The 144,179-nt window shown below is 28.5% G+C and overlaps 3 protein-coding genes and 2 long non-coding RNA genes across 7 annotated transcripts; 4 read left to right on the plus strand and 1 right to left on the minus strand.

The window, feature by feature from the left end:
• The first annotated feature begins 6,347 nt into the window (after positions 1–6,347).
• LOC142328441 (uncharacterized) lies at positions 6,348–13,932 on the plus strand. Its single transcript, XM_075372201.1, has 2 exons — positions 6,348–6,439; positions 13,557–13,932. The coding sequence occupies exons 1-2, from the start codon at positions 6,380–6,382 to the stop codon at positions 13,863–13,865; spliced, it is 369 nt and encodes a 122-aa protein (XP_075228316.1). The 5' UTR covers positions 6,348–6,379; the 3' UTR covers positions 13,866–13,932.
• Positions 13,933–16,350: 2,418 nt separating this feature from the next.
• LOC142328184 (uncharacterized) lies at positions 16,351–70,887 on the minus strand. Its single transcript, XR_012757214.1, has 3 exons — positions 70,765–70,887; positions 45,954–46,048; positions 16,351–16,485 (listed from the first exon to the last, which is right to left on the minus strand). It is a non-coding gene; the product is annotated as an uncharacterized LOC142328184 (long non-coding RNA).
• On the plus strand, positions 20,321–51,215 carry LOC142327529 (uncharacterized). 2 transcript variants are annotated; one of them, XR_012757004.1, is made up of 3 exons: positions 20,321–20,372; positions 47,978–49,577; positions 51,021–51,215. It is a non-coding gene; the product is annotated as an uncharacterized LOC142327529 (long non-coding RNA). The 2 variants fall into 2 exon arrangements; XR_012757005.1 differs by lacking the exon at positions 20,321–20,372 and adding an exon at positions 40,169–40,218.
• LOC142328031 (uncharacterized) lies at positions 56,249–69,518 on the plus strand. Of its 2 annotated transcripts, XM_075371475.1 has the most exons (3): positions 56,444–56,525; positions 65,012–65,256; positions 68,503–69,518. In XM_075371475.1, exon 3 carries the CDS (start codon positions 68,581–68,583, stop codon positions 69,430–69,432), a length of 852 nt encoding a protein of 283 aa, XP_075227590.1. In that variant the 5' UTR covers positions 56,444–56,525; positions 65,012–65,256; positions 68,503–68,580; the 3' UTR covers positions 69,433–69,518. The 2 variants fall into 2 exon arrangements, with proteins under 2 accessions (XP_075227589.1, XP_075227590.1); XM_075371474.1 differs by lacking the exon at positions 65,012–65,256 and having other exon boundaries at positions 56,249–56,525; positions 68,503–69,516.
• A 42,857-nt stretch (positions 70,888–113,744) lies between the features above and the next one.
• On the plus strand, positions 113,745–123,839 carry LOC142328155 (uncharacterized). Its single transcript, XM_075371698.1, has 2 exons — positions 113,745–113,830; positions 122,897–123,839. Exons 1-2 carry the CDS (start codon positions 113,774–113,776, stop codon positions 123,605–123,607), a joined length of 768 nt encoding a protein of 255 aa, XP_075227813.1. The 5' UTR covers positions 113,745–113,773; the 3' UTR covers positions 123,608–123,839.
• The last annotated feature ends 20,340 nt before the right edge of the window (positions 123,840–144,179 follow it).

Here is a 144,179-nt window from a genome sequence, read left to right on the forward strand (position 1 = left end):
AATATATCATCAGATATAGCATTACAATTTATATTTTTGTACAAGAATATATTTTGACTCTACTAAAATTAAAATTGGAGCGGATTTATAACATTTTTTGTGGTTAGATAAAAAAAATCATATATTTAAGAATTTCAAAATCATAGAGATTACGTGATCCTACTAGTTTTATTTTGAATAAAAAATTAAGGATACTCATGAAAACATGGGTAACATAAGACCAAACAGAAAAATATGGATCTTATATTTTACAAACTAGTAGATCAACACCAGAGGTATTTGTTCCGACACTTTTAAACAAACTTTCATATAATATCAAAAACTTGGTGAAACACTATCAATTAAAAAGGAAATATAAGAATTACTATTACAAATAACAAATCACACTCTTAAAAGTACACGTTTTACGAGTACTTTCCTCAGAAACAGTTTACAAAAATTAAGGACAAAATATATCATACCTAACATAATTATTCATAACTTATTCATTAATATAAATATAAAACACACAATAGAAATACCCAATATCATAAATATATAACACTGAAATTAAAGTTAAAAAATATCTATAAAAACAAAAAGATTTACAAATCAAGTGCTTTTATTCACGTAGAGTAAACATAACCTAACATACGATAAAACTATTATGGCTGCTTGACAAGTCGATATAATAAATACAAAATAAATTTTATTTATTTTCGATTGGATGTACAGTATACATAATTGTAACAGTCGGGTAATCAACCATTGCAGATTTTTAAATCTGCACCAATCGTCATTATAAACTCGGGAAAACCAAGTTTGTTCTAAAATTTTGACTAACATGGTTCTATTAGGTTCGTGTTTGTAAGTTTTTATTAAAACAAGATCAACTTAAGGTTACAAACTACTAATTTAAAATTATTAAAGTAGTATGTTATGTAGTTGATATGGTAAAAATGAATGAAAAATAAATTTCCAGGATTGCATAATAAACTAATTTTTCTTGTTCTTGGTATTTTCGTTAAACTTTTCTTTTAAGTTCTTCTGATCAGTAGTACTTTTCTGATGATCCATGTTTATATATCACTGTTTTTCTCATTCATGTTGTTATCTTCATTATCACTGATATTTTGATATGAAAAATTGTAAGCGCCACCTCAGACACAAACGTTTTTAAATGTTGTATGTTAAATATTGTATATACATGTTATAATAAAGCCGTATTGCGTGTGTGAATAGTACACTGTTTACATGTCTTTATCTCAAAATACTAACACGCAATATACAATTATACTCGAAAAAAGTCGCCCTATAAATTTCCTTAGCATTTTATATTAGTTTATTGATTAATTTTATTTCACTTCGCTCAAGAAAATATGTGGTTAAGTGAGAAAGTGTCGGATCCATAATCACGCACACATCGGTTCGAATGTGACTTCATAGTACATATATTTTTTAACTTTTACTTTTTTTTATTTAAATATATTGATTTATTAATAATTATTAAACTGTGATTGTACAAATTTTTGAATTAAAATGAAAAGTAGATAAAATTATATTTCACTAATAACTAATGATCTTTTTTCAATTTTTTTTGTATTGTTATTGAATTATTATTTATTGTTAACCATTTTTTCTTTTCAATCAGAGGTTAATAAATCAATATATTTAAATTAAAAAAAAAGTTAAAAAAAAAATATGTATATGAAGTCAGATTTGAACTAATGTGCTTTTCCCTTGTAAGATTCAAATATTTTGTTAATTAAAATTTCATTTGACTACAACTCTGGAACCAATGGAAATAAGTACCACTTATGATATATCATTGAAAAGCTCTCATCAAGGGCTTATTACTTCAGTTAAGAAAAACTCCAAAATCCAGAGATTTCAAAATTGAAACCCTATTTTTTTTTAAATGTCTGACTATAACATTTTTGGCCCAGTCAATTGCAACCAAAAGGGGAGATGCACAACTAGATGTCACAACAGTCCTAAATACAAAATTTCAACATTCTATGGCTAATTGTTTTTGAGTTTTGCAAGAAACTATCATGCTGACACTAGTCAAAATGTATTCAGGGATTGTCAAAATGGATATTTCTCTTGAAATTTAAAAACCGAAATGTTGTAGTGTTGTTCCACCAACTGGTCAATATAGCATAGGACATGATAGTTAGATCATAACAAAACAACCTACTCCATTCACTAATAATTCATGAACTGCATGATGAGCAGAATGACAGGAAAGTGATACACACTCATCAACGTCATTCACTTACAAAAGCTATGAGAAGTTTACAGGAGAAAACTACGAAGGCCAGAGAATTTTACAGGAATCATTATGTGCCAAACAGTATGAACATTTTAAACTATTTGAAAGAAGGTTTCAAATTGACAGGTGTCAATTTTATGGCCAGGAATAACATTATTAAAATAATAGAAAACATAGAGATTGATGAATTAACCAGTATTATGTAGAGTATAAATTAGAACGAATAAGTGTGTAATGCTCATCAAAAATATTGGTATCAATTTTGTTTAATAATTATACTTTATTTACAAATAAATTATTGTAAATCATTAAAAATGAGTTTCATTTACAACCAAATGAACTCGCTCATGTATAATTTTTTATTCAAACATTTACGTAAATAGCAATTTATGTAGTCCCATTTTGGACATAATTAACTGCAGTGTTAGACACAAGAGCTTTTTAAAATTCCTTTTGAGGAATCGATGCACAATGTTTTTAATACAGGTTAATTATAATAATAGTAACTGGCCATGCTTGAACTCACTATGATTATATTACTATAAGGTAATGAATTCACAAGGTATGATTTCATTGGGACCCGCTGCTGGTTTGCCATCAATATTTTTTAGATGATTGCTCAAAATTTTGAGTTACTTTATAGGTCTGCTTGAAAAAAAAGTCTCCCACCATAATATTTTGTGATAACTCACTTCAATTGCAAACTAAATTTTGATCTATTTCAATAACTTTGAATGGTTTTAGGTTTATTGATCCAACATCTTTTGCTCAAGTATGAATGATCTTTTTCAAGAAAAGTAAATTTCACTATTAAATTGTTTTGTTATGTGCACTAGAAATTGAATAAATTGAATGAGAGTGAAATTTCTATTTTGACTACCAGCTTCATCATTAATTACAAACAAAGTGTTTAACTTGTGGATCCAGTACTTGAAATATGTAATAATCTAAGAATGATCATATTTCATTGTTGCAGTTTTGGAAATAATTTCCGTGTAGCTAAAAAAAATAAACATCATCATTAGAAAGAATATGAACATTAAATTTAGCTAATGGCAGCCTTTTGTTGCTAACATAAAGATGCCATTTTTAATATACATAATTCTTAATCAAATTTGTAGGTAACTTCTTGGTATAATCTATCATTATCCCTTCATGTTCATTTTTATTACAACAGGTAGTTTTCCACTTTTCTTCGTAACATTGTTTTGCAAAATATAAAATGGTTCTGATAATTTGTTTCCAATTTTCTAATTTCTCTTACTACTTCATTCTCATTAGCAGTGTTTCTAAATTTTCAATTTCCAGACTGTAATTGAACTTTGTTTGCAACATAAAACTACAAGTATCAATTTTTGGATACCCAAAGCTAATGTTAAAATGTTTCTTAAATATTTTCTATGTAATTCATATGACGATAAACTTATATTATCAGCATTAGATTCATAGAATAGTTTATGCATTTTTTTACATTCAAGTCTTCTAGTTGATATTGTTGTAACTTTCTTAAAATACTATAGGCTTGTCTGGTTTTAAACAATCTAATATGATCACTAGTATAAAAAACTGAGTCTTCTGACAAAGCATGAGATTTATTGGAGTGTTTATTCTGATTATCAGTTGATGGTTAACCAGTTTGTTTCCAAGATTTCTTCATGTAAATATTGTATCTGTTTAATACCATTTAATTTAACATATATTTTTAACACTGCTTAACTGCTTATCTAAAAAACATATTATTAAGATAAATGGATGGCAACACCTGATAACTATATAGCAGCTGTTTCTACTGTCTTGCCTGTCTTTTATCCTGTTTACTACTGACATACCTGCTTTTTTACCAGATAACAAATTTTGCAATGTTTATGACTCATCTGTTTATTCCCCAATATGAATAGTTTAAAAGATTATGCAGGAACAGTTTTTTTTAATGGTGTCAAATTAAAAAAACTGATTATTCTTGTTTTACTTATCTGATTTGTTCCCCTATACCATTTCTTATATACTTCATATATATATATATTTATTCATATAGAATTAACAAAGAATTACACATGAATGTAAATACTTATAAATAATAGTGAAAACATGTGATTAGGCATACATATATTATTGTCCTAAAAAAGCTGACAGCAAAGTTATTAAACTTTCCTGGCACTGGTTATTTATTCTTATATAATGTAAAAATGATGATATAAAAAAAGTTATTTAAGATTTCTTTTAGGGGGTGTAGGGATGAATAATTATTAAATTCTGTTGTAATTTTATTATTAAAAGATTTGTTATTTAAACTTTTAATAATAGCCTACTAAAAGTTTAGTAGGTTTAGTTTGGTTTATTTAAACCAAAAAGACTTAAAAAATTTAAAAAAATTGATATTTTTACACTTTTATCTTCTCTCCCACCACCAATATTTTTTGGGGATGCTTACACTACTACTATACCTAGAAGAAAAAAAATTATTCAATAAATAAAGATATATATTTTTTTTATTTTTGAGGAGGAAGAAGAAGAGGAATAAATATATATAAAAGTTACGATAAGCACGTATGTATTGAGCTTAATATAAACTGGGGTTATGTTTACAAAATTTTGAGGAATTGACCTGAAAGAACTATCTACCCCATCCCATGCAGATATTGACCCCAAACCTTTACCGACAAATCGTTCCATATAAACAAGTTTATGTGCCAAATTTCATTAAAAGCGGTTTATCCAGTGAAAAGCTATTAAGCTTCAAACACAGCAACACATGTGTATGCGTACTTACGTACGTACGAACAAATTTTTTTTGGGGGGGTCCCTGAGTCATGAAACATGGAGAAAAACCCATACCCCATTTTTTAATTTATTACCTTCTCTTGAAGTATGCTGCAAGAAGAAAGTAAACAAAAAATTGAAAAATAAAAAATATGATTAATATTAAAAACAGATGGCTATAGTGTAGCAGGATGTTTAATTTTATATTTTACAATGTTGTTGTTTTTTCTGCTATCTGTATTTATAAAGTTCATTTGTAATAAAAGTTAAAAGTACTTTTTTTTTAATTTTTGGCGATTATAAATTATAATGAAAGAACAAACTTAGTATTAACAAAAATGTATATTTTTTATTTTTATAATGTGTATGTTGCAATCTGTTCAACTAGTGAATGATAAGTAATCCCCCTCAGCCCAAAGAGATGAGGATGATATGTGTGACATGAAAATTAGGTGTAGTTTTGTATAGATAGACCCAGGCCGACCAAGCCACCGGGTTGGTGTAGTGGTGAACGCCATTTCTACCCAAATCAGCGGTTTGGAAGTCGAGAGTTCCAACGTTCAAGTCCTAGTAAAGTCAGTTATTTTTACACGGATTTGAATACTAGATCGTGGATACGGTGTTGTTTGGTGGTTGGGTTTTAATTAACCACAAATCTCAGGAATGGTCGAACTGAGGCTGTACAAGAGACAGTACACTTCATTTACACTCATACATATCATCCTCTGAAGTATTTTCAGAACGATAATTACCGGAGGCTAAACAGGAAAAAAAAGACCCAGGGCGACCACTCCTGAGACGTGTGGTTAATTGAACCCCAACTACCAAAGTACACCGGTATCCACTAGTATAGTATTCAAATCCGTATAAAAAAAACTAATCTTTACTAGGATTTGAATGCATTATAATTACTATTTTTAAATTTATTGTTATTAATAAATAATTTAATATAGATTAAATTTTAAAAATATGGATATACACTAAATGATTTTTATTTATTGTTAAAATTATTTAATAAAAGAAACGTGAATAATTATAAATATTATTTTTATTATTATTATTTCTCAATTGATGAATTTCTAAAATAAAAACGTGAATTATCTAATCTATATGGGAATAAAAAAAAGAAAATAAATTAATCATTTCATACAAATTATTTTTTTTATTGATATTGAATCATCTTTAAAAAACGAAGAAAACAACAATAAAAACGAATAATGATAACAGTTTTTACGAAAAACGCACGGATTTTAGGAAATAGATAAAAACAAGATAATTTGAAGGTATATATTACTCGTAAAAAATTATAAAAAATTAAAACTCTTCACTTAATTGAAGAGTGAAAATAAAAAAAAATAAAAATTTATGGAAGTAAGATTAATTATTGGTTTTTCTATAATGGTAGCATACGCAATAATGCTTGAGGTAAGATTTTTCAACATATTTTTTATTTATTTTTTTTTTCTGTAAATATTTCTATATCTTATTCAATTAGCTTTTAGAGTTGAAGTAAAAAAACTGCGCGTCGAATGTTCAGGCGGCCGATTCCCAAGTATTCCTTATAAATTCTGTTGCATATAAAAGAACTACGCGACATTAATATTCTATAACACGAGCTATTATATTTTTAATTATTGTATATATTTAAATTTTTTTAAAAATTGACATTTTATTTGAGTTTTTAAGAGTTACGAAATTTTCAATTGTCTACAAATAGTAAAATTTCACTAATATCTTAGATTGAATTTCTGTGATAATAAATTCAACTCAGTTTTCGTCATCTGATTGCGAAAAATCCGTAGTGCGTCAGTATTAATAGACACAACAAGAGGTTCAATCTTGTTTTCTGTTATATTATCCAATTCCCAATAATTTGGTTCAATATTATCTGTGTTACATGTTTTATATAGTTTTTCCATTTCTTCTGGCCTGTGTTATCGATGGCTTTTAAGCGTAAATTTTTAACATTAGATATTTTAAAAGCAGTATTTTCTGACGCTACGTAACTTTTGATTTATCCCCAAATTGACTCAATGGGTTGAGTGTACACAATAATAGTGAGGTAAACGAAGCATGGTTTTGCCACTGGATCTTGTTAACTCATCAATTTTATACACATTAAAATGATTCACACTACGCGAAACCCTTTGCAATAATCAAAGATACGGCTGGAGTTCTTTCCTTTTTACATGATTGATAAGGGGCTGAATTTTATGGGATTTCTATAAATTGTTAGTGTTATTGTTTACGTGGTGTTAAGAATTATTTTCAGATGCATTAACAATTTTAGTACATTAAACATTTAATTATTATATAGTTTTTAATAAAATAAATTGCTTACGTTATGTTCGAATCAGATTTCTGAAAATTGTTTTGTATATATGTATTTATATTATTCATGAATCGTCATTATACAGATACCTCATTCGTTACACGATGAATTATTAAAAAACCATTTCAAATCGTATATATAAAGGTAAGACGTAATTTTACAGTTTTAACTATTTATTGAGGATTTACGATAATGAAATGATTATTTCTGTAATAAAATTTATTTAAAGATATCATGAATTTCGAATTGAAACATTATATATTAAAAATTCCTCCTTAATCTTATGTTGATTTGATATAAACTCTGTTCTGAAATAGTTTTTTTTTCTTTTTTTTAGTTTAATCTACTTTAAAAGAGACCCTTGATAATTTAAATCAGTGGTTCCCAAACATTTCCGAGTCGCAGCGCCCTTTTTCAATTAATATTTTTCCATGGCGCCCTACCCTAAGTAAAAGTATGACTATTCGTAAGTAAGAGATAAAAATAAATAAACTCGTGCATCTTCATAATTTTTTTACCTTATTAACACTAAATTTTACCTTATTAACACTAAATAAATGTCTTGATTCAATTAATTATGAAGCTTTTACAATATTTCGCAGCTTCCCTATGAAGAGGCCATGCTCCCCGGTGTGCCGCGATGCACAGTTTGGGAATCGCTGATTTAAATGTTTTAAATATTCAAACTCGAATATTATCGCCCAATCTGTTGAAATTCTAATTCAACGATATGTAGTAATATTAGAAGTGATATAAGCTATTGAAATATTTACAGAGATATAACACATATTGTATTAACTTACAGGAGATTTTCTTTACTAAGTAAACTCCACTCTTTTTTAGGTAAATCTACATTATTGCCGTACTATTTAAGTATTTCTTTGTTTTTTTTATGTCTTATTTTTTTTTTATGAATATTTCTTCATAAATCTACTTTTAGAGTTCATGATTTTCATTTGCTTGTATTTACTATATATATATATATATATATATATATATATATATCCGTTTTTTGAGACCCCTGTATAGACCTTTCTCTTTTGTTTCTTTGTTTTGCGTCTGTACGTCGTTATTTATAAACATACGATATGTGTACCTATAAATAAAGCAACTTGACCTGACTGACTGACTCATTCATCAACGCCCACCTAAAAATACTGAAGAAGTTTATGAAGAAATTGATGAAAATTTGTATACTTGTTCTTACAATGAAAGTGCACACTAAGAAAGCATTTTTGAAATTCCGAGTTTAAATGATTAAAATCGAGAAACAATAAAATTTAATATATATATTTTTTTAATTTCTCGGTAACAAATGAAGATATCAATTTGATTTTTAATGTATGTAATTTCACGTAAATATATAAAAACTGATTTCTAGATTTTTCGAAATTCGATCTTGAAAGAGGTGAAGAAAGGTAAAAAATAATTAGAATAATGATTGCAAATTTTTCTCATTTCCAGTTATACTAAACGAGGTATTCACTAGATTAGGTGTTGCAAATACGCTTCAGATAAATATCTAAATACCATTTTCGGGATTTTTTTTCATTTCGTTTTTTTTAAGGAGTGCGACGGTTTACAGCGTGGCGGCTAAACCAACACAAAAACTGTTACTGTATGTGCGACGCGATTGGTTACACCTGCTTCCGGTTACTTGAGTAAAAACATAAATTAAAAGTAATTAAAAAAAAAAAAAAAAAGATAAACTAAGTACCTTCTACTGGTGTTTTTTGGATAATGCTAAGAACTGGGAAAAAATATTTTTACTCGTACGAATTACAGGAAACCAGTTATAACTAATATTTTTAAGATGGAGGCCGACTGTTACGAAACCCAAATTCTTAGATCATTCAAAATTTCGATTCCTATACTGACCAAATTCTGGCTTTGAAGAAATTACAGTACACTGATATTTTTTTATAAATTGAACAGGTTTTAATTTTTATTTATCATTATTATTCTTACAAGTATGAGTCTAACGAACACAACGGGGTTCAAGGGGCAGAACACTCTAGCTAGACGGGAACTACGACCAAAGCAAGCGATGACCGGCTAAATATCCCCTGACTGCGACGGGAATGCTAGTATATGTTTATAAAAATATACAGTTTTTAGCTTTATATATTACACGTACTAGTTGATTATATATTTTTATATTTTAAAACTATTAACATAATTATTTAACTTTTTCTTTGTTTTTCAGCAGATAATATCGTCATTGGTTGTTCACCCATACTAAAAAAGGAAAAGATGTATCTTTATCTTCTTTTTAGCTTCTCGTTTGTGTTTTTTAATATTTTATTGTTCTTTAAAAGTGTTTTTAGTTTTCTTAATAAAAAATTTGTTTAATTCAATCTTTTTTTGGCCATCCATTACGTATTTCTTTGTTTATTTAGCTTTATTTTTATTTTAGTATTTTAACTTTAATTATTTTAATTATTAAATAGATTTCGTATATTATTGTAAAAAATATACGATTCACTATTTTTACTGTAATACTTAAATAATATCCCGTATGTATAATAAATTTTTAAATGAATTGTATTATATATATTTTCTACTGTTTCAATATAATTATAATTTATTAAATATTAAAATAAAAGAAATTTTAATTCATAATAATGTTACGGAATCCTGTGGTATGTATTTGAAATTTACTTTTTCAATGCTTTTATTTTTCTTGATTAAATGTTAATATTTTAATTTTTATTTTAGACAAAATGATGTCGATAACCACAATTTTATTTTTTCAAATATCTTGTAGCTAGTGCCGCTTGCAAGTAACATAAATTCATTATTTTTTATTTGATAAAAATTGAAGCAGTTACATTCAGCATAAATCGTAATGTCAAAAATCATTTGTAACATCATACACATAATTTTTCTGTTTGGGTATAAGAATAAAAGTAAACAAAACGTAATGCATATTTTTAAAAAGATTTTGTAATACATAAAAATTAAATTCATTGCCCAAAATCTTGTCTTTGAAAATTAGGTAGATTTCGTAAGAAAGCTACCTATTGTACAAGGTACCATAATTCGACTTCCAGAAAATTTCAACATATCTTAGCGTTTCACATACCCCTGACTCCAAAACCACCGACAGTTCAAAAGTATGTATACATATATATACACGTTTCACTTTCTTGTGGACACGATAGCTGCCGTAATTTTGCCCAATCACTTTCAAATTTATACATGAAAAATAATGACCCGAAATATCGGTCGAGTTCGTTAATGGGAAAAATCGGACCATGGAGGTAGAAATGGGGGATCGTTTTCGAAAAAAATAATATCTCTATAACTTTCTTATTAAGTAAAATATCGAATTCGTTTGAAGTTCCTACTATTCTTTGGATAAGAGTCTAAAACTTGTGTAGGTAAAGTTTTTTGATATCGCCAACCATTGGCTCACGGTATGGAAAAAGTGGGGTTTCGAAGACAAAAAAAACATACCTCCCTTAATAGGAACAGTATCGAATCGGTTTCAAGTGATTTTTAGTCCTCTAAACATTACCTAAACATTTGTCGAAAATAATTTTTGATATGATCAACCCAAGGCAAGGGATGACCAAAACTTTGCTGGAATTGTAAGAAGATGGGGCTTGTCGTATACTAAACATGTGAAACTTTTTTCGCATGCAACCATTGTCGTATTGAGTAAATTTGAAATTTTTCTTAACTTTAAGGTGGAAATCTTTTTTATTCCCTACTTACCAAAGGTGACATCTACCTCCGCCTTCCGGCGTGCCGAAACGGATTTTTTAAAACTGTAATTAATTTTGGTTTTCAGGTATTACTTGTTTAAACTAGTTCTACTTTTTTGGAATACTTTTTTTTGAAGTTATTCAAACAATGAGCTACGAATAAATCTAACTTATTAAATTACCGTTAAACATTACAATTTTTGTTATGTTCAAACAAAAAAACCGATTCAATCTAACGGAATTATAATCAATAAATAAAATTTAGAGCAGGGTTGTGTGTATTATCTAACTAGATGACGTCATCCGATTACTAATAACAAGACATATTTATGTATAAAATGCACACGCAACAGATTAGTAGTACAGTAATATAACTAGAACACTAGACACAGCAGAGAGCGAGGGGCAAACTTTTAGGCCACGTACTGCAGTAATCTACCAGTTTTGCATTAGAGAACTTGTTTTTAGAATAATAATACGCTATTAATAAATATATGTTCTAATAATTCGGTTACTTCTTTTAAATATCTAGGCTAAAAATAATACTGCCAGTTACCAAACTGTCATAAAAAGAGGAAATAAAAATAAAATATATCAAATAATACTAGATAACACGATCGTGACCGTTATAAACTGTCGACATACCTTGTCATCTACTTAGCACCATTTTTAAAATAAAATGAAAGTATCAAATCAAGTGAGATGTTATACTGTCATTTCATTCATTCGTTCGTACAGTGTTATTTTCTATTACTGTTAACCGATGTTTAAATGAAAATAGCTTATAACAAAATTATTATACTTTCCTGGCATTGATTATTTATTTTTATGTAGTAGAAAAATAATGATACATGAAAAAAATAATTTAAAATCGATAATTAAAAAACAAAATGATTAAAAAATAAGCAGTAAATAAAAAACCTCTTATCGATTTTTGGAGAAAGGAAGAGAATTTGAGGGTAAAGTTTTTTTTAAAATATTAAGATAACCACATACGTATGTACTGAGCTTTATATAAAGTGGAGTTATGTTTACAAAATTATAAAAAAAAATTTTCCCCCAGAAAACTCATCCCCTAGAGATATTGACCTCAAACTTTTACAAACAAATTGCTCCACATACACGAGTATCTGTGCTTAATTTCATCTAAAAAATTTTTCTAGTCAAACGTTATTAAGCTTCAAACATGCCAACACACACATACATACGTACCAATTTTACCCCTTTATTCTTTTTAATTTTTGAGGTCACGAAACGAGGAGAAATGAAAAAAACCATACCCCATATTTAGATTGATTACTATACTTTCCTTCTTGCAGTATAGCTTGAAAACCATGATGCCAGGAAAGTAAAAATTTATGTGCTAAATTAAAAGTCTGCAAAAACTACAGTTTTAAAATTTTTGATTATACACATCCACCGGCCAATATTTTTTCCTCCTCTCTTAATCACACCAGGGCAACAGGTAACCGCCTAAAAGACGTTGGCCTGATGTGACGCGGTGATGACTACCCATCACCCTTTAGCATTGTCCACCCATTGGCCGTCCCACTGGGATCCTGACTGGTACATCGAAGCCACACGACCTCCGCTTCTAGATGCTCTGTAGCCCCTCCCAGAAGGGCTACCCTCCCCGTCGCTACCTCTAGTTGGGGTCCGAGTATGCCCCATACATACCTCTCCAAAAACCTCGAGGGTCCCCTATGCGTCATCGAAATGCCCCTACCCGATCACCCTTGCGTGTGATCAGGCAAAGACATCCTCAGCAAGAGGGTTGCCTCCCTGGCCCTGCACGGTTTCGCGCTTCTACCCCGTGGCGATTTTATTTTTCTTTCGCTAGTTCCCTGTTTTTTTCCTCCTTAATTAAAAAACGCGCCTCGCCTGTTTTCCTCTCGTCGGTACACTCCTTGAATCGTAACTCAGTCTCCGTATGGTCCGTTCCAAATTCAGCCTTTATTCTTGTCATCAGTTTTCCTTTTTTTTTTCGGTTACGATGGGACTGCGTGGAGTCGCAATTCGTTGAAGTACAATTATACACACCTTGTGACTGGCGTATCCGGTAATACTGATGCCGCCTTGTACGCGGTTGAGACAACACACATAAACATGTTATAATAAAAAATTAATTAAAGTTTACAGGATAAATAATACTAACATAACTATTTACACAATGATAAATCAGCACTACATATGCAGATATAATTCTTCACCGCGTGGTGTAAGAACGATATACAAATAATAACAGCATTCCACGGTTATATACAGTAGGGAATCAACAAAGTATAGTTCGTTTTGATTCATCATCGCATGGTGTAGCAGAGATACTACATTTTTCACGTGCATGCCGCGTACACTGTGGTAACCACAGGCCAATCTAAATTATTTTTACTATACATAATTACTTACAAAGAAGTTTTTAAGAATTTTCTATTTTTAGAAATTATAATTTTGTACAATATTATATTAGTTTATAATAGAATATACATTCTTTTTCTTTCAGTTTGCTTCAAGTTGCAATTCCGATGGATGTTGTAAAAAACCGTGCGCAGATTTTGGTACAGATAAACCAGGCTTAATGTACTACCACTATAAAAAACCTCATTATCCAACTGGTGTAATAAAAGAAAAGATGTCTCGTTTACCTCCAAAATCAGTTTCTGAAACATTGATTTTTCAAGACGATTACATTTATCCAAAATCACGTGATACATATAAAATTCCAGTTAATTATGACTGCTGCGGTTGTTCTTGTGACTACTGTAACTATCCATCTAATTATCTTTACAATGATTTTACATTAAAAAAATAATAAACTTTTAAAATACCTTAAAAAATAATAGCATGTTTATTATCAAATTAAAAAGTGCAAAATAAATATATACACGAATATAAAATATTAGTATTATTAAATATAACTTTTTTTTTTCTTTTTTTTTAATAAAAGAAAAAACGAGTTACTTTATTAAACCTCTCATCTTAACATTAAAATATTTTGTCTTTTAATACACAACGATAGAAAAAGAAATGAAATTACTTGATGCGGCAGGGAAGAATTTTTAATTTATGATAAACTTTGCCTTTTAATCACTTGAATTCAAGTGGTTTTAAAAAAAATTGCTGAGTTAAACTGAATAGTTTCTATTTATTTAATCCTGTACTAAGAAAAAATCATGAACTAAAAAAAATTAATAATCAAATCAAATAATAAAAATCTTGAAATAAAAAAAAAGTATAGTTTTTATTTTAGAAAAATAACACTTATGTCAACATAAAAAAATTTATGTGAACATAAATAAAAAGTACGAAAAGGTTTTGTTTTAATTAGTTACTTAGAAACTAGGTCATTTTATTATTAATAAAATTTCTATAAATATATATGTATTTTTTTTAATAAAAAATTACTTTTATATATGCCACTAAAAATCAAGTTTTTATTAAATTATTTAGTGATTTTACAAATAGAATAATGTCATTAAAAATATATTTGTAAATACTTTAATGTTAAAGGATTTAACTTTTTTAAATGAGACATAATTTTTTAGAAACATTAAAAAAAACAGTTTTTTAAAAAAAATAAAAAACTATTAATTACAAAACAGAATTACGTTCAAAAACTGATTACAAACGCTTTTACTTAAAATTGAACACCTATAATTCGACAATCTTAAAGATTTTGTTTTTAAAGGTAAGTCATTTTTTCAATTTTATTTAAAAAAATCGTTTAACGTAGTTATATATATTTATAAAAAAACGGTGCTTTAAACTATTTAAAACAAAAATGTCTTGATTCATTTATTAGAACCTTCTCGAAAATAAACTAAAATGATTCATTTTTATAATTCATGAAAATCTGTATTTTTTTTTTTAAACTACAAAAGATGGGAGACGTACACTTAAACAAGTCGAATTATGACATTCCGTTACTTTTTAAAATTGCTAAAAGATTTCCGTAATCAAACAATTAAAATTTTTTTTCTTTATTTCACTTTCCTATTCCCTTTTAAAAGTTTGTTAAGTCACATGTCTTTAGAAAAATCAAGTAAATCTTAAAATTGTACGTATTTATCATTTAAGTATACAGCATAACTTACTATACTCTAAGTAAAGCTAAGGCAAGAATAGCAATTTAGTATAGAATCTTCTTTCGGTTAAAATTTATAAATAAATTATAATCAAGTGTTAAAATTTATCGTATTAATACATGGTTTATAGATTATTTGTCAATAGAGATTGAAATAAACCTATAAACAAAACCGATAAACACCATATTCATCTTCAGCTGTGAAAAAGATGTTAAAAAATTATTCTGATGACATCATTTCCTTGGATACCGCTAATTAAGAAATTATGTTATTTTAATTATACATGAAATATGAATAATTAAATGTAAATATAGATGAATGTGTGTTTGTATATGTTTTCTAAAGATATAAAAACAAAATAAAAATAATAAGATAAATTACTGTATTCAAAATTGACAAATAATTTTTTATATCAGTTAAGCGGAATTATATAATAAAGATTAAAACCATTTCTTTCATTTTTTATTTGTTTATTTTTCAAAAGTAAAAAAAATTGAACAAGAAATAAAAATTATACATATTAAAATTAAATTACCAAGGATTAACCCCCAAAAAACAAAAGATAAATAAAAAATGAATAATAAAAAACATACAACAATACAATATTAATCTACAAAAAGAGTGTAATAAGCAATTATTTCATATACATTTTAAATCAAATAATTGGTTATCTTTTAAAGAACAAAAGTATTCCACTTATACCGCTGAACTTGAAACTGGACATAAAGGTGCACAAATGGGTACTAAAACGGATGGCTGGAAGCAAGTTTTAGGAGGGTATGGGATATATAATTGTGGAGGAGGAGTACATGGGTTAGATAATGGAGAACACGGAGTATTTAGTGGAGGAAATGGAAACAGTGGTGGATAAATTGAAAGGCATTGGTTGGGTAATGAAGCACTTGGATTACTTAATTGAGCACACGGGTTGCACAATGAAGAACAAGTGGGAGGACACGGTACGCATAATTGTGGACAGGGTGGAGGAGTACATGGGTTGCATAATGTAGGAGGTGGGATGCATAATTGTGAACATGGTGGAGAAGGACATGAATTGCATAATGGTGAAGATGGGATCAATAATGGAGGACATGGTGGATAACATGAAGGAGAGCATAACGAAGAACATTGTGAAGGACATGGATTATATATAGGAGAGCATGGGACGCATAACGGAGGACCTGAGTTGCGTAACGGAAGTCGCGGATCGCATAATGGAAAGCAAGGAAATGTAGGAAAATAGGGACCGCAGCAGCAATCAAACGGATCACTTCCGATCGGATCTGAACATTTCTTGAGATTTATGCTATCCTTACTGTTTCGTTGACTACTTGAACCGACACAAAGCTGCAAAAATAAAACAAAAAAAATTAATGTGTTTTAAATAAAAATAAGCTATTACAAAACTGTTAATTTGTATCCGTAACACAAAGTGATCAAAATTATTTACCGCATTTTAGGTGTTAATAAAGACTAAGAAAACAGTGTAGTTGTATGTGTATTTTATTGCTGAAAAGGGCATTTCAAAAAGTTTTTTCTACAACAATTATTAACTTCAAATAAGTTCGACATGAACAGCTTTTGTGGCGCGTAAAATTTCTAGACTATTCAATTTTACGCCACACATTATGAAGAATATTTAAAGTTCATAAAGTACATCTTGGATTCTTATTTTTAGTTTACTGATGTTTAAAACCTTCATTGCATACACCCTGTCTTTGAAAAACCTCCAAAGAAAACTAACCGGATTGGTCTAGTGATGAACGCGTTTTCGCAAATCAGCTGATTTAGAAGTCGAGAGTTCCAGCGTTCAAGTCCTAGTAAAGGCATTACGGATTAGAAAGGAATTTTTATACGGATTTGAATATTAGATCGTGGATACCGGTGTTCTTTGATGGTTGCGTTTCAATTAACCACACATCTCAAAAATGGTCCACCTGAGACTGTACAAGACCCTACACTTCACTTACACTCGTACATATCATCCTCATTGGTCCTCTAAAGTAATATCTGACGGTAATTCCCGGAGGCTAAACAGGAAAAAGGAAACCTCTAAAGAAAGATTCGCTAATCACCTGCTGACAAGCGAATTGATCCGTCACGGTCGAGGAAATTGTTCGTGTAGTAGTCCCTAAAATGTTTACCCCAGCGTGGTGTGCGCTTCCTTGTTGGAAATAAGCATTGGGTTGCCGATGTTCAATTTGAGGTACTTTATACTCCTGTAACATATATTGATAATTAGCAATAGTAATAGTTTTCTCGGCGAAGAAGTATGGTCGGATCACCTCATAAGCAGTCAACGCACACCCAGTTTTAATTTTCGTGCTGTCATGTTGTGTTTGTCGAACGATGTGAAGGTTCTTGCTTTCCCAAATCCGATAATTATTGACGGTGGATGTGATGAAAAATATGAAAGTTACCTTCGTCAGAGAAGATTACTTTTTATAAAAAAGTATTATCTTCGTCCATTTTAACGAGACAAATTCTTCTTCAAGATAAGTCCATTTTATCTTCGTTCATTTCATCACGGCAAAATTGTAACGGCGTACTTTATAGTCATCTTCCATTGCATGTCCAGACTGAATTTCGTGTTCATGAAGTTTTAGGCTCTGTGTATAACTTCAAAACTCGATTGAGGTATTCCCGGTTCTAAACTTGCATGAAGAGTCTATTTACTCGGGCTTCTATGAAAAGTTTCTTTTATTCGACTCACAACTTCCACGGAGATGAAAGTTCTTTCAGCACTTTTTTGTGTACCACACTTTCTGAAATCTTAAACTGAAAATCCCAAAATTTAATAGAATATTTATTAGGAGGATCACGGCCGCACTCTAAATGAGAACGTCTACGAACAGTAATAACAGATCCGCTTTCACGAAACCATAGTACGCACATTGCTTTCTCCTGCACAGTAACCATTGTTCAAAAGACGATCACGTGTCTACATCGTGTCGGCCTGTTCATTAAAAATCATCAGTAACCCTAGTATCCAATGTTTGAAAAAATCAACGCGTGCTACATTGTTTTGTTTATTTTTTATTAATTCCTAAAATCTGCAGAATAATTTCATCATAGTTTCTATCAAACCTAAGACGCTTTTAATATACAAGATATTCCGGTCGCAGTTGTTTCTTCTAAATGCTCCACATACTACTAGTCTTTGGTGAATAAAGAAGAATTACTTAGAGAGTTAAAAAGTACCACCAAGATATTGTTTGGTTTTCATGCTGATATGCAACAGTATATTCTGCTCGGTGCAAAAAGGGCAGCGGGAAACTACTTTATTGCTCACTTTCCTTAATAAGCCTGATAAAGAAAGCTTATTATTCTAGAAAACTCCGTTGAACAGACGTCGAGCGTAAGTACAATTACAAGAATTTACTTTTATATCTAATATTTCTACGGTTTTCTGCCGTCACTCGAATGGTACGGCTTTTCATTAATGGGTATACTTGTTATTATTCTACTAAACTACTTGAGAATGCCAAAAACAAATAGTGTAATAAACAGCCAATTCAATTTTTTTATAGTGTTACCTAATTTTAATTTTGGAATATGGTTGATGAATTATATATAAAATATAGAACATAATAAAATATATATATAAAAACAAGAAATATAACCGTTCAACGAATTCGGTGGTCATATTAGAATTTCGTTCAATTTTGTAGTATAAGGTGCTGTGCAAATTTCAAGTTTTTTTTCTGATCTCTGAAATGTAATATATTAAGTTTTGTAATAAAAAAAATTATTTATTTTAAGAATAAATCGACAAAAGAAAGTGACAAAATAAGTCACTATGACAAACGGGGATAATTTAAACACTATCTACAGCTTCCTTAAAAACTAAGAATTGAAAAAATAATAATAATAAAAAAAATAATTTTTGTATTTTATACACGTAAAAAATAAATATTTAAAAATAATTTTTTTTTCATAATTTTTCATTTATAAAAAAAAATTAACATAATTTTATTAAAAATATATAAAGATTTTAATTGTAAAATACAGTTTTTACTTATATACTCGTATATTAATCTATATTAGTTGCGCTGTAACATTGCCGATGATTTTGAATTTTTGTAACAAAGCGAAAAATCAAGGATGATCTTAATTAATTTTTCAGTAGCATTTATAATAATTTAACCCATTAAATCTCATTTATTCTAAAAATTTATAATTAAAATAAAATTTTATTTTTCTTTAAAAAAATTAAAAGAAAACAAAAGGAAATTAACCTTTATAATTATTTTTACCTTGACTCATTGTGTTAAACGCTGACCTTTAGTTAAATGAGCAAAACAATTCTAAATTTTTGCCTTATTAAACCCAGTGTCATTATTTAAAAATTTTTGACCCTACAAAATTTTTGACATGTTTATTAAAAAAGTAAAACATTACATTTAATTACTATGTTTTGTTAACCAGCATATAAAAGAAATCTATCACTTTATTGATTTTTAAAAATAATCTTCTCTAACCTAAGTAGCAATTATATGGAAATTGGAAAATAATTGGTTAAACATTGATATATATAAATCACCTCTAAATTCGGCCAAGATAATGAGAATATTATATTAATTATAATGCAGTTAATGGTGTGATTATTTTTAGAATATTATTTGTGCGTTTTATAGAGGGTGTAAAATTTTATTAATATTAAAATGTATTCAACTATAAAGGCTAATTTTCATTGACTTTTTCTTCAGTTCCTGGAAGAAATATTAATAATTATATGTTAAAATAAATTAAAGCAATTTAAAATAAATATGATAGAGGAATATAATTAAATTATACCATTTAATTATTTTTTTTTTTACATCAATTTTACTATCCTCGATTTTTTTTACAGTTGTAATAAAACTAACTAACTATTAAACTTCAAAGTAATAGGAAAAGATAGAGCTTAAAAAATAATATTTTTTATAACTTTTCTCTTTGTTCTCTTTATCAATTGTTATCGGAAGAATATTCGATATCGGGAAGTTATCTGGGAATGAAGTGGGTGAGTTACAAACTCTGTAGGCATAAAAATAAAACGTAGTATCCTTTTTACGATAAAAAATAAAGAATTTATCTTGTTTCCTTTTTTTATTTAAATATCATAATTGCCCTGTACATTTAGAATTTATAATAAACGAAGAACCTTTTTTTAACTATCATAACTGCACTGTATATCATTCCGTAAAGTAACGTGGGTAATATTACCTTAATTTCGCTTTTAATATTTTATGGTATGTTACTTTGTAAGTAAATTTATTATTTGATATAAATAATAATCATAGGAAATAATAATGATGCTAGTGTACGAAAATAATAAAATAAATAAATCAATAAAAAAATGTAATGAATTTGATGAAGTTAACTGAAAAATGTCCGAGTATATAAACTCATGTCCATGTATTTGTATTTAAATAAATTCATCAAGCAAGGATACAAAATATTTAGATTCATTTAATTTAATAAATTCATTTAATTCTTAATAAAATATTTGATTTACAAAATAAAATGACACTTAATTTTTAACTGGAAGATATTTAGACAAATAATTTATTTAAAGCTAGAACGGAAAAATAATTAGTTCATTTTAGGCCGGAATATTAAACTGTGTAATGTGAAAGTCCTGGTTTTTATATTCTAGTGAAATCCTAAAAAAATTATAATATTTTAATGATTAAAAATATCAGGAAAAGTCAAAATCAAAAAATATTCATTTGAAATTGGGCTAATCAAAAAAAAAGTTCATTTACTAAATTTTACATTACAGTGGACATTTGGTGAGTTACGTGAACAGTTCTAACAAAAGAGTAAATAAAATTATTATTATGGAAGTCAGAAAAAAAAGTAATCGTACAATTTCTGATGACAAATTTTTCTATCCCATAAAAGCCAGATTTTTCAGTTAAAATAATTTTTTATTCTTTTAATAAATTATACTCATTGTCACTCGTAGGTCATAAACAAAGAATTGTATGCTTAATCCAGAAAATTCCATTTCAAATTTTTTAAATGTTGAAAATTAAATTTTAGAATTTTTAAATTAAAAATTTAGTAAACATTTCTTATAATAATTTAATCTAAATTTAACTAAAATTATCTTTTTAATCTTAATTATTGTTAATGAAAAATATAAAAGAGAAATATTGATAAATAATTTACAAAGAATACTAAAAAAAATTAAATAAAAATTCAGATGTGCATTTCAACTGTTAAACAGTCATTACCAGTATTTATTGAAAAATTAGTATAAATAGATAACTATAAAAAATATATATCCTAGTAAAAAATATATATATATCCTAGTATCCCATCAAATATATGGTTACTTGCATTTCCCGTCCCGGTCAATTTTTTTTATTTTATGTTTCTTAGTCAAGTAACCGTAGATGTAGGCGCAGCCAGTCGTATCGAACATACAATAACAGTAGCAGTGGTTGCATTGGTTAAGCCAAGCGCGTCATACACCGTCTCACCCCTTACAAAATTGAAATTAAAAAACCGGAAAATAATTTTTAAATATTTTTCAGATGAGTATTTGCAACCCTAAATCTACCGAATATCTCGTTTAATATAGTTAAAAATTTGCAATCATTGTTTAAAACGTTTTATCTTCACCCCTTTCAAAAAAAAAAAAAAAAAAATAGAGAAATTAAAAAAAATGTCAGGTTTAAAAAAAATTAAAAAATCCATTTTAACCCTTTAAACTAGGAATTTAAAAAGAAATTCCTTTTTTAGTGTGCACTTACACCGTAAGAAGAACGTGTATACGAATTTCTATTAATTTATTTTCAGTACCTTTCGTTGGGCGCTGATTATGATTTAGCTATGACATTTTTTATATATATAAATATAGATTTGTTCTATAATACGATCATGATTTGATCTATATAAAAATAAAAAAAAAGGTATAAATACTTTTTGTTTTTGACTTGAATTTTGATAAGAAAAATTGTTATTCTTCAGTTAACTTTTTAAAAATTATATTATTATAATAATGTATTTATTATTATTGTTTATAAACAATTAAAATTGTTTTTTTTTTAAATTTATTAATTTTAGGTACTTGTTTATTTTATATTATAACATTATAACATTTAAAGAAATTTATTGCTACTGCTTTTTTATAACTGATATCTAGTATTTTTAATTTTCTTAATTGTTTATTATAATATATTAATTATAATTATTATAATTGATAATAAACAATTAAAATTGTTTTTTTTAAATTTATTAATTTTTGGTACTTATTTATTTGATTATTAAAATTTCTTTATAAGATTATAAGATTTAAAGAAATTTATTGTTACTACTTTTTTTTTATATTACTGATAGTATTTTAATTTTCTTAAATATATTACATGTCTTCATTTTATAAATTAATTTAATAAGATTAAAGAATAAGATTATAGTTAGCTAAAATTAAGATGACATCAAAATTTTAATGTATTCGTGTATACGTATGTATACATATACATAATTAGGTTTATAAGATTTTCCCTTATAGTGCTGTTACGTAAAGTTACAAATATTTTTTTTTTCGAATTTTTGTCTACCGTCTTTCATTCTGTATTCTACAAGACTGTTCCACAGGATCAAAAAACATAATTAATTACAAGTATGTAAATAAATTATTATTGTTATAGTGAGATGATGATGCAAGAATCACAACGTACGTCTCGTAATATTAGGGAACCTCTTTAAACCTATTATTTAAGGTCATAAAAAAAAAATCCGATAGAAATCAACAAAATTATTTTCAAACTGCAAGTAATGTAAAATAAATTAAATTATAAAAAAAAGATTTTAATTTTATTTGAAACTAGCAAACCCGGCAATACCTCGCTATTGCTAGATTTGAATATATATATATATATATATTAAATGAATCCAATTGAAAGTTTGATAAAATATTAAAAAACTGAACATTACAGAACTTTACAAAATTTAACCTTTCACTTTATAAAGTCAAAATGTAAATAAATCCAATTGTCAAAACAGCACTGGTTATCGAATTTAATTCAAACTACTTTCTAAACAAAGTAGTCGCTTCAAAATACCCCTAACTTTCATTTTACTGGTCAGATCGAGTATTTCAATAGTTTTAAAGCTTCTCCAGACAATGCGGATCATTTTACAAAAACCCACGCGTAAATCGGTCTAGTAGTTTTTTAGTCTATAGCGGACGCACATGCGAACATTGCCTTTTATATATGTAAAAGAAGAAAGTCTGTATATTTGTTTCGTAAATATTTTCTAGCGGCCACCTGGCGGGTATAGTTTTTGCAAAAAGATTTCTTTTCACGTAACGAATATGAGCGAAATCGGTCCATAAATATAATTTTTCTAAATATCTCAACCCTAGCGCCACCTAGCAGGTCCATTTTTTGCAGAGGTATTTCTTTCCATGTAAGTAACAAATATTCTGAATATGAGCCAAATGGGATCGTAAATACAATTTTTCAAAATATCTTGACCCAGCGCCAACTAGCGGGTCCAAACTAATTCTCACCAAAGTTTCATCGCAATCAGATGAATGGTGTAGGAACGCATACGAGACAAACAAACAAACATTCATTCTTATATATATAGATGTATGTTTATTAAATATAACTAAAATTCTTCACCAATAAAGTAACAAGTGCAGAAGTTTAAAAACAGAATTTATTCGATAAAAGAAATCTTGCCTAGCTGAGGAGCATTAATATGTCACAGTACATTATGCTGCAGCATAATATATGCTGCTGCCAACTCATATTCCTAATGAAAAGGTTAAAGATCAAAAAACCATACTTATTAAAAAGAATAATTAAACAAACAACAAAGAAAATAAATCGAAAAATCTAGGCCTTGTAATGAAATATTATTGATGAAAAACTAAATAAATTGATCAGAAGATTTAATGATATGTTCAAAAGAAAGAAGAATTGTATGTATCACCACCACATTCATCTATTTTTCTTTCTTCTTTCATCTAATTTTCATTCAAATAATTTTCCTCTCTTTCTTTTGAAATTTTATCGTATATATGAATGCTAGTGTTTGGCCTTTGCTAATATATTGTAATAAGATATTATTTATTGATATCATCATTGTATTTTATTCTGAAGGCTCCTGATCAACCTTGGTATTTATTGTAAGATAAAACACTCTTCTATTATTTAATAACCATATTCAGGCTTATATTTTTTTTTTTAAAAGAGAAAGCATATAAATAATAATTACTTATAATTATGATTAATATATTTTAACGTATTTTAAACCATTTACTTCCATAAAATATATCTGTCTAAAGATTTTTAATAAAGTTTTTAAGTAAATGGAAAAATCAAATTATAAATGTTCAGAAAATAAAAAGAAATTATCAGATAATAAACGATAAATTTATTTACTCAATGAAATATGAGCTTAGAAATTGAAGGGTTAACCTTTATAAAAATAACTGATTTCTTCGTGTAAAATTAGTGGGTGATATGAAGTGGAAAAACGAGGTTGTGATGAATGAAACAAATCTTATAAATATGTCCTTGAAAATGACAATTAAATTTAATTATTAATTATGTATTGAAACAAAAATATATTATTGAAATTTTATTGTAAATTACGTTCTGAGTCTGATCTGCATAGAAAGATCTCTTCGAAAATTATCGAGATAGGGATTATAATGTCTTTGAGTAAATATTTAAAAAAATTAAAGATTAAACTCAAAAAAATTCCCTTTCGGCACGCCGGAAGGCGGAGGTAGATTTCACCGGTGCTAAGTAGGAGATAAATAATATTTCCAGCTTAAAGTTAAGAAAAACTCCAAATTTACTCAATACGACAATGGTTGTATGTGAAAAAATTTGAAAAAAAGTTTCGTATGTTTAGCATACGACAAGACAAATCTTCTTACAATCCTGACAACATTTTGGTCATTCCTTGCCATAAAGGCTGGTCATATCAAAAATTGTTTCAGACAAAACGTTTTAGGTAATGTTTAGACGACTAACGACTATAAACCGATTCGATTCTGTGCCTACTAATGGAGGTATGATTACGAAATATTTTTAACCCCCTAGGTTACACCAATGGTTGGTGTTATAAAAAAATTTACCTAGATAAGAGGGCCCTTATCCAAAGAATAGTAGGAACTTTAAACAAATTCGATGTTTTACTTAATAAGAAAATAATAGGATATTTTGGTTTTTTTCGAAAAAGCCCCTCAAGATCCGATTTTGGCCGTTAACGAACTCGACGGAGATTTTCGGACGAGTTACTTTAAGAACAATTTGAAAGTGATTGGCGCAAAATTACGGCAGTTATCGTGTCCACAATAAAGTGAAATACATACATATACTGTATTTATATATATATAAATGTATATATAAAGAAATACATACATATATATATAAATTTATATATAAACTTTTGAGCTGACGGTAGTTTTAGAGGCTGGGAGAATGTGAAACGCAAAGATATGTTGAAATTTTCCGGAAGTCGAATCATGTTACCCATTACAATAGGTAACTTTTTAGGAAATCTACCTAAAAAAGGCTGTTTAAAACAGGAAAAATACTGCTTATAGGAAAAAACTATTACCTTCCACCAGGATTTTTATAGCTTTTAGTTCTGAAATTACCTATTTCAAAATATTAAAAATTTTGGCTTAAAAATTCTGTATGTATGTGTGTATGTATTTCTACTTTGTTTTATATATAAGGAAAGAAAGATTTAATCAAATAAAATCATGAAATATTATGTGATGTATTAGAACAAAAAATTAAAACTTAATTATTAAATTTAAAAAAAGATGTATGAAAAATAATTCGATTAGCTGCAAAAGTATACGGCAAACGGGTTTGAATTTTATGAAAATATTATTTGCCTGTTTTTTTAGCTGTTAAAAAATATAAAATAGTTTACATCTAATTGTTTTTATTTTTACTTTACACATGTTAAATTTGAATTCTTTTTATGTTATATTTTTCAAACTCAGAAATAATTAATTAAATATGTAATAGGTAAATTTTCATTTTTATTACCGAAATAAGGATTATACTGCATTTTAATCTCGGTTCAAATGAGGGGTATTTTCAGCCAGCTTGTCTAAATTTTATATATAAACCCGTATTATATAACAGCGTATTAGTATTTTTTTTTACAACCTCAAAAAATAAATTTAACGTTATTATAAGTTAAATAAAAATCTGCATGAATAAGAGTTCACACGCAATTTGATACATGTTATTTTATTTTCTACAACCGTTAATAAAAACAAACAGAACATTTCTTAGAAAAATAACCAATTTTTTTAAATACATAATTGTTTTAATGCTATTCGATACATTTCATAAAGAATAGACAATTATTATAACAGAAGTTATTGTTATTTTTGCGTATAATAACTAGAGATAAGTAGAATGCAAATGCTATCATTTTTCTATATTGATGGATATGACCTCCATCCTGAAAATTTTAAATCTAAATATTTATTTAAAAATGTTTTTTTTTTTATAAAATTATAGAATGTTTGGTGTGTCGTAGAATATTTGTTACCATTAACAAGTAATTTTATTATTTTATATTTAGTAATTTTAACCAAACAATAATGTTTCTTAAATCGCTATATATATATATATATATATATATATATATATACTTTTTAGGGGGGAATAAAAATTGAAACTTTGAATGAAATAATTGTTTTATCAATCGCTTGATATTGTGTAACTCGATCAGAAGTAAATTTTAAACGCCGAGTTTTGTAAATAAATTTTATAAATGATAATGACCTTATGATTTTAACGGTGAGCAGCACTATTTTCAATAAGGCTAACTTTTAAGGAGAATTTAAAGATGTAACATCTTAGTTAAAATAAAATTATAACAAGGAATGATTTTATATCCTTCTACAAATTTCTTTCTTTACTTTTAGAAAGAATATGTACCTAATTTTTAAAAAATAATTTTATATATACCGGTTGGCTGAAGTAGTAACTTACACCCCCTCAAGGTTTTTTTTTTTTATATAACTGAGATGATTGGATGCGGTTTGTTGCATTCTTCCTTGTACTGAAGGACTACTTCAAAGTTTCACTTTTTGATTTTTTTGGCGGCGGGTCAACTCTCCTATCAAAATCATCTTCAGTATGGTGTTGCACTAATTGAATGTTATATGGGTAGTATGTATGATTTTTTAATACTTTTTGCACAGACCACCTAGATAAATTATACTGGTAGACAAAAAAAAAATGTTTTATGTTTCTTTAAGTGAGATACCATTTCTTAAATTGATTTTTTGCGTACATTACAGATCTGTAAATACAATTTTTGTAGCACCCTTAGTTTTAAATAAATTACGCTTTAAAAAAAATTAAGGGAAAATATAGTTAAAATTTGTAAATCTATCATTTTGCACGGCCATACCTGTGTTAGAATGATTTCGCTGATGCTTTTATTTTATAAATAGCCTCAGGCACATCCCGAATTAATGTCCAACAGTAATCGGCTAGCATGCTAGTATTCCACTTGCCTTTATAGAAGCTTTCCATCACCGAAATGTCATGGTGGGAACGTTCACCGTGTTTGTCAGTTACGTCTCCGAGGTTTTCCGGGAAAAAATCCAGATGTAAGCGGAGGAAATGTATTTCAAAGATATATTACATCCACAGCTCTGTATGAAGTAAGAAGTTGATTAACAATATCGTCGTAATTATCGGATTTTTGTTTGCCGAGAAAACTTTTGCAATTGTCTTTAAATGAAGACCAAGCTGCACTTTCTACATTATTTAACAATGAGTTAAATTCATCATCTTTGACAAACTCTCTTATTTGAGGAACAACAAATATTTCTTCTTTAATTTTTCCTACACTTACATTCGGAAATTTCTGCCTGATGTACAAAAATCCGGGACTATCCTTCTTCATTGCTTTTACAAAGTTTTCATTAGCTCTAGCTTGATATGGAGAGGGGATAAAAATATTTTTTTGGGTTCAACTAAGGGCTCATGAATAATATTTTTCCCATTTGGAGTTTAGTTGTCTCGTTTCTTCCACTCTTTGTTAACATAATGTTTATCCCTAGTTTGGCTGTCCCATTCTCAAAGAAAATACATGTAATAGCCTAACTACATGCTTAAGAAAATAGCTATAACTTTCAAATCAATACATATGTTCCAGCTACGTTTTTTATAATTTATTTTTTCAAGAACTTCTTTCATCACATCTTATTTTTCTTCCAAATTAATACCATAAGCGATTGGTATCGATGGATATTTGTTAACGTTGTGTAGTAGAACCACTTTTAAACTATTTTTGGACGAATCTATGAAAAGGCGCCAGTCCTCAGGTATTTTTTAAGGTGGAAGAACCCCATTTACGGACGCCGAAGCAGTGTCCGACTCGCTAACAGGTTCCGCAAGCTGTTACAGAAAATGCATATGTACTCCTGCGCACTACCGACTAAACCTCCATCCCTGGCAACCCCACCTCCTGGGAAACCGCTAATAAAGCATTAATTCAGAAGGGGGTAAGCACTTGTCCTAAGTGCAACATGAGTTCATCAATATTTTTGCAATAAACCAAATTATTTTCATCAATAAAGTACCGAGAAAGTTCTTTTTGTTGACTTCGAAAGCCCAGATTTTTTGTAATTTTTGAAGTAAATTCCAACCTTGCAGTCTTGATCCTAACAGTTCAGCTTGATTTTCCGATAAATTTAAATCCTTAACCAAGTCATTTAATTCATCTGGTGATATAAGATGTGGCTTATTGGAAGATAATTAAATATTAAAATCATTGTTGTCTTCTTCAGTACTGCCTGATTCTTCATCGCTGCTTTCGAAACATACATTCACAGGTGACTCAGTAACTGCAATAATTTCACTGAGGTACAGGCATGATTGGAGATTGCAATGAAGGATATTTTACAGTATATTTAAATTTTGTAGAAACTCCACAGACACAGTTAAACAAAAGAAACAATCGGTTACATGATCCTTTGGTTCACGCCAAACCATAGGTACACCAAATGCAAAGCCTTCCGTGTACCTTTCAGCCATCCTCTTAAATATGCAGAACAATTAGTGCATACTATATGAGGAGCCCACGTCTTTCCTGGTCACCAATTTTACACTGAAAATACAAATAGTATGCTTTTATTAAATAAAGGTGTTTACGGTGAACTCACCATATACATAACAAAAGGCATCCGCATCATTTACACAATTTCGAGGCTATCTGGCATTGCATTGTTAACAAACTTAAGACTGAACAAAATTAATTCTTTCCTGAATTCAGTGCTTAATACAAAAAATACAGCTGTGTTTTCAGTTACATGTTTTGACCTGCACAGACATGATTAATCTTGTCCATGAAGACTCACTCTTCAGTGATGTCGTAATATGTGAATATGATATGATTTAATTCTTTGTCTAGTATTGATTATTCATAGCTTACAAATTATGTTAATAAAGTAAAACAATAAAAAATGAGCTAACAAAATACAATACAGGAGCTTGAAATGCTAACTATACGTTGAAAAATGAAAAAAATCCTTTAATTAAAATTTAAAACTTTTTCAAAGATATGGGTAATAGAAAGATTCTGAGTTCATATTCGTTTTCATCATCAAAAAAACAGATTAAAATCATTATCGCATGTTAGGAAACAAAAATTATGTTTATCAGTGTTATTATTTCGTACAATCGCTAGAAATATTTGCTAGTATTCTTCTTAAATAACTTCATCTGCACTGGGTCGGCAAGGCTTTTTGTCATATGAAACTCTACCAGTGCACTGAAAAGTTTTTCTTAAATTTGTGATTGCAACCCTGGAAATTGTATGATTAGGATGTCGCACATTAACTGCGATTAGCTGCTTTTTTTTTTGGATGTTTTTATTTAGCCAAATAAGAACACTATTTTTACTCTTTCTTGAATTAAAAAAAAGGTTGTTTTTTACCCAAGAGTTTTTTTTGTAGGTTATGTTTTTAACGAAATTAAAAATAAAATCAGGTTTCTAAGTTCGGTTAAACGTTTTTAATATTAATTAATTTATTTTATTTCTGATTTGTTCAATAATCTTTTTTACTTGTTTTTCTTTTTTTAATCTTTGTAATTTTTTTTATGTTTAACCGCCGGGACCATTAGGTATTGCTTCAGAGGATGAGACGATTTTTGTAATTTAAATTTTTTAACCTTACTTATAAAGAAACAAAAAACTTCATCCAAAAATAATAATAATGCAGTTTTACACTTCAACATCTGTTACCTATTTATCACTGAATCAACAATGAATATAAATTTTGAAAAATGTAACTTACCTTTGTTTAATTGTTGATCAGGTGTTGACATAGCCAACTTATGAAATAAAAATTACTTTTTAAAAGTTTCTTATGAAATAAAATTTTAATGTTAAAGATTGAATAAATTAATTATTTTTAGATTCAAGAGTGTAAGTTTAATTAAAAGAAGTATTTGACAAATTTTAATTAATTTTTTCAATTTTAAATTATAATGATGACGACATCTTTGGTTACTATTTTAGGTTAAATTGTCAGAATTTATTATTTTTTTTTTATACCGTTTTGCTTGTCTTGCAAATACCTTTAAAACAAAGTTTTTATATGACCATATGTCCATTTTACATTTTTGAGCCGCCCTGATCCCCCTCCTACTCCTGAAAGCCGAATACTCTAAATTGGGGCTTATTTAGTTAGCCTGATTCATCGGAGAAAAATTTGAAAGAGAGAATCGGATGCCTCAAATAACAAAATAATTAAAGAAATTAAATAAAAAAATTAAAGAACTACAATCGTAGATCTTGCTATCTGAAACAAACACATTGTTGGTCGCCATTTTGGGTTGGAGTGATTAGAATTTAGTTTTAATTGTACCATTTTTCTCGTCTCATTGAGCTTTTTAAAATGATATGTCAAATGACTATTGATCCCATTTGACATTTTTTAAATTGCTCCCCGTCCCCTGCCAGCTAAAAATCAAAACGAGTGAAATATACGATCATTGAAGTAGCCTCTCAGTACAAGGAAGAATGCTGCTAACCGCATCTAATTATCTCAGTTATTAAAAAAAAAAGTTAGAGGGGGTGTAAATAACTTTTCAGCCATCCGGTATATATATATATATATATATATATATATATTTATATTTGTATAATGCTTATTATAGAAATTATTTCATCACTATGAAATCCTTCCACTCAGTATTATGTGTGTGTGTGTTACGTACCAATTAAGAAAAAAATAAGAATGAGGAAAAACGTCATGAGGATTTCAAAAATCTATAAATTATTATTTGGATTAAAAAAATAATATTTTGTGTAAAAACAGTTACAAAAATAATACAAAATTTATTAATTTAATGAAAATATATCATGTAAAACAGAATTAACGTAATTGATTAAAAATGAATTTTAAGAGCATCTAATAAATGAAAAAGATGTGTAAAATTAAAATAATGTTGTATTCAGCATTGGAAATCCTTTAGAGTTTTTTCAGAGCTTTTCAACGATATATCATAGGTGGTACTTATTTTCATTGGTTCCAAAGTTATAGCAAAAATAAAATTTTAATTAATGAAATAATTGGATTTTAGAAGGGAAGGCACATCGTTCGAATCAGACTTCATCTCCTTTTTTTAATTTAAATATATTGATTTATTAATAATAATTAATAATAATAATAATAATTAAATATATTGATTTAATAATAATAATAATATAATAATAATTAACCTAAGATTGTAAAAAAAATTACGATAAATAATTCAATAACAATAAAAAAAGGAAAAATATCAGATATTATTAATAAAATAAAATTTTATGTACTTTTCATTAAAAAAAAAAATGAGTACATGCAAGTTAGTAGGCATACAAGGAAGTGATGTGTCCACATCAAATTTTTTTGTCATACTTTTTATACTTTGAATTGCACAAGTAAATTTGGTACTGTTTTTACAAATCCCAATTCCTTAAATCATATCATAATGTTCTCCTTTATATATTTTCTTAACAAATACTTTATTTACTCTTTTGAAAGATTTGTTGATATAACGTTTTTAAAGTTTTTATTTTATGTTAATATCCTAATTACTGTAACAAATTATACTGATAATAGCGTGCGTTAATAGCAGATTAAAATTCTAGGATACTAAGTTTAATGATACATTAATTTATCAATAAAATATGAATTTTGTTATTATAACAATTTTGTCACTCTAATTCAGCTACAACAGTGTTCCAATATATTTTAAGAGATAGAATAAATGCATTTACCAAGAAAAACAAATGTTTTTAACCGGAAACAAACGAAAATATTTAACAAAAACAGAAGTAAGAAACCACCACAGACGAAATTTACTTCCTACAGTTAAATTTTGAGTTATCTACAGAAAACGAAAAACTATAGCCAAATTTTTAAAATAATAATAATAATAACTGAATAGCAATTTTTCTTACCAGTGAAAAAATTTAAAGAACTTTTCTGGAACATTTGTAAAATTTTCTCGTTTAATAAACAACCCAGTGATAAAATTTACAGAGTAAAATTCGAAGACAAGATAATTTTTATACGTACGAATATATTACCTCATAATTAAAAAAAATAAATATTTTCTTTTTAAATTGCAAATATATAATCTATTTATAAAACCTACTTCATTAATTTGAATAAAAAATATATTTTTTTAAATAAATATTTATTAATAAATTAGCATTTATAATATTATTTAATCATTATTAAATAAAGTTTAATTACCTCTAAAAGAGATGATGATGCAATTAAAAGTGATGCTATAATAAATTTCATTTTTTATACGTTAATATAATTAATATATTATTGAATTGTATTACTAAGTTGTCATCCAGTTATCTTGACCCTTACTAAAAAAACTATAATAAGATTTTCTAATTTATGCTAAAATTGCTTCAAAAAATTGTTTTTAATAATAACACGCAAGACATCAAGATTTTATAAATAATGTGTTTTGTAAACAATTTATTATCTTTATATTAAAAAAAAAAGGTTATACAGAGTAAAATAGGAAATTTTCATTTCTTTTTCTTTTATGAACAATAACATATAAAAATTATGATTATCATGATATCACGAATTTTGAACGAAAATGTGATTTTTTTATGTATAAACTAACTGAATAATTTCTATATATTCTGTTTTTCTTTTGTAAATATAATACATTGATAACACGAATTCATATTTTTTGTAAATTATTTGATCAAAGAAAGATTTGAGGAGTATTAAAGTTTTATAATATGCAAATTCCTTATTAAGAAATATAAATAAAATGTAAAAAAAAAAATATTTTCCTTAAAAAAAAAGATATATTGATGAAAAATGATAATTGTTTAGTGTTTTTTAAGGACTTATCTTGATTTTCTGCATGGTAGCAGTGACTTAAAGTTAAATATTTAATAATTTGGATTTAATTTTTTATGCTCGGTTTTGGTATAACAAGGTCGCTAATAATATTCTTATCAAAGAACAATATTAAAAATTTAGTTTAAATTTTTCATATACATAGATACATAGAAACCCTTTTTTTCTCACTACAGTATCTTTATTTAAAATATTATTTAGTAAAATGTTAATGTTTTAACATCTGAAAAAGGAAGAAACTATTCAGGCGATCAGCACCAAAGTTATTAGATCATTATTTTAGTAAAGTTCATATTATAGAATAATACAGGCAGACAACATTCTCAAAAGTCCATTTTTTCCAAAAATTGGATACAGATTAACTTTTTTTTGCCATCATTTAATTCAGTTCTACTTTTTATTCATTTCAATTTAAACGTGCACTATTTTAAATTATTAATAGCATTACATATAACACAATTATTAAAAAAAAAGAAAAGAAAATGGAACCAACATCAAGACCATGATGCATGTATATAAGAGGTGTATACAGAGATGGGATACCACATCGGTTTCATTTGGAAGCTTCTGGTTCGAACCTTGATTAAGTCTTGTCATATATTTTTATGTATCATATTCCCATTATAATTGTTTTAATCAAAAAAATTGTTTCATGAAATAATAAAAAAGTATATTAACTTGTACTTAAAAATCATCATGTTAGCATCATCATCATATCAGGCATGACAATCTCTTCACGCTACATTCATTATCATTCATCAGTAACTATTATTGAAATAAATAAATATGTATTTATTAATATATTTATTTAAAAAAATAAATAAACAAACTGGATTTTCCATTATTCTGTTATCTTATAACCCCTTTAAGTCATATTTTTTCCCGTAAAACCTAACATGTATCATGTAATTCTTTTACAGGTTAGTCTTACTCGTTATTTTTTTCTTTATGCTTACAATACATATTTTATCAATTAGTTTTCTTTATGCCTGTACCACTTAATCTTACAAATCCCCTTTGTTTTTTCTGTTTCTACACTTTAATTTTCTTATTCTTGACAAGTCACATGCTTAAAATCTCATGCTTAAGTTTCTCCAAATGCAATTCATTTGAATCGTATTCAAAGTAGGTTTTCCACTTTATTAATGATGTTAGTATAATAATGTAATAAAAAAGGAAAGCATGTTCCTTTTTTACAAATTACAGTTACTTTCTTTACAATATTATGACACTACATAATGATGTATAATTTTTTTATTATTTTCATCCAATTTATTCGTAGTAATTTTGAATGTAGAATCTATATTGGTAACTTAATTTGTTGATTTCCTATGTTCATGTTTTTATACAAGCTTCCCTAAAAACTACACTAGTCAACAAAATTTAATTTTTTGTTTGTTAAATGTGAGTGAATGGCTGATTCTTAAAGCAGTTTTTATGCTGATTTCATATATGTTAATAAAGGTTTTCTATCGGGCTCAGTTTTTGTTTGTTTTTGAAACTTCTTTTGTAAATGTATATTGAATGTAATATGACAATAAATTACATGCATTTTGTACTAACCTAAAATCTATTTCTTTTGGATTTTCTGTTGTAATTTGCTATAGGTAGATCTCTCTTTAGATTCCAACAGTAATCAGCTAACATTTTGGAGTTCGATTTTCCCTGTTACTGTGTTTCCATTGTAGATATCTCCTGGTGAAAGCATTCTCCATGTTCATTACAGATAGCACCGAAACTGATAGTGAAAAAATTCAAATGTGAATGTAAGAAGTGGATTTTGAGTGACATGTTATACCCAAGTTCGTTGTAGTTTTGGAGTACAATCACAAGTTTTCAGTTACTGGCCTTATGATTTCCAAGGAAGTTGTTTACTGCATTTTGAAATGATTTCCATGCAGCAACCTCCAAGTCATTCAAACATTCTTCAAATGCTGGATCACTCATTAGTTTTCTTATTTGTTGTCTAACAAATAATATACCTTCCTTTATTTTAGCATCACTTATATTAGGGGATTTGGTTTTTAAAACTAAAACCCTGCACCATTATGATCCACTGCTTTATAAACATTTTTGAATAAACCTAGCTTAATGTGTAGTGGTAGAAGATAAATTTTCCTGGTTTTACTAATACCAAACTAACAGATTCTTCTCTCCAATAGTCAGTACCTTTCTTTTTGGCCATTGCTCTTTTATGTAATGGTTTTTCCTATCCCTGCTGTCTCACTCACACAAAAAGCAACAGAACCTAATGTATCCAAGTTGTGGTCCAAGTAAAAGTGCTATTACTTCCAGATCTCTACAAATATGCCATAAATATTTCCCATACTGAATCCTGCTCAATACAAGTTTCATATTTTTAAACTCCTTCATGTGAACAGTGTATGCTAACGGGATTGATGGGTATTTATTTCCAATATGAAGTAGACCAGCTTTCAAACTTTGACGAGTCAATAAAAAATCACCATTTGTTAGGATGGTGCATATGTCCCAAAGCTTCCAGTAAAGAGTCCACATCATTACAATATACTAAGTTTTCTTAGTGAGAGAAGAAATGTTCAAATTCTGACTGTCTGTCATGGAAAGCACATATTTTAGTGTCTGGTTGTAAAAAATGCCATCCTTTCAGTCTTAATGCCAGTATTGCTACTTGATTCTTTGATAAATTTAGATCAAGAAACAGAACATTTAATTCTGACATTAATTAAATGGTGTTCAATATATCTATTTTCTAAAACTTTTGGATCTCTTTCTTCATTGCCTGATATATCAGCACAAGATTTGACATTTTCATCTTCATCTAACTTGTATGTATCTGGTGGTACTGGAACTGGAAGCTCTTGACTATGTGGCACTGGTCACATGGCAGAGGGAATATTTGTGAATGTATTTATGTTCACAAAATGCTGTGCTTATGGAGTTCATGCATGATACTACCACAAAATAAGAATGGTAGTTACAAAAAAAATAATCTGATAGAAGAATTTCATATTTTAAATCAGCAAGAAAAATACTACAAGAATCAGCTATTCATTTTCATTTAACAAAATATTGTTGATCAGTGCTATTAAATAAAAATACTTGTCATATTTTAGTTCCTGGTGAATACAGCAAGAGTAGCTATAATAAAGGGGAGAGTATAGTGTTCATATCCAAAATGAAGTATCGGGTTTTTTTATAAGTGTTTACATTTTAGGACTTAACTAGTTCATCTAGAGTTCTAGAATAAAAAAATACATATATATGTGAATATGAGAGAATGTGAATCACACTACTTTTTAGGCCTTATACGAGTATATTAGGATCGTTTAAACCGATTTTCTTAAAATTTCACTCAAATATTTCTGTATATAGGAGAATGATTGTTTCTCCGAAACAATCCCTTTTACTTTCCCGTCTAGCGCTATGCAGAGCTATCTATCTATAGCTGTAGAAGGGAAAGTATTGTAATCGGTCCAATTTGTGCATATGCGGTTTTCACCGGATCGGTGAAAAAAACCATTATAAATGTAAATTATTTTCTTAGTTTTGCAATTCTATTTATATTTCTGCAACTGAAATAATAAAAAAAAAATCTTAACATTAGAATTGTATAGTAAAATACAATTAAATTAATTATTATAATTGAAATTCAATAATACATTTATACTGATGTTGACATTCCTACATACAATAAAAAAGTATACGCTGATTTGACGTAATTAAAAATATTATTACGTTAAAATTTAATTCTACGTATGACACAGAATTTTATTCATATCCTATATTTATTTCACACCGCTACAAGATATATAATGACAACACATTGTTTTTGACAAAAAGAGATACATTCATTTGTTTCTTTATCTGGTCGCAGTGTTTTTTTTAATGACTTTTACTTATGTTAAGCATCTGAGATACAAGAAGTAAAGTCCGAAATGCTTTCTCTGAAAGTAGTATTATTCAGTATATAAATCTATATCAATAAGGTTAAACAACTTTTTTATACAGGATTCAATCTCACCTATATTTCTTTAATTTTATAAATATAATTTAACCAAACTTAACCTACGCTCGCTAACCTTGACTAATTAACAGGAGTGTTTTGATTATTTAAATAATAAATAATTGCAATAATTACTGAATTTATTAAATAAATACTCAAAAAATTACGGTATTAATTAGTCAAGGTTAGCGAGCGTATGTTAAGATTGGTTAAATTATATTTATAAAATAAAACAAATATAAATAACCATTTATTAAAATTAATAAAGAGACTGCTCATTTTCCACCGAAATCCGATTGACTACTTTGTTTTTAAATAAAGCTGTAGCTGCGGTGGCGTTAATACGTAAGTGCCTAAATTTTCATCCACGTTACTTCTAATTTTCACTTAAGATCATTTTAAAAAAGTACCTCCTGCATTTTTTTTTTAAATTTATTAATTTTTAAGTTTCATAACCATGTGATAGCTTAATTAATCAGTTAATAAAAAAATAAAGCACTGTAAAAAAAGGAACGTTGTTAAAATTTTAGTAGAAATTTTTATCATTTTTCTCATTCTTTATTTTAACATCTATTTTACCAAATTTTAGATAATTGTAAATTAAAAACCATTTTAGAAAATTTTTTATAAAATCATTCAGCTACAAAAATTATAACTTCAATTTTTTAAATATACTTTAAACTATAATTATTATACGTAAATTATATTTTAATTTTATTAATGTTATAATTTATTTTACAAACTGACATTTTTATTTTCAAAGAGCCGTTCAATACTTCCTAAGTTGCATAGAATCAAATAATAACTGACAATTTAAATTTGTAGGTTAAGTTGATTGTTATTGAATGCAGGTCTATACATCATTAAAATTCATGAAAAATCATATAAAATACTCACGTCAATACTGCATCTTACAAATTTGCACAATGTATATTTTTTAATTACACTTTAAAACGTTATTTAAACATTAAGAAACTTACAAAACATTACGGAACTTCATAAAATTTAACCTTTCACTTTATAAAAGTCAGAATGTAAATAAATCCAATTGTCAGAACAGCACTACCTATCGGATTTAATTCAAACTACTCTCTAAACACAGTAGACTGTTAAAAATACGAATTTTAATGTAATAACAACATACGACGCAAGTAACCGACATGCGAAAAAGCAACAAAATAAAAAAAATTCCTAGAATCCGATCGCACCACCAACTACCGGTTCTGACTGATATGCCAAAAATGAAAAAATTCTAAAACGCGATAGCAGCGCTGCCTACCGGATTTAATTGTGAACCTTAACCATCGCAACCACCTTAACCTCAACAACACATAAATAAATAAATTAATTAAAAAATACATTTTCTATCGGATCAAATTGTGAATCTAAATCATTCTCGAATCAGCTTAATCACACACAAAATTTCATCAAAATCAGTCCAGCCGTTTAGGACAAGTTCAGTGACATACACACGCACAGAAAAAAATAATATATATAAAGATATTATATATATTATATTATATTATAATTATTATATATTCATGTAAAAAATATACATATTCCAAAATCAAATATACTAGTACAATTAAGAAGTCCTTCAAAGAATTATGGGGAATGTAGCAGTTCGTAGTGAAAAATGGGCGATAGGAAAAACTAGAAAAAAAATGAGTAAAGGATTTTGAAATATGATATTATAAGAACATTTTTAAAATAAAATGGTTAATAAAATTTGAAATAAAACGTCTAAGATGAATAGACAGAAGAAAAAATTGTAGAAAAAAGACAACTCTTTGGTGAGTTACGTAATACATCAAAATTTAGTTAATTTTTTGTAGAGAGACGTGTAGAAAATAAAATATTGCCGAGATAGACAATGATCCGAATCTATAAAATAATAAGTAATGATGCAACTTTTTATATCAATATTGAGATTAAAAAGTTTTACTCAGAACAAAGGATAATGGATCGTAGCATCAAACGGTCAACTAACTAACTGATGAGTCGAAAAAAAAACAATACAAATTATTATTTTATTTAACAGAAATATTACTCATTTACTTCATTTTTAGAATATTACACTGAATTTAAATTGATTATAAAGAAATACTAGAACATACTGTTTATAATTCTGTGGATAACGTAAATTTGATAAGTTAAATATACTAATTAAATATGAAAGAAGCTATGATTATATCATAGCTTCATTGCTGTTTAATCACTTGTGAAGGCCAAGGTCTTTTTACGTGTTAATGAAAAATATTAGTTATTATAAGATAAAAATATAAACAAAAGCCAGACGATTCCTTTATTAAAGTTACAATCTTTTAAATGATAAAAAAAACGATATATAGAGTGTACAAAGTAGAATATCAGTTTATAGAAGTGTTTAAACAAAAAAAATATTTAATTTGAATTTGTGTTTTTATTTCTATATGTATTTTCATTTTTCTGTTTTTATTTTTTCTCGTTTCTCGTAGGAGAAGTAAAAAGCTCTGCCAGCCACCGTCCGCCCGCAACAGACGGTAATGTCGAGTTTTCACCGACTAAAAACCCTTCCCCTTCTTCCCATAGGAACGACGGCGCCCTGGCCACGACGCATGAACACGGTTCCTATGTGACGGGTGTGGGATACACTTACTACCGGCTTCTAAGCAGCAGGATCTGTTGTTCACCGGGAGTCATCGGCAGACGACGACCCGGATAGGTTTCTTTTTTTTTTTAATTTTAAGATATTGTTGTTGATTTTTTTAAATATTATTATTTTTTTTTAATGCTTAACTTTGGCTTATAGTAATGAAATACAAATCAAATGAAAGAGTGATTTACAGTTTTTCTCTACAAAAGTTTAAATGTGAGCATGTTTCGTAATATGATACACATCCAACCGATAGGAGAGTTCGTCTCGTACTTTAACTGACATGACTGGAGTAATGGAAGTGACGGAAGCTTCAACCCCGTCCCTCAAATTGGGTAGATTAATAGATAGCAGAGGTAAATACGCAGATTGGATAACTCTGGAGATCACCACAAACAAGCTCTGTCATCAGGCCCATATTACTTCAATTATATTAATTGCGGATCAATTCAGCGGTTGGAGCAAACGTCATGCAATCGATCCCGTACAGAACTATGCCTGTGAGGAGGCGCATAACATTGCTGTCAAATAAGACTTGATCTTCAGTTGAGGAAAGAGCCATGTACACAGCAGTATATCCAAATAAGCAATTCCTGTTTTGTTTGTTTCAGCCCGTAAATTTTCCGTCGGATATTGAACAGAAAAAATGTAATCTTGGGGAGTCTCTTTCGCATTTTAAAGAGAGGTCATGGGAATTTTCTGACTCCAGATATCCCGCCACCACTCAATTCGATCGCCCTAAAGCGTAAAACCGAATCTCTGTGCCACATACAGCAACTGAGCTTCGAACAGTTTAGCGACCAGTATCCTAACATAGCTCCCAGAGCTTACCTAACGGGCGTGAGCGGACTAAGCGTGGTGCCATACACCACCGGCTTACGGGCCCCAACCGCTCACTTGTCATATATTTGCTAAAATGGGTAGGCGCACACCCGTCAACAACTAAAAATATATATGACATCTACAAATAAAATTTATATCGTGTGGGCAGTAATTCGCTGCCAAGCCTAGGTCGCTGAATGCCAGCACTTGCTGGCATTCAGCAAGTTTACCACCATTTTATAGCGCTTGGAGCCATAATAATTGGCTTGTGGTCAGCCATCTCAGGGTTAGCTTCCCATGACAGTGCGGTAAGAGTCTTTCCCCTAAGCAAACTATGGATGCCGGTTGAACAAAGCAACCGCATCTAGGAACTCCCACACGGTCCGACAATGCGGCTCTCGCCACATTCGCCGCTTGTGAATGGCCAATTTTCCCCTTGACCTCTAAGTTTCAGGGTGGCCCGGTCTCTGCCCCCCCCCTCCAAGAGCAGGGCAGTCAAACATCAGGTGTTCATTTGATTGGACCTCCCCGCAGACGCACAGCTCATCAGCTGCTGTCAGGCGGAATCGAAACAGATATTGGTTCAAGTTAACGTGGTCGGTGAGCACCCGGACACCAAGACTTTATGTATATTAACTTTCCAGTAAGATAAAATGTTGACTTATCATTAAATAAAATACAATCTTAATGGTATAACATTTCAATCAAGAATCTGGCACGTACAGCTTAGTCGGTATGCTTCAAAGCCTCTAACAGCTGTAAACGGTTTAAACTCAAATGCGAGCGTTTCCTTAAAACATCCATACTGTCATCATCGACACTAGTTTTATCGGCTGGCTTTTACTATTCAGTAAAATACTCATTTCAATATTTTCAACATTTCTTAAGACACTCTCGGTCATTCCGTACTCTTCCCTTTATGCATATATCCGGTCGTTTCAGACAGATTATATTATCGATGAGTATAAGTGTTATTCAGACGGTCACAATTAAACTTTTTAAGGAACGAATGTTGAACTGTAGCTACAGATTCACATTTAACAAAATGCAAAACATAACAGGCTTTCTGTTCGGAATCTGCTACTGTTGATTCCAAGCGGAATATTAAAGAATTAATCTAGGACCATGCGCATAACTAAAACTTTCGACTTTTTTGCCCTTTGATTCTAGATCATATTGTATTACTCATCTAAGAGATATTTATAACAAATTAAAACCCTGATATTATTTTTCTTACAACCGGTTTATGTAGTGTTAATATCTTGCAATATGATTATTAGTAATACAAAATATACAATAACCTAATAGTGCTGTTAAACATAGACTATAAAACAAAGAGGTTATATAAAACTTTGGATTATTTTTTTCTTCTAAAAATAAATAAGAAATTTCTATTATTAAGATCTTTTAAGGCTAATTAATTTCGTCATAAATTGTAAATTTATGACGAATTTATTTTGATTTTTGCAAGGCGTTCGACACCGTGTATCATGATCGATCTACTTCTGTTGAAGCTTAGCCTCCTCGGTTTTAGTGCAGCAATGTTGACGTGGTTGCGGAGCTATTTTGCTGACACAATTTTACGCGTGCGTGTTCGGTAGGGTCTCTAGTCTATTCAAGACCGTTTCTATGGTAGCTTAGGGTTCCAACTTTGGTCCTTTGTTATTTATTATATTTATGGATGATAGTGGATTGGATATCTCTTCTAAGGCATTATTCGTTTAACATATAAATATTGACGTCCTTAAAATCATGACTAGGATTAACAGCTATTCTGACCATGAGGTTCTGCAATCTGATATTAATACAATCCATAAATGATCAGTTGATAACAGAATGGCGCTTAATTTCGCCAAAAAAGCTCTTGTAATATGTTCTAGGAAAACACTTGTGACGAAATATGCTTACAGGATTGGTCATCACTCTATACAACGTGTTGAAGGTATTTCTAATCTTGTGTTTACTTTGATTCTAAGTTAATTTTCAGTGAGCATGTAAGTAGGATATTCTCTAAGTCCAGAAGAAATCCTAGGTTTGCTTCTTTGAATTGATCGGCATTTTCATTAGGCAAATACCATCTTCCACCTATATAAAACTATGGTTAGACCTACTCTTGAATATTGTGCTGTTATCTGTAATTATAATAAGAACTGTACCTGTAGTAGTAGAGAAGCAGTGCAGAAGCGATTATTCTATATTCTGCATCTTCGTTATGATTTCTTCCTTTGTAAACTACAAGGATGAGTGCTGTTTTTGGAAGATGCAGTCACTTAATGGTCGGGTGCATTGTGCAACATCTTGTCTTTGCTTGTAACTGTTAATGCGGTTATTGACTGCGATTTGAAAAACATAACCATACGTGTTCCTTTTATTCGCTCTAGTAGGCGCTACCTGGTTAAATAGTATAACGGTAGCACGTTTACATCTTTAGTTAGGTGTATTAGCAGGCTAAACCAGCATGGCAGGGTGGTAGATATATATTTGATGTTTAACCCAGCAATGTAATGAGTATATTTGAATAGGACTAATTTATTTTGGCGTTTAGTTATATATTTCTTTTTTTTTAGGTAGATTTCATAAGAAAGCTACGTATTGTAACGGGTACAATTATTCGACTTCCGGATAATTTCGATATATCTTCGCTTTCACTTACTCCAGACCCCAAAACCACCGTCAGTTCAAAAATCTTTATATATATATATAAATTTCATTTTCTTATGGACACGATAACTGCCCTGCCATAATTTTGCGCCAATCACTTCCAAATTGACATATAAAATATAACTTTCCAAAATCTCGGTCTCGGTCCATTTCGTTAATGGGAAAAATTGGACCATGGGGGTGGAAATGGGGGGTTCTTTTTCGAAAAAAACAAAATATCGCTATAATTTTCGTATTAAGTAAAATATCAAATTCGTTTAAAGTTTCTACTATTCTTTGCATAAGGGTCTAAAAGTTATCTAAGTAAAGTTTTTTGATATCACCAACCATTGGCCCAGGGGATGGAAAAAATGCGGTTTCGAAGACAAAAAAAAATCATACCTCCCTTAATAGGCACAGTATCGAATCGGTTTAAAGTGGTCATTAGTCCTCTAAACTACCTAAAACCTTGTCTGAAACAATTTTTTATGTGACTAACCGTTACAGCAAGGGATGACCAAAATATTGCTGGAATTGTAAGAAGATGGGAGCTTGCATGCTAAACATGTAAAACTTTTTTTCAAATGCAACCATTGTCATATTGAGTAAATTTGAAGTTTTTCTTAATTTTAAGGTGGAAATATATTTTATCCGCTGCTTAGCACCGGTGAAATCTACCTCCACCTTCCGACATACCGAAAGAGATTTTTTATTTTTAGTTACATTTTTTAGTTAGTTGTTATTGCATGTTATTTTTTTGGTGTTTTTGGTTTGCCGCATTACCAAATCTGTTGTAATTTTATATTATTATAGTTTTGTTAGCATATTTATATACAATTTAATATTCTGACGATCCCTTATTTTTATACGTTCTCTTATAGGGAATATTCATAAACCACGGCTTTATTTACTGGTTTATTAATCTTAAAGTTAGAGTAGGACATTCAACTTCCCTGGAAGGGTTTTTTCAAGGAAGCTGGGATGGCTGTAAGGAGAGATGTGAAGACCATGTAAAACAAAAATAAATAAAAATAATAATAATAATAATTATTTTTATTTTTAATGTCTTATTACCATTTAGTATTAGGTAAATTCATTATTATATTTAAAATAAATATTGAAATATTTTATAACGTTTTTATAAATTTTGCTAGTTAATATAAAGTATATAAAGTAAATATAAAGTAATGCTAGTTAATATAAAGTAAATATAAAATATCAAAAGATCCATGGGCCACACCGCGGCATTGAGGTATGGTGTGGTGCCATAAAGGACAACAAATGAAAGAAACCTCAAAAGAGCCACCGGTTAGCCCGACCTGCCATGCCGGTATATTGCCGGTAGGTGGGGAGGGCTAATTAGAGTAACGGACACTCCCCTGGGTGGTGTAATACCATCAAGTCAGTCCGGCCCAAGGGGCGTAGCGGCGGGGGGGGGGGGAAGAAAAACTAAGTACTTTTATCTTTTATTTTAACATTTCCGTTTTAGTATTCACTTCACAAAAACTCTACTAGTTTTTAATAATATTTAAGATTATGGATTTACTTAATGAGCATACTTTACCCGTTTAAAAATAGAAACATTAGTCATTATCCAGTCCAACAGTAAAATAAGTTTTTTATATAAAATAAAGTGTCCTGACTAACTGATGACTCATCAACGCACAGCTGAAACTGCTAAACCAAAGTAGGTGAATTTTTGAAAATATATTTTTTTAATAATATACGGACTCATAATAAGGAGGGATTTTGGAAAACTTCATCTATAAAGGAATAAAAAAAGAAAAGAGGGACAATTTTTTATGAAAATTTTATATCTAAGAAACTAAAGGCGATACAGTAGTGGAAATTGGTGTTAAGAATCTTCTTTAAAAACAAATTGACTCGTTTTTCACCATTTTTCAAAAATCCAACTTGGAGGTAAGAGTAAGACCGAAATTTTGTATGAAAATTCTAAATTACAACAATAAATGATGAATTTTATGACTCAGCTCCACTCTTCTATTGTTTTACAGCTCAAATTCGTTGAAAAATAATGTTATTTTCACGCTCGGTCAACTGAAATTTAGACCAAGTTAAGCGTAGATAGATCAACTTGCCAATTGCCCCCTAAAATATCAACCTTAGAGAGTTAAGGTAGAATTTTAACTGAGAAAATCTAATGTTTCTTTTGAAAACTTATTAAAATTGCAAATCCAAAATCCACGCGAACAAAGTAGCATGCAACTGGTAGTATATACGAGGCGTTGTCATTAAATAAATCCTTATTGAGATAAAAACAAAATTGAAAAATACGGACGTATTTTAATACTTAAGTTATATTAAAAATTACATTTATTTACCTATTTTTTACGTTGATGTCTTTAAATTGAACTCACTTTTCATAGCGTTTCACTAGTTTCTTCATTTCCACTTCAAGAAAATCCTTCCCAGTGACCTAAACCATAAAGAAAAGCCACTTTTTAATTTATCCTCATTTTCAAACCTTTGTGACGCAAGCCACTGTTTAAGGCAAAGAAAAAGGAAATAATAGCTGAGAGATAAGTCAGAGCTATAGGGTAGATAATTGAAAGTTTTCCAACGAAATTTTTCCATTTGTCTTACTGTTTGTGTGCGTTGTGTGACCGGTCATTGTAAAACAAAAGATTTTTTAACGTTTCATAATACATACAGACATTTACAGTAGAACCACGATAACTAATTTCGACAAGCAAGACACATTTTTTTTTGGTTCCAAGAAATAGAATATATTTTTTATTGAACGTTCTTGTTTGAACTTCTTCGGTCTAGATGATGGAATGCCACCATTGTACTGAGTGCTGCTTTGTCTCGACGTTTGAATAAGAAATCCAGGTTTCATCTCCCCGTAACAGTGCGATCAAACAATTCATAACTTCATTTTCGTATCACCGCAAAAATTCATGCGCTGCAACAAGAAGTTTTTTTATTTATGTATCTGTTAAAATCTTCGACACCCGTTTAGAACAAGATTTTTTTATAAGACAATTTTTTAGTCAAAACTACATGAATTAAAGATGTTGAAACATCGGAAAACACCAAAGATAATTGTGATACGGTGAAGCAAGAAAGACAAATTACTGGAAAATCGAAAGTGAATGGAACATAATTGTTGGCTTCCTTAGATTCTTAGCCCTGAGGAAGATAGCTGAAGGTGTCTAGGGGGCCTGCCTGGGTGCAGGCAGATAGGCGTTGACTTTGCCAAGATAGGCATTTTGGCATTGAGCCTAAACGCCTTTGTTAGTATGAGGAAAGTATTTTGGTGTTTAAAGACTAAATAAAGTAATGATTTTAGTGCATAGTCTAATTGAAATTAGATATCGGAAGACTTTTTGTTTGAAACCTTCTGTGTTAGAGGAAGGCGCGTGGATCCCGGTTCCACGAATCGGTTAATTTGACAGTTGAGGAATGTAAGTTATGGTAGATGGTCGTAGTTTGAAGATCCCATATGAAAGCCTGAGAAGATTGTGTAAGTACACAGACGAAAATGTCTACTGAGGTATTTGAATCGGTAGCATCCTGACAGAGGCCAAACTGATCACAGTGTTGTGTTATCATATTTAGAGGGTCTAAAAGACGACCTACGGTAAAGTCCATCGCGGCTATGAACGGAGGGGTTGGTGTGGCGACCGCAATCGTCACAAATCGTTTTTCCCTACGGTGGTCAGGATGATACGGTGAATCGCCGGTTTTCTCAAATTTTTTCATCAACATTTCCAATGAATTCATCCGTTATTACCAACTGTCGACCGCTATATTCTTCATCATGGAGAAGGATTCGTTGACCCTTCTCAAAATGAAGGACATTTTTATAGTTCTAAATATATATGTAAATATACTAATATACTATCTATCTATATATATATATATATATACTACACAATTACATTTTGTTTGTTAATTTTGTTTTGAATGGTTAAAATCTAATCAAGGTAAAATTGAATAGAATTGTTAGATTAATTATTCTATTAACTTTACTGTTTAAGAAAATATTATTGTTTATATTTTGAATTTATTTCTTGGTCATATTTCAATTAAATATAGATATTTTTGTTATCTCTTTTTTATTATCTTTATAAATATATCTTTATTAACGATTATCTTGCATTCTAACTGAACTTAGGTGATATAATTAAAAAAATGATTAATGCCAAGACGAAATACATATATATTTTTTACTCGCTAGTCGTTTTATCAAAAATACTAATTTAATATTACATTACTCAGTAATTAATTGAATCATAAATTATACGTAAATAACTAATGAACTTTTCTAATAATAATAATAAATAATGAATAAACTTTGACCGATAATTGTTTAATAAGTTTTCCTTTGTGTTTTTTTTAGAGATAAACACGTTTTAACTTGAACAAAAGAAGCTGTGTTATAAATTTCTTGTATTGCAATTATTTTTTTCACTTTAAATCAGTTAAGTGTGATCTGAAATTCAGTGAAAATGGATCTTATTTTTGAGGAGCATGAATATTTCAATAATTTTAATGATAATGAGAATTACCAAGAATGTTGTTTTATAAAAAACTGTGATACCTGTGAAACTCTAGAAGAAAGTTTTCATAATTTAATCTTTACAATAGACGACGAATCTTCAGTTGAATTAGCACCTACAAGAGATTGGAATATATCATCGAAATCTGAATCAAGTGATTTTGAAGTATTAGATATGTGTAAAATTTTATTTTCTCCACATCGAGTTGCGATTCGAAGAACCGAACGTCGTAATCGTAGTGATGGTAGACCTATATTTGATTTACATATAAATCATAGAATCAATATGGTTGAAATGTGTAATATATTTGAAAATCATAAATTTTTAAGAGTTGAGAAAAGAGGATTTTTGGATGAAATCGAAATAAATTTTTGGAGAAATTATGTTTTAAAAAATTATCCACATTTATATAATATCTGGATTAATGATGATGATGATGACAGAAATAATGATGATGACGATGATTGGAGTTTTCTTTTTAATAAATCTTATTCTCAGAATAATTTTTTTCAAAATAATTCAACAAATGTTTTAAATAATGAATATAGTTTGTCATCAAAAGATTTTGGTAATTTAACGATTTCTTCCAGTAATAATGCAAAAGAAAAAAATATACGCGAAGAATTTTTATGTCGTATTTGTCTTGTAAATTGTTTTGATCATGCTATAATACCATGTGGTCATACATTATGTAAAAAATGTTCTGAACATTTTCACGAGGTTTGTCCTAATTGTAGAGGTCATGTAAATAGAATGTTAAAAATTTATTACTAAGCTAAAATGTTTTATTTCTACGTAAAAATAATCTTAAAAAATATAACCTATATATTTAAGCTTAAATAAGTTTATATTTTTGTAATCTGTTTTTTATTCGTTTCGATAATTTGTTTAAACAATATTTAATAAATAATCGTATGATTATTTTTATTTAATAATAATAAATATTTATCATTTATACGAGTATAAATAAAATACTTGAAGATTTTCTTGTGTGATAATTATTAAAAAATATTTTGAATAAAAAAAAAATAATAAAGTAAAATTTAAAAAAAAATTTATACGTGGATCCAAACTACAAAGTAAAAATCATCTTTATTGATAATTGTTGTGAAAAAGATTTCCCTATCAATAAATTACAGATAACGACAGAATGGAAATCATAAAGAAACAATACAACCAACTTTTTGTTTGTAATATGAAATACGATTTATTAATTATTATATGTATTGTTTTAAAAGAAAATATTTTATCATCAAAAATAAATTTTTGTGGCATTTGTTAATATTTAATTTTATTTCAAAATAACAAAAAGTAAAAAAAAAAAAACTACAAATTATTGAAGTTATGAAGAATCTATATAATTGAGTTCCACTCATCCAGCTACAAAGTATTTACTTGAAAAATAATAAACAAAAAAACTGAAGACGGACAGGAGTAAAGGTAAGAATAATCTTAAAAAAATAAATATTTATTTTATTATACAATAGTATTTTATAAGTTATAATATCTACAATAAAAACATTATTAACTAATCAACAGATTATAAAATTTATTGGTGAATACAACAAACTTCAAAAAAAAGTTCTTATTACGACTTTGTTTATGTATATTAAACCCCTTTCCAGACTGAAAAATTTCGTAATAGTCTTTTTATAATACTAGTGTTTTACAGTAGTTTTCTTAACAAATTTTTTCCTCATTATTTTTCTTATCATTTCCATTTGGCAAGTTATTAATTTTTGTTCTTTTTGTTTTAATTTATATGTGCAGTATTTTTTTAGATTTATCTACATTTTAAATAAATTTAAAATAAAATTAAAAAAGCCAATTTTGTATTTTATCTTTTATAACGATAAAATGAAGTGCAAGTAATCGCATTTAATTTGGCTTTAATTAAAAAAAAATAACTAAAAAAGGGAATTGAAATAGCGTTATTTTTTATGTTAAGGTGAGGTTTGTTTTGAATACATTTAATTACTTAAGTTTATTTCATTAAAATAATAAAATATTCTTTTGTTATTAAGATTATTTTTTATGCTAAAAACAATTTAGGGTAGGACCTCGACCTCATACTTTCTATTGCTTATGCTGTTGCAAAACGGATAGACAGAACCCGCCCGCCACAAACTTTGTCATCTGTGTGTTAGGTTATAACAAAAATAAAATATTCTCATTTATTAAAATAGATTATTATCTCCTAAGATAGTTTTTCAAATTCTTTTAACTCCAATATGATTCCCAAGTTAAATGACTAATATCATTTGATAAATATTTAAAGGAATTTATTCCGTAATTGTGGAGTTACAATAGTACAAACAGAAGCATGAACATATTACTTTCATTCTGGTAGAGTCTGGTAAAAATGAATTTAAATAAATGAAGAAAGAATTGTATTATTTTAAATTAGTATAATTTATAAAATAAAGGGTTTTTGTGGTTGTGTATTTATGTATTTTACTGCTGATATCAAATTGTGGATTTTTGTTTTTTGGTTGAAAAAAATCGATGAGAATTGGCATTGTAATTCACAAATTTTTTATTTTTATTTCATAGAAATAATTAAAAAAAAATACAATTAACACATTTCAAAGAAGATCTTTAACTTCCTTTAACATTTTTTTATGTTGAAGTTAAATTGTATATCAAATTAAAAATACAGTATTGTTACTAATTAATTAGGATAAAAAATGAATAAATATAAGCGTCGGTCATTTATATATATTAAAACAACTTCCTCAGAATTATTATTTACTTCTAAAGGTGAAAATAAACGCCGGTCACTATGAACTCCTTTCGTATTTCATGTATAGTGTATTTTACTTGTGTTTTTTTTTATAGATTAGTATATGAATGTAAGTATAATGTATTTTACTTTTTTTTCAGGTGACGAACTTTAAACAAATATAATAAGAAGAATTAGCAAAAGTTGTTACCATATATTGTATTTATTAGAGAATGAATCTACGTAAAGATATTATACTTAAGATATTCAGCGGCGCAACTGATAATTAAGAAAAATTGTATGATGTAAATAGTTATGGTTTAATTTCAGATCAAATAAAAATATTTGATAGTTAATGGTGCTAAAATTTCTTTCTTTTTAAAAATAATATTATTTAATAATAAACACAAATTTTACTTTAAAAAACTAATTAACCAATATTTTGTCATAATTTTTTAACTCTTGAAGTATCTGTAAACTATAACTCCTATTGTAATCTCTAGACAAAATTTTTTCTCCATTCGCGATCTAATGATGTATAAAATCATTTTATCACTAAGTATTAACATCACTTTATTATTTAACCTCAAACCTGTACGACTTTTACAAGTAAAAATTTTGACTTTTTAGGTCAGTATTAATAACTACTTGTATAAAAATAGGTAATAATGTATTTTTAACGTTGATTTTTTAATATTTGATAAAGTTTATAAACACAATTAATATCTCTAATTGACATATTAATATTTCCAAATTTACATGTTGGTTCTTTTGTTTATCAATTAATTAAATAGTATATAAAATTATGCCGAATTAGATTAATTTTTAAAAAATATTTATTGTAGTAGAAAAATAAAAAATATGTTTATATATATTTTTTTATTACAATAAAATATTAAGCTTTATTACCATCAGTAACATGTTTTTCTTTAATATGCACATATATATATATATATATATATATATATATATATATATGAATAGGCTCTATTTTAAAGTTTTAAAGTTATTAATTATAGATGACGATAATTTAATATGTGACTAATATCATTAAACTCCGTTCAATTTCAGCTATTACTTTTTTCTTTTATCATAAAAACATATAGTTATTAACCAGACAGACAAAAAGTAGTGTTTTTCCATAAAAATTAACATTAAATTTTTGTATAAATTGGTTTAACGATAGAAAAATATTATGAATTTTATAAGTGGATTATTGATTCTTTGTTAATATTAAATTTATTCACAATTAATGGAACTTTTTTTTAACGTATATATTAACTTTGAACCCCTATTATCTTTTGTTTTAAATCAGTACAGTTTTAAGATGTGAATTAAAGCATATGGAAGGATACGTTAAATATGAAATTCGATTATATTTTATCATTGTTAAGATTCATTTTGTATTAGAAAAATCTGATGTGAACACCGCATGACTTCCTTGAACGCCTATTAATTAAACTACATATACACATTTTTTACTACACTTCATTTAAACTTATTTCATTTGAAAGTGAGATACGATCCACCAATTCTTTAATAAAGTGAACAGTTACCCCTTACATTGTGTTGGACACCACATTGCATCACATTTTTTTGTGGTGTCCGTATCAGCATTTCATATTAGTTTATATATTAATTTTGTTTCACGTCGCTGAAGTAGTTATGTGGTGTACACTAAGAGGTCCGGGGTTCGAATCCCGATCGGGCATGGCATTTTCACACGCTTAAAGAATTGTCATTCATCTTATCCTCTGAAGCTATACCTAACGGTGGTCCCGGAGGCTGAAAAATAAAGAAAAAAAAGTTGTGATGCACTAAGAACGTGTCGGATCCGTAACCATTCACACATCGGTTTGAATCCGACTTCATATACATATATTTTTTTAAACTATTGATTTATTAATAATTATTAATCACTGTAAAAATTTCTGAATTAAAATTAAAAGTATTAAAAATTTTATTTCACTAATAACTTCTGATTTTTTTTCATATTTTTTTTTTCAACTGGAGGTTAATAATTATTAATAAATCAATATATTTAAAGTAAAAAAAAAAAGTTAAAAAAGGGAATGAGGTTGGATTCGAACCGATGTGCCTTTCCCTTGTAAGACCCCAATATTTTATTAATTAAAATTTTATTTGGCTATAACGCTGCAACCAATGAAAATAAGTACCACTTACGATATATCGTTGAAAAGCTCTCAACGAGGGCTTATTACAACAGTTAAGAAAAATGTCCAAAATCCAATTTTTTTTTTTTTTTTGGAGGAGGTGCACAACTAGATGTCCTAAATCCAACAGTCCTAAATCCAAAATATCAACATTCTACGGCTAATCGTTTTTGAGCTATGCGAGATACATACGTACGTACGAACGTACAGACGTCACGCCTAAACCAGTCAAAATGGATTCAGGGATGGTAAAAATGGATATTTCCATTGAAATCTGAAAACCGAAGTTTTTTGCGATTACAATACTTCCTTTATTTCGTACAAGGTAGTAAAAATAAATCATTTCATTTAAATGAAGCTTCAGTCTCTTTTACTACTATTTATTGAGAAATCAACATAATTTATAATTAATTATTATTTAATAGCAAACTTTTAAGCTTACTGCTGTTATTTTTATTTCTCAACGTAAAAAAGACGATATTAGGCTCCAATTGGATTCGTAAGCTAGTTAATTAATAGGCAATATCAAGTAGTAAACAATTTTTACTTACGATTCGTTTTTTCGTAATGGAGAAGATGAAATCTGATAATAATAAATTATTTAAACTGAATTACTTTTCACTATAATTCAATTCGTAAAAATTGTATTTAAATAAACAAAATGTAAAACCTTTTTCTCAGTAAATCCTAAATAATTATCAAATAATTTTAATAATATTATTTAAATTAACAGTAACAGAGATATAAATGATTTTAAATGTAATGTGGCAATTACATTGAAGTTTTAGAAGTAAAATCAAGGTTTTTTTTTATTAGAGAATGTTTGTGAAAACATATACAATAGACTTAAGTCTAACTAACTTGATTTAATGTTTTTAAGCCATGAATTTTTATCATGAAATCAAAAAAAATTCTGTGCAAGAAGACAGACTTTTCCTTTCCCATGCTCTATTTTGCATTCAGAAACGCTCTGATTTTCAGAGTAAAACGCCCTAAATACGAACGCGTAGACCCTACATACAAACATCACGTTTCACCATGACTCACTGCATAAACGCGTACGAAAAATATACCGCTACACAGTCATCATAACCTCAAATTGTGGTTATGTTATCCATTGTCGACCTCCAATTGAGCGTGACTGAAGAACGACCCAACCAATCTTCATCAAATTTTCACATCCACAACTTTAGATACACTACAGCATATCTAAATTTCAATAATATTGATCTATTAGTTTTCGAGATTTTCGAGCCATAAATTTTAAACTTAGGCCTAAGTATAAAATATTAGGAAAACAGTATAAAGTACTAGACGGATTGGACATTTTTTGGTAAGCGGATACCGCTTTTTTCTTTAAAATATAAATAAAAATGCGCATTTTTACATTTATATAACAATAACCAAATAACATTTTTGTCGAAAAAGGACTAACTTTTTAAATTAATAATCAGCCTTGGTTTAGTCTTCTATATTTTTTTTATTTCTACTCATCGATTTTATTCAAACATGGATCTTCCAAATGAGCCTGAGAGAGACCCAATATAAGGATTATTCCTTATAATTATAAATATAATCTAACCACAAACTTAAATTCCGCTTTCTAACCTTGACAAGCGAGCGTAGTCTGGTTATATTATGTTTATAATACCTCCAAATACTTACTGATTTGAATGAAAAAAAAAAAAAAGAAGTGGTACTCGCTTTCCGAGAAAGGCCCGACAGATTACGTAACCCAAAGCCCATGAGATATAAGAGGCATCAATAAAGTTGCATCTGAGAGTTCATATATAATTAGTCCAGCATAAAAAGACATTTACCAAAATTTTACGTTTTAAAAAACATGATTTTACACAGTCATTAGGATCTAAAATGATCTATGCTTTTCATCCGGAAATACCGGGTTCGAATTCCCCGCTCAGACATGACATTTTTACAAGCGACAAAATTGCCATTTCATCTTTTAGGGGATAAGATTGCCGGCTAACTATGGCAATACCTAACACTGATCCTGGAGGCTAAATAAAAAAAATAAAAAATGATATCGAAAAGGTTAGATGCCTAGCTGCTGAAGATGTAATTACCATTAAGTAATATATGATAAATTCTTATTTTTCCACTTTTCTCCATTGTATCTATTCACTTTGAAAAACCTTAAAATAATTAATCAACTTATCGAGTTTAAAAGGATTAGAAGACTCAATTTTATTGAAAACAACCTCATATCTACCACCAGGATGGGTTTTCTTTAACCATGGACAGGATTGAGAGTTTCTGGAAAGGTGTTTGAATAGAGCCGTTCCTATAAACTATAAACCTATAAAACTTGTTACTATAAACCAGAGATACAGCATTCTTAACAGGAATCTAATAAGAAAAAAATAGGATAACTTAATACAATAAATAGAAGAAATTAATCATAAATGAAGGAAAATTAGGTGGGTGCTTTGATTTACTCGAATGCAAAACCCCACTAGCTGGAGGATCCTCCTCCAAGTGGAATGTTAGTTAAATTTTACAATGGGTAAACAGGACACTTTTACAGACATTTGTTATATTGATGGATAAAAATCTCTTAACATTAACATCAAAACAAACGTTAAAATTAACACCAACACAATTAAAAAAATAACAAATACACACAAAAAATAACATTACCACTGTTAAAATAATTGGAAAGGCAGAATAATTCATTTTTAATACACTTCTTTAAACACAGTCTAATTGCTGGTAATTAACAAAAAATAAAATAAAAATAATTTCAATCAAATATTTAATGTAAGATATTACAACACTAGTCACTGAAAAAAAATCTATCCTTGCATAATTAGAAAAAATTCTATTTGAGCGAAAGAAATTCCGTTTTATCTGCAGTCGTTTAAAGAATTGTATTTTATTAATATAAATTTATACATACAATCATAAAAAAAAACAAACAATCCCTTCATAAATGAATAATTAATTTATTATTTTTATATAGTTGTTTCATCGACTGGTATTTCCGTATCATCTTAATGTTTACGTTAATCCATTAAAAGATTGGTCGGTATTAAGATATGAAAAATTATATTTCCTTTGTTATTAACCTTTTAATAACTAAATACAATGCTATTAGGTTATCTATTAAAAAAAAATTATTAAATAAATAAACAAAACTTACACTTACATCATTGTTTTATAAATGTATGGATGTGATTTTTAACGGAAACCATTTTTAATCGCTTGGTTCGTTCGATACTCGTACATTAAAAATATTTAAATCCAATCGCCTGCCATGTTTTATTAAGACAGAAATGTAATATAAGTGACCTACGATACAATACATATATATTTATAAGATAAAATTAAATTTGTATGTTTGAAACACGTTCTAGGTTATGTTGATATAATCAACATAATTAATTATTTAGCTAGTCTTGAGTATACTTAATAACAATGCTTTTGTTGAGGTTAGTAATATGCATATTTGTCAGCTTTACATTATTTTATCAGGTAAGAACTACATTATATATATCAGTTAATTTTTTAAAAAATAGTTATTAATAATTAATAAAGTTTTTTTATTTATTTATAGACATTTTTGTATAATTTGTTATTATTTTGAATAGTTAATATTGTTAAAAGATGATAATGTATTGTTTGTTTATTTATTTAATATTGTGTGTTATATAATACATGATACCATATCGAAAGGAAATATATATATTTATATATTACCAAAACACATAAGCCCACCGGGCTGATCTAGTGGTTAAATATTCGTTGAAAATCAGTAGTTTAACAGCTGATTTTCGAAATCGAAGGTTCTGAGGTTTAAATCCTAGTAAAATTTAATTACTTTTATACGGATTTGAATAATAGACAATGGATACCGGTGTACTTTGGTGTTCGGAGTATAATTAACCATATGTTACGGCAGGAATGGTCTGCCTGAGTCTGATTTTCTAAAAGAAAATGTTATCACTGGTGATGAATCTTGACTATTTGAGTAAGACCCAGAAACAAAACGCCAGAGGAAGGAGTGGCACACTTCAAACTCACTACTTCCAAAAAAGCAAAAATGAGTAAATCAAAACCATACTAATTTGTTTTTTCCATAGTAATGGTAGTGTCCGTAAGGAGTTTTTGCCTACATGACAAACTGTAAATCAATATGTTTACCGATAAATTCTTGAAAGACTGCGGAAATGATTTGCCCGCGTGAGACCACCCATCAAAGACAACTGGTTGCTACATAATGACAAAGCACCTTTTCACACTGCAATCTCAATTAATGAGTTTCTGGCAAAGAAAAACATTCCTGTAGTTCCTCAACCACTTTATTCAGCTGACTTGAGTCCCTGCGACTTTTTCCTGTTCCCGACTTTAAAAGAACACTTCAAAAGATACCATTTTGGAATAGTAGAAAACATTAAAAACATTTAACCGACCATCTGAAGGATATTCCGGTTTCCAAGTTCCAATAATTCTATGAAGAATGGGAAAACCGTTTGAAGCGTTGGGTGGCTTCCCATGGGAACTATTTCGAAAGTGATAGCGTCTATGAATAATTGGATTGTAAATAAAAAAGGGTTTCTGAGCCAGTCTCATTACTTTATTTACAGACCTGTAAATACCATGTAGAATATTAATTATTATGTCTTCACACGGTATTTTAAAATATATAAGTAAATTATTAGTCGAATTTGATCAGTTAAATCGTTTTCTAATAAATAAAACTAATTTAATTTTAATATTGTTAAAGTTAATTATTAATTAAATATCCTTTGATTTAATAATTAACAAAAGTTTTATTTTAATATAAAATATTGCGCAATTTTTTAACCTGATTATTCCAGGAACAGAAGACAATAGTTTACAATACTATTACAATTACTATTTACAATAGTTATGAAATATATATTAAACAATTATAATAAACTGTCTCAATTGCGCAGTTATATAAAATTAATTAATAAACGATAATAATTTGAGTTATTAAAAATTTAAAAAAAAAGAATAAAAACAGGAGAAAACTATTGTTTATTACTTGCTTATTGGTGGAAAAATTGAAAAAAAATTTTTTTAAATTCATAATCGGTCTATTGAATAAAATTGTTTTTAGTTGATTTAAGCAGACATAAAAATAATAATAATCATGTTTAACAGGAATAAACATGAGAACTTACTGAAAAAAATAAATAATAAATTGAACAAAAAAACATTAGATAATTTAATATGAAGAGATAATTCGGATCACCGGAAATTCTTTAGAAAAACCATTTGTAATTATTAATTCTAAAGAACAATAAAATAATAAAAGACAACATTATAAATTAAATGAAAAAGATAATATGATATCAATAGTTAATACATATTATTTATTAGCAACAATCGGCTGATCCCAAATAAAATTTATTAATTATTATTACAATAATAATAATAATCATAAGTATAGCAGTGAAAACCTTATTATTTTATCTATAAATAAATCTGGATGTACAAAATTAAAAAAAAAATTCGGGAAATAATTTAAAAACATTATGATTTGTGAAGCCATCAATAGCTAACGATTTTCCTTTTAGAAAGTACAACCATAAAAAAAAACTTTCTTTTCTCATAACGTTGTTCATTTAACAATAAATTTTGAGATATTTATCTAACATCTCTTGAAAATAGTTGGCTGAACAGGAAATTCGAATATTTTCGAATCTTTTTTTATTAACTTAAACATATCGTGATTCATTCATTATCAACACCTAGCAAAACTTACTGCCGATAAATTGATGAAAATTTTTATACATGTTTTTCTTATCATGTAAGTGCACGCTAAGTAGGATTTTTTGAAATTCCGAGTTTAAGGGTTAAAATGGGAAAACAGAGAAATTTATTGTTTTTTTTTCCTGTAACAAATGAAGATATTAACTTGATTTTAGGTGTGTTTAATATTTATGTGTATATCTATAAACCAGTTTCTAGATTTTTTTTGTTAATTCCGAGTTTAAAGTATTAAAATGGATTATTGATTTTTTTTAACCCGACTATTCTTTGAATTTTTTTGTAAAAAATAAAGATAACAACTTAATTTTTGGTTAGTGTAATTTTGATATGAATATGTAGAAACCAATTTCGAGATTTTTTTGAAATTCTATCTTGAAAGAATTGAAGAAAGGTAAAACAATTTTGAACAATAACTGCAAATTTCACCCGTTTCCGATTATAATAAACGAGATAATAATATAAGTAGATGTGAGTTTACAAATAATATTCAGATAAAATATTTGAAACCCATTTTCGGGTTTTTTTAAATTTCGATTTTTTAAGGGGTGCGACGGTGGCTCAACCAACACAGTCACTTCCACTGCTAGCTATGTGTGACGAGACTGGCTTCACCTGCCTCTGGTACTTGAATAAAAAACATAAAATTAAAAATAATTTACCCCGACGGGAAATGCAAGTAACCATAAAGAGTGGCAAAGCAGTGGCAGGACTACTAGTATTATGTAAAGTCATTACAATTTTTTTTTTTTTTAATTAAATAAAGAAAATTTTTTACATCAGTGGTGAATAATGTAAAAAAAATTCCTCTATCAGTAGTTAATTAACTTTTGTCATTAATATTTAGATAATAACATAGTCTAAGAACGGTCAAGCTTATTCTGAGTAAGAGCAACTGCCAAATTATATTTTCCCCTCAAAAAATAAAGGAAATGAAAAAAGAAAAGTTATAAATTCACTTTAATAAGAAAATATTTAAAATGAAATTAAGTTACTCAAAGATATATTCAACGCAATTTTAATAATTAAAAAAAAATGTTCTATTTAATTACATAATCTATTTCTTTTTTTTTAGTTACGGTATGATACGATTCGCTATGATATTCGCGAAATCTCGCTGTATTTATTTAATTTCTTTTTCTTCTATTCCCAGTACTTTCTCATCCTCTCGGATTTTTCGTTCTGACTATTCTGTTTTCTTTGAAACTTTCTTGGAACTTAATATTCTGAACCATTCTCTTCTACTTTTGTCTGATGTCGATCACTTCCGGTTGTATGTTATGTTCTTTCATCTTTTCGACTATCTCTTTGAACCACTTTTTTGTGTCTTTCTATTTGCTACAAATTTTAGGATTCTTTTAACTAGCTTCTCTGTAAATTTCAAAGCGTAATCTTCTTTTCATTTAGGTGGTTAAGATTTTCTAATATCTGGTATAAATCATAATTATATCTGTATTCTTTCATAATAAAAATCTGTATGCTTTCTGATCTTTTATTGAGCCTAGAATCTTTCTGATGATTTTACTTTCCTTCTTTTCCACTTTTCATAGCAGATTTTTATTGTTCAGTCGTATACAGTGTTGATGAAAAGTCTCTTTACATAATAATAGCATAGTACAGTTAGATATGTAGATAAACATCGTTATGAATACAAAACAATACAAAAAATGATATATTTTTTATTATTGTCGAGCAGATTGATCCTTTATTATTATTATTATTTCCCGTCATAAGTTGAGTCATACGCATGTCGCTTCGGTTAGTGTGAAAAAGACGTGACAGTCTCGAGTTAAACCATCTTGGATTCTACTGTTTTCACTGTTGAGGAGCATTTGGTGGTTTCTGTGTGGTTTCATGAATGTCAGAACACAAAGAAGAAAATTAAAAACATTTTGAGGGACTTAGTTGTGTGGTTTGTAAAACCGTCGCCATCCCTATCAAAGTTATTCGCTTGGAGAAGAAAACCTTCGCGACGGAAAGTGTTCTCTATGCACCACGTAGCTGAAGGCCTACGACTCGCACCGATACTCATGTTGCTGTGGCGGAATCAACTGGACAATCGCCGATTAAATCAACCCGTAAGCGGTCTGCAGAATTTCCTACGATCGACTATACGAGACCACATGCGGAAAGACTTGAATGTTTCATGTTTTTGGCCGTCCTCAGCGAATGAGTTGTGATCGTGACTTGGAACAATGTATGCATGCGTGTGAAATGCTGTTCGCACGCTTCCCACATGAAAATGATAAAAAAAAAGGTTATGTTCTCTGACGAGTGAGCGATTTATCGTAAATCACGAAATCGTAACGTCTTTTTGGGCAAAAAAAAATCCGCACTTTTATGAGGAAATCGAATGCAATCCGCCGTATGTTATGATTTGGGCGGGGATAACGGCAGACCATCTACTTGGACCGTATTTTTTTGATGGTTCTGTAAACCAGCACAGTTATCTTTACATGATTAACACGTGATTATTTCCAGAAGTAATGGCAAGAGGAATAGCTGACACCGTTACACTTCATCAAGACGGCGCTCCATCACATTTTGGTGTGAGTGTCCGCACACGACTAAATGAACTGTTTCAAAACCAATAAACGAACCCTGAACCTTTGTAACAATATTATTCACAATAAATATTAATGTTAACCAATCATAAATGTTGAAATATACTGTTTTTTTTGTATTCATAATGATGTTTTTATCTACGTATCTAACTGTACTATGCTATTAACATGTAAAGGGACTTTTCGCCCACACTGTACATTTTATTGTTTTCAGGGTTTTGTGGTGTTCGATTTCTGTGTTATTGTCTTATTTTAACGTTTATAAAAATTGATTTCTTGCTGTAAATGTTACGATGTAGTTGGTACGCCTATTCCATATTCCTTACTATTTCCTTCAGTAGGTTTGTTGGTGTTATTATTCGCCTAGATGCTGGAACGACAGACTATATTGATTTTGCCATATTTGCTACTTAGCATCTGAGTCTTGTTTTAAATATCATTTCTGTTTTTTTTTTTTTTTTTTTTTTTTGTTTTTTTTGTAAGAATATTTTTATATTATAATAAAAAATTTATGAAAGCTTTTTTCATTTTAGATTACCTCAAAGGTGGTTAAAACCATGTTTATTACTGATAATATATACATTTACAATAAACATCCTAACCATAACTCAATATTACATATAAATTTATCTATGTAAGCTTTTATTTCTCATATTACACATTATGAAACAATTATTGAATAAAAATTTACAAATTTTTACTGACCCATTTTTTTTTGTAGTTTTGTAATTTAATAGAAATAAAGTTTAAAAAATATTTTATTCTTAAAACTGGATGTAAAAATAAAAAGTTGGAATTCTTTTTAAAAATCAATTTTTTAGATCCTTTCATATTTTAGTCTCTCTTTCTCTAGGAAAGAATGTATTTTCTTAATTCAACCTCATTCTTTTCTTTTCAGCTAAGCTGAAATTATATTAAATAATATAATTTTGTAGTTTTATTATATTAATTATTAAATCGAGCACCTGGGGAAAGTAAAACAAAAATCCATTTTTTTTTCTAATAGTATACATATTTTTTTTTGTTCGTTAAATGTTATTCTTTTAAGAATTATACGCTGTAACAATTTTATCATTCAGTTGATAAAAATGTATAAAAAAAAAAATAATAATAAAATAAAATGTCTGTTATAAAAATTTTTATAATCGTAAACATGTTAGATAAATAGTCATACTTAGATATGAATTTAACAAAAATTATAAAAAGTCCTTGAAATAAATCAGTTGCAAATAACATCATAAAAAAAATAAATAAAATAAAACTTCTCGTTATATATGAAATGTTGCACCAATATATACATATATTTATTTTTTATATTTTTTATTGATATTTTAAAATTTGAATTATTACTCATAAGGTTACAATATAACTCTTATGATCGTTCAAGCTTTGTTTTATGTGCGAAAAACTTGAAGAGTTTTGTGTTTTATAAAAATCAAAAATTTTGAAAAATATAGAAGATTTAGTACAGGCAATTTATGTATAATGTAATAAAAATATATTAATTATAATTAATTAAATTATTTATTATATAAATAAATTTATTTATTGGTTTACACAATCTATTTAAGTCTTTGTTATGATTATAAAGCAATTTGATACAATCAAGATGTCCTTCAATTAAAGTAATGATTTATCAAAGTACTGCGGTGTGAACAGTGATTGTATTACTATCAAGCTGAATTTTATTTAGTTTGGCATAATGATGTGCAGAAAAATATATCTGGATAAAAAAAAGATAAAGGAAAATGTTTTCATTTTAAATAGTGAGATATTTTACCATGCACATCATGATACTATACATTATTCAAGATACAATTTCACTATGAACTATAATCCAGAGATACTCACCTTTGAGTTGATTCACTGAATCTAGTTATGCACAACTGATAATGCCTTTCAGCAAGTGTTGTAAATGTCCAGCATTTTCTTGAAGGCATGTCCAAATCCTTCGCACCATATTTTTTTAGATGAATTTCATTAGCCCTGATATCCAACGAAGAGTGTCAAAAAATGTGGTACGAAGGGTTTGGACCTGCCTTCAGGAAAACATTGGACGTTTGATGCAATACATTTACCAGTTGTGCGTAACTACATTCCGTAAATTAAATCAAACGTGAGTATCTCTGTGTTATAATACATAAAGGAATTATAAATTATATTAAATATTTTTACTCTTAAGCCTGGGAAAAGGTATTTGTTGTTTTTGAGAATGGCCATGCAATTTTTGAAAAGAATTTGTAAATCATAACCTTTATTGTTATAGTAATAATTGATAGCATATAGCAAATAAAAAAATTAAAAACAAAAAGATTTTATGGAATTAATCAAAATTATGAAAATTAAGTTGAAAATAATTAACTATATTTTATTATTATATCATAAAAAAAAATTCAATTGAAGTAAAAATTATGATCACCATGAGATCAGTCAATGATTTTTTTGAAAATCTCTATTTTGTTTTTCAATTTATCTCTGTTTTAGAATGGGTTTGGCTTCTTAACGTGCAACAGATTTAATTTTCTAAGCATTTGGCACCGTTGGTATTAATATAATTTGTATAAAATAATTATTTTATGTTACGTTATCTATTATTTTATACAAACGGAAACGGTATATATATATATACACCACTGCACAGTCAACATAACCTCAAATTGAGGTTATGTTGTCTGTTGTCGACCTAAAAGCGTTACTCAACGTTGATTTTTTGAAAAAATAATTTGATTATTTGTATGTGAATTGTAACAAATTTGTTTTATTAAAGTTTTCTTTTAAATGTCTCTGAAGAAAATCGTAATTGGTTTCTTCGCGATAAACTTAACAAACTTTGAAAAAAAATATTACCAATGCCTTATCTACAGAAATATTTGAACTGAATTTGAAGAAAATTGGTTGAGTCGATTCTGAGGCGTAAGACTAATACTAGAGCGGCATTCATACGTACACATACACAGTTATGTTTTTTTGTCCAAGCATAATTAATGAATAAATAATATTATCCATAATTGGTTTAAAAGAATATTATTTTAACTAGCTCATATACTCGGCGTTGCTCGGGTTCATAATTTCTTCATAGGTCCGCCCGTTTCATTTTTACAATTATCACTAAGTTTCCACAACAAACTTAAATTTTACTTGCTTTCTTCTTCTTCATCTTCTTGGTGAATTTAACCTTTCAAATCTAACTTATTTATTGTTCGTTCGATCTTAGGCAAATTTATTATATTTTGTTTTACTCTTGTCTAAACATTTTTAGTTATGTTCTAAAAACTTTTACGGAGTTCTGCAAATACCTAAAATGTAGAAGTGTTCGAAAATATTCTAGAATATTCCCTACATGTTCCACAATTTTAACTTTTTATAATGACTTAAGATACTCACGCTTCACCCCTCCCGCAACTATTGCAGTAGGGTTGTCTAACATCTACAGTATTTTTTCTCAATTAGTAAGTAATAATTATCCCAAGTCTAGTTGAAAATTGGTCCTGTGATTTAGGAGGAAATTTGGAACTAACATATTTACATTCATAGCCACATAACCGCATACACATATTTGACTTTATATTAAGATTAAAATTATTCAAAAATTTATCATTTGTATTTCCACGATGAATGATCACAATTTTCTGTCTCTTCCGTTTATTGCACACCAAGGTATGCTGTGAAGGCGGATCAGTTTACACCATTCTTTAGATCCTTGGGTCCGAGATTCATCTGTGGTGGAGATTGGAATTCTAAGCACCAACACTGGGGATCGCAAATAACATAAACAAAAGGCAAGCAACTTATCAGATCAATGACTGACAATAATTTTGAGCGTTTGTCCTCTGGAGAACCAACTTACTGAACTACAGATCTTAATAAAATTCCAGATCTCCTGGATTTTTTCATTTTCAAAGGTATTTCTGAAAACTCTTTATATATTGAACCATATTTTTATTTGTCAGATCATACACCTGTTGTGCTTACGATATCTTTTTACATTATACTAACTGTTCGATCTCCCGCTCTGTTTAATAAATTGATCAGTAAACGACGATTTCAAGACTTTTTGGAGGAAAATACAAGGTTGTAACTGCCTTTAAAATTACCGGCCGATGTGGATAATGCCGTATATGAATTAACCAAACTGATTCATTTATCGTCGTGAGTCACCACTCCCAATTTGGATACTGTTCCCTCAGTTCAAAATAAATACCCGGTTTTCATCAGAGATAGGATAGAAAAACGCCGGAGACTACGATGCGTATGGCAGAGAACTCGTTATTCTGCTGATAAGTGAAGATTTAACAGGGCTTCTCAAGAATTAAAAAGATTAATTCAAAAATTTAAAAAAAACTTTTTGTTTCAATCTTACATTGAAGGTATCTCTGATAGGCAGTCTGCTGAATATAATTTATGGAAAGCTACAAAATCGCTCAAGAGACCCCAGCAATCCTCTATATCAGTCAAGCTTTTGACGAAGTTTGGTACGTAGGGTTGCTGTATGATTTAAAAAAATGTTACCGCATGTATTCTATGTAGTGATAAAATCTTACCTAGAATATAGATATTTTCAAGTTAAACATAAAGAAGTTTTAACAGATTTGCTCGTAATAAAATCCAGGATATCTCAAGGAAGCGTTCTCGGATCCATCTTATATGTTCTTTATATTGCCGACTTGCCAATTACACAGATACAACCGTTGCAACGTTTGCTGACGATACTGCAATTCTTGCTGTCTATGAAAATCCAGCTCCTGCATCTCATTATATTCAAGATTATTTCACTCTTTTCAAATCTTGGCTTACAAGATGGAAAATAAAGATAAATGAAACAAAGTCGAAACACGTCACATTCACCGTTCGAAAGGAAAACTGCCCAACTATTTCTATCTTTAATATTCAAATTCCAAGTTCTCATGAATGTAAATATTTAGGTTTTTATGTTGACCGGCGCCTTACTTGGGCAAAACATATCAAATCTAAGCGAATGCAGGCAGATCTAAAGCTTAAAAACATGTAATGGCTAATAGGATACGGATCTCGGCTCTCAGTAGAAAATAAATTATTGAGTTATAAATCCATCTTGAAACCAACTTGGACTTATGGGCTTGAATTGTGGGGTACAGCAAGCAGTTTCAATATTGACATACTTTAACGTTATCAGACAAAAACACTGCGAAAAATGTTAAACATACCTTGATGTATAAGCATTAACCTCATGTATAATGATTTTAAATTATACACCGTTCGGCAAGAAATCTCTCTGATCAGTCAACAATATCAAAATCGTTTGGATCGACATCCATATAATATGGCAGTCAATTAATTTATTGGATAACATTATCAGCGATTTTTCAAGATTAATTAGAAACAATAATCTTGATTTGATATATCGATTCAATTAAGTGGAAAAAAAAATTATATTAAAAACTATTTTCAAATTATTGCAAAAAAAGTGCCAAAATATTATTTATCAACAGGTTGTAGGTAGCAGCAAAACAGTTTGTGCTACAATGGTTTTATATCTATAAAATTAATTTTTAATAATTCTACTTTCCTGGCATCAGAGCTCTAGAGCTATGCTGCAAAAGGTTTTGTAAGGGAATCAGTCACATAATAGGGTATGGATGTTTTTGCATTTCTCGACGTTTCATGACCCAGGGACCCCCAAAAAACCGAGGAATAATGTTTGTACGTACGCATGTACATGTGGCATTTTGATGCTTAATAACTTTAGACTGGACTATAAGATTTTGATTAAATTTTATATAGAAACTCGTGTATATGGGGCAATTTTTTGGTAAACATTTGGGATCAATATCTTCAAAGGGTGGAATAGATAGTTTCTTTGAGATCAATTTTCTCAAACTTTTACAAACATAACCCCATTCTACATTAAGCTCAGTGTATGCGTAAATGATTTTACCATTTAAAAAAAATTACCTCTCAAATTCTCCCCTTACCAAAAAGTCGAAAAGGTTGACGTTTTATTTATTGCATATCTTCTAAAAGCTTTTTTTACGTCTTCCTAGGCATAATAATAGTCCAAACGACCCCAAAAAAGTACTTTAGGGCAATATTGGTGGTAGGGGAGCTGGAGTATGTTAACCAGTGCGACCGGGGGCGTGACTTCCCTCCGCCGGTGGCGGTCCTGATCGTGACTTGATAATGCCACGCGAGACACTATGATTTGACAGGGTGGTGATGCGGGGTTTGTCCCCGGCTCCTGTGCGGACCGGAATCAGGTTGCGTTCTCCTTGTTAGGTGACCTAAATTGATCGACTTATTTGGGTGTAGGTCTGAATTTCTATGTTTGGTAAAACACAATTTTGATTGGTATGAATGTAGCGCTGATTTAACTTTAAACTCATTCGTTTTCTGAGCGAACGGTGTTTTCAAATCTGTACTAGGCGCGAGGTTCGCGCTTCCGCGGTTTCGGTCAGTTAGTTTGAGGGAATCATGTTATGTTGGATGTGAAGATGTCCATTTGAGGCCTACATGAAGGCAAAATTTGATTTGTATTTTATTGTTGCAAATGTAAAGGTGCCGAGGCATTTACATCGGTGGTATCCCGACCGAGGCCTGGTTGATGACTGTGAGATGTAATCAGTTAGTTAGAGAGCCTAAAGATGACCTCCGGTAAAGCCCCTCAGGGCTTGGAATGCAGTAGTGGTGTGGCGACCGGTAACGTCACAAGGTGGGTGGGTGTCTTCCCCCTACGAATTTCGATGGTAGGGGAGCCGATCAAATTTTCAAAATATTAATTTAATTTTGGGATTTTTTAATTTTTTTTTTTAATTTTAATAATAATATAATAAAATTTCATCATAATTCATCCTTATCAAAAAAAAATAATAAAAAATAAATTTTCCGTTTAATTTCTTCCATTTAATCTAGTTATGAAGAAAAATCAAAAAAGCCTTTTGGAGGTGATTTTCTGTTCCTTTTTGGGAGGAGCAGAAAAAAGTTTTTAAAATATCAGTTTAATTTTTTAAACTTTTTTTATATATTGTTTTTCAGTGATATACAAATAAATAAACAATGCCATGAAAATATGACAGCTTTGTTTTTTATTTTTTATTTTTCAATAAAATGACATTTTAAAGCAATTATAATAATAATATACAATTGATTTTTCTGTACTGCTTTGTTTCTTTCAGGTTTTGGGTAGATCTTATTCCGACTATAATGTACATGAAGGAAACGATAGTGACTATTCTTTGTCAGAAGATAAATGTATGAATTATGATAGTGATGATGATTACGAAGATAGTGATAGCGAAGAGGATAGTCATAATCCTATTCATCCATCCGGAATAAAAAAGAAAATAAAGATGGCTGCAGGTATAGCCATACCGACTGCAGTTGGTATACCTCTTGGTATAAAATTAATTAAAAAGCTTAAATCGCTCGACGATAAAGACGATAAAGAATATGAAGATGATTATTCTAGTGATTATGAACATAGTTATTATTATGATTCTGATTTAGATGAGTATGATGATCATAATTATAATTTAAATGATTTTGGTTTAGGATTATCGTCTTTAAAAAGTGTATTACCATATTTACTCTCTAACGATAAGAAAATAAATAAAAATGATATAAGAGATTTAGTTCATACTACGTCAAGAAAAATTGATAAGCATAGAACAAAAGGAAAAAAATCACTCCTATCTAAATTATTTTCCCACTCATCAGATTCACGAAAAAATAGACCTAAAACTAATGAAAAACTTGAAATATTAATAAGCCCATACAATACAAAATTTAATATAAAAAATAAAAAATGGACCGATGAAAATCCGTCAGTTTATGTTAAAGATAACAATAACGAAATTAAAGACTTTAATGATTTACCTTTAACCGATCAACAACGTGTACTAAAAGAAGGACTTAAATGCGGTAAAATTTATTTATGTTATCCAGCAGATAATTTAGAATTAAATGAAGATATTGGAGAAGACGTTAAAGTAATTGTTGCTAAATCAATTTTGAAAAGTATACTGACTAAATATGTTGATGAACTTTTTGATAATCATGCTAACTCTTACTGTGTAAGAAAGTTACTCAGCAGCTTCGGTAATTAAACGATGTGTAATGAATGAATAGTATTGTTTTAGTTAATGTTATTTTATGTTTTTTATTTATTAGTTAAGTTTTTTATATTGTAATAATATATTGTTATTAAATCCTTTGGTAATAAAAACTAAAATTATTGTTTTAATTAAAATATTACCTCAAAAAACCAACTTATTTCATAAAAATTAATTTTTATTAATAAGGTAAGTGATATTTAACTTTCAATTAAAGATTTTATTAAACATTTAATCCAGTAATCTAGTTAGACATACTCAAATGTTACACAAATTTTGGATATGGACATAAAATTTCATTCCGGGTGGATTTTAAGGTCTGGAAGTAAAAAAATTTTATTTTAGCAAAATCATTGATCAGTAATTGTACTGCTCCTATTTTTATTTATTTATCTATTATTTATTTTTTTGTTAAAAATCATCGAAACACCTTGAAGCATTTATTTCTATGTAATATAAATAATAAAGGGCAAATTATTTAAGAAAACTTTAATATTCTACTACTTGTTTAGTTTTTGAAAAATTTATTTAGTTGAAGTTCCTAGTACTAATCTGGGTTGAGGTGCGTAAAGTTTAAAACACGAATACACGCGTCATGTTATAATTTGATATAGTATTTTAAATATTATTGATAATTTGTTTTATAAAAAGTCTATTTTAAGTACTTGAAATATTTAAAAAAAAAAAAAAATATCCATACGTATACACTCACATGCACATATTATATTCTATATCAAAACATAAAAGAAAACTTGTTAAAGAGGCACAGTTTTGAAGCAGTAGAAATCTATATTTTTGTCAGAAAATATCCAATGATTTTTGTAATAATTGAAATTTATTTTTTTTATTAAGCAAATTTTGATTTAGATTAAAAAAAACAATAGAAAAACAGGAAACGTATAAGATCAGAACTATTATTCTTAAATAAAGAGAGTTATGTTATACTAACATAAATTATGAACCATTTTATTTATAAGTATAAAAAATATCATTCTAACTAAATATAAATATCATTCTATTGTTGTTTTTAAAGTTTACTAACATTTTTCCTTTATAAATTCTAAGGGTAGAACATTTCCTATTAAAAATTGTATATACTTATTCTTTCCATTGTTACACAGTCAGGGGCTCAGAACATTTCTTAGTAATTTCGAATTCATAAAAGAAACTTTCTAATGTACTACATTTCCTCAGATGAGAAGAGGCAAATCATATACAGAGATTATAAATTACTATTAGTTCATGGTAGAAAGGGATAATTTAACAACTTGTTGCTTTACATTATCTGTTCCAAAACTTCTAGTTTTTGTGATACATATAACGTACCTGACATAAATAATTATGAATTGTTCTTTTCCATGATTAATGATATTCACCACACAACCGTTTATTATACGGTTCAGTATATACTTCCTGTGGTAAACCTAAATAACCTAAATAAGTTATTTTAATTAACTGATCTTAACAAAGAACTAATAAAATCAACACAAAGGAAAAAACGAGACACTCTATTACTAACATACTCTAATATGTCTAACATTAAAATATCTCTTATCCTTTAAAATTGCCAACTTCTAGTGTGATCTGTGTGTGTCATTTCCTTTGGCCTACAACTGTTTGTTTAGATAATGCTAACAGGCTGGCATTACCGTTAAAAAAGAGATGCGATTCTGGCCAGAATGTAAACTGATCAATTTATCTTTTGGTAAGTAAACCATCAGTAATTATTTATTTTTATTATATGATTGTTAATGAAACAGGAACTAGGACCTGAATCATAAATATATATATATATAATTATATCATTTTATATATATATATATATATATATATATATATATATATATATAATTATATCATTTTATATATATATATATATATATATATATATATATACAGATCATCAAAAAATGTTGCAGCAATTTAAAAAAATCGTATCTGTGACACTAATAGAGATAATAGATAATTAATCAATAATAGATATAATCAATTTTATTTTCAGAATTCAGCAACTCAAAAAGTTATTTTACGTACCTTAGAATGTTTTAATATTAGCTCGGTTGATCGTTCTGCAAACATTCAACCGTTAATCGACTTCTACCCAGATCCGCTGGATCATCACAGGTGTAACTGTGGCAATAGCAGCGGTGATCCGTTGTCTTAAATGTTTTGGCGTAACTGTAGGAAATGCGGATCTCAGCAATCCAATGAAACTTTATTGAGAATGTTAGTTATTCTCCAAAAATAAACGTGTGGTCCGATCGTTTGATAGCCCTTTCGTTTTTCATGAGCCTACTATCACAGGGAATATTTATTTAGACATGCTAAAACTGTACGTTTTCTCGCAAGTTTAAAAAATTGAACAAAAAAGTAACGTTGCTGTAATACATCAACAAGATTGTGCGCCTCCCACAATTTAGCTTAGGCGTTCGACGCGCTCTCAATGAAAGATTCCCTAATCGTTGGATTGGTAGAACCGGTCCGGTTATTTGGATTTTGAGAAACCTAGATTTGACATCCCAGACGTTTTTCTATGGAAATGCGTTAAAAAAATTATCTACAGTAAAAAAATCAGGGCTGTACAACATTAAATACAACGGATCACCGCTGCTATTGTCACATTTACACCTGCGGTAATCGAACGGACCAGGGTAGAAGTCGATTATCGGCTGGATGTTGCAAAGTTACCAACGGAGCTCATATTGAAACATTCTATGTAAAAAAACTTTTTGATTGGGTTAATATTTAAAAAAATACTCGTTTGATTATCTGCAGTAGTTTCTGAGACGAGTTTTTTAAATTTCTGCAACCTTTTACGATGACTAAATATAATAAAAATCTCTCCAATACTAGATTATCCTAGACTTTATGAACTAGTTGATGTTAGAATCTAAGAGGTTAAACTATTTAAATCCATCTCTCGATATATGTGGTTAATTATGTGGTTATTTATTAGTATATACTAATAGTCGTAATCATAACGTAAATCAAAATTGTACGTATCAAGGTCAATGTTTTCTTAACCGTACATTGTAAGAGAAGTGGATTGATTCCAGACAAAATGGAGAAAAAATTTAATAATGTGATTTTTGCTAAAATTAGGCCTAAATTGATTTATATAATGAAATATAAACTCGTTAATACGTAATAATACTATTTATTTTTATGTACACCATAATATTATCATGTAGTTTGATTATCTTGAAAGTTGTACATTTTAAAAGTTATTTAATCCAGCTTTGGTTTCTTAAAATATTCGTCCAATTTTCTTTGCTTCATAGGGAGTTTTAATTGATCACAAATTATTTGGTAATATTTTTTACAACTTAAGAGATCGTTTGCTAATTTTATCATCGCCAACGATCCAGGTATTTTTGAGAAAGATTATCAGTATACTTTTCGATACATTCTAATGCTTTCTGTTGTTAATAGTGGCTGGGAAGGTAGGATTTAGGATAAAGTTTGATTATTATTTATTATTCAGATACTTTATTGCTCGAATTCAATTGTTTGAGCGATGATAATCATCAGGTAATTTAGCAAATTCAACCGGTGCATTTATGTTTTAATTAAAATATACCTTTTCAAAGGTTAGCATATCTTATATTTTTTCTATATATGTCGTAGTTTATTTTTATAACTTAATTTTTAAATCCTACGATGCTATCATGATTATTGTTTTTAAAAACTTTTACACAAATCTCAGAACATTTAACATTCAATTGCCAGCCAATTTTTTTTTATGATATCGCCACATAAGCTCAAAGCTTGTACGTTGGATACGGAAATGGAGATTTTTACCACACAAAATACACCCTAGGATTAGGTCAGCCGTATGCCTGACAAGGATTCGAACACGGGACCTCCGGAGAAACAGGCTGAGATGTAACCACTCCACCACGAAAATCGGCACTATCTCTCCTTCCTCCTTCAACTGATATACATAGACGACATTGAAGTTTTGATGAATAATTAAAAAAACGGTAAATCAAGGGATAATTGCATTTTAAATATTTAAAAAAAAATAACAGAAAATAAATCATATGTTTTAAATATTAAAACAAATAAATTAAGTTCAATTAATTAAAAAAAAAAACGAATCATTTTTTTCTAACAATTGTTACAGACATAAATAATACAACCAGTTTGTTTAAAAAATGTATATAACCTCTGAAAAAAATAAAATAAACAAAATAAGCCACAGATTCTCTTCTTCTAATAAACAAAAGGTAAAAATAAACGCGAACAAAAAATAACGTCGCAAATAATTATTTCCATAAAAAATAACTGTTACGTAGCTTATTAAAAAAAAAAGAGCTCTTTATACAGTGATTCAAGAAGAATGTAATAAATTTTTAGGACCATTATTCCATTGGTGAAAGTAAAGAACCAAGTTATAAAAACATAGGTTCGAGAACGCTTCGTTGGTGAATGCCATCGTTTGGCGAATGATATCGCCCTAATTTTTGCACGATTGATAAAAAATTAAACCAGACTGTAATTATTCGAAACCGAATTAAATGGTAAATTAAACCTCTGGCTTGAAAGATTGAAAAAAAAATAGGTTTCAGAACTGTATTTTTAGTTTTCGAGAAATCTATGGTAAAAAACACAAATTTTTATTTAAGAAACTTCAAAGATCTTACATTTCTATTTAGTTTCTGTGGAATTTATTCATACTATTTAACTCAAAATAAAATTCTCTACAAGTTTTGTTTAACATTTTTATACTTATTACCAATTTAACAAATTAATAAACTAATGTGTTTTTCCAGTCCCAATTTTTTTTTTATCCCAAATTTCTAGAAAACTACTAAAATATAATTTTGGAACCTATTTAAAATTTTTTTTTTAATTTTTCAGTTTGGATTTTATGTAAAACCACTAAGTACCCCTTTATTTCTGGTCCGACGACTTACAGATCTTTTATAGAAATAGCCTATTTGTTAATTATTTTTTGATAGCGTTTACTTTTCAGGTGATTTCTTTTGTCAAATATAACGCTGGGAAATTAAACTGTCTCCTGATTATTAATATTTTCTATTTTTCGTTCCTAGGATAGATTTTTTTCTGTAATTATTACCGATAAATGAAATTCAATAATTATTTGCAAAATTAGTCTTTAAAGAACGGAACAAAAAATATGGTTGAAAATAAAGGCTAGTTAAAGAGTTTGACGTAACATATTACAAAATATTTAATAACTTATTCAGTCCAGTTTTATTTATGTATGTATCATGTTATATATATAAATACGGCATTTATACACTCTTGTGTCGGAATGAAGCATTTTTATCAGCTTAAAAATATTGTTAACTGGAAATTTTTTATCTATATTTTTGATGGCGCTTCTACATTGTTGATGACACGTAATATTATTTGTTTTCTGCTTGGATTATATTAACTGTTTTTATCAGCATAATAATTAAGAACATCTATTTATATAAAATGCAGATGGCTGAAGGAACGATTACTATATTCATAAACAGCCCAGTATAAATAAATCTTCAATATGGAAGATTTGTTATTTTTTATTTAAAAAAAATAATAATTATACTATATTAAATGTTATATATATTCCTTTTGGACGTATATTTATTTTTGTTGAAATAAAGTTAATTAGTTCTGTGATTGATCTAAGGCCTATATATAAATATAAATGTTTATAAAGATTATCTCCTTTATCAAAAGGGTGTTAATGATTTATGGTGTCCTTAAATAATTTTTCTACAGTTAAACATAGAAAAATGAATTTTATCAATGCTCTTAACTAGAAATAATTTATTTTTCAGTTTGAGATGATCACTATTACAAGTACAAAGGATGACCCAGAGGGTGAAGACAACTCAAACACTTTAAATACAAAAGGGTAAGGTTGGGACAGATAATTTAAAAAAATTATGCTTTGACAATCCTAACTGTGGTTGTTTAATGTTTCTTTACAGCTAGTTTTAAAAGTGGTATATAACCGCTCAACTGTGAAACACTAAAAAAATTTAGGAAATGCCTTCTACCTCTAAATTACCTTTTTTTTTAGTGTGAGCCCGCTGTTTAAGGTGTAATTTAGGTCACCATTAAAACCAGCTATGAAAGTAATAAATGGTCGCCGCCATTTTGGTTAGGAATGTCGAAGCATGAAGTTTTACAAAACATTTTTTTTCAATCTGCTTTAAAAAAATGTGTTACGCTACTATCCTTTTCGTTTAAAATGTTTACATTGCTCTCCTATGGGAGCTTGAAGGTGTACTGGTTATATTTAATTACTTTTTTCTTTAATTTTTTCTGCTTAGCCTCCGGGAATTACCGTTCAAGTATTACTTCAGAGGATGAATTAGAATGATATGTATGTGTGTAAATAAAGTGTAGTCTTGTACAGTATCAGTTCGACCATTCCTGAGATGTGTGGTTAACCTAAATCATTTTATTCAATACGCAGAAGATCCGCTGTCTTGAAATATCCATTTTGCCAATAACTTACCCTCATTTATTCTTGTTGATGTAATTATCATTTCAAAACTTCACTTAAGGCGGTATTTTACACAGACAATGCAAATAAAGAAGAGATTATCTTATTTTTATTATTATTCTAATTATTATTATAATACTACTCATATATATACTTATGTAAATTTTTAAAGAATGATTTTCTGTTATGTGTTTGGGAAATAGTTCCATATGTAGTGTTAAAAGACTTGACGCAACCTTATGGAAGAATGTTTCCTTCTTTTGTTGCTCGTTTAATTGAGGAAAATTGAATAAAAATGGGTTACACAATACAGCAGAGAATAACCATTGTCTCCTAATACATTAGATAAGCCAGTTATGCCCACATTCAGAATACCTTCACAGAAAAGTATGGTGTGCATCCACCAAACAAATCCTTCATCAAGCGGCTGTACAACAGGCTCCAAGAGAGAAGGAATGTGGCAGATGCAACCAAAAATGGTTGACCGAAAGTGGTAACACCCGAAAAGTTGAACGACGTGCAAGCTGCATATTCTGTTAGTCTCAAGAAGTCTGCGTGACGCCTACCTAGCCAGTTAGTTTACTCTGTTGGTAAAGCCCACACGGCATTGCGCAAATGTTTATAGATCCATTCTTACAGAATTTGAGTTTTTCATGAGTTGTTACGCGGACACACTGGAAAACGTGTAGCTTTCTGTCAGCGGTTCATGTCAACTGTAACGCTCGATGAGGAAGAACTCGAAGACTGGTTTTGGTATGACCTTGATGGATACGTGAATGCACAGAATTCACGGATTTGGTGTATGAAAAATCCACACCAGCTGCACGGATAAAAAGTCGGTGTTTTGTATGCAATGTCACTTAGGCGGATCTTCATGACATTCATTCATGGTACAGTGAAAAGTGAGCGCTACAAACAGGTGGTGCAACAATTTTTAAGTACCAGACCAGCTAGTGTACACGTGGTACACTAGCAGGGCAATGCTACGGTTCATTCAATCATAACACTATGACTTGTTTGGATCAGTGTTTTAATAAAACGTAATTTCGAAGGGGCTGTGGTCCCCTGGGTCTCCTGATTTATCCCTTCTTCACGTTTTCTTGTGGGGGTACTTAAGGATGCTGCTTACGAAACTCATCTTTCCACCATTCCCGAAATGCAGAGCGAAATTGAACGATGTGTCGCTGCAACTCCTCAATAAACGTTACAACGTGTGTTTAAGAGCATAAAACATCGTATAATTATGTGAATCGCATAATGGAGACCACTGTTAACAACCATTGTAACTTAGTCATTTTCCCATAAGGTTGCGTCACTTTTTGAACACTCTGTATTACTCGTAATTTACTAGAATTTTGGTTTGTTTCTACTTCTCTAGTTAGCTATCTATATCCGATTTCTTGCTGATTACAAAACTGCAAAATTGCGTTATAACAGTAAGCACTCAATAATTGAGTACATATAAGTATAAAAATATTTGAATTTATGATAAAAATAATTACTATTTAAGAGCAAATCTAATGTATTTCTTAAATCAAAATAAAAGTGTTTAATTAATTTAAAATGTTTTACGTTTTAAATTTGTAATTTTTACAGTAATTCAATGATTTTGTACTTGTAAAATATATATTGTCATATAAATTCCAGCTGGAATTTTTGTACGAATTCCATTCTATGAATAATAATAACTACTTGAATGAATTACAAATATAAAATGGTACAAATATTCTGTGTTTTAAATGTTTATCTTATTTATACTCTTCGAAGAAGGTAGTAAAAAAATATTATATCTTAAGTATTTTTCACACCAGCAAGACACCATTAATTGATAAAGGTTATACAATATGTAATTACAAATAATTCAACGTAAATGGAAAATTATAACGTAAACATAAAATGATGACCAATTTATATTATTTAAAAGATAATTAATTATCAATTTTCTTCCATTTTTATTGCATTACTTCATAAGAAAATATTTTTAGTATTTTAATCGTTTAAATGATATAATTATTATTTATAAGGATCTCAATGCTTTTCTTTTTTTCAGTTTAGCTTCCGGAACCACTGTAAGGTTTTTACTTCAGAGGATAATATGTAATGAAGTGTAGTCTTGTACAGTCTCAGGTCGACCATTCCTGAGATGTATGGTTAATTGAAACCCTACCACCAAAGAATACCGGTATCTACGATCTAGCATTCAAATCCGTATAAAACTAACTGTCTTTACTAGGATTTGAATCTTAGAACTCTCAACTTCGAAATCAGCTGATTTGCGATGATGAGTTAACCACTAGACCAACAGGGTGTGAATGATAGACTGTGGATACCGGTGTTCTTTGGTGGTTGGATTTCAATTAGCCAATCGTCTAATTAGGAGTGGTTGACCTGAGTCTGTTCCAGATATTTTTACCTGTACATTTACATTGCAGCTATGTCAGGCCTCATTGGTGTGTGCATGTAGGCACATTCACACACCCAGACCCGGCAGTAGCTGGAAAACTGGTTGGACAAAGCAAATAAATAATATTATTAACAAAATATATTAGATTAGGAATTACATATTGGTTCCTTTGTTAAACATATCAAAATGTTGACGTTATTCTATTAAATAATACTGTTAAAATATAAACAAGTTCAAAGTCAAGGTAATTAGGTCAAATATTGTTATAAATTACACAATTAATATATTTCATTAATTCAAACATTTTCGTAATATGAACATGAAAATACCTTAACATAATTGTTATATTTGCTGAAGTATGAATTTTATGTACATAAATTAATGTAAGTGTTACAGATTTCAACATTATCTAATTTTTAATTATTATTGTTGATGAGTTATGCCTTCGAGCTAAAATAGGAAAAATTAGTTCATAACTTTCAGTAATAAAATTTTAATTAAGCTAAACAAAATTTTACAATTTTGTAAATAAATAACTTTTTAATTTTTTTTTTAAATAACCTAAATTATTAATTAAGATTTATGTTTAACAATATAATTAATAATTAATTATTACAAATCAATTTAAACTTAATTTTTTTATAAAGATGAATTTTAATAATTTTTTTTATAATATTATCGTTGAAGACATCGAATAGTAAAATTATATGTAATTATTATTTTGTTTAACCATACTAGGATGATTATAAAAGTTATAACTTTTATTAACAGATATTTAAAGAAATTATTAAAATATTCGAGCTTATTCTGAAATTATCAATTTTTATAATTTATTTTTTATTATTTTAATCTTTGTATTATAAATATTATTTAAAAATCCCACTACTCAGTAAATTACAATAAAGATTTGGTTGTAACGATTATTGTAGTAAAATAATGAACTTTAGATTCTAGTTATATCATTTTAAAATATAAAAGGAGAAACCTTGTGTTAAAAGATATTAAATCCTTAATAAAAATGCTTAATATAAGTCTAATAAAATACGGACAACCTCCACTGGTATCCCATCCGGGCTGGTGCTCTTGCAAAGCTTCATCTGCCTACCGGCTCGGATGAGCTCCTGAACCTTGAATCTCCCTGACTGTTCTCAACACTTATTCTTTACTGGCGTCGCAGTCCAAAATTTCTTATAAGCACTGCAGCCTGCTAATCTAGCTTACTACCGGAGGTTATTGTTGCCCCGTGGAGGATCTTCTGATGTGATCAAATAAGGCCTTAAGTTTTACCAGCCTCATCTTTTATTCCCAGTTAGGCCCTCTCCCTGCTTCGTCTCGCTGAGATGACGGCTTCTGAGATTGTCTCTCCAGCTCCGGCCTTGACTTCTCTTAAGAGTTGAGCATGAGATAATCCTTCATTTTTATAATTATATTTCTTGTAGCCACTTCAGCCTTATCTGGTATCCATGCGACTTTCTCCTCATTGGCTATATGGAGCGATCTTCTTCTGCCATCTCTACTGGCCAAGTATTCTAATTCTACTATTAGAATACTTTTCTTTTTCTTTTTGAGCAAACCTATCTTCAAAATTTCATCCAGAATATGCTTAATAACCCGGGCATCATCCATAGTTGAATTTATATACATCAAAAGATTTCACCCACATTGGCATCCTCTTTTGCTTCTCCAAGTAGAATATCAGTTTCCGAAACATCCCCCAGGACACTGCCTGGGACAAAATTTCTCTAATTAAGCATATTACCTAATCGCGGGACACCATCACATACTCTCCTGGCAAACAGGCTTTTCATGTCCTGTTTTAAGTCTAGGACCATTATCGTCTTGTGAGCTGGTCCCAACTCCGGGATAATCATTTTAATATCCACGCTGCAGAACAAAATCATCTGATTAGAGAGTTACGGAAGTAATCTGTGAGGGTGGTGAATGATAAAAGTAATCTGCTGTAACGGAGAGTGAATGTGCAAGGTTATTAGTTTATTTTTCTTTTCGGATTAGATAGTTACGGAAGTAATCTCTGAGGGCGGCGAATGTTATTACCAATCTGCTGTAATGGAGAGTGAATGTGTAATTAGTTGTAATTAGTTTATTTTCCTATTCGGATTAGATAGGTAAGGAAGTAATTTATGAGGTTTGTTAATGAGAAAATATCATCTGCCCACCTTGTGAAGATCCGGCCCGCGATTTCTTCATGCATATCACCTTCCTCTAACTTCTTTAATATCTCTTCTTTCGTAACCGCCATTCTGCCGGGCTCATCCGTCTGTAGTGAGTGGGGTCCCGGCTAGTGAGAACACCTCACGTAATTCTTTAATTTTTCCAGTCAGGAACGAAAGTTCTCTATCAATGATTTCTAACTTCGAGTTATGATTATGGCGTATTAGTGACTTGAAAGCCCTAAAATCATTTAGTATGTCCTCCACTATAGCCCGAGAAATGTAAGCCTCCTTCTCATTCTCCTCGGCCAAACATGTCTCCCTATCACTAAACTTCATTCCAGCCGATCTTCCACACATATGTTCGGACGCTTCAACCCCTGCAACTTTCGCTGGTGACCTCGAGCCCCGGTCAGCCGACCGCAGTTCAAGTCCTCTTCATTAGGAGAAGAGCTCAACCTCAGTTTCCGCTATTCTTGCAATATTCCCTCAGACGTGCACATATGAGAGTCTTCACGTGACGCCTCTGGCAAAGGTGGAAATTCCCCTTTATAATCATACTCAAGTCCACAGTCCTCCGGCGAATCACCAGATCTAGTCTCTGAAATGACGACCCCGCGTCGAATGAACCGTAAATTTTCTCTGGCATCCTGCCGCGAAGAAGAAGGAACATCCATCAATGAATTCCCATCTTTCACCCGACCTGTCCTTTCGCTGCCTTTAGTCGACAGTCTGCAAGGACCACCTCTTCTCCCAGGTTTCCTGTCACTCACAGAGGCCGGACCATGTCCCTCGTCACAGCAATAATCATAAATTGTAGACATCGTATGAACATTTTTTTCAACAGCGAAGTTAACAAACACAGTAATAAAATTATCAAAGTTGAAGATGTAAACAACTCCGAGCAGCTGTTTCAGACGAAGTAAAAATATACAGTTTTTTACGTGAAATGAATATAAAACCACCAAAATTTGTGTGAATTCACTCAAAAAACAATCTGTAAGGGCAATTAAACCCAAATAACAACAAAATAGTTAAAATTAACAAGAAAAAAAAATTAATCTCAAGCTTAACCTTAAACTAAGGTAGGTCAGGGTAAGTTTTCTTAGCAACACGAGAATAAACATAAATTAAGATTAATCCACTAAATACAACAAACAATAAACAAAACTTAACGAAGTAACAGTAACGAAACACAGAACAGTAATTACAAATCGAAGAACGTACTCGTATAATAGAAATAGCTGGCAGAAACACGTCCGACTTCCACCACGTCACAAATAGATTACATCTTTCTTTTTATGTTTAGCCTCCGGAACCATATAAGTTATTACTTCAGAGGATGAATGAGGATGATATGTATGAGTGTAAATGAAGTGTAAGTCTTGTGCAGTCTCAGATCGACCATTCTTGAGATGTGTGGTTAATTGAAACTTCAATGTAGTTTTATATTAGTAGATTTAAAAACTACACTATATCATTTTTGACAATACCGATCGAAAATGGAAAGTTAATTTAAAAACAGTCTAAACGACTCAATTTTCTAACTCAGATAGGTCGATTTTTTTATTATTAGATTATTAGATAAAAAAATCATTGATTAGGCAATCTGTATTGAGATATTGAGTGGTTTAGATTTGTTTTAGGTTTACTTTTCGCTTTTTACTGAAATTGTCTAAAATGATACTGCGTACTTTGTCAACAGTTTTAGTTTTTGATTAAGATAGCTTTCTAAATAATTTTTGAACATTTTCTATTTTTGGATTTTAACTATTCTGCACACTTTTTATTTTGTGCATACACACACATATATTCATATATATATATATATTTTTTTTTTTTTTTTTTTTTTTTTGCGAATAGACCATGCGAATACATAAATTTTTAATCAATTTTTTTTCTTTTTACCGAGAATTTCTTCATCAATTCAAACTTGATCTTTTTATTTTCTTCAGTCCATTTCCTACAACTGGGCTTTTCTGTTCCACAGGCATGTTCAAATTCTTAAAAACCTTTCTAAACTAATCTCTGCTGGAAAAACGTTTTTGATCATGCCAGAAATTTGCAAAACAAAACCAGAAAGATATTTTTTTTGCGTTTAGGAATAGACTTTAAGAAAAAGATTTTCTAAAAATATTCTCTCACACACACACACACACACACATACATACATATATATACATATAAATCTTAACAAATTTACTAAAATAACGTTTTCTCTAAATCTAACACACCCTTCAATAAAGGCTAAAAAAATAAAAAGAAGACTATTCAAAATGTTTTCTTCCATTTTAGGTCCACGGCCTGTAGTTATTTATTTTTTTTTTCAAAGTTTATTTACAATTGATTACAATTACATAAACCTTTAATAAATTGGATCATATCCCAAATCACGTGATAAAGAGTCCTTAGCTAAACTCCTAGCGTGTACAAAAAGTACACAGAAGATTAATAAAAACTTTTATGCGAATCACATACAATTAGCAATTATAAATGAAAATTAACACCACTAGAACAATAAAAAGAAAAATATGATATAATAAGTAAAACAGATGATAAACAAATGAAAAAACAGATGATAAAACAGAAGAAAAATAGATGATAAACGGATGAAAACAGATAAACCAATCATCTGATTGGTTTATTTGATTTGGAACTAAGTGAAAACAGATGATAAACAGATGAAAAAAAAGAGAAAAGTAAATGTAAAAATTTGAAATTATAAGTCGATTAGATAATGCATAACACTCACATCCGAGTTTACTGTAGATATACTAAGACACTTGAGAGACAATTAGGTTTAGAAAATGCAGTCAGTCCAACCTTTTAATGTCACCCTCATTGTATGGTAAGTTTACTGCCGAGTGATTTATGTGATAGTTAATTCGAAGTTCGTACTTTGAATTGAAACGTTGAATCTCCCTCCGCACGAACCGTAACCCTAAATAATTCCGGATCCTTGTAAGCCAAGGTAAAAAAATGTAGATATATATATATATATATATGAAGTATAAACGTTTAAAAATGTTTAAAACTAAGCAAGATAGAGCAAAAGAGCAAAAAACCTATATTTCAGTTTTAAAAGGTGGGTAACCAATCTAGTTTAATAAAATTTAATCTAAAATGTCTCTGAAAAAAATCAAAATTAAATTTTTCGAGATATGTTCCACTCTTTTAAATAATTCTAAAAACAAATTAATATGATCAATATCCCACATAAAAATTTATTTGAGACACATTTGAAGAAAATTGGTTTGGTCAATCCTAAGATATAATGCAAAAAGCAGTACGACACGTACATACGAACATGTATACATTTGTTTGTTTGGTCTAAATAAATTAGCTGGACTTCAAAGCGGAAGATTTATAAAAGATAAAATCTCGATATCGCATTTTTAACGTGATAACAGTACTTTCCCCTTTAATATAGCTATTCTAATTGTATTCGCCGGGAAATAGAAAATATACAGGTCAAATTGATAACCTTCTTTTTGAAGTTTGTTAAATATATTCATTTATTTAAGGTTACTTTACAGAAATATAAATATTAAATTCGAATGGACACCCATTTTCCAAAAAAAATTTCACAAATACGTGATGAAATAATTTATATTGAAATACAAGAATATAACGAATAACATTATATAAACTACATTTAATACTAATATTCTATTTGATTGTTAGATTAAAAATATTTTAAAACGAGGTATGAACAACGAAAAAGGTATGATAAATTTATATTTTGTTATCTGGATCTTCGTGCCATTAAATTATAATATAGATAAATCCGATAACTACTCGCAATTAATTTTGAACAAGTTGACGTCTGCCAGTACAGTACCATTACTAACTTCGTTTGGTATGTTGATATGTGATTAACAATCATTTTAACAGCAATGAAATTGAAATGCCTTTTATACCTACATGTAATTTTAATTATACAGGTATGTAATTATATTTATTATCTAAAATCCCTTACTTTAGATTAATGTTTATCACTGAATAAATTATAATTTAACTGCTTATATAAATTGACGTAATCTTTATATTTTTACAAAACCCTGATAATGATAGTATAAATACGGGTTATAAAGAATATTGTTGCAATTTAAAGGGAGGTACCTTAATTAATTTACTCTGATATATGCGAACCTATGAACCTGAAAATGTTAAAAATAAATAGATTAAATTTGATTGTTATTTAACTAAATAATTAATAACATTTAAAAATTAAGTAATTAAAAATATGTAATACAAAATTTCTTTCTCCCGGCTACCTGGGTGAGACCTTGCGTTTTGCCGAGGTAGTTTGAGGCGAAGGCACCCTCTGGAGCTGTGTTAGTGATTAATAGTGGGTCCAGATCCAGGGGGGGGACATTGATGAAACTGAAGAAATAAAATAAAAATAAATAGTAGTTTAATAATATTTTTAATATCAAATATTAAAGAATTAGACAGGATTCTTAATGATTTATTCTTCTTTCCTTAATACGTAAAGAAAATTTTTCAGATGATTATAAAATCTTTTTGAATTAAATGATTAAAATAATTTAATTATTTTTCCCTAAATATCACCACTTAACTAATAAGTTCTAAGTTTGTTTTGAATAAATTAAATTAAATTTATGATAATTTAAATGTTTAAATTATTTTTGTTTTGTAGTCTACATTTTATCATCTAAATTTATTTTATTAAACATTTTTACATCAATGACAATTTTTATGAGATCATTTTTTTTTTTCAATTTTGGGTAGATTTCATAAGAAAGCTACCTAACGTAATGGATACCATAATTATATTTCATGAAAATTTTGACATATCTTCTCGTTTAACATCCCCCAGACCCCAAAACTACCGTCAGTTCAAAAGTTTATAAATATATATTTCATTTTCTTGTGGACACGATAACTAATCATGGGAGTGGAAATGGGAGGTGGAATAAAAACAAAATATCGCTGTAACTTTCCTATTAAGTAAAATATCGAATTTGTTTAAATTTCCTACTATTCTTTAGATAAGGACCTAAAACTTATCTAAGTAGAGGTTTCTAATATCAACAACCATTGGCCCAGGGGGTGAAAAAAATTTTTTTTTTCAAAAAATATCATCCCTCCCTTAATAGGTACAGTATCGAATCGGTTTAAAGTGATCGGGAGTCCTCTAAAGATTATCTAAAACTTTTGTCTGAAAAGTTTTGATATGACCAACCCTTACAGCAAGAAATAAGCAAAATATTGCTGGAATTGTAAGAAGCTAAGGCTTGTCGTATGCTAAATATGTGAAATTTTTTCACATGCAACCGTGGTCGTACTGAGTAAGTTTCAAGAACTTTAAGGTGGAAATCTTTTTTATTCCCTACTTAGCACCGAAGAAATCTACCTCCGCCTTCCGGTATGCCGAAAGGGATTTTTTTTCTATTTACAATCGGTTAAATTTTTCTAGGAACCGTAAGAAAATTACGTCATAAATATTCACATTAAAAAGGAATCTCCATTAAAATTCCTCAAAAATACATACTAGCAATTTATAGAATTTCTGAGGGCATGTAGAACGTATACAAGCTAGTTTTGAAGAACTATACTATAAGTAGTTCAGTAGTAAACAATAACAAGAATCATAAGAATAACACTAAGAAAAGAAAAAAATAAACCAAAAAAATAAAGATGAAAGTGAAAACATAAACAGAGAGGAAGGAAATGAAGAATTGTTAATTTCAGCCAACACTTATCGGGGATGTAATTATACCATATAGTTACGAAGGTCAAGAACCTATAGCCGCTTGTCTTCTAACATCCTCACCGTTAGTAGGAGGATCACGGTCAAGTGATTATCGTGTCTGTGCTGAAGTTCATATTTCAAACTGAAACGTTGTATTTCTTCCTTGACATACCGTAGATTTGAATTTTACTGTTTTTAGCAAACCAGGTGCTTTAGCTCAAACCAAAAATCTAAAATCGCGGTATGATTTCAACATTTGTCTTGCTTTCCGTGCGCCATATTGGACGCCATATGTCTATATCATTATGAGTAGAACATATAGATATTTTTTTCAATTTATTTTGAGTTTGATTGATTAAGGACCGAGTGAATGACTATTTTAATTTCCTTTCTTTTGGGAGTTTTCTTTTCTGGTTTTCCAAAAAATTATAATTTTTTCATTTTGTTATTTCTTCTCTCTTCTTTGACCAGACATTGTTGATTTCCTTTTTATCTTTCGCTTGGAAACCCATAAAATCTTTGTTCACTTTTTTATTATTATTTCTAATACATAAATACAAATGTTTGTCTACCTGTTAATCCTTTTTTCTTTAATGAATATATGTGGAGTATTCTCACACGGAAATTCGTATTGAGGATAACGAACACGTCGGGGGCCCAGCGGGCTCCGCCTCATGACTAGGACGGTCAGGATCCGTTTCGCTCACCCGATCAGCTAGTACTACGTGTATCATCTAATAATAGTACTACATATATATTTAAATATATCTGATGTAGATTTTCAATATCCAGCAAACCAAGTTATATCTCAATAATTGATTATCATTCATCAAATAACTAGGATCGGTTATTTCTTCTAAGTTATAAAGATACACCGGAAGAATTTATTTAAATAACTGGAAACATAAATCCAATAAATGGAGGTTCCAATTTATTTTGAAAACGAAAGACAATTCTTTATCTTGTAGGTTTATAGGATATGAAATTTAAACATTTTTCATTTTTTTAATATTATTTTCATCCAAAGATATATGGAAAAATTTAATTCTAAAAATATAATATAAATATTCTGTAAAAATATATTAGTTTTATCTTTCTGAAGAATTTTAGCGTTAAAACCTTGTACAATTCAGATTTTTCTCCTGTAAAATAGTATTTTATTACATCTAAGAAATTTCCGCGCTATTGTGTGTTAGGAAATATTGAAAAGATATTACATAGTAGAATTATATATTAAAGAAATTTTTTTTTGTATTTAGTATTTATATTTTTTAAATTCTCCGTATTATTGAGTAAATTGCGTAGCAATGAAAAATTTAAACAAATTTTTATTGTAAATGTATCTCTAACTGAGAGAAGAGGCGTTCGATAAAGAACACAGCTAATACTTTTAACTACAAAAGTTTTATTAACATATTAATAAATAAACGAGTAAGTTCACAAAATGATTCTCCTGCTACTGATTTTTAAGTGCTTATATTTAATTTATCAGATCTTTAAGACTGTTCACAGCTTGGTCAACGTAACTACAATGATAATATTCTTATTTTACTTCAGATGCATATATTTCATTTATCTGATCTTCAAAGCTATTCACGACTTTGTTAAATTTATTACCACGACAATACTCTTCTTTATTAAATATGAGATTCATCTGATCTTGAAGACTATTCACAACATCATTAAACTTATCACCATGATCTTAATATTACTCATTTTTCGCTTGTTGTTGATATTTTATTCGACTTTGTTTCAATTAAGAATTATATTTTACTTCATCAGACTCTATCAAATAATAATTTTTAAATTGTTTAATGTCTTCGTTTTAATGTCTGCTATTTTACTTATTGATTCATCATTCTACATTGCATCAAGATTTTCATAATTCGTTTTTTCGAATCGTCTAAATTTTGTGTTCTAATTTTTACATAATTGCTTATAAAAAAATAAATTGTTAAAAAACAATTCTGCATTTTTTTATTTATTAATTAATAAAAAAAGTACATTAGTTAAATTTCATATTAAAAAATATATCTTAAATAAAAAAAAAGATAAAATTATACAATAACAATTGTATTTAGCTTATTTAAAAAATCAAATTTACTATATTAACTTTTTCGAAGTTTAATAAATTTAGTAAACTTTTAATATATACATAAACACTAATTTAGTGATATCTGAATAATTGATGAACGGTAAGGAAATTATTTCAATAATAATATAACTGGTAATAAATTGGTTTGCGATAATAGGGTTTAGTGTTTTAGTAAGTCTAATAAGTCGGTCTCCGTGGCGCGAGTGGTAGCACCTCGGCCTTTCATCCAAAGGACCCAGGTTTGAATCCCGGTCAGACATGGCATTTTCATACACGCTACAAATCATTCACATCATCCTCTGAAGCAATACCTAATGGTGGTATTCGGAAAAAAATTATAAAACTATAGTAAAAATGTAGTTACTGTCTGTAAAATATAAGGAAATAATAATGAACAACCCGATGCACAATTTCAGAATAATTCTGAATCGTAAAGCGGTGAAACTTATTTAAAACTTTATTAAAATAATGTTTTTATTACTTTGTAGAAGGATTTTTCATCGAAGAGAAAGAATGAAAACTTGAAAATTTAGTAGGATGGCAGGAATTTTATTGAAAAAATTTTCTTGAGAGAAACATAATATATTTGAAGAAATCCAATGGAAATTCAGAAGAAAAAATTTGTAGTTGTAACTTACACCTGGTAAATAAGTTCCTGTTCAGCGGTATTGATGGTATTAAATGGAGTAATTGGGGTTGCTAGGAAGCTGTAAAGGGACAGTCGGATTATATAGTCGATCCTATCCTGGTTTTTTTTTTATAAAATCCTCACATCTAGCTGCCCTCCTTTCTTTACACCCACTGGAAAAAAACTTATAAATATCAATTATGTTGTAAATCTTAAAAATAAAATCAACTTTAACATATAAAATCCAAAGAGTTTTATAATGTAATACTTATTCGTCTCGGCTTACGAAAACTTATAAAAAAGGTATTTTAATAATGTAATCTTTGTTAAAATTCAATGGAGATAGATTTTATCGTTCATAAAGAATGCGACAAAAACCATTTTCGTAAATAAACATTCCAAATAGCTAACAGTTACAAATTTTTTGATATTGAATCTAACAATCGTTAGATTTATTATACTACGGCAATTTCTTTTGCACCAAACCACTTTACTGATGGCCGGAGGACGGAGAGGCCCTTTTGAGTAGACAACCCCCTGGGGTGTGCTTTGCTTTGTTGTGGATCCGGCCCTGGGGGGTAGGGTAAAACAAATAAAAAAAAAAAAAACCACTTTGCTGACTCTTTTTAAGTAATGTAAAAAATTGATTGAATCTAAAGCCAAAAAAATCAAATACAGTACACAGCTGACCATGGTACTTATTTAGATTTTTAAACATATTTGTTTGGTGTCGCAGAAAATCTGGTCAACAGTAAAATAAACTTAAAAAGCTGTTTAAAATTCTAGGTTAATTTCTTTTGTGTTACATAGTTCACTTAAAAGGATAAATCTTTGTCACAGTAAGTTAAAATAAGATTAAAAATAATTTTATTTGATGAAAATATGATGTTGAATTTCTGGTACGAAGTCAAGGATAGTTCAAATTTGATAATACAAAAATAGGTTCTGTTTACATTGTTTATACTACTCATAATCCATTAGTCGGTTAAATTACATATAAATGAGGACTTTATTTTAAGATAACATCTTGTCTAGTTATGATTTAACAGAGAAATTATAGAATTTTTAAACAGAAATGAAAGATTTTTGTAAAAAAAAAAAATAAACAAAAGTTATTTGAGTAACAACAAAACTATATTAAGATAAGGCTTGTATTTTAAAAATTATTTTTTTTAAAAAACCAGGCATTGTTGGTTTATTTCTTCTTCTTCGCTTGGAAACGATAAAATTTTTATTCAGTTTTATGAACTTTATTTTATCTTGTACTGTTTAGTCAGACATTTCCACTTCTTTTAACCCTTTTTGACCATTGATTTTCAATAATTTTTTTGTAAATTTGTTAAAAGATTTTTTTCTGATCCTGTTATAATTCATTTTCATGAAGTGGCCAAAGAACTTGGCTCTTGTTTTTCTGATGGAATCCGATATTTTTACTTTCCCTTCTAGCTCTATAGATATAAAAGAGAAAGCATTGTAATCAGTTCAATTTGCGCGTATGAGGTTTTCACCGGATCTTGACGTTTTGACACTTAAGAAACCCAAAAAACATGATAGAAATTTTTCGGATGTTCGTATGTACGTCTGTGTGTTCGGTATCTCACCGAATATATATATATATATATATATACTAAATATTTGAATTTAGGTTATCTATAGTAGTACTCTATAATTTAAAACAGTTTTTTTGGTTTTTTAGTTATTTTTCTTTTTTAGATTTTTAAATTATTAAATAAAATGATGTTAATTAAATTAATTTTAATATTAATAAAGATTTTTCGATGATGATATTTTTAATTTACATACATTGAAGAGTAATAAGAATAAAATTTAGTTAAATATTTAAATAACTTCATGAAACTATAAGTATTACAAAAAAAAAATTATTTTCCATACTTTACAGTTATATGGGAAATGGTAACCATAAACAGTGTTTCTTAGGTTACACATAGGATTTATGAACGTGATGGAGGTAACGTAAAATTATTTGTTATATACTGTTAAAAATTTTCACGTAACGTGTTTAATCTTTTAAAGACTCTAACAAAGATAAAACACGTTCATTAAAATCTTACAGAAAAAAATTATTACTATTAAACAGAACGATTCAAAAGTATGAAACCCCTCAACAACTTTAAAACTATTCAAGATAGAATACTGTAACTCTCAGGATAAGGTAAACTACTTTACCTTTTCACAAGAAATAAAATTTCAACGCCTTCATGGGGGGTGGCCCAGGGATTTTAACTCAAATATTTTAAATAGTAACACCCTTTATGTGATATATCATTTTAAAGGTATCTTTAAGACAAGAAAAACTGTATAAATAAAAAGTTGATACGATGTCTGTACCCAAAATAAATCAGAGATAAATTCTTCTTAAGAGATAAAGACGGATAAATTCTTGATTTTTGAAAAAATGACTTTGATAAGAAACTGTTATCGCAAATAAATAAATTTATACAAATTTGATTAAATTGATATTATAATAAATTTATTTTAAAAAATATTTGTTAAACGGTAACGTTTGCTTATTTACTTAAATTTCATTTTAATAAATGTTCGAATATCCTCCTTCTGTTGTTTGATAGTGTGCTAGTCGTTTGTAAAATACTGCATTATTTAATGATTCCCTCGTGATAATTTGCGCTGATTCTAGAGTTCTATTTTGTAAATCATTGATTTTGGCTTATTATGATAATTTTTTATTTTGGCTTATTATGATAAGCAATACTTTTTAAGTGGCCCCATAGAAAGTAATCCGATGGTGAAGAGTCGAGTAATCTCGTTTGCCATTCTATTTAACTCCTTCGGCCAAAACATCTTCCAGAAAAAAATAACGTACATTTAAAATCTCATGTACTTGAAGTCCAAAATGAGACGGAGCACCATCTTGTTAAAACAAAATGTTTTGGAAGTTGAGGCCAACAACATTTTGAATGTTTGGAATGATATGGATGAGAAGCAAAGCCTCATATTTCGCTGCGTTTAAATTTTCATAAATAAGGATAGGCTCTATCAATCGTCCTTCAAATTTTTTTTTCCTCTAGGTCGGTCCGGACTGATGGGTATAACTTCACCCAGAGGAGTGTCTGGTTACTCCAACGAACCTTCCCACCAACCGACTGTACATACGGCATGGTAGGTCGGCTCACCGGTCAGCTCTTTTGAGGAGTCTTTATTATGCCCTTTCTTGACGCCGTGTCCGGATATATCTGCCCAAAACACAGCAAACCGGGTCTTTTCTCTTTTACTGTGCCTACCATCCCCTGGAGTCCCCAGAGGATCATAGGCACTAGCACACCTGAGCATGCCAGCCCTCACCTCTGAGGCTGTCCTCCCATCCCTATAATAGCCCCGGCGGCGCTCCTCTTGATATTTACTCCTGATTACCTCCGCGACTTATGTGTTGACTCTCCTCCAATTTTCCTCGATTTGTAACATGTAGTTTACAAGGGTATAACCTTTAACAATATCTGCCATACATTTACTTAAACTGGAAGTGTACATGCCTCATGATACCAGTGTGGATTGATATCAGTCCAGTATAGACAATTATGGTGATTAACATTGTCGTTTAAAAAAAATGTCGCCTTATCACTAAAAACTATATAGTTTAATAAATTAGGATTTGCAAAAGTATTGTTTATCATAATTTTGCAGAACTCAAGTCTGTGATCATAATCATCTTCATAAAATTCTTACCAATTTTGAAGAGTTTGAAATTTTTACTTTTTAATGTTATGTTCTCGTGTTGCTGCTGTTCAAGTCGAGGAATGAGGATTCTCATTAAATTCTTGCATAACTTCTAACGATTCGTTATTATTTGTTGCAGAATTAGGCTTCCCTGGTTTCTCCCTATTATTAATACTCCCTGTTTCTTCAAATCGTTTGATGGTTTTTGATACTGTGCCTTTTGAAATAGGGTTACGATTATGAAATGTTGCTGCATTGGACAATTCACAAACTTCATTGTAGGACCTAACTCTTATCACCAAAGCCCCTCATCATTAAAAGTGTGACTCTCTCCTGTTTACTAAGTGACATGTTGAAAGATGTAAATAACTAAAGTGCTTACAAATGTGATAAAGGTAGACAAAATTAGCAAACAATCAGCAAACAGATCACAACAGGTTCTCATAAGAAACTAATAATTTTTTTAATATAAATTTATAAATACAAAAAAAAAGTTATTTATAGTATATACTAACTTAAATTAAATTTAAAATAGAAAAAAATGTATCGACATAAAAATTTTTAAGGCGTACTTTTTTCTTCTTTAAAACTCTTGGCCTTTCATTCCTATTTTCTTCTACATTCTTCCTCTATCTTTTATATTCTTTGCTTCTATTCTTCATTCTTATGATAAAAATATTAATTACAGGGACAAGCTTTATCATGAGCCATTATTACCTTGATATATCTCAAAATCTCATATATCTAAAAATCTAAAAAAAATCTTATATATAAATATATACTAGCTCCCCGTCACGGCTTCACCCGTGCTTTATGGTCGCTTGTGTTTCCCATCGCGATCAGGTGATGTTTAGCCGGTCAGAGCTTGTTTAGCCTAGAGCCCTGTCCCCTGGATTCCTGTGTCTTCATTAAATTCATGCATGTGAGAATACTAATAATAAACCCTTTTCAATTTATAAAAACTATCAGTGTACTGTAATTTCTTCAGAACAACAGTTTGGTCAGTACAGGACCTATCAATTGGTTCCTTGATTTCCCACTGCGGCTTCGCCCGCAAGATACATACTCAGAATTACAAACATAAATTACGTCACAAGGTAATCAAACCACATAAAGATTGTTTCAATAGTGATAGCAAAAAACGGTAAAATTTTAAAAAGAATTATGTTTTTTACCCTCAAGAATTAAAATTCACTTAACTTGAAAATGGTTTTTAGAAATTTATCTGAAGAGTATTTATAAGCACAAATCGAGTGAATATCTCGATTAGTACAGTCGGAAATGAGGAAAAATTGCAATCATTGTTAAAAATTATTTTACCTTTCTTTACTCTTTTCCAGATCGAATTTAAAAAAATCTAAAAATATGTTTTTAGATATATCCATATAGATTACATAAACCAAAAATAAAGTTGATATCTACATTTGTTAACGAAATATTAAAAAAAAAAAAAAAATTCATTGTTACTCAATTTTACTCGTTTAAATTCTTTAAATAAAACCTTTAAACAATCTATATTACGTACAACAATGAAAATTATTATCTACTCGTTTCATCTTCTTACTTCAACATACAAGTATATTATTTGATTTTTTAAAAACTAATTCCGTATTGGAGAATTATGTTGCAGTGGGTCAAATCTTTGCTCTCAAGTGAACATTTTATTATTATTACTATTATCTTCGTTAGATATTTAGCCATTTAATTTTTAGTGGCGTTACAAATTATTAGTTATTGTGATGTATTATTACAGTGTTCAAATAGTGACGCAATTTTATGGAAGAATGTTTTCTTCTTTTTTTTACATGTTTAAATGAGGAAAATTATGGAAAAAATTGGTTACAAAATGCAGGAGAGAATGTTCATTGTCTCCCAATACATTAGATGAGAGAGTTATGCCCAGGCCTAGAATGCATTCACAGAAAAGTATGATATGGCTAATCAAATAAGTCCTCCATCAAGCGACTGTAAGACAAATTCCAAGAGAGAGGGATGTAGTAGATACAGGGCAAAAGTGGTCGATCAAAAGTGCTAACACCAGAAAAGTTGATCGACGTTCAAGCTGCATATTCTTAGTTCCAAGAAATCTGTGCGACGCTTATGTAGCCAGTCTGGTCTCTCCGTTGGTAGAGCCCAAAAGTCATTACACAAGTCTTTAAAGATGCATCCGTGCAGAATTCGTGTTGTTTACGAGTTGTTACGTGCAGACACTGGAAAAGTTTAGCTTTCTGTTAGTGGTTTATGTCAACTGTAACGTCCGATGGGAAAGAACTCGAAGACTGGTTTTGGTCTGACTTTGATGGATTCGTGAATGCACAGAATTCATGCATATGGTGTACGGAAATTCCACATCAGCTGTGGAAAAAAGAAGGGATGTTTCGTCTACAATTTCAAGTAGATGAATCTTCATAACATTCATTCATGGCACTGAACAGTGAGTGCTACATATAAATGGTGGAATAATTTTTTTAAATTATACTGCAGACCGGCTACAGTAAACGTGGTTTTAGTAGGACAATGCTATGACTCATACAGCCAACAACATTATGACTCTTGGATCAATAGTGTCTTGGACAAATGATTTCCAAGGGGCTGTGTCCCTCTCGGTATCCTGATTTATCCCCTTCTGATTTTTTCTTGTGGGGGTACCTTAAGGATGCTGTTTACAAAACTTATCCTCACACCATTCCCGAATTGCACAACGAAACTGAACGATGTGTCGCTGCAATTCCTCAACAAACCTTAAAACATTTGTTTAAGAGCATTCAACATCGTATTCAATTATGTGAATCACATTATGCAGGTCACTTTTAATCACTATTATATCTTACTCATTTTCCCGTAAAGTTGCGTTACTTTTTGAACTTCTGTATTATTAGTATTATTTATTATTGTTAAGGCTGTTATTATTATTTTTTGGGCTATAATTCCAACAATAGCAGTTTAAAGTCAGTTATCGGTTGTAATTCTTAAGATATTACGAAATAAAAAAAAGTTACTACGGGGCATTTAATTTTGAACGTAATTTTTTAATTTTTGCAAATTTGATCATTTATAACTCGAAAATTGATCGAGAAACGATTTTCGTCATTATTTTTCTCGTTAAACTCTATATTAAAATCATGTATTATATGTCCATCTTTTCTTTTAAAAAATAATGTTTGACTCAATACTGCTGATCCAAGATGGCAGATGAAGATATCAAACTTACATTAAAGTTGTAATTTTGTTTAACTAAATAGATTCGTACTTGTTTCTACCGCTTAGTAAACATCAGTTTTTTAATATGAAACCGTTTCCATACTTTAACGCATATCCTGTGGATGTAATTCATTTTTAATACATATCCTGCGGATGTTCATGTTTTTCCAACGCCCAAGAAACCTAATTATAAACCCCAAAAAATATAAATCTAACTCCAAGAGCATCCTTTAAATAAATTTTAACAATATATATCAAACAGTGGATAAATTTATATAGAAACGTTATTAACTAGATCTACTGTTTAAAAATTTATCCTATTCCAAAAATATTTGTTATTTCTTTTTTGTTGATGAATTAATTCACCAGAGAAGTTTGAAACTTCTATGCGTGGGAATATGGAAATGAAATTTTATAGCTATGAAAAATTGCCATAACTGACCGGGATTCAAACTCGGAACCACCGGATGAAAGGCGGAGACGCTGCCATTCCATGGAGTTCGGTTAATTTTATTATATTTTTTTATTGTACATTTTATTTTATATTTAGAAATAAGGTTTAATTCGTTATAATTTAAAAATGTTTAATTAAAAACGTACTAAATTAATTTATTGCTATTATTTATTTTACAGATCGATTTAGTATCAAATTCATCTCCAGTACCAGCAGTTCTTTATGAAAACCCATTTTTTAAAAGATTATTGCAAACTAATGTTAATGATAACAATGAATTTTTTAATCTTAAAACTATGTCGCGTTCAAAACGAGAAAATAATGATAATAAATCTAATGGAAATAATTTGGAAATAAAAAATAAAAAGACGTTAATAAATTCAAAAATACCATATAAAAACATTGCTGATGTTAACTCATTAAAAAATAAATTTTCATCAGATAATAATCAGTATAAGAAAGTTGTTATTAGAAAACAACGTCATTATAATAATGATGAAATATTCAAATTATCAAACGAATTTAATCGTAATATTAAATCTGATGAACACGAAAATATAGATATAAATCAAAACGTTTCAGAAATCAACGAAAAGTTAACTAAACATTGTAAACGTGATTTGCCTGGAGATTTAAAAATTAATATAAAAAATGATTCAACGAAAGAAAAAGAACAAAAAAATAAACTGGAATCTGATTCTGTGATAAAAATTGTAATAAAGATAAATGAGGATTACGATGATAAAGGAAAACAGAAAATAAAAATAAAAAATAGTTCAACAGATGAAAATGAGAATAATGGTGAAAATGAAATAGAAGAAATTAAATTAGATTTATCAAAAATATTTGATAATAAAACTAATGATAATCGACTAAAAATAGGTAATCACATAGATACAGATACATTAAATCTCATCAATGAAATAAATACCAGTTTATTAAATTTAGAAAAAGAATACGTTCAAGAAAATTATAATTCGTTACGGCAGACAAAAGTAAAGAGAATGAATAAAAAACGTAAGAAAGGAAAATCTAAAAAATTAAAGAAGAAGAAAAAGAAGCATAATACCAATAAAAAGCGAAGAATGGTACGTATACACGTTCCAATTGAAGAAAGAACAAGAAAACAGGACGTATTAAGAAATAAAGAGGGAAGAGAGGATAATGATAATGATGATGATGATGATGATGCTGAGGATGATGAAAAAGATGAAGAAGACGAAGAAGAACAAGGAGATGGTAATGAAGATGAAGATGATGAACCTGATGATGCAGAAGAGCACGTAGAAGACAACGGTGATGAAGTTGAAATAGAAGATTATGATGATGATGATGAAGTCGAAAAAGACGATAATGAGGAATTGGAGGAGGACGATGACAAGGAGAAAAAGGATGAGGTAAAAAGAGAAAAATTTGAAGAAACGAACACACAAAAAGACAACGATATAGATTCTGCTGTAAAACGTGAAGCTATTATAAATAATTATTATAAATCTTTCCAAGAAATGGAAAATATACTTAATAAAAAGTTAGACTCAAATAAAAGTAAAAATACTGAAATAATATTAAAACATTTTAAAAAAATAATAGAATCACTTGTTGGGGAAAAAATCCGTAAAACCGAAAGTATAAATGAGGTAAATAAAGCAAATCCTTTAGAAGAATTAGTAACTGATTTAAGTACCAACATAGATATTGATAATATAAAAGAAAAACCAAAGGAAGAAAGAATTGAAATCCAGAAAGAATCTGACGATAATAACAAAAACTATAATAAAGTTCAAAATACTGATACAGCTAAATCGGTAACACATTCTGAAACAAAAAATATTGAAAAGAAATCTAATAATGAGAACAAAGTAAAAGAACTTTCTAATTTAAATTTAGACAAATTCTCATTTGGTTTGTATGATGTGGATAATTCTATATCTAAGGAAATATCAACAGATCAAGATTTACAAGAAAATCATACAAATATACAAAAAAGACAAAATGTTGAAAAAAAGAATTCAACTAAGAACAAGAGTAGTAGCAACAACAATAACAATAATAAAAACAACGATAGCAATAGTAACAATAATGAGGACAACAACAACAACAATAGTAGTAACAACAATAACAATAATAAAAACAATGATAACAATAGCAACAGTAATGAGGGCAACAACAACAACGAAGATGATTATAACAACAATGGAAGTAACAACAATAACAATAATAAAAACAATGATAACAATAGCAACAGTAATGAGGGCAACAACAACAACGAAGATAACAATAATAATGTAAGCTCAAATAGAGGCGAAACTTATTACCAAAAGCCTTTGCCTCATATAAGTGAAAGATTAAACAGAATAGCTGAAGCATACGATAGAAGTGCTTTGTTTTCAAATTCAAGGTATGACAAAGTGACAATTGATAAAAAACATAAATCTCAACATAATGATAACAGTTATACATATGGAAATCCATTTAGAAATGCGTACGAAAAACGAATCAGACGATCTACATTTTTCATATAGGTAAGCATTTAAATCAATAAAAATATATTAGGTTATCTAAAAAGCATTGACCCTTTGGAGGCCAAAATTGAGAATGAATTTATTGTTTCTGGAAAATAACATTATGAGACAACATATTCCGACAACACCATAAATCCGTCGCTATAGAATTTTTGTGGTTTCTGGTTAAAAAATTGTGACACATAGTTTTCATAGCTTAAATAACTTAACACCATAGAGATCTACAAAGACCGAATGATAGTCTGACGGTGCCAGGTCCGAGCTATATACCCACCGATTTGATGTAGTGGTGAACTCGTCATCGTAAATTAGCTGGTTTCGAAATCGATTGTTCTAAGGTTCACATCCTAGTAAAGGCCGTTACTTTTATACCAATTTGACTACTAGATCGTAGATACTGGTGTTCTTTGGTGGTTGGATTTCAATTAACCATACAACTCAGGATTGGTCGACCTAAGACTGTTCAAGACTACACTTCATTTACATTCACACACATCATCCTCTGAAGTAATATCTAACGGTGATTCCGGAGACTAAACAGAAAAATAAAACAAAGGTCTATGTGGTAGATGCATTAAAACCTTCAGTCAATTTCTCTCAAATTCTGACTGGTCGTTAAAGATGTATGTGATCTGGCGTTATCAGCGTAGTATACGACACTCTTTCTGTTCACCAATTCAGGCCGTTTCTTATTAATTGCTTGATACAATCGCGCTAATTTTCACAGTGTAGTCTGATTCTATCGTTTTGCCCGGCAAAAGTAACTCATGGTGCAAGATTCCCTTCTAATCCCACCAATCGCACAGCATATCTTTCCTGGACGTTAGTGTAGGCTTTTCCACAGACTGTGAAACTTCTCCTCGTTTCGAACAATATCTTTTTTGTACATTGTTATCGAAGGTTATCCATTTTTCATAACTCGTGATGAACTGCTTTACAGATGACTCGATTTCGTTGGTTTTAGTAGAGATTTGCAGATAGAAATTCGTGCGAGTAAATTTTTCTGTGTTAAATCATGTGGTACCCAAAGGTCGAGCTTCTCACTACAAGAAGAATCTTGTAGCCAGCTTTCTCCAAATGTTTTAATACTGTTTGGTGATAGATATTTAGGTCATTGTCGATGTCATTCGCTAACACTATCTCTTGCGTAAAAGGCTCAATACTTTTTTGACAACCTATTATAATTATACAGTAGAAGACATAAAAAAAAAAATTAATTTTTTTCTGCCTTGAATTTTTAGAAGTATATATTTTATTCATAATGGGTAAATATGTAAATTTTCTTGTTGTTAGTTACAATAAAATTTTTATTCCTTGTTTGTTTTTTTTAAAATACATTCTTAAACTTCAAAATTGTTTGTTTGACATAAATATAAATATTGATAACTGATTTATATAATGGTTTCGAAATCATACTGAGCTTGTTAACATCAGATTAACACTTTTTGTTTGTGTATTCTAATTATTATTTTCATGATTTAAATACTTCACTCTCAATAGAATAACTAGATTAAGGTTATTTCAGTTTAATAACCCTATTACGTTAAAAACGTCACGTCAGTAACACAAAATTTAATAATCAGCAAACAGTTAATTTAATAATCAGACATTCAACCATCTCTTTACAAGCGTATCATCAAATTTATTGAAAGTAGCAGAGGTTTTCATGTGTAATTCTGCTTGATAGATGCATACTGTAAAATTGAAGTAGAGATTCACATTTCTGATTCTATTAAGCTTTATATTTCATTATAATTTAATAAATCTTGAGCATAACCAAGTTGATAAGTAATCATCGAACATACGAGTGATTGCAAATCTATATTATAGGGAATTGATTTGCACCACCTTATTTATTCGTAAGAACATGATACCAAATTTATTTTATCAATTTATTTTCTAATTTCATTCCATTCAATTCTTTTGTTACTTTTCTATTAAATCAAAAATAAATAGAGGAAATAATATTATCAATTCCTTTTCCTTATTATTCAATTTAAGCCTAAGTAAAAAGATATACTTCAATCAGTAAACTATTTTTGTGATATCCAGCACAAGAAGGGTCATTAAATTGATTTAAATGAAGAGTACCTCTTCATTCTTATTATTCTTCATTTCCAGCCAAAGAAGGAATTGACTAAAAAAAAAAATAATAATAAATATATTTCAAATATTGATCTTCTCTGATTATATTTTATTAATTACTAGTCATAACGTTTAATTTTATAAAGCAAAATTATCTGAAAAAAAGCAAACCGTATAATTTCGAATATTTTGATAAGTAGTCTATTTAACGTAATTAAATTTTTCTTCTTCCGAGTAAAATAATTTTTACTTTTATTTTGTTACAGTAACTTCATTCGTTAAGTTGTTTATTTTTTTAAACCTACTTTTCCTTAAAAATTTCGAGAGCTTAAATTAATGACCTTGACTGAATTAGTTTTTTTATTATGTTTTGTTTATATTAATTCTTTTTAAATGTCAACATTCAAATATCAATATTTATTTATAGTATAATCTGCTTCTTTTTTCAAATATTTTCTTTTTTCATTTAAAAAATTTATTTTCCTTCTCTTAAAAAAAATGTACTCATATTTTTTTATAAAAATGAACTAACAATCAATGTAACTCATAAATATTATACATAGTACTAAAAGTATATATTTATATATACTAAGTTATATATATTATAACCTAAGAAAAAAAAACGATTATTAAAATATAATATTTTTATTTTTCTTTCAATAAAACCAACAATTACCTTGTAATATTAATACATATTTTTTTAAAATCATGCATAATAAAAGGACATGTCTAGTTGATAAAACAATACGATGTTTTAGAATACAATATAAAAACAATTTTTAGTTCGTGCTGTTCTATAAAAATATAAGATTGTCAATCTTTGACAGTACACTGACTTACCACCCAGAATATGCAACAGAAGATATTCGTAGTTTGTAAATTTATTGTCAAAATAATATTTAATAAGTTTAAAATGTTAGTATTAATTTAAAATATTTTACTGTATAAAAAAAAATGTTCTCCTTTTTAAAGGGTATGGTTTTTATTTTATTTTATTATTATATGTATTATTATGATTATAGAAGTCTAGTGTTATTTATTAAATACAATTATAATAATTATTTATGTGTAGTAATTTAATAATTACGTAATCTTTACTTTCCTTTAGCGATGTATATTTCTTCTGATGGTTTATTTTTTTATAAAGTACATTGCTTTTATATATTATTAAATGTGAAATACAATTTATGGATACATATATATATTTGTATAGATAATACACACAGTACTGTTGTAATAATAATCTGGAATTATACTACTACGTTATTGACGACAATGTAATTCAATTTCGCATCCAAGAAAATATATAAATTATTTATAATCTAACTAAATATATAATTAAAATTTAATGTGATATAAATAAATAAAGGAATTATTATTAATATTAAATAATAAAAATAAAGTTATGTATAATTAATTTAAATGTAGTACTTCATTAAGATAGTCTAATAATTTTTTTTTTAATAAAAAGACTCAAAAAATTAAGTGAAATAAATAGTTAATTTTAGAATATATATAATTTACGTAAAAATTATAAGTTGTACAAAATTCAACACAGTTAACCAGTTAGCAACAATAGCGCTCCCAGAGTAGAAGAGTGAAAACTCTTGCAGTTAGCTTACACGTATCACCTAGACAGGATCTTTAACTCTTTAATATAACTGAAATTTAAAACATCTGTAAAACAATAAATCTTTATTCTTATTTATTTTTTATTTAATTTAATATGAAAATGAATTTGATTTTTTTATATAAATTTTTGATTTCAGATATTTCTAAAGGAAGACGAAACAATTCCTACGTAATATTTATAAAATGAATGGAAATATATAATAAAATGAAAATATAAAGAAGAAAAAGAAGAAATAAACAAATAAAATAAAAAGTAATGTCGTTTTTTCTGACAGTTGTTTCATTAATATTTTCTTATTATATATTTTTAATTACAATAACAGTAGGTTTAATATTTTTAAATGAAATAGAGAATTTATTTAATGATCTTAATCAATTTTTATCATATAGAAAATGTTACTTTAAAACCACGAATTCTGAAAATTTTATGATTGCAGATGTTTGATTGGAAATATTTTTATGGATTAGGCCTGCACTATTAGGCTTAATCCATCTTAAATAAATAATGAAGACGGTGTAAAAAAAGACTGATTATAATGTACATAAAAAAAAAATTGTAAATTTATATATATATTTTTAGGTTATAATTTGTTATATATATTTTTTCTATTTTATTTTTCAATAAATAAGAATGTGAAATTAAATGTAAATAAATAAATTATTGCATTTATCACATTTTAAATTAATGATTTCTTTTTTAATCAATATCCACATTTAATTTGAGTTAAAAATAATAAGTAAATAATGATACCGATATAAATCTATATATATAAAAAAAAAAACTTTATCACTACGGCTGTATGAGTCCACATGGAGTGAACAATTATGATATTCTACCCTCTTAAATCATAAAATAAATAGGGCTTTAAGTGTTTAAAAAAAAATACATTTATTTGTTTTTCCTTGAATAAAAACAAAAAATATACTTTGTTACATATAATTTAAACTTAATAAACCCAAATAAAAAGGCAATTTGAAAAGATTTGATTTATGTATTTGCATTTATGTGAGTTTCCATTCAAAACTTATTGTTTTTAATAATTAATAACGAAGAAAAAAGTCCTGCACTCAATAAAAATAATAAGTAGACCAGGTAAATCATTTCCCTCCTTATATTCACTTATTATTTGGCATGGGATGCTAGTCTTTCTTAAGCATTGATATGGCATTTTCAACATTTTTTTTTTAAAATTTAACTTTACTACAAGGTATACCTTACTGATAAAATAATAGGTTACAATTTTTGAGATCTAGGGAAAGAATAAATAAAGATATTTTCTCTTTTTTGTGTCCTTGAGTACTGCGACAAACAAATAATAGGTATTTATGTATTCATTATGGTATAAGATTCTCTAAAATTTATTTGTTGGTTAAGAGCAAACATAGCTATTTCAAGAACTTATTCATGTGTTTGTATGTAACAAACTACTCACTAAAAAAATATATGAATTTATTTCGTTATTTATTACGGTTTTATGCGACTATTGTCTAACTTCCAAATTGTTTTTAGGCTAACTACCCAATTTCAGCTGCTAATGAAAGATGGACTTTTTTAAGGTGTGAAAAATACTAAGCCTGACTGGGATATGAATCCATGACCACACCGATCAAAAAAAAAAAACAGAGATGCTATTTATCCGCCACTGAGATATTCATTATCAATGAAAAAAAAAGAATTTTCTGCTGTATATATATATATATATACATATAACAAGTTACATGAAAAATGTAAGAAGTAAAATAGATAAAAAATCGAGTTTAATAAATAAATATTCATATATGTGAGCCATTTAAGTTAATTTCTATTACACTACGTCAGCTTTATTTTCACAAAATCCTTGAAAAATAACTAAACTTTTTTTTGTTGTACACAGCATACTGTTACAAAAACAATTCTAATTTATTATCTTTTAGATGTAATCATTATATTGGTTGATAAGAATTATCAATCACAATTTTTATTTGATGTTTTTCTTGTACCTCAACACTGACTAGTGTTGTTTAATAAAACCGCAGTATATTAATTTTTTGATAAACACAAAATCACACATGTAACAAACTTTTTTTTGAGTATCTGTCAGCATTTACAATCGGTATCTCACAGGGGACCATAAATAAGTAAATTTGGGTTTTGATAATCCCGTTAAGAGAGATCCCCGATGAAACCCCTCATTAAAGTAGACTAAGGTTCAACACCTCACCTAACAAAATCTTTTGTACAGGTAGTCCAAGTAAAGATCAATATTTAACATAACATTAGAAATAAATCAAAGGAATAAAAAATTAAAAAAATAAAAATAAAAATAATGTCATCAATATCAATATACCCGTATTAAAAATAAAACTATAGATAAAACAAATATTCATCGGTAAATACAAATATCTGTAATTCCTAGACTACCAAAGTAACATTCTCTAAGTAAGTACGAGTTGACTCTAATGATCATCCTGTGTTCCCACCTCCAGGTTCCTTCTCCAGGTCACTCCTCCGGTTACATCTCCCAGGCTCAGAACATGGAAACGTTTCAGTCGCCTGATGTTACCGCTGCTGTCCAATAGATTCTTCTATTGAAATAAATGTAAATTATCTGGCAACATCGCTGTTACCAGATAATTTACTTGCTTTCCTAAACTCTGTTTGAACCGCGAGCCAATTTTTTGGATCTCTTCCTAAACAGAAGGTAATCCTACTTCTCTATCTCTAAAAAACCACGGGGCCTCTGTTATGGTCCTCACTAGTTTATTTTGAAATTTTTGAATTATCTAAATATTGCTGTTACATAGCTGGATATCATACGTCCAGATAAGTTTAAGGGTAACTCCGTAGATCATTCGTTCTCAAAGTGGGTGATAACGCCCTCTTTTGGGGACTGGAGGCCTTCAGGGGAGGCGGTAGAAGGCCCACAGAATATTGGGGGCGTTCAGGCGAGCCGAAAAGTGATTGCTGATTAAAAAAAAAGGCAAAAATTATGTTTTCCTGATATTTCAAACTAAAATTAAATATCTACTACACTAGGACAAAAGATGAAAGGGACACCTATATTTTATGATAAAAAATGATTGTATTCATTATCATCATCATCATCATCATCATCATATAAAACATGTTAACCTGGCAAGCAAGAGGCTTGGAGAGACGAATAAAAAAAAAATTAAGGCTTGAATAGTCTACTTTTTGACAGTATACTTCAGATTTAAAAAATTATCAATTTAAAAAAAAAATCAGTGAGAAGAAAAGTTGAAAGTTTGTCTTCGTCTTTGAACGAGCACATCGGGGAAACGAATTTTTTCAGTAAATTGCATTAAAATCGTTTAAAAGCTTAACACTTAAGCTTTAATTTATTTTTTTAATGTTTACGGTTTTTCCGAACCGAAATATTGCACTTTAAAGAGAAAATGCCACTTTTGACTTTAATGCTACATATCTCCCGATCTAAGCAACATATTGATATAAATAACATGAAAATTAAAGGGTTTTGATCAAGCTTTAATGCAAAATTTTGAGATCTTTAATGGAGAGTTACAGTTTTTTAATTTTGTTCATTTTGTGCCGAGGTATTGAAATATTTAAAGATTGTGATTGCAACATGTATCACCCGCTCTCAGCTTACCCTAGATAATGTTACAGCCTGAATCATTAGCATTTCTCAAACACGTATTTAAATGATTAAGTCATCAATGCTTAAGTCAATTTTTATATAACTTTAGGTCTTTATGAGTTAAAGAACGCGATCTGTCCAACCCCGCATGAATTGACAGAATTATCGGTGCTTGTTTTAACTTGCTCAGTACAAATTCTGTCATATGAGGTAAACGAGTAATTGCATGTTTAACTCTGTCAGTGCGTGTTGCATTTCAAATCTATATAAAGGCAGTAATTTTTTCTTTTATTTTCTTTAGCATTTTCCCGTGCAATCGGTTGACTTTTTTTAAAGTCAATCTTTTACTCACGTATTTGTAGAATCAAAACCATGACGGAAGCAAAAAAGAAGAAACGGCAGTACAGTGCGGAATATATTAAATACGGATTTATAAAAAATCCACAAATTCATCATCGGCAATGTGCCTTATTTGTCAAAGAACTTTTTCAAATGAAGCGATGAACCCTTCCAGGCTACAAGATCATTTTAATAAACTATACTCAGATAAGAAAGACAAAGATGCGGCCTATTTTCAAAACCTGGAAAAAAGTACGTAGCAGCCAACTATATCAAAACTTTTTCTGCGGCTTCCAAGCAAGACGATGACGGACTTCGAGCTTTACAATATATCATCATTAATTGCTAAAACAGCCAAAGAACACACTATTAGGGGAGATTTAATAACTACTGTGCTCCATAAATCAGCGGCAGATATTATTCGAAAAATTCTTTTGAGCAATAGTCCAATTCTGAAGGCAAATTGATGATCTGGTTTAATCTTCTCTCGCTCTAAGATAGGCTACAGCCTACGGAGAAATAACTTTTCAAACAATTTGGATAGTATCTGTAGAAGAATTATAGGCCTGTAGTAAAAAATATCATGAGGAGGTTTACCTGGGGCTTCGGGATAATTATATGGGAGTCTTTCCACTCAGTTAGGAAGATGTTAATAATGATTCCGTACAATGCCACCCAATACATAACAGACTTTAGTGGTATCCTCCGAAAATGTAATAATTAAAAAATAATAATATTTTTTAAATAATAAAATAAAAATACATTTGAACATAATTTCTGAATAAATTTTTTTCCACTGCTTGTATGAAAGTTAAACTATGTATGAATTAAAGATGTTAGAAAACAAAAGGTTTGTAATATTCAAATATGCATGAAAAATATCTGATACTTATGAAAGGAGACAGCATCTATAATATAGTGTTCTACATCTGTAAGTATTATTATTATTAATTTAAAAACAAAATATATACAAGTCTAGTAAAAAGAGTAAAAGTATTTTGTCTTTTTATCTATTGAATACAACTTGATTTCTGTAAATGTGGTTAACCGATAAAACTACAAAAGAGTCAGTATAGAGAAATAATCAATTAAAAACCACTTTATGCCTCAGTTTCATTCATATGTAATAACATGGAGTGCTTATTGTTCAGGAAAATGATTAAAATATATTTTAATAATTTATTTTAAAAATTAAAATTTCTTGAAGTAGTATTTGAACACTTAATTTTTTTTTTGATTTTCAGTAAATTTCTCAAGAAATACACGGTTTTAGGACCTATTTTTTTCACTTTTTCAGGACACAAAACGTAAACGACAACCAAATTTTCTTCGTAGTTTATTCCCCATGAAATTCAATGTAGCCCCACATCACACTGATAGATCAGAAATTCGGGCGAAACTTTCACTAGCCGTAACTCGCTAACGAAGCGTTTTTTGACCTTTGTTTATTCAGAATTTTTTCTTATTTTTAGCTATAGATTGATTTCTCGAGAGAGTGTTATGCAGTTTAGAATCACTCTGTATATACATATATAAGTATAACATATTATTTTTAAAAATTCAGCTATATTCTCTAATTTTTTTAATGGGTTAATTCAAAATTCGTTTTCTTATTCATGAACATAAACAAAACAGATTTTTAAAAGTTGTAATGTGTAAAGATGTTGATTGATTCTTAAATATGATAAATAAATAAACAGATTATAATTAAAAATAAAAAAATACAAAATTTTTTTAAAATATTTAATAAATGTAAATAAAACATTATTTCAACTACTCCACAATTCTATGTAATGGTAACCTATAAATTCCGTCTTTAACCTACTTTGAGATATTTTAAAGAAGAAAAAAAAACTCGCTGTCGATTATAAAAAAAAAAGCTGACAACACAGTTTTAGGACTTTCTCTTCACGCGGCTTTTTTTCTGATGCGCGGCTTACACACGCAACTTAAGTTAATATTTATAATTTTATTTAAATAATATTTTTTTATATAGCTGTACGTCAGTGCTACACTAGCGCTCCTTGTGGTGATAATGAGTACTATTGACGAAGTATACCCACTTACCCATTGTTTAGAGCATTTTTTTGGGGGGTGGGGGTGCGATTTTGAAAAACACATTTTTGTAAATATTATAATTTTTTAATGGTTAACAAATGTGATTAAGTAAAGTAAGATCTTAATTAGGCAAAATCTTGAGATACTGACAGTGACCTTGCTCTACAGCCTCACCCCCTTGACCTTTTAAGTTGAAAATTTAATGCCATCAATGCCCCATATACAGACCAAGTTTGGTCTAAATCGGTACAGTAGTTCTGGAAATATAAGGTGTGAGACACCAAACACACACACACACGAATATCCGGAAAATTTCAGGTTTTTGGGTTTCTTAGGTGTTAAAACATCAAGATCCGGTGAAAACCTCATATACCCAAACTGAACCATTTACTATACTTTCCATTCTACAGCTATAGATCTGCTGTAGCGCTAAATGGAAACGTAATAGAATAATTGAAATAATAAAGAAAAAAGTTTATAACAATTTATGAACTATTTTATTGGTATAAAACGTATTTATAATATCTTTTTCTTTTTCGGTTGGAAACACTCCCAAGGCAACTAGTCCGGCAATTAAGCATCACTAGTCACCCTAGGGTGTCGTGGTAGCAGCCTGCTGTCCCTGTCTAGTCTTCTGTAGGGGCATCCCACCGGGGTCTCCCACGCCGACTTCCTCTTCTGGATAGTCAGCCCACCCCTCGCTGGAGATCTACCCTTCCCTTACTACGAAGCACCAGGTATGCGTTGCGCACATCTTGTGTGGAAATATAATATTATAATATCTTACAAAACTTTTTTCCCGATTGTTAACGGCTTGAATATTTTTACATCTAAACTGATAAATTACGTCTCTTTCAAAATTATATACTTATTAATAGAATTATTTATTTATTAATAACATATTAAAAAAAATATATTTATTTTAATTTAATAAGAGGTACAAATGTTGAGTGTTAGGTGTTAAATATTGAAGATGTACAAAACAAAACTTTCTAAAGAATTAAAGTGAAGGAAAGAATTTAAGGAAGCATAATTAACCGAATTCTTACAAGAAAACCTCATAAAAATCCTACACTTACCACTATGCTTATTTAAGTATTCAAATTCAAAAGTATTCTTTTAAAAATACTATAATATGCTATTAAAAAATAATAAATAAATAATCTTTAACGATTCAATATGGAATAAATACAAAAAAAAACTTAATAAAATATTTCTTTTAACAATTCACTTTTATCAGTCGAAAATCAAATCAATCGGATATCACAACATAGCACAAACCTAGATACGATAATCGATATATAGAAAGTCATAAATTTTAATTTCTACCACAATATTTTTACAGCTTTAGTAATGAATACTTTATTCAATTTTTTACAAACCAATAACCTTTTACCATTAATTTGATATCTCACTCAGGAAAGATAAGAAAAAGAGGAGGGGTTCAAATAATAACAAAAGTAAATGTGTACCCTATTTATAAATATAATTAAACTAAAACAATTAAACTAAAAAAAAATATAATTTTAAAATACTTAAGTAGAAACATTAAACTTGTGAAAAAAGTGAATTATGTTATGTTAACGGTAATAAAAAAATTCAGAAAATAGAATAGAATTAGCAATGAGATATTCCACCTATCAAAATAGTTCTGTTGAACTATCACGCTGGACTAATACAAAATGATTACAATGTATTACAGCTAAGAAAAACCACCATTTGATTATATTTACTTATAGTTTAACTGAGGTCTAACAAAAAATATAATTTATCTCAGGTCTGATAATTTAATCCACCTTCATAATATTACTTCCTTAGTTAAATGACTATTATCCGAATCTATTTTTATCAACAGAGCCAATCAAATTATTGCATGATGATTTTGATTAAATGTTGGAAATTCTGTAACAACAAAAATCATCATAATATTAATAGAAAATAATAAACTGTTTTTAGTAGAAATCAGTTTTCTCTTTAGTGGTTTTTTTAAGGAAAACAAGCATTAAATGTTATTAAAACTTCAGGTTTTATCAGTTATAAATTCAAGTTCTATACAAATCTACTATTATTATTTCTTTTAACTTTTTTTAAATGTTATTAAATATATATATATATATAATTATATTATTGATAATTATACAATTATAGGTAATTGAAATAATTCAACTCGATTTATCAAGGTTCATACATTTTTAATATCAAAATCTTTCCTATTATCTTTGTTAAAATTAAAGAAAATATTATCTTGTTTTATCAATGTAACATTAATATTATGTTATTAAAATACTATCTTTGTTAAATTATCAGTTTAAAATTAAATAAAATCTCTCACCGTCTAACTGTAGGAGACGGTTAGTAAAATAAAAACAAAATAAAAAAAATTATTATAAGCTGTGTGTGTTTATATTAACGCTAAGATGGGTAGGTTTTCTTTAATTTAAGATTATGTTATTTACTACTTTTAAAATTACGGTTACAATTTTAACACTGAAAAAAATGATTGTTTTTTTAGTATTTTTTACATTATTCGATTTATTATTTTTCTTTTTAATAAAAGAAAGTGTTAAAAATAATTATAACAATTTTTATTTTCAAGATCAAATTGTCAGTTTTAGAATAATTACTAAATATTGTTGCCGGCATTCGTGCTGCTAATGGTAGCGCCTCAGCCTGTTATTCGGCAGTACCAGGTTCGAATCCCAGTCGAAGCATAGCATTTTTCATGCTCTACAAAATTCTATTTTCATATCCCACGCACAAACTTTAAACTTATGCAACTATTTAAACTTTATCAAAAAATAAAAAATTGTGAATGTATAGATCATTTCGCCTAATTATCAGCATCTTGTGTACTACAATGACCTTTCCTGGGAAAAGAGATATCTATTTTAATCTATAATCTAATAGATCTATTTCAATTTTAATTATTACAATTTGGACTAGTGGAAAATTTGGAAGATTAATTATTATGTAATTTCGATATCCAAAAAACGTATATTGAAAAGATTAAAGTATAGTATCATTGGTATATGTTAGCACTTTGGTTTATATAATTACAAGAGAAAGATAAAAGACGATAAACTTTCCTATTTTTACTACTGCAGATATTAAAAAATGCTTATAAAACACTATAATTTACAAACAGACCTAACATTTAGAAAAAGGATATAATAAAATTGAAAATTTGAACAAAGGGTTAGAGATATACCAAGTTTTACATCTTTTACTCAATCCTGCACTAACTATATAAAGTAACTATCTAAAATTTATGACGTGCTGCAGAACATTATTTATCACATATCCATAATGGCTTCTGAATCAGCTTATAATGATTCCCAGAAGAAAATAGAAGTATCTTTAGTTATAATTTTGTTGGTCTTTCGTTCCTAAGAGAAATATATTATGATCACTACTAAAAAAAAAAAAAGTCTTAATTATTTCTTTGGCATGGAAGCAAAAATATAATAATGAAGTAAAAGTTTTAATCTTTTTTTCCTTAATGAATATCTTTAATAACTTCACCTTCCTTGGAGGTGAAGATATAATTAATATTTCTAATATTCATTATTTCAGTAAATTAATTATTTTTTATTTTTTCGATAAATTATTTATTTTATTTCAAAGGAGTAGAGCCTCGATCTATGGCTTAAAACCTTCCGTAGTTTCAGGATACGAATGTATCCTGAAAATTTGAAAGCAATCAATCGGTTGGTTTTTAAAAATTTTTTGAACTGAATTCATTTTGTTCAAACTCAGCTCACACAGTGATAGAGACTTACAGTTCACAGTTCATTAAAATTTGTGCTTCAAGTAGCATATCTCCACTACTACTTTATATATTTTTTTCCGATATTTTTCCAGAAAAAAAAAATATCTAAAAACTTTTTTAGTTATGCCAAGAAATATGGGTAAAATGTTGGTTGCGATTGATGGAGTATATTTTTTTGTTTATCCCGAACAAATAAAAATTCTCTTTATAATAGTATAGATTCTATTTAACGTAAATTTAATTCTATCAATTTTGCAATATTATAAATTCCATTGATTCGAATCATTCAGTTCAAATCCAGTTCACACAGTGACAAAGACTCAAAGTTCACGATTTATTAATTCAGTTCATTAAAGTTTGGAAGTCGAGAGTTCCAGCGTTCAAGTCCTAGTAAAAGCAAGTTACTTTTATACGGATATGAATACTAGATCATTGTGTTCTTTGGGATTCAATTAACTACACATTTTAGGAACGGTCGAAATGAGACTGTACAAGATTACACTTCATTTACACTCATACATATCATCCTCATTCATCCTCTGAAGTAATACCTAAACGGTAATTCCCGGAGGCTAAACAGGAAAAATAAACAAGAAAGTTCATTAAAGTGTGTATTTCAACTAGCAAATCTATATATATATATATATACATAATATTTTTTTTGAGATGAAATATATCTAGAAACTTTCTCAGTTATAGCAAGGAACATGGGTAATAATTTGGCTGCGATTGATGGAATAGTTTTTAGTTTATCCTGAAAAACATATAGTTTTATTGTTAATATATATATATATATATATATATATATATATATATATCCCCGAAATATGAATAAGGCTAACATAGATAGATATACATATGCATTTAATTTAATTAAATCTTAAACCAAGATTTTAATATACGTAAATTTGATTAAAAAATTTAAAAATATTCTTTAAGATCACATTTTGCCAATAGCAACAAGAAAAGTAAAATATAAGGTGATTTATCTTTTAATACCAACTCGTGAAAAACCATGTAATTGCAAATAGAATTTATTTAAGAAAAAAATAAGTACGTTATGATCTAACGATTGTAAAATAAAGGCTAAGAAAAAGAATCATAAATTTAATGATAAAATGGCATTATATTTTATAAATTAAAATATAAAAAATAAAAATGTAATTATTATATTGTAAATAAGTTCGCATTTTAATTACATCGTAAACATAAAACAATTATTATAAATTGTTACATACTTTTTTGTTTTTGTATTTTTTTAATGTACTGTCAATCTATTATCATAATAAGGCTATTTATTTACCGTTATCTTTAAAATCCTTTTAAAAGATAAAAAATGTATTGAAATAATAGACAATATTATAAATGATATGCATCTTTGTTTATAATAATATCACTTCATCCATTTACAATTTTAAAACATGACTTTCATATAAATATTATAATCTCTAATATTCACGCATTTGCTACAGTGCCATTTAGAGTGGTATTGTTTTCAATATGGCCGTGCGATGGAGATGGTTAACTGTCATCGTTGTTCTTTTTTATATTGTTCATGTAAGTATTTTATTTAATTTTTCTCAATAAATAACAAATATTATAACGAAATATTTTACAAAAAAAAAAAGTTTTAAAACAATAACATTTTTGGTATATCAAAAACAGAAAAATGTTTAATCAAATCTTTATTTTCTTTTTTAATTTAGAATAATAATGATGATGAAATTATTACTGTCCTAAGATTCTATTCTTAAAAAAACTTACCTTTAAAGCGGTATTAAATTGTAAACCAGTTAGCAGTTATAAATCTGAATTTAAGGTTAATCATGTAGACATTAAAAATGTTAAAAAATAAATATTTTCATTTAATGAAAAATAAACTAAGGTTTGATTAAACTTATATTTATCTGGTTGTTGATTTGTTAATTGTTTATTTTTGTTAATATGAAAGTGAGTATGTAATTTCTAGGCATTTCGAGGGGAGATCCCGTGTTGGAATCCCGGTCAAACATGGCATTTTTAATTCTCTACCAATTTCCACCGGACTAATAACCATAGCTGTTTATGCCCCCTCTTACATAACAAAAAAATTTAATTAAAATATTAATTTAAATACCTTCCCTCTATTTTCTACGACCCCTTTACACTTTTATCTGTAATTCTAAGGATGTAAAAGATATTTGAAAATATTTTGATTGTGGCAAATACTATTTGCATTACTTCAATTTTTAGAACATAATGCAATTTTTTTAGGACATAAGAAATACTGCTTTAGATTTTCAAATAGTATACACGTCCTTAAGATTTAAAAGAAATAATATTAATTTAAAACTGATCATCAAACAAAAATTTTATATCATAAATTTACAAATTTCAAAATAATGAAATTAGTTTTGTTTTGCAGAAAATAAGATTATTTATTTTATTATAAAATAATATTTTTTATAATATAATGATTAGCAAATAACATAAAACAATAGAAAATTACGAAACGTAATCAGTGTAAACGTTCACAAAAAAAAAACAAACTAATTTTGATTTTATTGATAAATGTACCAATTTTTATTTAAATATATATTTTCTTTTTAATACATTCATGTATATATACATATATATATATATATATATATATATATATATATATATATATATATATATATATAATAATGCTGCGTCTTAATGAAATTCCTCAGATGTGGATTTCGTTCAAGAAATCACTTAGCCTACAGTAAGTAATGTGATGGTTGATTATATCTTATTATCTGTAATTACATTAAAGATTCATTTTTTTTTTAATTAAATTATTTTTAAAGGATAACAAAAATATTTTATTAATTTTTATAACGGTTAAGTTAAATTCAAATTTTGAAAGTAGGTAAAATTAGATAATTACATTCAATTGAAGTGAATTAGAAACAATAGCAGTGTTAAATTAAGAAAACAAAATGATCATTAGGTAGACTGATAAAAAATTGACGGATAGAAGAGCGTTCGTAGAATTATTAACTAGAACAAACGATAAATAAGAGGTAATAGAGATATTCTAGTTGACGCTAAAAGCCATTTAGATCATAATACATATTATAAAAAAGATCCGATGTGAACACCACATGACTTGCTTGTACGCCTGTTAAATTAACATATACATGTTTTGTTTTTTTAAATGAAAAGTACATAAAATTTTCTTTCATTAATAACATCTGATATTTTTTCATATTTGTTTTTTTTTATTATTATTATTGAATTATTATTTATCGATAAAATGTGTTTACAATCAGAGGTTGATAATTATTAATAAATAAATATATTAAAATTAATATATCATCCTGGAATAGTCGCTTTAATATTAGAGGGACAGGTAGAAAGAAAAAATTGTGCAGGCAGGCAACGTTTGGAATATGTAAAACAAATTGTTAAGGATGTAGGATGTAGGAGGTATACCGAAATGAAACGACTAGCACTAGATAGGGAGAGCTGCATCAAACCAGTCAAATGACTGAAGACCAAAAAAAAAATATTAAAATTAAAAAAAATTGTTAAAAATAAAGGATATCAAGACTGATTCGAACCGATGTGTCTTCCCCTTTAAAGATAAAATATTTCATTAATTCAAATTTTATTTGGCTATAATTCTGGAACTAATGAAAATAAGTATCATTTATGATATCCATTGAAAACCTCTCAATGAGGGCTGTAGTTAAGAAAAAGACCAAAATCCAAATTTTTTTGGATTTTGGTTTTTTGGACACTTTTGATTTAGTTGATTGCAATAAAAAATGGAATAACTAGATGTTACAACAGTTCTAAATCCAAAATTTCAACATCCTACGCAAAATAGTTTTTGAGTTATGTGATATATATACGTACCTACATACATACATACGTACAGACGTCATGCAAAATCTAGTCAAAATGGATTCACAGATGGTAAAAATGGAAAACTCTTTTTATTTCGTACAAGGAAGTAAATAAAAATTTTTGAATTTAAAAAAAAAATCCTTTGGAATAATTTGAGAAATATTTGTTTATATTAATTTTATATTAAAAATATTAAATAATCAATAAAATTTTCCCAAGTGAAAAGGAATAATTCACGGCAACTATTTTCTATCCTCCAAAAAGCCTTTTTTTATTATCTCATGCAACAATAGAAATAGGCAAAAGTATAAGGCAGAAAACTGCCTTAAAAATAATAAACAAATTAAATATTTTTTTAAACCAAATTTAATTTTTTTTTTACGTTAAATAAAGTCTATATTTATCTATATCTACACTATTATATAAAAAAGAAAAGGGTTTTTTATAAACAAAAAAAATTAATGGATCACCCAACTCTATCGCATTTTACCCATGTTTCTGAGAGGAATTTTAGATATATTTCTTCTCAAAAAATCTCAACGAACCAACCGGTCGATTGCTTTATAATTTTCAGGATACATACAGTGGGTGGTTTAAAAAGGTCATACATTTATGCCCTACTTCCCTTGAAAGTTTTAAAATATTCATTATTTCTTCACCCCAAGTAGGGTGAAGTTGTAAATTAAAGATATTCAGTAAGGAAAAAAGATAATCCTTTTACTTCATTATTATATTTCTGCCTCCACGGCGAATAAAAGTTATGAATTTTTCATCGTCAAAGGTGTGTACGTTAGGTACTACTATTATTCTGTCTGGTAACTTAGTTTCTTTTTCAGGTTTCTATAAAACCTGCATACTTTAATTGTTATTTATCAGTATTATTCTCTCAATAACGAGGATAACAAACATTTCGGAGATCGAGGGGGCGGAGCCCTCTGCGTAGATGGAATGGTGACTGAAGCGACCTCTACGGGTGTCCAAGGCGCCGTCCCCCTGCGACACGGTAATGGCAAGCGAAGCGAGCTGTGCAACCCTGGGGTAAGCTCCGTGGCCACGGGAGCCCCCTGAGTTGGCTCCGGGGCTCTCTTGGGCCAACCTGTGCCTTGAGAGTCGAGGTTCTGGCTTGACGGGCCAGCTAGGATAATATATTTACCAGACAATCAACACATATTTAATTAAATCACATCTTATTCCAAATAAAAGTATTGCTATTTCACAATACAGATCCATTCTAGGAAAAAAATAAAAATAATTATATATATACATATATTTCCTTTTATTCTCTATAAAATATATTAATATCATAAAAAACGGTTAATATGATAAAATAATACAATTTTTTTTTTAATTACTGCTGACGGATATTTTTTTTTCATTTTATAAATACTGATTGATCATCATTTTCCTTCATTAAATTACTAAACTTGCTTATAAAACGAATCTATTTTCGAAATTTATTTAATAAAAGTAAAATATTACAAAATATTTCTTTCTTCTGTTTATTTTGATGACCATTTTTCTAACCTTTTCTTGTTCAGGTGATTGAGTTTGTCAATAATTTCTTCTTTGTATTTTATCTGACTGATTCCAGATTTTAATCCTGGATAGCCATTGTATTTTTTAAAATAACAATTTTCATAACACAATTCTTAAAATAAGATTTGCATCTAGGATCGGCAGTAAAACCCCTGCAAAAATATTATTTATTATTCGCAGTTTTTTTTTTGCATAATTATTCAGATATAAAATTTTTTTAACGTTATTTCAAAAAACAAAACTTATTTAATGTGTTTTGTAATCGTGAAAGAATTTAACCATGATCTATTTAAGTAATTTTTTCCTTTATGAAACACACAATTGTTATTTTATTGATAATTTTTTGCGTGACTAATCTTACGTTTACATTCTAATGGAAATGTTATGAAATTTAATATTAAGTTTTTTCATGACCAGAATGATAAGACTGGTTTTGTAATAATATTTATCGAGTAAAAGTAAGTATGATTTAAATATTTATAAGAAATATTTATATCTAGATTGCCGACTCCGTGACAGAATAGTAGCGTGTCTCGGCTTTTCAATCAGAGGGATTTTAATCCCGGTTAGGCTTGACATTTTTCATAACCTAAAAAAATCCATTTCTATATTCTCATATACAAGCTTCTATGTAGGATTCTGCGGTGAATTAATTCATCAAGCAAAAATAAAATACTCAAATTTATAAAATTTTTTAATGAATTAACCATATATTAATTAATTTAATATTATATAAGTTGTGCATATTATTTAATAGTATAAATTTAATATAATTTAATCAAAATTATTACAAAATTGAAAGTGTTCCAATATCTCGTTGTTACAATATCTCCTCTGCTTAACCAATTTCAGGCTATCACTTTACTAGTTATCATTTCTTCCAAAAACTTCAGAAGTTTTTTTAACATCTAAAAATTGATTATTTAATGCATTAATAATTTTCATTTTACTTTGAAGAAAATATAAAATTAAAAACAAAATTTTTAATATAAATGATCACTTTTTTAATAAGTTTTTTTTTTATAAATAGAAAAAAGTCGTTTAAGAAATTTACTTGTAAAACTTGTAGGGTTATTGGAAATACTTAAAAATGTTGAGTCTACCATCATTAGATTTATAAAAATGGTAAAGAAAGCGAGAAAAAAATTGAAAAAAAAAAACAAATCAAATTTAAAGCATCAAAAAATTATATTAGTTCTAAAAAGAAATCTAAAAACAAAATAGTAATAACATTTTATAATAATTTTTGTTTTTTCTTCTTTACGATTTGCTTCTATTATAGTAAAAACTATAAATCTATGTAAAATGGTGATAAATTAACAGATTTATTTTAAAGATCTGAAATATTTTTACTTTCCTGGGATCATAGCTCTAGTGCAATACTGTAATAAGAAAAGTATAGTAATCAGTTAAAATACTGAGTATGGGGTTTTTCATTTCTCGGCGATTCATGACCTAGGGACTCCAAAAACAAAAAAACAAAAGAGGTGGAAGGGATAATATTGGAACGTACGTACGTTGGAATGTTTGAAGAATAATAAAATTTGACTGGATAAACAGATTTTGATGAAATTTGACACTGAGACCCCCGTGTATGTGGAACAATTTGTTGGCAAATGTTTGGAGTCAATATTTCCAGGGAATAGGGTAGATAGTTTCTATAGAATCAATTATCTCAAATTTTGCAACTACAATCCCACTGTATCCCACTTTTATTATTAGAAATATGTAAGCCGGTTCGCACGCAACGGTTTGGACTACGAAGGGACTAACTGGAGATTTTGAAATATGTACTAAAGTAAAGCAAGGTTGCAATACCCTCCTGTTATCCCTGATTTTGAATGATATCGATGAAATATATGATATATATATATATATATATATATATATTTATAAATCAATCAATTACAATGAAATTTAATTAGAAAAACTCTAAAAGGAAAATAAATATATATTTACATTTAATTCTGTTTTGTATCTATTAATTTTTTAAATTTTTTATTATTATATTTGTGAAGTGATAGTGATATTTTAATTAATATTTACTGTCAACCCCTCAGACGGTTCATGAGTATTGTCTAATTATATGTGTAATGTAATTCTGTTTTTCTTGTCTGATCAATAAAGACAATTAATACTCTTATATTAGTTAGTCTCGGTGGTAAACAAAACAAAAGATGTTACTTCTACAGCAGAATATCCCTGCATTTCCGTCAGCACAAAATGGTGATACGCAAACACGATATTTAGCTAAATGAACAATTCCAGTTCAATCTTCATCTTTCCCAGTAAGTCTGGTATGGAATGTTTGCTACTCATGAAAATAGGTGTACTATTTAACATTTAATATCTGACACATATATAATAATAGAAGATTTGCATTAAATATCAAAATTAAGCACACATTTTTTATTATATTTCGAAGAATTTATATTTAAATTAACGATCAGATTTATTGGATTTACTGATGAGTTACTATTGCAGGTGCCTACGGTGTTTGAGGGCTTGATTTCTTTTTTCTTCTTCTTTAATGTTTAGACAAGTTTCGCTATCGGTCATTTGATGGATTACACTCCTGCACCTTTCTGGTTTCTGACAGTTTCTTTCAGTCTCGCCACACTCCTGCTGGTTGGCTCTGTAATGGTATCTAGCCTACGAGTTCTTATTCAGTCCAGTCTCTTCTTCCGTTCATCATGCCTAATAAGATGTCCTTTTCCAAGGAATTATTTTTACCTCTTGATTTTATCTAAGTTACTTTGTTAGTTACTTCGGCCGTAAGGGGTGGTAACAATCCCGTCTACGGGATTGTTACCACCCCTTACCAACACCGGAGCTCAAAATCGTTAATCCTACGCTTAGCAGCCTTCTTGATGGTCCATGATTCACAGCCGTAGGATGCAGTAGGAAAAACAATTGTGCTGATCAGTCGGAATTCTTTTTTCAAACTGATGTTCTTTTCTATACTTTTTTCAACCCTGTCATGGTAGCCCTACCAACTGATAGACTTATTTTAATTTTAGTTATGCAGTTTCCATCCCAGCAGATATATTTGAGCTAAGAAAAAAAATCTTCAATCACCTCTATCTTCTCGTTGCCAATCCTCACGTTAATCTTCTTACTTTCTGCGATTGTCATGATCTCCATTTTCTCAATGCAGAGATGAAGCCCTGCTTTTTCATTTTCTTCTTGCACCATCCTAAACAGAGTATCAAAATCTTTCACGCTTTCTGCTAGCAGAGTCGCATCATCTTCCTATTTTAGGGTGTTAAGAATTCTGCCGCCAAGTCTTACACCAATATTGGAGTCATCAAGATTTCTCATAACAAATTTTTTATGTAGATTAAAAATTGAAGAGGATAAGATGCATCCTTGTCTAGTTCCTTTTTTGATCACAAACCAGTCAGTTTCACCATTTGGCGTGCGGATTGTGGCTTCGTGATTAGGGTATAGAGACTTGAAAAAGGAATGTTCTTATGTTCACATTTCTGGGAGGCAGTTCCATAATATGTCTCAGTTTATGTCGTCAAATGCATTGGAATAGTCAATAAATTATATAAAATTTTTTTGGGAAATCTCTGGATTTCTCCGTTATCTATCGAATGTTTGCGATGTAATCTCTTGCGTCCCGTCCCTTCAGAAACCGGCATGGACTTCTAGTAATTCTCTGTTAATTGTTACGGTGAAACTGTGTTGTATGATTTTTTGAATAATTTTACTAGCGTCTGGTATCAGTGCAATGTTACGTTAGTTTGAGCAATCTTTGGAGTTGCCTTTTTTGGGAATGGAAATGAATATTGTTTTTTTCCATTCTTGTGACCAAATGCGTGTATTCCATAATTTCAGGGAAAGATAGATCATTGACAGAACGGGTATGAGTGAGTAATACCCAACGGAGTGCAGCTCCATTGGTTTACCAAAACCTGGTACTTTCTGTCTGGTTAATTATTTCATTGCTCATACAATTTCTACTATAATATCTGGCTCTCCAAAAAACAAAAAAAAGGTGGGTAATGTTCGTAAGTACGTATACACATGTGTTATTGTGTTTGAAGGTTAATAACTTTCTACTGGATTAACCGATTTTAATGAATCTTTTACAAATACTCGTGTATACGGAACAATTTGTTGGTAAAAGTTTGGAAATAAAACGGTTTTTCAAAGTCTGCCTCAGTATTTGCAGGGGATGAAGTAGACGGTTTTTGAGGTGAATTTTCTCAAAATACTTCAAACAAAACCCCACTTTATATTAAAACTTTATAAATACGTACATGCTTAACGTAAAAAGCAATTTCCCCCTAATTCTTTCCCTTCCCTAAATTCGAAAACCGACATCCTTTTTCATCCTTGTTGCATAATTTTTAACCGATTTTTTCTTGTTTTCTAACATAGTAGCAGTGTAAATGGGCAAAAAAGATACTTTGGGAGCAATATAAAAAGATCAAATTTTAAAAATATCGAGTTTTTGAATTTTTTAAACCTTTTTTGTGTATTATTATTTTCTGCTGTATAAAAATAAATAGTCAAGTCAGAAACAAGTATAACTTTGTTGTCAGTTTTTTTTTAATATTTTTCCAAATAGCATTAAACTCTCATTAAGATTAACCTTCATTATATTTCTGAAATTAATTCACAGTAATTTTTTTTCATAACAGCTTAAAAGTTTTTCTCTTTTTTCCTGATCGTACAAGTTTTACAGCTACCAGAAACCTCCAAATGCAAAATATTTTAATCTTTTCTTCGTCAACCATTTGATATAATTAATTTTAAATTCGTTTATTTTTATTAAATGCTACTTTTTTTTGGTGTTATAACAGTTTTATTTCTTCATTTAATATTTTATTTTTATTAATCTTTTTATCTCTGAAACATAAGAAATATTTTATATTTTAGATATTAATATGTATATATTATATTTATTAAATATTTATAATGAAATAATATTTTATTAAATATTATTAAAAACTATAAATCCACCTTACCAGCAGTTAATTTTGAACTTCTCAAGATCTTTCGGTCTTTAGATCATTAAGGAGATTAAAATATCATATAAGATAAAATAAAAATATTAAGCAGTCATCGTCTAAGGACCAAAAGATCTTGTGAAGTTCAAAATTAATTGCTGGTAAGGTAGATTTTTACTTTTTAATAATATTTAATAATTTATTAATATATATATTCGGTAACCATGTTTGAGAGACTAAAATAATATTCTTTTGTATTGTGTTTCAGTATAGTTCGGTGGATGTAGAAGCTGGTGGAAAAAGAGATAGAAAAAATGGATACTATATTACTAAAAAATATAGATCTTGTCCACCGTGTAAAAAATATAGATACTGCGATTATTATGGTGATGATTCTAATCTGTTTTATTATGACAACTGTAATGATGACGATACTAATAATAATAATAATAATAACAATGATGATGATGATAATGGTGACGACGATGATGGTGAAGATGATAATAATGACGATGACAGTGCTAAAAAGAAAACTAAAAAAAAGAAAGAAAAAAAAGGAAGTAAATTTTTGAGAAAGTTATTTAAGAAAGATAGAAAAGATAAGAAAAATAAAAAGGGTAAAAAATCAAAAAGTAAATCTAAAAATAAATTAAGCAGAAATGAACCGGATAATGACAATTCTGATGATGGATCAAATGATGATAGTTGTGGAAACGGGCAGACCATTACTATTGAAAAAGGACCAGCAATAATACAAACTATTATATTGGATAAAGATTTGTATCCTAAATATATTTCCGGTTACTATAACGATTGTAACCCGTTTCAAAAGGTTGTAGTAAAAGATGGTGATTGTTCAAAATATTTACCGTATTATACTACAGCCAGTAATTATGAACCGCAAAATATAAATGTAGTAAAAGAGCCATGTTGTAAACAAAATTCCTTTGGCATCTGTGATCCATATTGCTGTAGTTAGTGCTAAATAAACTGTATGTAAATATGAAGATATTAATGAAAAAGGAATAGCAACGATATATAATTTTTAGAAAATATTTTAAAGGAATTATTGAAATGCCGATAAAAAAGGAAAAAAGTCAAACTAAAAGACTGATTTATTGTTCACGTAATTTAATTATTAAATAAAGATACGATCTCATTTTTCCCTTTTATACAACTTTATAATTTTAAAAACAATGTACAGATATGTTAAAAACACAATTTTAATTCCTTGAACAGATATAGATTTATCTCATAAAAAAGTTATTATTGTTATTGTTAATTAAAACAAAACAGAAAAATTTTTTAATCATTCCTGTGTGATATGAAATGTAATAAAATATTTTGGTTTATTTGAAAATAATACATTACATAGAGGAGTGTATACTAAATAATTTTTTTTTTAAATTATATATTAATAAAATCGGAGAAAAAGAACATGTGTAAAGAAAAATAGTTTTTTGGTTTAAAACAAATAGAATTTTATTTTTACAATTTCATTTTTTATTAATTATTTGCATTTTCAGCAATTAAAAAAAATATATATATTTTTTTTGTGTTTTATATCTACGTAATTTTACAATTATTCGTTTAATAAGCAACGTATCTCCAAGCTAAAAGTTTAAGCTTACTCGTATATGTCTTTAATATTAAATTTATAAAAGTTGACTTTTTTATAAGGTACGTAAATTAGTAATAAATTTTAATCTGATGATATGATTTAATGTTTTATTTGTTTTATGTTTCATTTTTTCTAAAAATTAAAGTAAATAGTGATAATGTATAAATAAAATGCATATTTTGGTTATGGTATAAATAAAAGAGATTAAAAACTGTTGCTTTAGGTAGAAATTATTGAAAATGGTTGTTAATAATTTATAAATAAATAGATACCACTGTTATTAATGTTAAAAATATTTGAAATAAATTACGAGTATTTTAATTTCTGATAGGATTAGTATTAAGATACAAAAATAATACATCGTAATACTAATATATTACTATTATGATAGAATGCGTGTATTTTTTATTTTTAATAAAGCATTTTAATAAGTGTTTCATCCCGATGAAAAATCAGCAGTATTTTTATGATTTTTTAAAAGTTTTTATTTCGTTGTTTATTCTTTAACAGTAAAAATTCTAATAAAATTTGTGGGATATTTATATGAAACAGAGTTTTAAAATCCTTTCGCATTAAATCAGAAAATAAATGAAAGTTAAAAAATGCCGTAGATTTTTCAACGGGTATAAGCTAGTTTTATTTAAGCAAACCCATATTCATTTTATATATTAAAATAAATAAACAGACAAATAGATCGAAGTTATTTTTAAACACAAAAAGCGATTTTATATAGAAAAGTAAACATGCAAAATATTTTTTTTTTATATCAAAGTTGATAAAAAGAATTCATTGTGTAATTTAAAAAAAAAAAATCATAACTCATACTCGAGCATCATTAATTAAAATTAATAAATTTATTTATTTTTACAGTTTATAGGAAATAAATGAGGATAAGTTTGTGTCATAAAATTGAAAATTAACAGAAATACACATTAATATGTTTCCCAAGAATCAGTTAATATTTAAAAAATGAAAACTAACAATCGTTTTTCATGAAAAGTTTCATTACACATTTTCTTATGATTGCGCTACAATGAATTTTTAGCAAATTCATGCGTATTGAAAAGTTTAAGATAAATCCCTTTTAAACATTCACTTTATTGCGTTTATTATTCTCACTAATGACCACTCATTAACTAATATCTCTCCCATAATAAAACCCATACACAAAACATCTACACACACACACACACACACACACACACACACACACACACACACACACACATATATATATATACACACACACACACACACACACAGAGAGAGAGAGAGAGAGAGAGAGAGAGAGAGAGAGAGAGAGAGAGAGAGAGAGAGAGAGTGATTGAGAGAGAGACGCACTCCCTCCACGCGCACGCGCGCGAACACACACACATATATATATATATATATATATATATATATATATATATATATATATATATAATATATACACTACATATTCCAATTACAAGAAATTAGATTAAACACCTTTTATACAAAGTACACAACTACATTTAACATTTCAAACATCTAGAACATATAAAATTAATATAGAAAAATACCGATAATGAAATATTAAGTAATTGAAACTGTAAATCCAAAGCATCTAAAATATACTTCTAGGACTACATAATATTTTTTTAATCTGATATTGTTAGTTTTTTTAATTTTAATAAATACAAACATTATGATATTGTAAATTCAATCTAGAAAATATGACTAGAAAAATTTTTCAACCCATCAAGAATTATTAAAATTAATCAGGTAGTACACTTGAAATACAGTAAATAACATTATATACTTATATTTTTTATATATGTTTTTAATATTACATTCATAACTTGCAAATTATGTATTAATAAAAAAGATTATTAATTATTTTTAATTAAAAAGGAGCTCGTATTTTCAAAAATAATTGAGATAATTAGTTTTTTAAATTTATTTTTAAGTATTAAGTTTTAAGTAAACAATGAAGTTACCTCTATTTTTTCTTAATATCTTAGAAAATATTTATTTAGATTCTTTAATAATATATATATATTTTTTAGATGTTTTATAATTAATATCATTAGTCTAGATGGAAGGAAAACATGACTTTTTTTTTTATTTTTTAATAATTAAGAAATGAAAAATAGTAATTTTTTTCTTAATTTATATATTGTTAGATGAAACTTTTATGGACTACTCGGCAAAACTTATTTCTTTCTTTTATTGAATAGTTCATGAAATATACTACACTACTGATGACAGCAAAAACAATTAATGGTTTTTGTTGTTATATTTTTATTGTAAAACTATTGGTTCTCAGCTATCATAAATATTAATAAAAAAAGTAATTATTTTAATAAATATTACATAAAAAGTTAAAATATATTTGTATCTTAGTTTTTGTAGATATGCATCGTTGTAGTTAAATTATAAATTTTGATTAGCAATGAAAATAATTTTCCTGGGATTTGTACACCAGCTGATTTTAGCACTAAAAAGATTAACAGTTTTATTGTAGACGATTCTATATAGAATCCTTCACTTTTTTTTGTAAATTAATATTGAAATTATTAATAATTTTATAGTAGAAATTTTATTTTATTACTTTACTTTCATGACTAATGATCAATACTAATGAAAAATTAAAAAAAAAAAATTTCTTCTAACGTATAATTATTTATAAGGAATTAAAATAAATAATAATATTTACATGTAAAGTAAGAGAACTATTAGTTGAATTTCGTAAAATATTTTCATAAAATTCGGTGATAAAGAGAAAAAATTTCAGATCTAGCTAATCATGTTCTGTTTTCATTGTATTTTAACTAAAATAATATTGTATTTTAAACATAATTTCCAACAGTTCAATGTGAAGTGAATAATATTCAAGTGAAAATATTAGTCCGAATATGTGTGGGTTTAATATTGTAGATATATATATATATATATATATATATATATAATAAATATGCTGTGTCATTTAGACTTTAGATATTTTTGCTATGTTAGCAACTTTGACAGTATTAATAATTAATTACGTATGTGTTTTTATAACCTAAAAAGCTTTAGGTGATAATTATAAAATTGTGCGAATATGAATGTTTATAAATTGTGTAGCCAATTTTAACAATTACAATATTCTGTTTTTTTTATTTTTTTTTTTTTTTTACAGTAGCTGTTGGGTTTAACAATGAAGTAATGAACTGTATTTTCAATAATGTGGCTGTATTTCCTACTTAAACTCGATAGTAATTTTTAATGTTATAAATATGTACTTGTAAGCTGTATTTTTATCAAATATTTATTTAGAAAAAAATTTAATATTCCTTTCTATTTGCCTGAAAGTAATTAGACACACATAGTCAGAAAGTTACGTAGTAATCATTAGACAATGCATATAGAGTCACACGCGCGCGCGTGTGGGAAATTCAACAAAAATTCATGCGTCTACATATTTCCACATAAGCTTGATAAATAAATTTATTATAAACACACAAGATAAATACACACTAATGTCTCAGATGAAACTCATAAGTATCTTCATATATGTAAAGCATACAGACAAACTACATAATACAACGACACAAGCATACACGCAAAAAAATAACACTAATCCATTAGGAAAGACTTTTATACAAGTGCAGTAAAAAGATATACATAGATACACCCGCATAATAAAACATGCGCGTACACACACACACACACACACACACACACACACACACACACACACACACACACACATACACAAATAAACAAACAGACAAACACACACACAAACATAAACCCTTTTAATTCACAATCAAAAATCAAACAGTATGCATTTGTAGATACTTTCACGTAGTCTTAGCATCACGTTCATTCCGCAAAAACTTCCCATCAGTACAAAACACACACACAAACACCCGAAAGATAAAATGCGCGCACACATTTATACAAACACAAAAACGTCTCAATACTCAATCAAAAATTATATACAGTATGCATATGCAGATATTTTCATTTAGCCATAGTATCACGTTTATTCTGCAAAAAAACCTCCCATCATTACAAAAGATATTCATACATGAACACAACAGATACACGCACACACACCCAGATACCATACACATTACAATACAGAAAGGTATAATTTGTATTCGATAACCACTTGTTATGTAGTACAACAATTTAAATATAAAAGAAATATAGTACAACCTTTTTAAAGTAATCATTCAATAAAAATTACATAAAACACACACACAATAAAAATTACATAAAACACACATACACACACTATTATACAAAAATATACACGTTATTTTCGAAAGCAAACTTTTTTAAAATAATTTTTCTGCATACTTACACGTTTTTCATTCACATATACATTACATAAATTAAACACACACACACACACACACACACACACACACACACACACACAATCACAATCACTCACATAAATGAAATAAAATTATTTATTTTAATTTTTTTTCAACCTCCTCACGATAGATAAGTAAAAGAAAATATGTACTCAAAACAAAGTCTTAGTAAATTTTGATACAATATATTCTTACAAAAATTAATAGTCTATAATAAATAAACTCACATATCTCGAAATACATAATATAAATTACACAAATTTTATAATATTATTATATTACACAGGCAAAAGCTTTAATTTGAAATTCATTTTTTTAAATTATCATGTTTTTTATCCAGTATAATTTTCTTACAACCTATTTTATTCATTTCAAATTATAATTCAAGTATATTAGTAGTGTTATATTAGTATTAATAAATTGTACTGTTAGTGTTAATACACATAAAAACAAATTTATTAAATTTTCTATTATTGGATAATTTCTGGAATGTTTGTAGATAAATAAAGATTTTAATTTTTTTAGTTTTTCTGCTATTGAAAATGATTACATAAATTTTTATCATAAGCGTCAGAAATAAAAAAGAAAAAACTACTATAAACGAGAATGAAATTAACTAACATTTATTGTACTTATGGTTTTATTTTAACGATTAGAACTAATAAAAATGAAAAACTATCTAAAACTTATTAATATCCAACCAAATATTTATTGTTTTAAATGTAATAATACAATAATAACAGTTTTTTCGTACCTGAATGTAGTTTCTTTACTCGCGTAATTCTAAAAATGATATTTTATGTTAATATTTCCTTTGTGTAATTTGTAAAATAAGATTATTAATTCAAGGTTATACATTTATGTACATTCCTTTTGTATTATAAAAAAATATATCAATATTGTAATATATTATTTTGTTATTATATTTTAGTTTTACATGATAATAAAATTAAATAAATTTACAATGTTTAATAATTAATACTTGTATTTTATATGTGTAATACATGTAAAAATGCATATATGTAGATAAATGTGCTGTTTTAAAAAATTTTTTATTCTAATAAAAATGTAATTTTGTTTTTTTTTCCTTGTTTTATATCCAGTATTTACATCAACTTCTAAGTGGAACCATAAGTAAATCGTTTGATAAGAAACACATAATAAGGGGTTCTTAAGGAACCCATAATAAGTAAATCATAATAATAGTTATTACTAAGCAGCAATCTAAAAGTTCATTAGAAAAAATATTTCTGCTAATACTTCATAGTCCATAAAAACAAATTTTAATAAATAAAAAAAAAAAAACAAACAAATAAATAGTCAAACAAGAAAAAAAATGAAGAAATAAAGTAAATAAGGATAACACTAGATTTGGCGTTGTCATTTATCAAATTATCATTCAATAGCACTTAAATCAAGCATATGGAGACGTTTCAACCTTCAGACGTCTCTGCTGTTATTAAGCAGATTGATTACTAAGTGGTTGGCGTGATTTTCAAGTAGTTTCTGGTATTTAACACTACGGTATCTCACAACCTCTGGAATCATCGGAAGCTCCAGATATTCATGAAATTCATCATTCTGTGTGAACCATGGTGCCTCTGCAATTGCTCTCGTTACTTTGTTCTGGAAGCGTTGGATGACATTTATGTTACTATTACTTGATGTTCCCCACAACTTCACGCCATAAGTACAAATTGGTCGTAGGATAACCTTGTAAATCAGAACTTTATCGGACAACTTGAGGCGTGAGTTCCCTATTCTTCGATTTCAGTTGTTTTCTTTTCATCTTCATGTGACACTTCCAGGTCAAACGCCGATCTAGAAACCGCACACTCTCTATTTGTGAGATCAAGACACTATTCATGTACACACTGGGACAGTTACCTTTCGCATATGGTGAATGTGACATGCTTTGATTTATCCTGATTAACGTTAATCTTCCATTTTTTCTGCCATGCGCAGACAAGGTCTAATGCCATTTGCAGATCCCGCCAGGCTATGTCAGGGTCTTCGATAACGGCAAGGATAACAGTGTCATCGGCAAATGTAGCGACGATGCAGTCTTCCAGGAAAATACATGTAATTTTATGAAATTTTATTTTTATTTATACCTTTTATTTTAATTTCCTGACATCACAGCTCTAGAGCTATGCTGCTAGCTACGGTAATCAGTCAAAAAACTGGATACATGATTTTTGAATTCTCGACGTTTCATGATCCAGATACCCCCAAAAATAAAAAAAAAGTGAAGGATAATAGGATAATGGTCATACGTATGTATGACAGTGTTGGCGTGTTTGAGGATTAATAACCTCTGACTGTGTTAACAGATTTTGATGAAATTTTGAACTGAGACTCGTGTATATGAGGCACTTTGTTGGTAAACGTTTGGGGTCAATATCTCCAGGAGTGAGGTAGATAGTTTTGCAAACATAACTGAGCTTTATATTAAGCTCAGTATATGCGTACATGCTTATCTTACAATTTAAAAAACATTTTCCCCCTAAATTCTCTCCCTTCCCTAAAATTGAAAAAAACTATCTTTTTACTTATTACATATTTTTTTATGTTTTCCTAAGCATAGTAGTAGTGCAAGTGGCTTCTCCAAAAATACTTTGGGAGCAATATTAAGGGTGAGGGAGCCGATAAAACTTTTAAAATATCGATTTTTTGGATTTTTTAAAATATTTTTTTGTTTATTTTCATGTATCATTATGTTTACAATATAGGAATAAACAATTAATGCCAGGAAAGTATAAAAGTTAGTAAGTTTAAAATTAAATTATAAAGAATACAATTATTTCTCAATAAAATAATATTTTATCTTTAATTAAGAGAAATTCTACAATTTTTAGTAGAAAAAAAATTATTCTTAAAGAATATTTTTTTCTTGTAAGTACTAAGTACTGATAAATATAATTTACTTAAATTAAAGGAAAATATAATATTTTAAATATTTTTTTCTTTTACTAAACTTACGTTTATATTCCTCCTTTCTGCTCGAACATATACTAAATCTCATTACTGTCGAAGAAAAGTAATTTTATCTACAAAGAACACTTAAACTTCTTATAACACTATATTTTAGCTTATAGCAAATTGTAATTATATTTTAGCTTTTAGCAAATAAAAGATTTTTTTTAAATTCCTAAACTTAAATTCACTTTTAAATGAATAACAATGTATGATAGATAATAAATGAACGGTTGTCATGTGACTAAAAGGGAAAAATTCGAAAAGTTAATTTTATTTCATTCTAGTAAAAACTGTTATGTTTTAATGAAAGTGCTAATTATATTACTGTTAAAAATTTACGGATAAAAAGGGTTTTAAAGTATTCATTTTATATTTCACCTCCAGTTTATTTTTATTTTTTGATTAGATGGAAGAAATTTACAAGGAAAGTTATGAAAAGATGCCAACCTGAGGCTAACATACTATAAAAGTAGTTTTACTTTCACTGGAGTTCCATTAAGAGTACTTGCCAGTACTTTATAAAGAGAAAAAAAAAACATAAGAAAACCAAGAAACAATAGAATTGTAAAATATACATTGTAACACGTTGAAATTATAATTACAGTTGAGAAAAAAACTAAGACTTAGTATATAATAATTAATGACATAACCATACCAGTTGATATAAACTTTCAAAATCATAAAATTTTCAAATCGTAAAAATGAGGAAATATATATTAGAAACTTCAAAACTACATAAAATTGTACCATTTTTATAAATTTCTCGCTTAGTTTAATTACTAAAAACTCTGATTGAATGGCTTGTAGATGCAATTTTGTAAATGGGTGTAGTTAGTTGTTCGTTCAGAAATCAATACGTCCATTCTCGGTGGCTGTTCTAAAAAAAATACTAAAAGAAAAAAATCCAGAAACATTAATCCAGCAAAAATTAAGCTGGTCATTCAGAAATCATTGTTCAGTAATGCTATTAGAATCTGGATAAAAATGAGTCAATCTCTAATGAGATTGTTAATAAGATTGGCGCATCCATTCGCGGAGGATGTCTTGAGATTTTCTCTAAGTAGGGATTGCTCGTTTCATACCGCGGTTCCATTAAGGGTGCTAGATTTTTCTCACCAACCATCCATTTCCCTTAACATTACCTTTTCTTACTCATTATCGATTCTGCGGGTTCAGATATAACTCTCCTTTCAGAGATGCTTAAACCTTTAGATCCAGTACATCCTTAATAATACTTCCCTCTAAGGAATCCCTGTAAATTGACTCGGAACTTTTCTGTCCAGTAGTTGCAAAATAGGCCTGTAGGTTTCATAGGCTTAGAAGCTATAGGCTATAGTCTATCGGATAAAGTAGGACCTCCAACTGGACATTGACAAATTTTAACTGTTTTGCTAACATACCGATTAAAGGAAAACGATTTTTAGATATCTGATTCGAAGTATTAAATACTGGTTTAGCCCAAATTTTTTATCGATTTGTTAAACGTCAAATACGCTGATTAAACTATCTAATAAGAAAATTAGTAAGATAATGCTTAAGATGGTGGCAATAAAAGTCATATTAATAAGAGGAAGACGGGTAGACCAAGGTAGAGATGGTTCATGAACCAGATTCAGGAAGATAAAAAAGTATAATAATAAGGGTCACAAAAAAAATAATTTCTTCCTTTTGGATGCCAAACCTTTTATTTCACTTTTGATGGACAATAGTGCAACAAAAGAAATAAAATAGATGACTTCAGAATCAAAGTAATTAATTTTTAAATTAACAGTACTTGGGCCATCATTAACTGTTAATAATATATTCTAAAAAATCTTATTCAGTCAGATAAGTTTTTAGGCTTGTTGGTTAATAAAAACTTAAACAATTTGAGGAAAGATTTTTGTATAAATTACTTGCTAAAACGATTAACCTGATTTTTTGGTAATTACATAGAATCTTTCATTAGATGTAATATCTCTTTTTATAATATGTTATGTCCAGTCGGTTCTTTATAAAGTAATTAATTTATAGGAAACTTCTGTGAAAGTTAAATTTTACTTCAAATGTAAAAATAAATAATATGCTTCACTTTAGCGTTTTAAGTATTTTATGATATTGTCTTCGTCATACGTTTGGTATTTTAAAGATAAACCAACCTTGATTCTTATTTTTAATTGTGTATTGTAGAAAAAAACAAAAAATGAATTATTTAATCATATTTATCAAATATTTTAAATTTATTTATTAATATATTTATTATTTTCCTTACTGTTAGAGGAATTTAATATACATTTTAAATCACGGCTCTTTTGATAAAAATCCTATACTAATATAATACATTTAAAAAAAAAACAGCTGCTTTGAGGGACGTAAACGTATAACTGCTATATTTAAAGTATGCCATTAATCACTTAACGTAACGGGTCCAGATTGAATCTAAATAACATTATCTTGTGGAGAAGTCACAATTTCTTGGGCCAAACTTTTCCATCTCGCCTGATTAGTAATTTTTCCTTGGCTTTAAAATTTCTTGCAGTTGTTTTTTCTGTGCATTATTGTTTGCGAGGAATTTTTACACAAAAAATTCAAAATCTAAGAGTAAACACTATCAAAATAAGCAAATATAATAAATAAAATCACTACGTTATAATTTGCAGTACGGTAATCTTACACGAAATTGTTTATAAAGATAATTTAAAAATATTTGCACAGTTAGTAGAAAAGAAATCACATGAATCTATCTATTATTTTGAGTAAAACCTTAAAAAAAAACTAGTCAAAAATGTAAAAGCAAACGTTATTTTAGTGAATTTCATATAATTCTGCGAAAAAACTATCAAGTCACACGGGTGTACCAAAAAAACTTTCGCGACTTACAACCGATCATGTATTTTCACTGTTCTGAATAGAGCTACAATTACAAACTACAGCGAAGATAAAAGCGCGAATTTTAAAATTTACGACGAGGTAAAAATCTCTCTTCTAAGACATTTTGATGCTGAATAATACACAATAATACACAGAAATCAGTATTTTCAGACTTCGAAACCAACAAAACTGACGTGATATGCTTCTAATGTTTATTTTTTTAAATGTTAATCATACATTAATTATGATTACACCATTTTATTGATAAAGAGATGGACTATAAATTGAGCTGAAAAATGTTTTTTGAGAAAATTAAAACAAAAAATGATTTTTCCATTGTATATACCCCCTTAATACCTACAAACTTGCCGGTTTTCTTCAGTGATACCTGAACATCCTCCTCTAAAATGAAGAAGAAATAGACTTTTAATTATGAATGTTTGGTACTGAATATAAAAATTATAAATATGAAACCTCATACTTTTTGGAAAACTTATTATGTTCGTCAATAATTTAAGGAGCACATCTTAACCGCAAGAAGTCCTGTGCAGCTCAAAAGGAGTGTAATTTAGAGAGTTTATATGTATGTGTGTTTGTACCACCGTAACAGCTCAACGGCTGAACCGATTTAAATGTATGACCCCGCATTGGAATCCTTACGTTACCGGGAGTGTCATAAGCTATGAAAAAAAAAAAAAATATATATATATATATATATATATATATATATAATAGAAATTAAAAAATTTGAAAATATTATACTATAAACAAAATTGTCACCCGCACGCTTTCTAATAATCCTATATTAATACTGTTGATCAGTAATGTTTTTTTGGCAGTCATATTTTTTTTAGTTTTTAATATTTATATCTTGTTAATATAAATATGAACTTAAGCATAATATTTTTAAATACAGATGATTTTTAAACAATGTATTTAGGTATTTTCAACACAAAATATCAACTGCAATTCCTATGTCACCCCACACTAATTTGTTTTGAACTGCTAGCGTAATCATTGTATTGTATTATTTTATCACACGTGCGATCAACGTCAATGATCTTAGTCTATGTGCGGTCACATTCCTAGATTTACAAATATTTCATTTTATTTAAAATTATTTTATTATAAAATATTTTAATCAAATTATAAACAATTCAAATATTTTTCAAATGATGTAAGACAAAAAAAAACAAGGTAATATCTATTTACTAAAATTAAAAATAACATGCTAAAATAACTGCTAAAGAAAGAAATAATTTAAATTAAAAAAAGAAAAGAAAACGAATAAATCCCTACTTTACTAACTTTTTATTTTTAAAAATATGGTAGAATTTTTATTAGTTATTTTCATAAATAAAGCTTATATTTTAAATGTTTGTTTGGGAATGACGAAAATGGTTTGATATCAATTACACAAATCTAAAAATTTAACAATTATTCTTAAGAACAAAGAACAATAAGATTCAATGTCAGATATATCACGGAAAATGAAGAGTGAAGTGATTTCCCATTGTATTTTTTTTAGCTGATTTTTATTTTGCCTATCAGCATGTAAAATGTAGATGAGGTTCAGACTTACTACATTTCACTCTTTGTACAAAAAGGAATTAATGATTTTTTTCTTAACAAATTATAAATCCCGTTACAGATTTTTTGTTAATCTTATCATACCGCGAATCAAAATTCCTGGAATATTACAGTATTATGAGAAGTTTGACGAATGTAATACACTGGTATCGAGGGTATAAATTTTATTAATAAATAATTGACTTTTGATTTTTTTAAGTTATTGTTTCTTTTTAAGCTACAATACCTTAATTCTATCAAAAAACACAAATGTTTTATTTTTTGTTTGATGTAAAAAAGTTGCCAAAAAATTAAATTTTCAGAAGTAGATAATTTAAAAATTTAAAACAAAATGTCAACTTTCGAAAATATCTTTTTAATATTCATGTAGTTATGTTCGCGTAGATTTCATAATGGCAAAATAGAAATTTTTTGTCTAATTTTATTAAATTTTAAAACTTAAAATGATCAAAAGATGTTGCTTGAATTTAATTTCCTTAAAATTTCTAAGTTTTCCGGTAGGAATATAATTTTCTTTTCAATAAATTATTTTTTTTTAGAAAAATAATATGGAATGGAGTATATAAATCTGTTAAACTGTATATAAATCTGTTTAACTTATATCCGTTAAAATATATAATAAAGGTTTCAAGTGCAGGGTTGAATATTTTCTGAAATTTGGTGGAATTTTAATGTAAAAACATTCATACAGCTAAGTAAAGTCATCAGGAAAACGATTGGCTGGTTATTTTTTCCTAGAAAACCTAGTTTATTTCATTTTTTTTTTAGATCTTACTACAGGTTACCAACAAAGTTCGGTTATAAAACCTAATATACATATTTAGAAAAAAATTAATTGAAAATCACGAGTTTTTCTTGTTTTAATACAACCACTTTCTTTCTATTTTACCTCTTACAGATATATTAAATAAAATTGTACATAAATTAGAGTTCTCAATATATGTGTAGCTTAAAATCTATTATACGCTAAGTGTTTTCCTTTAATAAAAAAAACTATTCTTTTGAATGTTGAAGTTTATTCTGACTGTACATAATTACTTATACACTTCGCCAACTACAAGCTGACCCCTAAATATAATATATATTTCTACATTTTAATGATGAAATTTTTCCATCTCTAACTTCGGATGAACAGCGTTCATCGTATTTTGAACGCCGGATACTCCTTGAGGTTAGCGTATAATGGAATATGTTTCAATTCGTTTGATTAAATAAATTTATAGTCTTGATGTAATTACATATATCTCACTTTGATTCTTCCATATGCGTACTATTCCTAGAATGGGTAAGTCTACACTTTTAAGAACCCTAGATCAGTTCTCGGATGGCTTTGTAATTTTCAGAGAAAAACTTTTTTATTATTGTAGATATTTAAACTTCTTGACATGAAATCGTCGTTAAGTAAATTATTGTAGTATTTAGGTAAATTTTTTTTGAACGAAATATCGAGTGAATAAGGACGAGATGGATGTTTGCTGTCTAGAAAATTTCTTGAGCTTTTCTCTGGCTGCATTGATTATCTCGTGAAGGAATTCTCCAAGAATAGATGAATTTTTTCATCATCCACCTACTTTCTTTCCTATCTTTCATTCCTTCTTCTCCACTGTAAATTTTGTTAGGTATAGTTCTGACTCTGCCGCTTGCATTTTCATGCTAGAACATGTAAAGCCATACTTGATCTTATATGGTTGTAAATGGCAATTTGGGGTATGTATTTCTTCTAGAGAAGTAGCAAATTGGCTAAAGCGATCATCTGATAAACCTAGGCCTTCTAAAATATTTTCACAGGTTATATACATCTGTTTTCTCAACAAAAAAACCAAAACGGAATTTCACCCTTTTTAACTACAGATTCAACTGGAAAAATGAAACACAATGAAGATTAGGTCAAAAACAACTAAATCGCCTAAATTTTATCATTAATACGTAACCACAACTTTATGACAACAATGAATAGTTGAAACTAATTTCGAAGCTTAGAGTTAGTTTTACTGACCTAATTTTAGAAAAGGTTTAAATTTATTGTATTAAAAACTGCTGTTTTTAATTTTTACAAATTCATAACAGTTTTCTGCTAATCTTTGTTTTTTCAGAGGGGCTATTGATGTTGAACTTGGCTACAACAAAACACAAACTTGAATGAGCTAACACATACAGTATTCAGAGTAGGCGTGGAAACGGATGTAATTAAGGAAGTAACTGCAGGGTGTGTAGGAGTACATTCGTGGTTCCCTAAACTCGCCGAACTGAGAAGGAAATACGTGAGGAGTAGGCGCTGCCACAAGAGAATGCAGTGGAGAGGGGAGAACATCGAAGAAGAGCTCAGAAGACTACGACTTGCGAGACGGAACTTTCGAACTGCTGCGGAACTGCTGCGTCCAGAAAACTCAAGTAGCAGTAATTTTGTGATACTGTAGAAGTTGATCCGTTGGGTGACGACTACCGTATTGTCACTAAAAGATTTGTAAGAAGGCTGCCCCTCCTGTCCGAAGATGAGATGAAGAAAACCGTTGACGAGCTATTTCCGAAAGGAGTTTCCCTCGTTGCACGACTTGAGTGAGGCTGCTAAGTTGATTAAAGGTGGAAAGAGTCCGGGGCCGGATGGAATCTCCCGGGAGGTCGTAAAAAGTGTGGTCGAGACTGTGCCTGGTGTGGTAGCTAGTGCAATGAATATGATATGATATTGAGAATGGAGTGGATACCTGAACGGTGGAGGGGTGCGAGGTTAGTGATGCTGAGGAAGAATGTAGTCCTCCGAGAGCACAGATATCGTTTAGACAACTTTGATCATTAAATTGCTTCGTGAAGTTATTTGAAAGCCTGGTTCTCTGGAGATTCTCTGGTTCTCTGGAGGAAACGATGGAGTAGAGATGACGGGGGACTTCATGAGGACCAATTTGGTATTCAGCCCGAGCGCTCTGCGATCGATGAGATTGAGCGCGTGATGAATATTATTCGATCATTTATGCAGGCAACCTGGACGAGAGAGATAGGAGCAGTCATGATGCTAGATATACGCAATGCGTTTAATGAGCTGCCATGGGAAGTTATATTTCGTGAACTAAAAGCCATACGAATCCCGGCATACCTGCGAAGGGTATTGCACGAATACTTTAAGATAAGTTTATTGCACATATACATGGTGGGCAGGTCAAAAGGTGGTAAAACTAAGTTCCCGGTGGAGAGGGGTGTCCCCCAGGGCTTGGTGCTGGGTCTGGCACTGTGAAGCATTGCTTTCGACAATGTCCTATGACAGCACTACCCGGCGGGCGTCACGCCGGTGGCGTTCGCCGATTATTTAGCGCTTGTGATTGTGCGCAAAATAAAAGAAGAACTGATGGCAGCCGGTGTAGAAGCGGCTGATATGTAGGAGATGGCTAATAGCATTAGCTATAAGCCACCTCCTACGGCATTAGCCTCCTAATAGCATTAGCTATTAGGTCTACGGCTGGCTGATGACAAGGTGAAAGCAGATGTTATGGCTGGGAGACGCAGACTAAATTCAGTGCATCTTAGAATAGGAAACACGTTGGTCCACCCTAGCCCGGCCACGAAGTATTAAGGTGTGTGGCTGGACAAGCATCGATTCTTTACTATACATGTTGAGGAAGCGGTGAGAATGGGCGAAAATGTGGTGTAAGAGCTCAGCAAAATCATGTGGAATAAAGACGGTCCCCAGACGGGGAAGAGGATTCTGTTGGCCACTGTGCGCTCTTCGGTAGTGTTATATGGAGTTCCTGTATGGCTGGGAACGTTGTCGAGGGCCAGGAACGTGAGGCATTTGGTTATGCAACAACGTAGGCTAAATATACGTATCATCGCGGGGTATCGTACGATCAGCGACGAGGCGCTGATACAGGCACTGAGACAGAAAGGAGGCAACTTACGGTCTCTACATGGCTTGATGTGGCAGATGGTGAGATTCGGATAAAGGAAGGTGGACCTATGGGCTCATAAGCGATATCAGGAAACGGGTGGAGCGAAAGCATGGTAACACAGGCTACGAATTCACCCAGTTCCTGTCTGGATATGGATGTTTCCGGTAATATTTATACAGGATAGGAAAAAACAATACAAGTCGCTGACGTGATTGCGGCGGACTGGATCAGCAGAACATGTGGTGTCCTTTTACCCTAGATGGCGCGACTTATGAGTAGTGCTCGAGTAACAGGGAGTGGGGCCCAAAAATATAATCGAGGTGATACTCAGCAATAGCGATAAATGGGAATGTGTTGACTACGATCGCATCAATGATAGGAGAGAAGGCCAATGAGGAGAGACGACGACAGGCTGAGGAGATGCGGATCGATAGTCATGGAGTTCGATGACGGGTGATCAAGGGGGGCGAGCTTCAGGAGTAGGCGGCGAGGCTCCTCAGAGTCGTCGCTCGTCGATCACCCCCTGGGGATGCCATCCAGTCATCTAGATTCGGATAGTAGAGTTTCCAAGTGATCATGTAGGGGCTGTGTAATACTATATGGTATAGATCCGGCCATGGATCATGATAAGAGGTTCATGATAAGAGGAGGAGGTTTTTAGCGGGTGAGAGCCCGGCACTGCCGTTAGTGCGGGTCTGACGGCGGCTGGGAGAGCTTTTTCTTCCCTACGAAAAAGAAAAAGAGTTTTGTTTTTAATAATAAAAAATAGTTTTTCGTTTTTCATGAAGTTTATTACATTCATATTATGAAAATTAAGTTCTCTACAAATTTAAAAAAAATAAGATACACGCATTTATAAGTCATTTAACAAACTTAATGTACTTGAAACCTAAAAAAAAGCATGTTTTTCGCCAGCGAATTTTTCTGTTTTACGTTGTATACCGTAAAAAATATTATAGGAGATACAGTTCTAGAACCTGTTTTATTCAACTTTTCAGATTAAAAAACATAAAAAACTATAAAGTTTACCCCTTATATAAAGTCTTTCAGTAAGACCTCATTTCACCGGGGTAACTGAAAAACGGGCAAAATTTTTCACTAGCTGTTACTCGATAAAAAAACGTTTTCATACATATGTTTGTATGAATTTTTTTCTTTATTTCAAGCCAAGAATCAGTTCCCAAATAATTCTGCTTTTCATGTGAATCACTCTAAGCAATTTACAATAATCGTGGTTACATTTAGGCCTGTTATCAATATAGTCTTAAATAGATTGTCGAATGAAAGTGTTTTAAATATATTAGCATATTTACGAAGTTACTATGCGTTATCCGTTCCTTTATATATATACACCAACAAGAAAGTGATAATTTCCGATATAAATCTAGAAAAATATGCCTAAAAATTTGTTTTTCTATTTAAAAAAATAAAATTAAAAAAAAAATTAAATTAAGATCTATTTTTTAAAACCGTTTTTCTAATTTATTGACTAACGGCTCTCTCTCTCTCTCTCACTTTTTTTCTGTTGAGCCTCTGGAACCATCTTAAGGTATAACTTCAGAGGATGATACGTATGAATGTAAATGAAGCGTAGTCTTGTACAGTCTCAGTTCGACCATTTCCAAGATGTGTGGTTAGTTGAAACCCAACCACCAAAGAACACCGGTATCCAACATGATATTTACTAATGGCTGTTGATAAAATTATTTACTAAAATTTCCGATTGAATAAAAAAAATAAAAAATAAAAAAAATCGCTAAGAAGGGATAGATTACCTATTTGAAATGAAATAAAATTAGAAAAGAAAAAACATTTTTATTTCATTTATAATATCTTTCTCATTAATTTATTTTATCCTTTTAGAATTTTTTCTTAATATAAATCTTACAATAAATTATTAAAGGCATTTCCCAAAATATTAATTAATTAAAGTTATAAAAATAAATTCCTAAATCATTTGTTAAACATTTTATAAACTAAAAATTATATTGAGACATGATATCCAATATTTATTTTAAGTTACGATTTGTTAGCGTTGTGTTATGACATTATCAGAGAAAAGTTGAAATCATTCATTAATTTTTGTTAAAATCACTACCTCTATTCAAATCTAATAAAAAGACAAATCATATTAGAATTATCTGTTAGTTCGATTTTATATTGAAAGAAATGTTGTGAAATCAGATCAAAAAACAAGTTTTTATGATCAACAAATAATTTCATAAATAAATACCCCCAAAAAAACATAAAACTAATAATTAACCCGTAGATTAGTGAAAATGTTAAAAATATAATATTAAGCATAGTTTTTTAAATAAATAAATATTAAAACTAATTGGTAAAAATAAAGTTGTGTTTAATTCTTTCCTAACTATAAATTTCTTAATTTAGTAAAATAAAAAAAATTAAGAGCCGAGCTCCATGGCTGAAATAGGGTGGCATCTCGGCATTTCAAGCGGAGGTCTCGGGTTTGAGCCCTAGTCAGGCAGTGTGTCTTTTCATACGCTATCAATTTCCACCGGACTAATGACTACAGCAATTGATGCCGCTCTTTCATAATAAAAAAAACATATAGCAGATACACATTTTATAATAATATTTTTAAATATTCCTTAAGATTTAAAAAAAAAAATAAATTTATAGAGCAAATAAAGAGAGGAACAGGAAATTTTAGAGCAACAGTTCAGAGAAAGATGTAATAAAACGATAAGAATACCTTATATCTACCTAATAAGATCTTAATTATTATTATTTAAAATATAAATATATATAAAGCTTATTAGTAATAAAAAGTTAGTTAAAAAAAATTATTAAAATAAATGATTTATTTTTAACTGTCTTATGGAATGTGTGTAAGACAAATTTGTAATTTACCTCTGTGTGTCCTGATAAATTTTTTGTGTAAGTAATGCGTGTAGTGTGCGTGTGTGTGTGTGTATATGTGTGTGTGAGAGTGTATATGTGTATTTTGCATTCTATCCCTTCCTATTTTAAATGTTTTTTCTCCTATTTTTAAACTCACACCTAATGTAAATGTTCATCTACAACAGAAAAATAATGCATTTTAGTGTATTATTAACAACCTTCTATGCTCTATGTTTATTAATCAATAAAATTTTAATATTAACTCTAATTCAGTTCTTATCTGGTTAATAAGAAATCGTATTATAAAAACATATTATCTTTTATACTTTTACGAAGATATTGCTATAAAGATACGTTTGCGATTTATCTTTGCAAATGTGTCAACACCTGAATGATTGTGATTATTTATTAAAAGATAGGTCATAGAAATTGTGGTATGATAAAATTATGTGAAAATACAAAACATATTGGTAACAAGATACTTTGATTATTAAGAAATAAAAATAATACAACTATAGCTTTAATTTTCATCATATAACTGTAAATAAAGTTAATTTTATACAACTGATTTTTTTAACATTTGCTTTAATTATTAAATATTTATGTTAAGAATTTAATAATCAAATTGTAAATTATTTAGTCTATTATTAACAAAATAAAATAATTTACCATTCTTCTTTTTTTAGTAAATTTAATTTTTATGTCGCTGAAAAATTCACTAATTTTTTTTCATTTTATTGTAAACAAACAAAAAATATTTGTCTTCAAATTTAATAATAGAAGTTATATTTCAAATTCAAATAAAATTCTCTTCTTTGCTTCTTAGATTTTTTGGGAAAAACTGGAGTTCAAAGTAACGTAAATTTATACAAAGTTGCGTGTACACAATATGCAACTTTCAGAGAATCACAAGACGCCATCTATAAGATTTTAAATTAACACTTTGTTCATTTTAAGATTAAAAATAAAAATCTTCATGAATATATATTGAATTAACATTGCGTTCTTAATTGCGTAACTTCAATACCAGTGAACCAATTTTTATTTTATTTGTACCAAATTACTTGTCATTCGAAAGACCTTCCAATGAGGTGTCACAAACTACATCGTCTTATTTAAAAAAAATCAGTTTTCAACTCTTGAAAATTTAGAAAACATTTAAGGGCGACATTTTTTGTTAGTAACTGAAAAATAATTTTTACAGTTTTAATCCACAGAATATGATTATTTAAAATGGTTTAAGAAATAATATCACGTAATTTTATAAATATTTTTGTTGGACTGAAATTTAAAAAAAGTACTACCCTAAATGGTTTTTCGCATCTACCGAGCGGATTTTAATTTTCTTTGCACCAAAATTCATTATTTTTTCTTGTTGTCAATTATTGTAATTAAAAGTTATCATTGCCATTTAAGATTTTTGAGTTTTCAACCTTT

The sequence above is a fragment of the Lycorma delicatula genome, chromosome 7 (genome assembly GCF_047948215.1).
Source record: "Lycorma delicatula isolate Av1 chromosome 7, ASM4794821v1, whole genome shotgun sequence".
In the NCBI taxonomy this organism is placed as follows: domain Eukaryota; kingdom Metazoa; phylum Arthropoda; class Insecta; order Hemiptera; family Fulgoridae; genus Lycorma; species Lycorma delicatula.

Bases quoted from the DNA above. Each gene is read 5' to 3' on its own strand.
- LOC142328441 (XM_075372201.1), top strand. From the start codon at position 6,380: ATGGAAGTAAGATTAATTATTGGTTTTTCTATAATGGTAGCATACGCA. The intron at 6,440-13,556 runs GTAAGATTTTTC...TTTTTCTTTCAG, and splicing joins CATACGCAATAATGCTTGAG to TTTGCTTCAAGTTGCAATTC.
- LOC142328031 (XM_075371474.1), top strand. From the start codon at position 56,469: ATGCTTTTGTTGAGGTTAGTAATATGCATATTTGTCAGCTTTACATTA. The intron at 56,526-68,502 runs GTAAGAACTACA...TGTTTCTTTCAG, and splicing joins GCTTTACATTATTTTATCAG to GTTTTGGGTAGATCTTATTC.
- LOC142328155 (XM_075371698.1), top strand. From the start codon at position 113,774: ATGGCCGTGCGATGGAGATGGTTAACTGTCATCGTTGTTCTTTTTTAT. The intron at 113,831-122,896 runs GTAAGTATTTTA...ATTGTGTTTCAG, and splicing joins TTCTTTTTTATATTGTTCAT to TATAGTTCGGTGGATGTAGA.